The 135,966-nt window shown below is 40.2% G+C and overlaps 4 protein-coding genes across 9 annotated transcripts; all 4 read left to right on the top strand.

Moving 5' to 3' along the window:
• The first annotated feature begins 17,792 nt into the window (after positions 1-17,792).
• On the top strand, positions 17,793-42,814 carry myo9b (myosin IXb). 3 transcript variants are annotated; one of them, XM_041054915.1, is made up of 41 exons: positions 17,793-18,238; positions 18,595-19,421; positions 24,898-24,992; positions 25,208-25,270; positions 25,520-25,619; positions 26,204-26,304; positions 27,552-27,675; positions 27,958-28,047; positions 28,255-28,371; positions 28,630-28,764; positions 29,130-29,251; positions 29,588-29,720; positions 30,053-30,242; positions 30,517-30,592; positions 31,051-31,143; positions 31,268-31,307; positions 31,431-31,553; positions 31,819-31,899; positions 31,989-32,099; positions 32,209-32,331; positions 32,749-32,898; positions 32,999-33,144; positions 33,656-34,012; positions 34,270-34,351; positions 34,619-34,816; positions 35,952-36,043; positions 36,161-36,240; positions 36,538-36,722; positions 37,016-37,123; positions 37,289-37,459; positions 37,561-37,602; positions 37,698-37,809; positions 37,915-37,988; positions 38,089-38,281; positions 38,769-38,897; positions 39,324-39,429; positions 39,513-39,644; positions 39,814-39,937; positions 40,205-40,305; positions 40,407-40,543; positions 41,505-41,639. In XM_041054915.1, the coding sequence occupies exons 2-40, from the start codon at positions 18,642-18,644 to the stop codon at positions 40,537-40,539; spliced, it is 5,412 nt and encodes a 1,803-aa protein (XP_040910849.1). In that variant the 5' UTR covers positions 17,793-18,238; positions 18,595-18,641; the 3' UTR covers positions 40,540-40,543; positions 41,505-41,639. The 3 variants fall into 3 exon arrangements, with proteins under 3 accessions (XP_040910849.1, XP_040910847.1, XP_040910848.1); XM_041054913.1 differs by having other exon boundaries at positions 17,795-18,238; positions 40,407-40,531; positions 41,505-42,814; XM_041054914.1 differs by lacking the exon at positions 34,619-34,816 and having other exon boundaries at positions 17,798-18,238; positions 40,407-40,531; positions 41,505-42,814.
• Positions 42,815-43,314: 500 nt separating this feature from the next.
• On the top strand, positions 43,315-59,863 carry mfsd14a2 (major facilitator superfamily domain containing 14A2). The gene is made up of 12 exons (XM_041055243.1): positions 43,315-43,543; positions 46,700-46,795; positions 48,927-48,989; positions 50,031-50,158; positions 50,427-50,541; positions 50,831-51,049; positions 52,015-52,128; positions 53,264-53,335; positions 53,729-53,841; positions 55,557-55,654; positions 56,313-56,470; positions 56,574-59,863. Exons 1-12 carry the CDS (start codon positions 43,460-43,462, stop codon positions 56,784-56,786), a joined length of 1,473 nt encoding a protein of 490 aa, XP_040911177.1. The 5' UTR covers positions 43,315-43,459; the 3' UTR covers positions 56,787-59,863.
• Positions 59,864-69,236: 9,373 nt separating this feature from the next.
• On the top strand, positions 69,237-117,545 carry insra (insulin receptor a). The gene is made up of 21 exons (XM_041054490.1): positions 69,237-70,480; positions 79,553-80,101; positions 95,502-95,826; positions 99,888-100,027; positions 100,575-100,719; positions 101,087-101,301; positions 102,420-102,546; positions 104,140-104,393; positions 107,401-107,568; positions 108,868-109,066; positions 109,569-109,855; positions 110,509-110,648; positions 111,252-111,411; positions 111,527-111,626; positions 111,721-111,788; positions 112,565-112,794; positions 113,099-113,209; positions 113,770-113,929; positions 114,070-114,199; positions 114,777-114,911; positions 115,237-117,545. The coding sequence occupies exons 1-21, from the start codon at positions 70,405-70,407 to the stop codon at positions 115,592-115,594; spliced, it is 4,077 nt and encodes a 1,358-aa protein (XP_040910424.1). The 5' UTR covers positions 69,237-70,404; the 3' UTR covers positions 115,595-117,545.
• A 1,600-nt stretch (positions 117,546-119,145) lies between these two features.
• arhgef18a (rho/rac guanine nucleotide exchange factor (GEF) 18a) lies at positions 119,146-134,954 on the top strand. 4 transcript variants are annotated; one of them, XM_041055883.1, is made up of 22 exons: positions 119,176-119,305; positions 123,246-123,310; positions 123,733-123,804; positions 124,125-124,250; positions 124,675-124,770; positions 125,220-125,360; positions 125,805-126,055; positions 127,230-127,355; positions 127,710-127,827; positions 128,074-128,325; positions 129,487-129,563; positions 129,819-130,000; positions 130,211-130,266; positions 130,648-130,827; positions 131,079-131,141; positions 131,350-131,465; positions 131,560-131,625; positions 131,725-131,772; positions 131,944-132,420; positions 132,820-133,135; positions 133,514-133,618; positions 133,932-134,954. In XM_041055883.1, the coding sequence occupies exons 5-22, from the start codon at positions 124,680-124,682 to the stop codon at positions 134,087-134,089; spliced, it is 2,823 nt and encodes a 940-aa protein (XP_040911817.1). In that variant the 5' UTR covers positions 119,176-119,305; positions 123,246-123,310; positions 123,733-123,804; positions 124,125-124,250; positions 124,675-124,679; the 3' UTR covers positions 134,090-134,954. The 4 variants fall into 4 exon arrangements, with proteins under 4 accessions (XP_040911815.1, XP_040911817.1, XP_040911816.1 ...); XM_041055882.1 differs by lacking the exon at positions 123,733-123,804 and having other exon boundaries at positions 124,680-124,770; XM_041055884.1 differs by lacking the exon at positions 123,246-123,310 and having other exon boundaries at positions 119,187-119,305.
• The last annotated feature ends 1,012 nt before the right edge of the window (positions 134,955-135,966 follow it).

The raw sequence follows: 135,966 nt of genomic DNA, 5'->3' as shown, positions 1-135,966 counted from the left end.
GGGGGTCGGGGTCTTCTGGGCAGTTCAGTCATAATAGTCACAGTAGAGTCTAGTTTGTTTGTTTTTTGGTTTTTTGTTTTTTTTTTGCAAAATTGCCCATAATGACATCAGAAACCCAGACATGTTATAATAAACAGTATGAAAGCAGTATGTATACATTTTGAAATCACCCATCCCCAATGTACTTTAGTTCTATTGTGTAAGTGGCCTCTCAGTATATTTTGACTGCTGTTATACATATTTTATAGTCTCTCAATAAACCCAGAATCAGAAAACGATCCATTGTAATATCGCTGGAGGTGGAGCCATCCACAGTGAACAGTCAGCAAAGAAAGACAAGCAATCTGGCTCTACTTTATTTATTTATCTATTTGTAGTTAACTGTGTCCTTTCAGCCTCCTTTGGAATTGCATCAGCATTCACTTGTGGTTCCTTAGGCAGGTCCTTGTCTACAAGCTACAAAAGGAATATCAGAGGCTGTAGTTGTCATACTGTCTTCACCCATACATATAGATGGTTGTAGTGTATGTGTGCGTGTTGCTTCAGAAAGTTCTCAGCTTGTGCAGCTCTTACGTCACACTGCTTTGTGTCTGCCTGCCCGCTTCGCTGCACGACTGCAGGGCAACCACGAAGCAGAGAATGGGAGCCACACTTCACCACATGCCACTCTGTACTCTCCTGTCCTCGCCAGGGTCAAGATGACCTAATTAGCACATATGGATACTTCTAAATTAGTCTACAACAAGAGCTCAATATGGTGTTGGGGATTGTGTCATGTGCTTTGTGGCCTATTTACCCTTTGATGCAGATGCCAATGTCTCACATCACACAATATGCAAACTGTTACTGGTGCATTCATATGCAAGAGATACTGTGGGTGATATGATTGAGATCACGGAGATTGATTTGAAATGTGAACATCTCCAGTTCCACGAGAACTGAGCAAACTTCATCTATTTTGAGAAGAACAAAAAACTTTGGACCGCCCAACAATACTTTTTCCACACTGTACTTTGAGAAATCTTCAAAACCTTTTTTTTTTCTCAAGTATTAACTGTTTCCAAAACTCAAGCAACCATATAGGAACTTTTCATACATGGTTGCTTGTTAGATTTTATATCTCAAACTCTCTAATCAAACAATAGGTAAAAAGATTTCATTTCAGCTTTTGGTACTTGACAGTTTTTGATTCTGTGGACATAGTTTAATTGGTGCCAGAGCAAATGCTCAAGTTCAATACCAGGCGCTAATTGTCACTATAGACCCAGTAGAGAAACTCCAGAACACAAACTCCTAAAGAACCGGAACAGTTTTTAGGTTTAACACTGTCACCTCTGATCTGTTTAATGGAGTAAGAGGCACAAACAGTGATGTGTGTGTCATTTTCTGATATGAAAATGTGACTCCCATATCAGACTGTGACTACTGCACCAGCTCACAGATACAACGTGTTTGATGAGTCCTCTGTGACATACAGTAGATATCAGGCCGCGTAACAGTGAACAATGTGCTCAACTTTAAAGCCAGCTAACAAGTAATCTCATAATGCACCGATCACACGCTCTTTGTTCTTTGTTCTTTGACAATTGATGTACATTATAATTATAATAGAGCATAATCAAGCTAAAAAGAGCTTGAGACAACACACACACACAAACCCACACACACAAGATTCAGCTGTGTGCCCTATGGAGACACTTCACTGAGGTTTTTGACTGTTTGAGAGTCTTGAATCATTCATGCAGCTGCTCACATCAATGCTTTAATGTACACTGAATATATAAAATATAAGCAGCATCTTTGTGACATTGCAATGCTCCTCTGCTTTTCTTTATCTATACTTTGTCCTTAAAAACTGCCACAGTTTTAATAAAGATAGATAATGGATCTTACCTGTTTGCATATTGTTTAAAAAAAAAAAAAAAAGACTGAGTATTCCTGATATTTTGCACATTCACACAGAATGCACACTGAGTGGTTTAATGAGGATGAACAGTTCCTGCGTCTGTAGATGAGGTCAATCTAATTTCACAACGGTCTCCTATTGTGAGTAAATTATTGCATTGCATTTCCCGAGGAGCCCCATCAACTTGAAATGGCAACCAAAATTTCCATCTAACCTTGAAATGAGATCATATGGGGTTTTTTTAAGGTAAGAAATTACTGAAAGTAACAGAGTAAAACCTGAATAAATGGTACATTTAAAATATCAAAAATTGGCACGATTCGTGCTTAATAATGCAAGTAAACTGCAACAACATTTTCTAGCCTACAATAGGAGTCTGTGACTGAAAAGATGGAGCAGAGTATTTTGGAGAAGAGATTTTGACAAATTTTTACAGGCAGCGTTAGAGGAGACTTTTTTTTTTAACTCCCTGCTGGTATAATGGAATAGAGAAACACTAAGGGACTTTTTGCACAAGTATTTGTTTTTCCACTTGTTTTAGAGACGCCATTTAAAGAAGGCATGGGGATTCGGGGATTTAAAACCTTAAATAGTATTGTGCTATAAAACAATAGTTGTTTTTTTTGTTTTTGTTTCTTTGCATTGTGTTTTTGTTTTTCTTAGTTTTAAATCCCAGTAAACATACTCGCCTCTCAGGAATGGATATGAGTGGAAAAATAAATCAGTTTGAAGAGTTATACATGAGAATACATGAGATAAATAATAAGTTAGACACACACTGATGAAAATCTAATTCAGTTTGTTGCATGGAATGTTAATGGATAGCATTGTGGTAAGAAAAAAAAAAGCATTAGAGTCAGTATTCTGGTGAGAAATAAGTGTCCATTTTCTTTCATTTCACAGCAGGAGGACAGAGGGGGTAGATTCTAAGTTAAGCACCCCAGCAGTAAATTTATCCTTTTTAGATGAGCTTCAGCCTGAAGACAAAAAAATCACTTTGGTGGTCTCATAATCAGGGGTAATCTAGAATTTTCAGTAAATTAGACTGATCAGGATTTAAATGTAACCCTAAATTATCTCCAAACTGTCTATTAAACCTTTTTAAGACTCCTGGAGAATTTTGTTTCCTAATTGTAGAGATTATTCTTTCTGTTCACTCTCTAAGAAAATGTAGTCTAGTAGTACTCACCTCCAGGATCCAAAATTGATTTAATATGTTTTTTCTAATAGTGAAACATTTAAAATCACCAATGTTGAAGGAGGGAAGGATAAACCCCCTCTCCATGTCATCTGGGATGCATTTGAAGCCAATATTTATAAGGGTTGTAATTCTTCATCCCAGTCAAAATCACTCTTGTGACAAAATTTGACTAAAAGAACATTTAATGTGCAATTCAATATAAATATAGAGAATTCTCAGTTTAGTTCAGAGAACTTCTAATTGGTGAAAAATGAAATAACTGCTAGAATGTAACTTGTGATGTTGCTGTTGAAGAATCTCTACATCTTATGAAAACTAACCATTGAAAAGAATTTTCTATGCCAGAGAAAAGAGTCACAAATCTGTTAACAAGGCTTATGTGCATCGAGTGCAAAAAGAAACTGAGACTTGCTCCATTCATGTGTATGATGTGATTATGTTGGTATGTTTAAAAACACATTAAAAAAAAAGAATTATTCTAAAAAAAATTTTTAAAACAAGAAAACAAAACACATGACATGCTGTGGCTTCCTCAATATATTAACATGTCGAAAAGCCTTTTAAGCAGGACTGAACTCACTCAGACAAGAGAAAGTGACCAGAGAAACTGCACTCAGTACTGATTTCTCCACTGTGGGATAGTGACTAGTGACAGTGTCGAGCCCATTTTACAGAGAGCCACGTTAGATCTAACACCCAGTGAGGTAATATCTTATATCTGTGCTCAGTGTGTCGGTGCACGTCCTGCTTTTTGGGAACACAATGGTTATGTTGTTCCAAAGAGGATTATGAAACAATTCCTATTTCCAAGCCAGGAAACCCAGTTGCCTCATGGTGCCGCAAAAAACGCTGTGTCATGCAATTCATAGGATAAATATTCTTTGAGTTTCTGTGAGATTGCAAAATGGTTTTAGTTTGTGATGCTGCAAATGTGCAGTTGAGACTTACGTGTTCTTTTTTTAAACAACACAAAAGTGGGACATCAAGCTAATCATTGCTTTTCTTCCTCATTCCATTCTTTGCACAAGGTTGGATTGTTATTGACAGAAGAGAAAATTTATTGCATACATTTATTTGTCCCCATTAGAATTAAAAGTAAATCAATGGCATTAAGTCCTTGAAACTATTCCACATGGTCAGTCATTGTTAGAGGCAACTTATCTCACAGTACATTGTACATACAGTGAAGCTGCACAAAGCATAAAGGCCTCAGGGTGCTGTAGCTAATTTGTCTTTATGTGCCGAGCATCAAGGACACCACACGGGAAAAAAAAGGCCTGAAATCCAAATGACAATGGCAAAAAGCACTAATGGACAGGATAATGACGGGGGAGAGTGAGTGTTGCCTTGAGAAGCGCAGCTGAGATGGCTCACAGAAAGCTGTTGCCATGGCTGACAGTAAGAAAATGGGAACGAAATGATTAATTTTGCCCTGTTGGCGTGAGATTGCACTTGCCGTTGGGATATGGGGACAAAGTGCAGCAAGAAAAAAAAAAACCTGGTGTTTACCTTTTTTGGCTTTTGAATGGTGACGAGGAGGAAAGGAGAGAGAGAGAGATGCTGGACATGGGAGGGGAGTTTTAGCAGCTCCATGTGTTGAGAGGTCTTGTCCCCCTCTTCAAGTTCAAAATTGTTAGAAAGTATATCTTTCCTAACAAAAGGAACAAAGGTATTGGATTAATTTAGAGTTAAAGTAAGTTTTTCAGAAATACTGAAAAACTTACTTTGAAAAACTTTGGATCTCGGATAAAAGTCCGAGATCCAAAGACAGTGTTTACAAATCCAGACTCAAAGACCACAGCACTGCCAGAGGCCACGAAATGACATGAAAAAACCCTTTTGTTTGATCTGGGAACAGTGTGGCACAGTGTGAACACATCATCCCGGTAAAGTCTGCCCAGGCATTGTCTCACAGCCTGGGACACTGTGTAAAACAGGAACAGACAGTCAGACTTCTTTTCACTCAGATCTGACCTGCAGCAGTAACATACACTGACCCAGATAAGCTCACGTCACATTGTTCATTCAACAGCACTACGGAAAGGCCTTTGGTCATTAGTCCAGTACAGAAAATTAGAAATGACCACTGCCAAAGTCTATTGACTACATGTATGATATTTTTATAATGGCGGTGGATGTATTCAGAGCCTTTACTTAAGACAATGTAAGAACACTCCATTACCACGGAAAATCCTGCAAAGTAAAAAAGTGTTCTCAGCAAAATGTACTTCAAGTATTAAAGCTACTGCTCATTATGCATGAAAATGGGCCTTTTAAGTGGCTTATTGCATTATATCACAGTACATTTATTTCTCATAATTACTGTTGCATTGATTTGTAAGGACTATTATACTGTTGTAGTTTGTAGTTTACCTTTGATTCATATTTTAAAAGCTCGTCACACATTGTGCATGTAAGCCTTTTATCAGAAAAATGTAGTGGAGAAATAAGTGAAATGTTTTCCTCTGAAATGTAGTGGAGTAGATGTATGAAGCAAGTAACTCGAAATTGCACTTGAGTAGGCTACACCACTTGAGTAAACATACTTAGTTTACCTCCACCACCGCATTTCTGACAGCCTCTCTGAACGACTGACATTAGAATCAAGCAGCATTTCTTCCACCGTTTAGATCCAGTGCCATCATTATATAGGCTATATGTTCAATATCAAGATGATATCAGGATTGTCCACATTATATCATGCATGTGACATGAAAATTACAAAAAAAAGTAAGAGCTGAATGTATAAATCAGTTAGTGCATCCCTTAACATTTTGTGATGACTGACTGGAGCAGATTTTTGCCCTTTGATATTTAGAGAAATGCTCCTTTTGAAGCAACAGTGTGAAGGTCAGCATCTTCCAGAAAAGCTTTCAAGGATTCAGCTGTTGCACAAAAAAAGCATGAATAAAGACCTTTAAAAATGTTACAGCAAAAGGATGCATGTTTTTCAAATTTACAGTAAGTTGAATTAGTTTTATTATTAAGTTTATTAAGTTCTGTTAGCGGTTCCTGTTTTGTTAAGTCAAGTTATTCTTTTTGTCTCTTCAGTTTTGGTTGTGTATTTTCTGTTTTATTTTGAAGTCGTGTCCCTAGTGCATCTGGTCTTGTTCTACTTCCCTTCTTTGTCTGGTTTCCCTCCTTTTGTGGTTGTTTGCCCCGCCCTAATTGGTGTCACCTGTTCCCCATTGCCTTGTGTATATAAGTCTTGTTGTTTCCCTGTGTCCTTGTCAGTTTGTCTTTGTCTGTACCTGAGTCTGCCTGTGCCTTTACCTGTGTTGGTTCCTGTACCTGTGCCTTGTGTTTTCCCTCTCATGGACTTACCTTGGTTGCCTTTTGATTGCAAGTAAGTACTTTTTGAGTTTGCTTAGTGTTTTATGTTTCTAGCCTTTTCTCCTCCTCCATGGATGATTTTTAGTTTTTTAAGTTTTGTTCTCTGACCCTGGACTCTTCCAGTGATTTTGGGTTTAATTAAAAGACTTTTAGTTTAGTTTGTGTAGCAACCCATGTAGTAGATGTTGTAAGGTATCCCTTTATTTAAAACTGATCAGGTCACATATGGGGAATTAGAGGTTCTGTTCATTAAACTCATTAGACCCACCATATTTATGTTTAATTGACTCATTCTCAGATTCAGGCGAGATATAATTAGTGCAAACATTCTTGATACATAATAAGCAGAAAACATGACTGTCAGTTCCTTTTTTGTTTTTTGTTTTTTGCAGCCTCCTGTCTGTAGTTTCAACTTTTTGTTTCAAGGGCACTGGGACAGAGTGAGTCAATATCTAAACACTCAAGTTCAGGGACATCCGTTTGAACAGAGTGATCTCTCATGTTTATCCACAAACAACAGCTGAATCATTTATTCACCACTATTCAAAGCTCTGCGTCTCTCAAGTTCCAGGAAACACAGCAAAGTCCGAACTGATGGCGAAAGAAGGGACTGAGGAAACCATTGTCTTTTCACACAAAATACTGAAGCCTCCAGCCTTCGTATTTTGAGATGAATAGCAATGAACTTAAAGTGGAGCTCCAGGGGAGAAAATCAAAGCTGTACTCAACATGACAACCGCTCACCATCTATTGTGTTTAATTTCAGATCTGTTATGATAATGTGCTAAATCCTCCAAGGAAACCAGTTAATGTCAGAATCATAATTTGCTCCTCACTGTTTCACATCTGCTTCAAACAATGACTTTAAATCAGACTCAAACAAAACCTTCCTCTGAAAAAATACAAGTGCATTTCTTTTGTGGATGTTTCAAGTAGCTCTCAGTCTTTTATGGTGTAGATAAAAGAAATGTACTGTAGATGGCAAAGAAGAATCATCTTCTGATGTACTGCAGAGCCGCTGGAAAGTAATAGTTTCTTGCTGGTGAAACCATTACTTAATTCACATCTAATCTGAAGAGAAATGTGCCAACATCGATCTGGCATCACTAAAAAGGCCGGTGACCTCATTTGGAGGAAGTTTCCTAAGATGTCCTAACGCAGACTTTGAGTCAGAAGGAGCTACTGACGGTCAGTGAAGGTGTCGAGAGGGTTTTTAAGCTTCATAAACAACCATTAAAGAAAGATGGGCAGTCCTACAAGACCTTGGTTGAACCAACTCCAGGAACAGCCAAGCCTGGGAGTGTGGTTTAACACACTGTGCTGACACAACGTTCAGTCTTGGCTCCAGCTAGGCAACCTCTCTTATTTTCCTAAGTGGCAGTATCTTATTTAGTGCCGCAGCTCTCATATTATAGCATTGTCTGTGAGCGCTGAGTCTTTTTTTGTCCTCTAAATCATTGTCAGGACTGTAGTGAAGATCACACAGGGAAACTTTCAAGTTCAGGTTCAGTCCAGTTCATGTTAAGACTGGGGCCCTTAAGCATCACACTTAAAGTAAAACTGTTTTTCACTAAAAGTGAAGAATAATACACGTTTATCACCTTTTTTTCTTGCAGTGAAGTTTAGTGTCTTTGAAGAGCAGTTCTTGTGTGATTTCACAATAATGTACCTGTATGAATGGACCCATAATAGCCAATAAAAAACATCAAATTGCCCTAAAACTGCCAACACCCTAATGTACTGACAATAGGAAACTGTCTGAAATGGAAGGAAAAAAGAAACTAAAGCAGGAAAGAAATTCTTCTGCTGGTAGATGAGGTAGATCAGAGAAAACATGTAATGGGGGGCTTTAGTGCCTCAATGACAAGTTCAGACCATGAAAAGAAAATGCAAAACTGATGTTTTTTTCTCAGAACACTTTTTGGAACAGTTTTGGTGTTGACTAACCACTAACCAAACTTTCAGGAACAACCAAAATAATATGCCATGTAACAGAGACATGTTCAGAAGTAGACTATTATACCTTCTGCTATTAAATAGAAGAAAAAGAACGGAAACAGGGAAATACTGAGAGCAAGAAAGTGTGTTTATGTGCCACCTGGGTGTGTCGTCTCACTGCCATCTACACCACAGCGATGTGAGAGTCTGAAACATAAATGAAATCCGCTCATTTTCTGCCATTGTCCACCAGCAGCTGGCCACAGGCAAAACAATGCTTTCACTAAAAGAGCTTTTTTGGATGAAAAACAGCTTGTAGTTGCAGCAGCCGTTTTCTACAGTATTAGAGAAACACTGTTTTGAGAGATTATCAGAATCTTTCAGAATTTTCTCAATGCATAGAGGAAATCGAGGCAACCTTCACAGCTACAAACAGTCCAAATGAATTGCAAAAGACAAAGTTTAATTGGTAGTCACAATGCTGTTAAAGAGTACATGTAATAGACAATATTGATTAACCAGTAAAACGCACAGGAAACTAGCACCAGAATTAGTTTAACAACACATAATTCAAGTGTGCAATATCCACCATTTGAAAAAACAGAAGTCATGATGTCTGGCTGATTATTTATCTGCTTTAAACTGAAACACTTGTTTTGGAGCTCAACTTCAAATTTACTGACTATAATTAACTCCCTTGCATTTTCTGTGTGATACCACTTGTACCAAGGAGACGAGAGGTGCGGCCGACCTGACAACTTGGTATGTACGAGTGTCACTGATTCACACTAACCACTGGGAGGGTCAAAGGTCGCCCAGCCTTTTTTCACAGATGTTGTTTTCCTGTTCTGTTGGCAACTGGATATCTACTGATCCCGCTGAGAGTCCAGGATATCCGAGAGCTGCATGTTCTGAATGTTCAGTCTGCAGCTGCTCACAACGTAAATGATCTTGCTTGTAGAACATTGTTAAATTGTTCAGCTTTTCCTCCATTTTTTTTAATCAAGAAAGCATGAAATTGACTGAAATGATCTTTTGCTCCTCCAAAGCAGATTAAAATTCTCATCGTGATCAATAGGTGGCACTCATGATCCTCGACAGTTTTGCAAGGTCATCCATTTACAGGAATAAATTATGGCTGCAAACAGTGACTCAGTTACAAATACATTTTTTACTCACTAGTTGTGACAAATTTGACTATGTTCCATTATAAAACATGTTTAAAAACATAACTGCAATCAAACATAGAAATTATGTTGCTCAGCTTTTTTGATCGATGTTAGTCTGATAATCCTGCTGAGTGAAACAACCCTTTGTGCCACAGAAACACTGCCCATCTCTGTCCTTCATTGTCATTCTTGGCTGCTGAAACTCTTATTCAGGCATTTATCACCTCCAGAATTGATTAATGCAACAGCACCCTCTATGGCACATCCTCCAAAGTCCTGCAGTACATCTAAAAAAAAAACCTCCCACTTCAGTGCTCTCTCTCTCTCTCTCTCTCTCTCTCTCTCTCTTTCTCTCTTTCTCTCTTTCTCTCTCTCTCTCTCTCTCTCTCTCTCTCTCTCTCTCTCTCTCTCTCTCTCTCTCTCTTTCTCTCTCTCTCTCTCTCTCTCTCTCTCTTTCTCCTGCTCCTTTCTATTACTCACTCCCTTCAAAATGCCTGTTGGCTTTGCACGCAGCAAAGATCAATCCACTTCTCTCTACATAAAGAGCTGTTCATCACATGGCTCCTTCCCATCTCTGTGCCCTTTTTAACCATCACACACCTTCCTCCAAAGCTGTGCCAATGTCCTGAACTTCACAGCAAGAACCGAAAATGTACAAGTCCTTCATTATCCACCTCAAGTCAACCTATTAACAGTAACCTTTTCAGCAAACCAGGGATCATTTTGCTCTTATGGGCCATGTCTGATATGTCTAGCCATTTTTTGTGGATGTCAAATTACATAAAAGTGACAGATGGAATTGATTTATAGTGCTTTTCTGTTTTTTTCTCCTGTATATTATTTCATTGTAGCTGTGAGAACTATTTCTTTGCAACTGTCTCAATTTTCTAGATAGATAGATAGATAGATTAGAGATAGAGAGATAGACAGATAGATAGATCAGACTGCAGCCTCATCTACTGCAGGAACAAGACATTCAATTCAATTTAATAGTCCAACTGTAGAAATCATCATCACATATTTGAACAATATGTGACTTCAGGGGTTTGTTGCACATCAGAGCAGTCAAAAAACTGTTTACCTCCAAACTCCTCCAGCCGTAGCAACACATAATGGACAGTCAGGCCTCTCAGAGCCAGCTAGCCCATTAGCCTGGGCTAATGCATCCAGGACTCCCTGCCATGCGCTGCCTATCACTCCAGAGTGGATCTGGTTTCACACAGAAGCCGCTTCATCTCTTTGTGCTTGGGGCAACTCTTGCTCCAAAACACTGACCCCTGAGAAACAGTTGCTGAGAAAGTGGGCGTTTTCTTTCTCATACTAATTGGTTTGTTTGTTTAGTAGCTGAGGTTATCAGGTCAGATAAAGGTCGAGGAGAGGATATAAGGTATCTTGGAAAGCAATAAACATTTCTGGGGTTTTACAAGATAGATGTATTGTTAAAAGGACAAGCTACATGTGTAGACAATACTCTGAATTGAATGCTTTTGCTACAACAACTCATAAAATGTGGAACTTGAATATTGTACATGTATAGTTGCACATATCAGATTCCTGTTTCAAAGTGTAAAGTGGATATTGGCTCAATCAGAGGGTGAAATTGTTTTTGACCATGCCTGTGATCTTGGGTTTCACAGCTCTGCCTTGCTAAATGGACCGGGTGCATTAGGGGCCAAAGAGGAGCACGCTGCAGAGTGCTCTTAAAAGGCGAGAGGGAAAAAACAGCTCGAGACAGCCTCCCTGCTTTTTTTTTTTCAGCCTCACTGCCCTGCTGCAGAGGGACGGCGACATGTACCAACCATGTACGGAAGCACTGCGTGTCAGGTTTCAGCCGTCAAATCAAAACAATCATCCTGATGGTGAGAGGGCAGAATGTATATGGAGGGTATGGTGACTGACACGAGGGCCCTCGTGTGATGGAGGGTGAGAGCTTTCCATTTCCCCTGCTTTGTTAACCACAGGATAGAGTTTGCTAGTTTTTGCTCGGAAGGGCTCAGAGTATCAGAGGAGTGGTGTGCGCCATGAGATGTAGGAAACAAAATGTGAGTGCAGTGGTCTGTTTTTGTGATCAGTAACTAAGTTTCCATCATTTGAGTTCATGTCAAATTGAACAATGAAAAAACAAGGAATTTAAGTTTTTTTTCAGTTTCCTTAAGCCAGATATTTTTGGCCATATCCAGCAGATATAGAGCAGCATTGTCATTCATTTTAAGTCCTGTTTCTGGACACCTGATGCATGTAAGTCCAATATTCACTCTTCTTATCTCTGTTTTTGGTCTCTACCAGCTCTTACAGGAAATGTCTGAGTCTTTAGCTGCCAGGTTCTGCTGTTTGGTGCTAACCAGGTAGTGTACCGTGGATTTTTAGACCTTTTTAAACGAAAACAGTTGCCTGCTCTGGCCAAAAACGATGCTGCGAGAGCAGTGAGAGTGTACCAGAACAGTAAAGTTGTGAACCAAAACAATGGGCATAAAGATACTAAAATGCTGAGAAGGGAAAATGCAGAGCGTAGCGATGATCATACTTGGATTTGTCACTATAAATGACCCCTTCCACTTACAAGGAGTCATGTGATCCATTGTTATTATGAATATGTTTACATAATTTCATAATACTTTGACATAAAAAATATAGAGAGCTACTAGAAACAAGTATTATTTTTGTCTTGAGTTAATAGTGAAGGTGATATTTGCTATTTGTCACACTGATGTTATCTATATAATGTGTATCTCCTACACAACTGAGGGGACTGGTTGGGTACTCAGGTTATGGTTAGTGTTTATTTTGCTTAAATGTCAAAGTTTAAGAGTTGAAATCTTGAGCACTTCCTGGGCCAGAGTGAAACAATGACACATCCTACACACTTTTCATTCCTTTATTTTGCAGTGTGTGTCCTACTCTTTCAGAGACCTCTCCACCATACGAAGGGTGACTCATCACGCTGAAGCAAATATGCCAATAGTGTGCGCTACCAGCAGGGTGTGTAAATTCCACACCTGTCCCATCATCCTCGCTCCCTCCCTCCCCTCGTTCCTCTCCGCCCCTCTCCCTTCCCCTCCCCCCTTTGTGCCTTCTCTCTTTTCACACATGCTCACCCCCTTGCTCACCCACACCTCACACTGAACAGCTCGAGGAGTAGAAAGCAGCGCTGTCTTGCTAAGAACATGCAACAGAAAACAGGGAAACCAGCAGGGAGTGGGTGATAGGGGTTTGATTACACTGAGGGCCTCTCTGTGCCTCATCAACCACTACTCTTGTTTACAAACAGGTAAGTGGAGATTCACATCCTTTTACAGGAGCTTTTGTGACCAGATGAATGAAGGTTGTTTTTTCAGCTCTCTGGTCAACAGAGCAGAAATGTAAGATGAGATGCAATAAATATGAAACCCATTGCATGTGTTGGAATGACACTATAATACATCGAAATGCATCTTTTGTTATTAAGGGAATATTTTTGCTGAACACGGTGCTGCTTAATTGCTTGCATAGACTGTGTAGGACTGTGCCAGTCTTTCCTTCTCTTCCCTTATTTTTCTGTCTTTCTCTATCCTCCTGTTCCACCTACTTTTTTCTCATAACAACTTCCCCCATCACTGAAAGGGTTTTCTTGGTTCTCCCTCTTAGAAGAAACCATTACCCTGAGCTCAGGACAAATCTGGAAAAGTTGAATAAAGTCCCGTATGAAGAAGGTGACAGTGGAGGCTTTGTTATCTTGCTTATTTAATCCCAAGATGGATCATCACACTTCTTCTCCACAGGAGAGGAGGAGGTGGCGGGATGACAAAGGCTGCAGCTGCCTTTTCTTCTCCTGATGTGGGGTGAAAAATGACATAATGGCAGCCGAGCTCAGGTAACTTCACTTGGACACTGATACCCTTGAAACTAATCCAACTCTTGGGCTGTGTTTACAAGATTTGTGCCGCTGCAATAGTGTGAAATCCAAGTCATTCTGAGGACTAAAGATGATGACTTATTTGAGTAACAGCCGTAAATAAGTGAGGAAGAAAATTACAGAATTCTCTCGTTAATACTTCCGTCTAGTCCTATTTTTATTTCTTCTCTGTGCAGAATATACAGACGGAACTGTAATTTTAAAAGTAAGTTTACTCATAAGGCTCCAGATCGAGGCGGAGTGAACGTGAGAGTAAGCTGTTTTCCACCGAGCAGTGATGTCATGACACCAGTGTTTGGGCGGACTAACAGTTTATTCTGAAAACTGAGCCTGTGTCCTGAGGCTCAGACAAACTATCTGAGAACAAACGACGAAGGCAGAGACTCTTCAGAGCCGCGGAGAGGAGAATTACACCCACCATGTGAAAAGAGAAAGCTGATATCTGCATTTAAAGCTTATAAAACACCCAGTCGTCATGAAATTTACATGTAGTCTACTAAACTTTCTACGGCTGTGCTGCCCAAAGCATGGCCTTGCATCCAGACCAGGTTTGACCCTCCACTGTTTTATTTTTCCTACATTTGGTCAGTGGTGGAAAGTAACTAAGTACATTTACTCGAGTACCATGTTTAAGTACAGTACAGAGGAACTTTACTTGAATATTTCAATTTTCTGCTACTTTTACTTTACTGCATTTCACTACTTTTTACTCCATGAAAGGTCTAGTTACTAATCACTATTCTAATTCTAATTCTTCACATAAATGCTTTGAAGATTTTATAAGATGTGAATTTTTGAAGATTAACCTGCTAAATGGTAAATGGTTTATAAAGTAGTTAAAATAATCTCTACCTTGTCCATCTGTTTACACATAATCCAATTATACTTAATATCATGATTTAACACTGACATGAGCCAGAGTACATATACTTTTTATACTTTAAGTACATTTTCCTGTAAATACTTGTGTAAATTTACTTAAGTAAGATTTTGAATTGATGACTTTTACTTTTTTTTCACACTGTTGTATTCCTACTTTTATTCAAGTAAAGGTTTTGAATACGTCTTTCACCACTGGATTTGAGGATTGATGTGAGGCAATATCGTTTTTACCAGGCTCATTAACATGCAGGTCATGAAAAGAGCCATTCAGTTATTGCATTTTAAAGCAATAAATCGTGGCCCAACTCTTTGGCCGACCACTACTCTAATGTCTCCACTCATTCTACATTCATAGTAGTGGTCAGTATAATATATTAGACTATTACAGTTTGTTTTTATGAGCAAATTTCCTCTGTTTTGATGACTTCTTTGCCTGCAGTAGACCTGGATTTCTCATTTGGATAAACTGCAGGATGACAACAGCCAATGGTTTACTCAGCAGATTTTATTACTTTTACAGGACGGAGCATGATTGCAACTTCAATTAAATCTGTGATCCCCATTAAAACAAAATCTGTATAATTTTGAGATGTACAAAGGCTTTTTTTTTCTTTCAGAATGAGACAAACAAAGCTCAGATTTCCCACTGCGCATGCCACTGTGGGATGACTTTTCTGAAGATGCAGAACTTAGCTCATTAGTGAGCATTAAACCAAACAGGAATTGTTCACAGTGGCTAAGTTCAGTGTCTGACATGAAAGAATGAGCTCCCAGCACACCTGAGAGACGTGGCCATCCCCAAACAGAGAGGTGAGGGGAGTACAAGGATGCACAGGGGGGAAAAGCAAGGCCACCTGCACTGTAAAAGAAGGAAGAATGTTGTAAAAGTCTTTGCATGTCCAGACACACTGTGTAGTATTTGGTTTCTTCTGATTCTGATTCTTCTTCTTTCTGAAGAAGGAGAATAAATGACAGGGATGGATGATGGAAGGTCTAGCCAGTGTGATTTGTGAAGCACAGCACTCATTACTTTTCCTTTGATATGAGCTCATTGTCAATACTCTATGTGTCTATTTTGGAGAGGATCATCACCTACATTTGCACAATTTCTAAGATAAAGGTGATTTCAGTAAATAAAAGTGTTGTAGATGTGTGAAATCTGCACTGCCTCTGCTTTGCAGGGTCTAAAATAGAACCATAACTTGTTAAATTTTGTGCTTTCAATCATTTTGGGAATGTGATAGCGAGGCATTTGTGTGCTTGTGTGAGGGTTGTGTACTCGTGTGCCTACTGAACTGGATTCAGTGTGTCTTTGCAGAACTGGCTCAGTCCAGCAGGAACAAGAGTGACACCCAGTGAGACACCATCAGCGTTAACAAGGCCCGTCGTCATCGTCCCCATTAAAACGATCAGAGTGAACACACCGGAAATGACCACAACCATGTTTATCACAGCACTCGACAGGAGTGATGAATTTGCAGTTCTGGCACACAGAAACAATATGTGTGCACGCCTCTAACTATTTGTGTGCGTGTCCTAATTTGTCTTCCTGAGTGGGTGAAACCTGGCTGCCTCTGCAGGTAGTCATTATCAACAGCAGCTGATTTGTGCTGAGTAACACTTTATGTTGCCTCTCTTCATTCCTCACAGTCTAATAAGCTGTCAGTGTGTCTGCAAGCTTCTTCACCAAATTGGGACACACCGGCTCAACACCTCTGCAGTCATTATACACCTGAATGGACAGGCGTTGCATTAGCATAAGCGAATCTGGTCATCATAAGACATGCTATTGATTTTTGATGTTCTCAGTTGTCGGGGTGCCGTGTGAACAATTACTTTTCACCTTGGGCCATTTTCCTGAGGACTCATTCGTTTTAAAAAAAAATTGCAGACATGGCCAAAAATTCATATCGCCTGCTGATCAAAAAAGAAAAAAATTGGACTGGTGTAAATTTTCACATTGATTTTCAGTGGTTCCACTGTAATTGTACATCTGTGCTGCACAACTAAACCTTGAGGAAAACATGAAAGGAAGACAGTATTTAATCATCATGTGAGCTGATTTTGACTTTCAAACTTAAAACTATGCAGCTCATGTCTTTATTTTTTTCTCCTTGGAACTTACAGAAAGCGTCTAAAAAGTTCATAGATTCTCTTGACTGAAGTTAAGTGATAGAAACACAGCAGCACTGTGAGATTAATTGCACAGAGAGGAGAAATGTGACCATTTGTGCAGGTAAGTATGTCTATATATGTATATATATAAATCAAATAAGTATTTCAGTGATTCAAAATGAACTCTTTTTAGACCTAAAAATTATGATCAACTGAAGATTAAACCAACAGACAAGATGTGGTCTGTATGATCTCCAAAGAGGAATTTATTTGCATACACAACACAGGCTAAATTCAGCCTTGTGTGACAACACAATAGGCTTCAAAAAGGTACAAAGGTTTACTGCAGATATGTCTTGATTTGCATTATATTATCCATGTGTTGCTTTTATTATATCCTCCACCATTATAAGCCAAATACAACATCTTAGAGAACAGTTTCAGTGCCTTTTCATTTCATTATTTTCAAAAATGTCACATGAAGCTTTAGCAGCTGTACAAGCCACACATTGTTTCACCTAACTTTAACATAACCTTACATAAACACCCATTCCCCTTAGAAATAGATAGAAATAGATTTTTCAAGACCATTTTAAAACCCTTTTTTTTTTGCTACTACTTTCACGAGATGATTTGAGGCCAAAATGTTAATTTGACAGTTTTAAGAGTGCAGACCATTTCATTCCGCCCAACGTTGTGAAACCCCTGAGGCAAAAAGAAAAAAGGCAGCCTTTGTACCCTGAGCAATCAGTATACTGTACAAACAGCACTACAATATCCTATACTGATACATTTCAATAAACTATCTCAACATTTGCACATATATTTCTGCATTAATGATCATTTGTGTGTGACTATGTTTTGTTTATTATATCCTCTACTTTCTGTGCATCTCTTTGTAGTAGTTTTATGTCTCTTTCTGGTTGTTTTACATCACTTTGTGTTCTTTTTCCATTTCATTTTCGTTGTTGCTTGATTGATTTTCCATCAAGAAAAGTTTCCTGTTACTTCAGACTGGGCCTCTCTCCTCTCTACCAGGGGCCACTCTAACACCCTGGGCTCCATTGTCCCCCAGGGACAGAGTTCATTTAGCCCCCTACGACAGCCGCCTTTACCTGGGCGAGTTCGTTGCACCACCTGAAACATCCAGTAGGTGGCGCTCCCTCCTCAGCCGTAATAACGAATGAGGTCAATTAAACTGTTGACTCGCGTCGCTCTCTAATAACTTCTCTTTCCGAGAAAGTGTCACCGTCTCTGTCTCTGATTTTTAAGGCCTGCGCCGTGTTTCTTCCTCAGCGGTTTTATCTCCGGTTTGCTAAAGGGTGACATCTTTCCGGTCAGTGAAGAAAAAAAACAATCACTTTATTTCCACCTCGTCGCCGGGGTGTGTATGTGTGTGTGTGTGTGTGTGTGAGAGAGAGAGAGAGAGAGAGAGAGAGAGAGAGAGAGAGTGTGTGTGTGTGTGTGTAGAAATCTAGGAAGTAACGTTTGTCTAACTTTTCGATCGGGACAACAAGGAGAAGACGTTAATCCGCGATATCTCTAAGAAACTGTGATTTACGAGAGAAATAACGACGCCGAAATGCTGGGAAATATGTTTTTAATTATTTAAAACGGTGTTTAAGACGTTTCTTGACTCACCTTTTCTGGGAGGCTCAGGTGAAGAAAGTTTTTTTTTTTTTCTTGAAGTTGTGTGATTGGAGTTAACACTAACCGCAGGAGCAGATTCCGTCTTTTTTTTTTTCTTCGCTGTCAGAAATATTTCTGCTTTTAGAGATGAAATGAATGGTCTTCCTCGAAAGGTAAGACTTAATTTGACATTTTAGTCCGGTTTGACGCTTGTTACTGTTTGCTATTTGTCACCTGGTCGATTGCAAACGTGGAAATTTTTATGAGGATCAAGGAAATGTGGATTATCGTTGATGCCATATGTGTTGATACTGTTTGTGGAAATTGGATGAAGATGTGTTTTTATGTGTTCTGCATACGTTTTTGTACCGAAAAAAAACGGTTTTGCTGTATAAAAAGTATGTAAGAAGAAGTAAGTATAAAAAGTATGTTAGAAGTTCAAAATGGGATCACACTCAGATTTACTTTTGCTTTCAACTTCCTTCAGTGTGATCTGGCCTTTGGTCTCATTATGTGTGTGTTTCTACAGTGGATGCTGACAGAGAGTTATGCTGAGGCCTGCCTCTCGATATCAGGATGAGCACTACAGATGGAGCCGGGGTCCCTGAGCAGGATGGAGAGGCCCGTGTTGTGCAGATCTACCCCAGGGTTTCACAGGACACGGCTGCCTACTGTCCCCTGCAGGTCAGTGCTGGGGACACGGGGAGGTCGGTCATCCACAATGCCGTGGTCACTCTGGGGTTGGACTCCAGCCAGAAGTACAGCCTGCTGGAGGTGAGGAAGAGCGGCGGGGAGGAGAGGCTGCTGGAAGATGGTGACTGCCCTCTGGAGCGAGTCCTGCTGTGGCCACCAGAGGCACAGAGGTGGCACCCCGAGAACCAGGGGTACCACTTCATCCTTCAACAGCAAAAAGACAACAATGGAGGCAGCCAAGAAGAAAGCAACAAAGAGGACTATGATGACCTCTGCAACCTCCAAACTGTGACGGAGCAGAGTATTCTGGAGGCGTTACGCCAGCGCTTCTACAGTTTGAAAATCTACACCTACGCCAGCAACATCCTCATCGCCATCAATCCTAATAAGTTCCTACCTGTTTACTACAACCCCAAGTACGTCAAGATGTATGAGAACCAGCCACTGGGCAAATTAAGCCCTCATATATTTGCAATAGCAGATGTGGCCTTCCGTACCATGCTGAACAGGCAGGTTAACCAGTGTATAGTCATATCTGGGGAGAGCGGCGCTGGAAAGACTGAAAGCAGCAGTTATCTCATCCACTGCCTGACTTCTCTCAGCCAGAAGACATACTCCAGCGGGCTGGAACGGACCATTCTTGGTGCAGGACTCGTTCTGGAGGTAGGTGACTGTGAGGTGTGAAGTTGACCACCTCCTGAACCCACTGACACCCACTCCTATTGTAGCAGTCGACCTTGTTAACTTTGTAGTGGCAATAAGATGTTGAAGAGATGTTTGATATCTGAATCCAATATCAAACATACACAATAATTAGCCCTTTGATCCAGGGCTGAAACAGTCACTCAACAGTGAACCGACAGACATGGGAGAAAATGTAACCTCCTTGGTGTGAGGTAAAAACTGATTAATGAAAAAAGATATGATTCAGTCACTTCCTTTTTTTAAATTAAAAACATATTCAGACACACTTTAGCTGTAAACCCTCGAAACTGTCTTTATCATTCACTCTGTTAGAGAGTAACATGCTTGTGCTGGTGGCTTAAGAAACCCCACAGGATGCTGGTGTTTCACTTTTAGCTGACACAACTAGTGCTTGGTTGATTTACAGAATGATCGTCATCTGCCTCAGTTATAGTCCAAAGAGTGTGGTATTAACCAAGACTCTGCAATCTCGACTGCACAGAGTCATGGTGAGATGAGTTTGTCAATCAGCTCATTGTTGCGGGTATTTTCTTTCTTATGTTGTGGGTGTAGGTCATGGTGCAGGCTCTGAATTAAACTGCACCTGCTTACTCTGTATGGCAAGTGCCCCGTAGATTTTTTTTCTTTTTTTAGACATGTCAATCACTTCTGTTCAAAAACAGAAAATGGCAAGTAAACAATCCACTCCCTTTATGCAGGAAATGTATACGAGAAACATGTTTTGCACTTCCTGCGATAAAAACATCAGTCTATTCAACAAAAACCACAAAAGGCTGCATCATCTACACTATGGAAGATTCTTTTGTTATTTTTGTATTTCTACGACAAACTGCAGCATGATGACCATGAAGGCCCATAAACATGTACAATTTAGACTAAGGAGGCGGCGAACCTGAGCTGACCATGCCGAATTTGAATCACCTGTAATAAATTCAAATATCGGCTTTTGCATTGTTTGTTTTGGAGTATTCCTCTCGCATTTTGGATTTTATATAGCACCAAAGAGCAGAACTATGTCTGTGGGAATTCAAATTTTTTTTTAACCACATAACATCATTTTCAGTCTTTGCATCTGCTGCTGTGGCTGTCAGATGTTGTACCATGTTAGTACAGTAGCCCTGTCAGTGAGTAACAGGATGCCACATTTGCCCACATTTCCTTCTGATCTCTGTTTTCTATTTCAGATGACTGTTAAATTACACAACACATTTACATGATAACTGACATGAAACTAGGCCAAATGCTTTTTTGGGGAAATACCTGCCTCATTGGAACTTAACAAATATTGTGTTTCACAGGGAAAAAATGTCCTTGTTTTTATTAATTGTTTTATTCTGATTCATGTTATTTTCTTTCTAAGAGTCTTTTATCAGTGCACGAGAACAGGTCAGAAAGTGGGAAACAAGGGATTTGTTGGTTTCACTTCATTTTAAATATGGTATTGTGCAACAAAACACTTGATTCATTCTTTTTTTAAATTGGTGCATGTGGCTTCTAACTTTGCACCATTTAAATCTGATCTCGTTATGGAAACTGTGTAGGAGCAGTAGGCGTGGAGACCTGTCTCCACTTGTGCTCACATTTTTCTGATCTATGCACAAGTAAATTCTCTATCTACCAATCAATAGATCAACTAACCTTTAACATAAATAATAACTTTATTTCAGAGGATCCTGGCCTGCTTGTTTCTGATCACACACCCCCACACAATCCCAAGGGGCCAGTCTTTCATTAGGCTGTGACTAAATATGGATTCCATCTATCTCTGAACAGGTCCAACAAGTTTTTCCTTGAAACAAGCAACAGCTTAAGTATTTTTCCTGTTAAATGATCTCATTGTGTCGTTTTGTGCTTTTCTCCTGAAGCTCTGAGATTTGACTTGAGGGAAGAGAGTAGTTTGGTGTCTTGGTGTGATTTGATTGTTTTTTCTTTCTTAACTGGGAAAATGGGGAACAAGCTCACTGAAGACTGAGATGTCATACCGCAACAGTTAGAGCTCGGGTTTAAATAGAGGAAGCCATGCACAAGTGTTAAAACTAAAGCAGAATCAATACATATCAGTCTAAGGCCTGTTTCCAAGATTGCTGCTGTAGTAATGGGGATCAGTTGGAGTGTTAAGCTGTTTGGTTTTGGGTTTTTATGGTCCTGTAGTTTGGCAGCTTTTTGTCATCTTGGGGTTCCTTTGCATTTGTGAGTCACACCCTGCAGTGCTTGTTCCTTTTTATCTGAAATCAAGAGAGCGTGACTTCTTTTACTTTCTTTCAGTTTTTTCACTAAATGTTATCTCACTTTAACGTCAGTTTGTGCCGGAAACAGCATGTGACTTTCATCTCCCTGGTGCCAGAAAACTGCCACTGACTCGTGTTTCAGTGCGTGTTTAAAATGTAATTAATGAAGATATCAAAGTATGTTTTAAGTTGTTTGACTTTAAAATTATGAAAAAGAAAATTCTGCAGTTAATAGCCATAAAGTGACGGTACCTTGCTTTCATTAAGTATGGTGGTTGCCAATTGGCTAAGTGGTTGCTGCTGGAGGTTAGTGTTGGGTGTTGATGATCAGGAAGCAGAGTCCTGAGCTCCACTGGGGGAATTTGCAGGGCGTTGTCTTTGAGGGAACACCAGCGAGAGAAAAGAAACAGGAACGTGTCAGAACAGGCTCAGCCAGTCTGCCGGCAAAGCTACACAACAAAGTACAAATCACCTCCACTCCACTATGCTTGAACCCCATTCTCACAAATGCACTCTTTCTCTCCCTCTTTTCCCTTTTTTCAGTTGTGTTTCAATTCAGGGATTATGAACTCTTTCTATTATGCATTTGAAGAACGTATTCGTTCCCATTTCCCATGTTGAGGACCATGTTCTGTTCTGTGCATCATTTGTGTCAGGAGATCCTTTGTAACTCACAAAGTCAGGAAATGATCAGATCATTGATCACTGGGAAATATTCCCAACCTTGGGCTTGAGACCCCCAAAGGATAACAGTATAGAAAAGCTAAAAAAAAAAAAAAAATGTTGTATTTTAAAACCTTTAGTCCTCTAAAATTATTCATATATAACAGGGTCAAAGTTTCTTGGCTTCTTTGTGTACTTGGTTAAAGCCCATGTTCTTTTGCAACCAGTGCTGATGAGTCACAAGCCACAAGCGTAGTTTGGGAACCTCCAAGCTCGATGAATTAAAGAGCTGCGACATGATGTGAATACTGTAGAGGAAGCCGGGCACTCCATTGTTTTTTTCTGTATGCCGCCAGACTTTGTTGTTAGTTACGGGATATTACGGATGCATGGATGTAATAAGGATGAGCGCTGAATATAAAAATTATTTTTATCATCAGTTTATAGATCAGTTGTTCAAAAGAGTCCACGTTGAAATCTTTTTCAGTTTTCTGTGACGTGCCGAAGTGGACTGTCACAGCTCATTCTGTCTACTCAGGTATCATCAAACTTGTCCCAGTTTACCCCTGGTATTTCCCACCATATTGGTCTGTGGATAAGCTTGGACATTTTTGACTTCGGGCATGGTCTGCTCATCTGCCTGAATGCATTATTTTTTTGGGTCTCTGCAATGGAGGAGGAGCAAGTTCTTCTGATCCTGTACATCCTCTGAAGAATCCACCTTTATAATCATGTCCTTCAGGGAATCCAACCCCTAAACTGACACATGGCAAACACCTGTTTCTCTCTCTCTACCACATACCATCTTTTTGTTTTTTTTACTCCACATTCCTTTCATTTTTGTCCAGCTACATCTGCTTTCTTTAGATAACTTTAATCAATCTGGTTGAAAATGAAAGACATTCATGTTTGAGAAGTTCCTCACTTGAACGTATTTAAAAAAGGTTCAGTGAGAAGGAACATTCCAGCCATTCAGTGTCGTTTTTTTCAGTGTGCGATCGGTACAGTATGCAGCTCTGTATCACTGCCTTCGTAGGTATTACTCTGGCGTGTTAAGACACGACCCTTGGCATAGCTCACACAGGAATGATGTTACCCTCAGAGAGCGACATGGGCTCATTTTGGGTTTTTCTTTTCCATCGGAAAAGGATTAAACGTGGGAACTAGAAGCTAATTCAGATTCAGCAGAAGCTAATAATCAGTCATAATCCTTTATGTGTCATTTTACCCATTTAATTTGCCTGGGTGGAGTCTTTTGTGTTATTGATAGTGAACCTTAGATACTGTCTCCAGTGTGTTAAAGAATAACAATCCATGCATAGTTTCTGCCAGGTCTTCAGCTGCAAGATCATCGTCTTTATCGATCATTCTGTCAAAGGGAAGAAAATAATCATTCAAGTCATAATCAGTCACTCAATCAAGTTTTTTAGACTCCAAATAGATATAATAAAGTAGCTTCGTTTGTCTGAATAACAGGTATGATATTTGATTTAAAATAATATTACTGAAAAGATATGCGGATTAATGAATTACGGCTGAAAATACTCACATTTGAGATGTGGGAACCTGCTAATGTTTGGCATTTTAACTTGATAAATGACTCAATAATGAGTTAACTATTAAGCTAATGGTCAGTTATCTGGTGGTTGACTAAACAATTCTCGTCAGCTGCTGCATTTCCTGTTTATCTAATGTTAATAGTGGAGCTCTGGTAATACTTGTACGAGCAGTGTTTTATTGATCCTGCAGCACAGAAATATAATGTAACAGTCGGAGCAGAAAGAAAGAGCAATCACTACTGACAGATCAGATCAGACAGCACCAGCTACTGAAAAAGGGCCTGTGCCTTTAGTGAAAGAAATTTAATATTCAGCTCCACTGTGTTTATTCATAAGTTCTTTGACAAATTAACAAAAGGCTGCTTAATGGAGCTTCTAATTTCAGTGCTTGTGGCCACTTAATCATGTGCATGATAGTTGTGAGTCTCCTGGTTTGACTGCATTGCAGATTAAAACACTGAGAAGGCACTGCAGTCACTGAAGGGAAGTCAGGTGGACTGACATCTGATGTAGCGATGCAGGTGAAGTCATAAAGCAGATGTGCTAAAAAATAATTATAACGTCAAAAAAAGTTTATATTTTCAGATTCATACTGTTGTTCGCTTCATGCTGCTTGTTAAAAGAGTTTGATATTTCCCACCGTTATTGTACTTGCTGCAATTTGTCTTGATGCTAATTAGTTTTCAATTAGTTTTCCTGTGAGTGTAGTCTGCACTCACAGGAATAACAATTCAATACAACAAGTGCAATACAATTTAACTAAAAAAGTTCAGAGGTACACCAACTTGATCTTTGCCATTGCATAAGATGGCTCATGGAAACCATGTCCCACCATTCACAATCCAAACGTGATTTATTTGATAGCTCCTCTGTGCAGCAGACGTTTACCGTGTTTAGATCTGGGTGCCAGTGTCTGTGACAAATATGCCTACAAATTTGTCTGTTTATTTTAGTGAAAACTTGTGTTCCCTATGTTTCCAACAGGCCTTTGGCAACGCTAAGACTGTAAAGAATAACAACTCCAGTCGCTTTGGGAAGTTCATCCAGCTCAACTACCTGGAGAGCGGTGTCATCAGAGGGTGAGGCACCATGTTTTATTTTTCTCACCAACCCCCTGTACTCCTTTAGTGAACCTTCAAGGCTTCTGCAGCACAGTTAACAGTTTATCTTGGTGGATATATTTGTTTAGTTTTACCGCTCGTTTTTCTTCTTACGTCAGTAGTGGGCAATGTTGGCAACTTCACCAAAGCTTCACGGGTTTTGTTGACATTCTCTTCTTGTGTGTCTCTTGCAGGGCAGTTATTGAGAAGTACCTCCTCGAGAAGTGCCGCTTGGTGTCCAGAGATAAGAGTGAGAGGTATAATGAAGACTCGGTCAGATGGCATTTCAAATCCTCAGAGGAACACTCATAACTCACATCTGTGCATGAAAATCTCTGTTGATACCAACCTTGCTGTGACCTGTGGTATAGTCCACTATAAGCAGACCACACTCAAAACACACCTTTACAGCTCCCTGTGCAGTGAAATGTTGAGTAAACAACAGAGTTAAGGTGAAACTTGCATGAGGCCTAATGTTTCTGTGTTTTATGACCTCTGACCCGCAGGAGCTACCACGTGTTCTACTATCTGCTGGTTGGAGCGTCCAAAGACGAGCAGGAGGAGTTTTGTCTTCTAAAGCCACAAGATTATCGCTACTTGAAGCAGGTACCTTTGATCTACACGCTATCAGCAGTGATAGAGAACAGGGAGGACTGACTAGCACAAGACATACAGTGCGTCATTTGATGTTATCAAATGGGGAAAACCTGTGGTAGATGTTTTATAGAAAGACAACCACATTATTTGGAAACTCTCAACAGGAAATTACAACTTGTTGAAGACTTCCCTGTGTAGTGAGTAAAACTGAAAACATAAAACTCCACTTCAGCAAGACCATGCAACATTTTCACAGCAGTTTCCTCCATCATTTTGCAGTTGAGGACCTGTTGTCGCATTTTTGTCTTTAGTCGCGTTTCGTCATGAGTCATGGCTAATGCCCATAATCAGCTGTGTTTCTTTATAATCTGTAGGTTTATGTAGGTTTGTAGGTTTGTGTATCCCTGATGATGTAGAGAGACAACAGAACTGTTACCAGTCTTCAGCTTTGGAAACTGAATTACAGACATCAGCGCCACCTGGGAATTGTAAAATAATCAAGCCAGTGTATTTATAGAACATGCTCACACCTCTGTGGCTATGCTTAACATTTACCCCTGTCTGTCTTCATATCTTCTCTGACTGTTCTGCAGGAAGACCTCCTTATAGAAGATGAGGAGAAACTTGGGCAGGAGTACAAGAGGCTCCATCAAGCTATGGAAATGGTGGGCTTCCTGCCCTCCACCAAGAAACAGTATGTATTGTTTTGATCATGAACAGCACAACTGAAATGCTGCAAGCTGGAGTCAAACCGACTAGTGTATCTATACCTGCCTGTAAGGAAGTGTCAGTAAACAGCAGTCTTTTATACACCGATATTGCACAGTTTTTAGTGAGCTCAAATCTAGTCTGTGCAGGTAGGTGAACTTGTGTGCAATTTAACTGAACAGTGTGGAAGAGTTTCTGCCTTCTTTAACCGTGTCAGTAACAGGTCAGAGCTTGTCAAGTCAAGCAGTAGAAAAATGCAGCAAGTATGTCAGCAAGTGCCTTACAGCCTTGGGACACAGCTTACACATAAAAGCGCCAGCAGCGTAGTTTAGTAACCTGTTCAGCTTGGTTCCCCAGGGGAATAATCACGCTGAAGCCGTAACTCCTGATGTGAGTAACTCTAAACAGGACTACGGTCAGGAACTTTGTGTAAAGTGCATAAGAATAAAAAACATGAATAGTCTATTAAGGCATATGTTTCCTTACATTCCAACAAACTCAGTAAAACTTGACCTTTAACTTTACTGTCTAATGTAGCTGATGAGACATATCAATTTATAGAAAAATAAATGTTAATATCAAGTATCCACTACTTTTAGCTTCTACAGTACTAGATCTGCTTGCTCAAAGTCAACACTGCTGTGTTGACATCAACACAGCAGTGTTTTGTGTACTGTTGTTAGTAGGCTACAAGTGCACAGTTGCTTCGGGGCATTACTGACAGACTGTAAAAAGAAACAACAGAAAAACAGATATAAATGAGATATTAGAAGATACAAAAGTATACAGCATATACATGAGGGTGAGAAGAGTTGTCAGTCTGTAATCCACATACGAAACAAGTTCCTCAGATTTGTTGTTGGGATGGATTTTGTAATGTAAACTTTTCATAAACTTAATTTAAACTCAGCTTTGCTTTTGAAAATCAGAAATGATTTATTATTTCAATTTCTCAGTCTTGTTCTCCTTTACCCTTGCTCGCGAAATAAATGAAATACTTAAATCATACAAAATCAGACCGATTAGCGAGAAAATGTTCACGTTAAAAAAAACAATAACATTGCTTTGTTGAGTTCTGGTGAAATTAGATCTGCAGTCAGCTGCCACATCACCTCCATTATTCTTCAGCTGAGGACCTCTAGCATAGCTGCCAGCTGTGTTATACCGCCTGAAATCCTCTAATGCCATCTGTTTGTGTGTGTGTGTGTCTGTGTGTGTGTTTGTGCTATGCAGCATATTTTCCATCCTCTCTGCCATCCTCCACCTTGGCAACGTGACATACACAGTGTCAAAGGACACTGAGGTCCTGGAGGTTGGACCTGCTAAAGTCTTGTCTACACTGTCTGACCTGCTCAAGGTATGTCCCTGAAATACAGCATACACTGCTCAATCATCATCTGGATTTATTATCTACACTTGATTTCTGATGTTGTGTTAGTTCAACAAAACCCTTTACTTGGGATGAAATTACATAAACTTGAAAATACTCTGACTCTAAATTTGCTTTCCCTATTGTTTAAAAATAAACATGTTTCTGCCTGGTGTTTTTATCTGATACAGTAGTTGTTAGTGATTTTCTTGCAGATTTTTTTGTAGAGTTGTTTTAACAATTTCTTTTTTTTTTAAAATCTATTTCTAGGTGAAAAAGGAGCAGCTGGTGAAGGCTTTGACCAAGAGGAAAGTGGTGACCGCCCAGGCCACCGTAGTTTCACAGTACACACTACAAGAGGTATAGAGTTTAAATTTGGTTTTAAGGCTGCCCTTTAAGTTTAATTATTCCGTCTTTAAATATAAAGATGTAATCGAATCAACAAATAGCATTTTTTTTGTATTTGAGTTGAGAAAATTGTATGTGGTATTGTGGTCTTCTTGTGCTTTAAATATGAGACTGAGTTGAGTTTTTGATTTGCCTTGTTTGATGTTTCTGTGCATTTAGGCCTCCAAAGTGCGGGACTCCATGGCCAAGTCTTTATACAGTGCGCTGTTTGACTGGATCATCCTTCACATCAACCATGCAATGCTCAATAGACGAGACATGGAGGAGTCGGTCTCTGTAAGTCACCAGTCAAGAAAACAAACAAAAGAATTATGAAAATATAAACTATAAAGGAATTATAAAGGAATGTCTGTACAAATATGTATTTCAAGTCATTTTATAGATGCATATTCTGCAAAATACAGAAAAATAAGTGTGCAGATTTGGTAGCGATGTGCAGCCTTAATGTAGCTAATGAAATACGTTATCACATTGCCTGTTTACTCCCTTTTGTATATTTGTTATTAATTGTCCTATTTTCTGTTTTGTTTTTAGTGTTTGTCCATCGGTGTCTTGGATATGTTTGGATTCGAGAACCTCCAGACAAACAGTTTTGAGCAGCTGTGCATCAACTACACCAATGAGAGACTGCAGTATTACATCAACCAGAACATCTTCAAGCTTGAGCAGGCAGGTGTATTTACAGATACTTTCAGCTAAAATTATCTCTTTTTTTTTAGTTTCATTTTTCATTACATTTGCATGGGCTTGACACAGCAGGTCCTTGTGTACATGTGCACTTCTTTAACCCTGTACATGTAAATCCTGGAAAAATTGTACAATATTTGAAATTATCCAGAAATTACATCATAAAGTAAGCTTTTTTATTTTTTCAAATCCATCAATGAGTTAACTGTTAACTCTCTTCATGTTTCTCTGTGTCTTTATTGTAGTGTGTTCTGTTTGACTGTTACTAATACTTCAGCATCAGTGTTACAGAGGTGAATTATTTACATATAACCTGATTATGTAATTGTGATTAAAAATGATTCCAGGAAGATTACGTGTCAGAGGGCATCACTTGGCAAAACATCGACTACACTGACAACAGTGGCTGCATCCAGCTGATCAGCAAGAAGCCAACTGGACTCTTTGACCTGCTGAATGAGGAGGGCAAGTAGGTGAACTTCGCCTGTAACATTCCCCCTGCCTTCAAGAAATACTGAATGATAACCTAAATTTAGTGTCAAACACAACTCTTATATCTATAAATATCATCTTAAAACGTTTTTTCTTTTAAAAAGCTTCACAATTTCAGAAATTGACAGAATAGTACTGGTAATATCATCATGTCATCACCTTGTAATATCAGTGAAAGCTAATAACCTGTCGATATAGATTTGTTGCAATTTCTGTTGCTGTTCACATGCTCTTTTTTGAGTCTGTCTCATTTTCTTTCTCAAATATCATACGTTGAAAGGGATATTTTGTCCTTCTCTCTGTGTATCTTCAGCCTCCCTCAGGCCATCCTGCTGGACAAACTGAAGCAGCAGAATCAGGATAACCCACTCTTTGTACCCTCTCCAAATACAAAGCTGACTTTTACCATTCAACACTTTGCTGGCAGTGTTGAATATCACATCAAGGTGGAGTATAATCCCCACACCACAAACATCTATATTCTACAGTGTGAATTACAATTTCCTCAGCTACATTTGAAATTCAGTTTATGTACTTTCCTTCATTCCACTGTAAGAGTGTTGATCTGCTGTGGCCTTGTTAGATAAACCAGTGTGGGAAAAAACTGAGAAATCTATGTGAACTAAGTGAATGATTAATGCTGCTCCCTCCCCCAAGAAGACTGTGGATTTTTTGTGAAGTTCAAACGTGTAGTGAATGCGTAGCACCACCAATTCTCTTTTGTGTAACTACAGCAAAAGTATACAGCATAGTAATCATGTTTGTTGTTGTTTTTCAGGACTTCAGAGAGAAAAACACAGAGCACATGCGTCCTGAAGTCGTGTCTCTTCTGCGGAGCAGCGAGCGGTCGTTCCTCCACCACCTGGTTGCATCCAGCCCAGAGGCACTGTTCAGATGGGGCGTCCTCCGAGCCACCATTCGCATCCTCACAGTATTCAAAAACATGGGACGCCAGCGGGCAGAAATGAGTAGGTAGCTTTAGTAGTTAGCTGAGTCACATTTTCAGCTGCAACCAGCAGCTAAATAACTCACTGTTTTTCAGCTCTAAAGATGTTGACTTGACTGTGGATGTGTTTTTGCAGGACAAGATTTTTATAGCTTATTGGGACTTACATATTTGTTTAGCTGATTTTTTCTGAATGACTCAGTCAACTTTTCCACCATCAACATTTTGTCTTTTTTCTTCTTCTGTGCAATTTTCTCATGATTATATACAACTGATTTGTTGCATTGTCACCACAGTGGCTGCCAGACGAAGCTCCCGCAAATCCCTCAAAGACATGAAACACAACAGCAATACTAATGACAGACTATCCAGGTAAATATACTATTCAGGTGCATTTATAGTAAATTCTATTATTTTCATTTTGATACAACCAAATGAATTCAGACTGACCATTAAAGCCAGTCTCTTCTGTGACCTGGTGTCATGTTAACTCTGAACTGAACTAAGGATGTTAAATAACTCTTAGATGGCATGGCCTTATAAATGAAGACAGGTATGCTGATGTCCTCTAGATGTCAGTGATGGCCACCCAACCCTTTTCATATAACTCACAGTAGTGAGTGAGATAGTTAATGTGTAATGAATGAGGGAAACATCCTCATCTCAGTTCCAGTTCATCAGAAGACTTAAAGGGACAAACATGAAACCATTTTTCAAAGACAAAATAGTGATTCAGAGGAAACAGCATATGTGGCTTACTATTACTTACTGTTACAAATAAAAAATTACCCTTTGTTGATGAAGTTAAAATACTTCTCTAACACTTACAGTGCCACCATGACTCTGGATTTCTCCTTCGATCGCTCTGATGAACTTCCTCTTGATGTATTTGAAGACATCTTTGCCAATTATGAAATGAGAAAGTAAGTGGGCCATATGCCTTTAGTCTAAACACACAGATTTTGACTTGTTATGCTTCAACTTTACACAGTTTGTTTCCAGAGCGGCAGATTTTGTGGAGACTCATTTTGTGTGTATTTTCTGCAGGAAGAGTAGAGGCGGTCGACAGAAGCAGCTCATTCCAAAGGTAAAGTGTTAGTGAAGGGTGCAGTGTTTTACAGGTCATTCCAAAAGCAGCACTTAAAATTAGATGTTTGCTGCAGGCTTTGAGCTGTTAGCTCTTGGATCTTATTTATATTTTATCAAACAGAACCTCGTGGATTTGCGCTCACTCCAACATGTTGTTGGTCTCACTGCACACGACCGAACCAGCAAATCCATCTTCCACCCTCACCAGAGAACGAGGCCCCCTACAGTTAGCACTCAGTTTCAGGTTTGTTTGTTTACTAATCATCTTCTCTATGTATTTCATGACTTTCAGCTTGAATCATATGGAGTGAAAGAGAAAGTGTCATCCCAAAATGAGATACCCACCATGTTACCACTGTAATAACTTTTATCAGCAGATTTCTCACAAGCGAAGGCCTACACATGGAATAGCTGTCAAAAAAGGCCCAACTATACGTTTTATTGTTATTAATTCTTCTTCTTTTCAATGACTGGAAATCAACTGTTTCTCACTGCACGTGATCACACAGGCCTCGCTCAGAAAGCTGATGGAGACAATTGAAAAAGCAGAGCCTTTCTTCATTTTCTGTCTTCGCTCCAACACTGAAAAGGTAACGTCATGTATGAATCTGTAAATTTAGTCATACACGTTGGACTGGTTAACACACTTCATCACTGGGGAAATGCTGTTTTTTTGCAGAAGGAGCTTCACTTTGATGATGAACTTGTGCTACGGCAAATCAGGTACACAGACATGCTGCAGTTGGTTCATATCCAGAAGTCTGGCTACAGTGCTAGATACACATTCATGGTAAGATCTTAAGAATATAAATATCCAGATATACTATACATTTAAAAGGAATTTAATATGAGAAGAAAGTTAAAGTGCTTTTCTTATACTGTTTTTGTCTTGATAACAGGAATTTGTCGACAAGTTCAGGATATTGCTCCCCAAAGGAGCAACTGCATCTCCTGAGCACATAACTGATCTTTTTGAGAGGATGGAGCTGGATAAATCCACCTACCAAATAGGAAAAACCAAGGTTAATCATATCATTAGTATGTTATTACAATCGTAATAACTCAGTATGGTCTTGTGTACTGCAATGTCCAGAGGATAAAAGTCCCGTGCTCAGGCACTGGGATCATTTAGCCATGTTTCTGTAATGGGTTTTAGATTTAAATTATCCACAAATCATATGACATGTAGGATTTTGTGAACATTAAAATGTCTCTTTAGGTGAACTGCTTTATTGTCACTCTTGGGAGAACATGGACTTGAATCAGAGAACGCTGTCACTTACTAAAAACAGGACATGGCAGATTTCATTCTTCACATAAACTTATATAAACACATAAAAGTCATGTATACTAAAATGTTACACTGACAAGACAGTACAACTATGCTTAGTAGTTTGATCTCGCCTCATGCTTTGTGTGTCTCCCTTTCATCTACTCAGGTGTTCCTGAAGGAAAAGGAGAGGCAGCGGCTCCTAGACACTCTTAACAAAGAACTGATGCGTCGCATCATTATACTGCAGCGCTGGTTCCGTACCTGTCTGATAAGATTGCACTTTCTGCAAAAGAGAGATGCCACAATGATCATACAGGTACAGTGTATATTAAATCATGCGTTAGAATAAAAAAAAAAACTTTCAGAAATCTCCTTATGGGAACGCTAACCTTTCTGGAGGATTCGTGTTGTTTCAGAGGGGCTGGCGTGAGTTTTATGAGAATCAAAACCGAGCTGCTACAATTATCCAGACGGCTTGGAGGAGTTCCCTGAAGAGATCACAGCAACAACATGAGAAGGAACATGATGAGAAGATGTCTAAAAACCGGCTTGGACGGGACAGGTATACATACCACTGTGCCTATACTGCTCACATTATAGGAGCATCAGCTAGTCCTGCTGAACAAATGTGTCACTGAATTAGAGTTTAACTTGTTTTGATATGGAAAAGCAACTACGTGAGTATAGAATAGAAACCAGCACATACCTTGTAATATAGCAGGCTTCAAGAGGCACCATGTGAACATTTCAAGTGTAAATACTGATTCCATTTTGTTAACATAATGTGACAGGTCTAGTGTGTTAATGTACAACATGTAAGTGCACTGTCCACCCAGCTTGACTGAAATACAGCACTTAGACAAGGAGAATTTATAATCATTTAGGCTTGAATGTCTTTGAAAAAGTAATTTTCATATAAAGCCACAAAAGCAATATATATGAGAGTTGTTGCAATCTGTATTTAGGGCCTTTACTTAAAACTTGGAATCAAAACAGACAATAAATCATTACCATTTATATTATGGATGCAGCTGCTGTGATGCCAGTCTAATTTAATGGTTCTTAAATAACAGCCTGGCAAAAAAAGAGCTGAAGAGGCAGCATAAAGTGGAGCTCAGCCCCAGCAGGACCCAGCAGCTTGACCCAGCCAACGGCCACTCTGCACAGAGGGACCAGAGCAGGGAGAAACGAGAGGGCAGAGGATCCCCTCCGCCTCTGAACCGACCCCTTTCCCTCCCTCTGGACCCTAAAGTTGGTAGTGATCGTTCCCCCAGCCCCTCTAAGAGCAGCTCGCTTCAGCGCTATAAAGATACCAGCGACATTAAGGAGAAGGCTGAGAGGTGGAGGGGAAGACAGGGTGAAGGCGAACCAACAGACGAATCGAGTCCAGAAATCCGCCGGCGAAGAGAAAATAGGAGAGATGACTTTTAGTAAGTTTCCCAATTCCTAGATTTGTCAGCCGTCATAAGCTCATAAAATTCAATAAGCTCTTTTAATAATGTTGTAAACTTTGTTTGAACGTTTCTATTTTTCTGTATTGTGACTATCTCATGATAAGATGGTTACATGGCAGTAACTTATGAAAATGTATATCTCCATTCTGTTACCAGTTACCAGTAATTGTAAAGTGTCTTATTTTAGACTCAAAATAATCCACAGCTCTGCTCTTTTTCCCTCTGCAAAACAGCCGCAAAGGGAAATCTCTGTCTGCTGATGAACTGTCCAAGATCAGCTCCTCAGACTCTGATGGTTCACCTTATACTAATGAGGTAACTTCCGTCCTTCTGTTATTACATAATGCAAAGCAGTGTGTCAATGTCTTCAGCTAGAACATTCAATCCATTTCTGTTTTTGCTTCATAGTTATTGTTGTTGTCCTTTCCAACCATAAATGTTGGATTTGGCTTTACAAAGTGCTGTAGTTGTTTGTACTGTAAGCTTATGTTAAGCTGACAAACCCATGAATGGAGGCCCGTTACACGTGAATCACAGAAGTCCTCCGAGTTTGTGCCTCATCACCTTTCCTGGCCCAATTAGGTCAGGGTACGCCTCCGCAAGCTGCCCAAACGCAAGCGGCGCTTAGCCTACGCCCGCAGCGGTTTGATGATAAACTTTGGGGGCTCCAAGGAGAGCGAGTACTGGAGCTTTCCACTGCCTCCCATCAGTCCCTGCGTGCTCAGCCTGAAGAGCTCGGCCAGTAGTGTGGATGTCCGGGCCCTCGAATCCCAGGTCAAGGTACTGACCAAAGGGACATTTTGACCCACAGTGACTCCTCTGCATGAAGCCTTGCACGTGTATGTCCCAGAATGGATTGAAGGTTTCGTTGTTGTGCAACTTTGCAACGCTTCTCTGCAGTCCAAGCCAATGAAAAATGAGCTGTTGCTGCTTCCAAACAGAAAGGAAATATTAAATATATTTCCAGAGCTCATTTCTGATCTTTTTTTGTCTCTGCACCCAAATAAGCCGAAGGTCAGCAGTTATATGATTAGACTCATTACAGAACATGGTGAATTGCTTTTATGTCTGTGTGTTTTTGGTCGCTTCTAAGTTAAGACAGGGGTTTGTGCCATTGAGGCTTCAGCAGTTCTAGGTTCTTGCCTCATTAATGCTCATTATTATTGTATATGCACACCTAACATTGACCATAAATGCGATTATAGAAATTATTATTTAATGAATATTGTTAAATGTGAACAGTTTTTTGATTTATGAAGTCGTCTTACTCATACATGTCATTTTAACCATATATAGCAACTTGTATAGATCTGAAACTATATGGTATATGGAATAATTATTAAATGAACCCATGTTCACCAGGTGATGGTAAAAATCATTATACTTTAAAAATCTCACTGTTATTGGTGTGCAGAGCTAATCACATCTAATAATGAAAATATAAACATGGGTAACACGAATTTATCCTTTAAATCTCACTAACTTGTTTGGGGAAATAATACATGTTCATGAGGATAGTTAACATAAATTTATTAAAATATAAATTGATATTGCTCATACTAATCAAAACAAAAGGGTCAAAGTTGAGGTGGAAGCAAGAGATAGTGTAGCTTTGTATGGTAAATAAAAATGATGATGGACTACCACTGTCATGCTAATATTTTCTCGTGTTTATGTGGGTCTGGTTTGGTGGTGGGATAGCTGTGGGAAGTCTTTTGGAGGAGAGTGGTGCGGTCGCTGCAGGGGAACATGGTGGGGAAAGAGGACTAACTCTGATACACTGGACATTTGGTTTTCCTGTGAAAGCTGTTTTTTTTTTGTTTGTTTTTTTTTTGTTGTTTGGGTTTTTTTAGATTTTCATTCACAAGTGTTACACCTCAACTTAAAGCATGTTCTGGATTTAATAATGTTTCAGAGACCGGCAGAACCTGACGGGTTGAGGTTTAGCCTTCCTCCCAGCAGCACCAGTGAGGCATCTAACCAATCACAGGCCACAACTCCTGAGAGGTAAAATGCTTCACTCAGTTGAATAATAAGGGAATTATTCAGGGTTTCGAGCTTTTTGTTACCAACATAGCTGAATGTAATGCTACATGGAATTTACCCATACTGTCTTTTCTACAGGATTTGGTCTCTTGCTAGATTCCTGCGGAAACGGGCACCCAAATATTCCCCAAACAATGACTCTTCATCAGACAAAGCCGGTAATCAAAAGTTTTTAAAGGCCGATTCCCCAAAGCAGTAGCACATAGAGTGTGTTTCAAATAGGCTGTAGCAGGGAGGATTGTGAATAGTATAAACAACATGGTTATTTGCTCAGCAACAGCTGCTGTCAAACTTGGAGGCTCCCCATGACATGTCTGTTTTGTGGCTTTGAGACTGAAGAGACTCCACCAAATAAAGATGTATTCATTAGATCAGTTATTGATCTAAAGTATCCTGTACATCACCAGTAGCTATAGTGTTTAAACTTCTGATTCTCATGCCCCTGTCACCTGCAGTCACCCTGCCCAGCTACACTCCACATCCCTACCACATGCCAAACCAGAACAGTGGGAGGGTCAATCGAAACCCCACCATTCGAATCAGCCGGGCCACGCGAGCGATTGAGTGGAACACATCTCTGGACCGAGAGATCACCGACACCAAGGAGCTACGAAACCTGGATGAGTTCCTCGGAAACCAGGTGAGATCACTACTTACAGAGGGGAAAGAGAAGCACAGCAGATTGCAAACTCAGGTCTTAGCACATATGGCTATTAACTGCAGACATCCGAAGTCCGAGTCGAACTTTTGTTGCATATCATTCCACGTCTCTCTCTCTGTACATCTTTATTGTCAAATCTCTAACAGGCGTAACAATGCCCTTCAGCTTTACAAGATCTTCAGTACATATTGTATACATTTATTATTATTATTATTATTTTATTATTAATCCTGTATTTCTCATAATCATGATTTCCTCACTTTTATCGTCAGGTGAATGAGCTGCGGACAAGAATAAAAGAGCTGTCACCAACAGAGGGCATCTTCCTCACAGCCACTATGGAGTTCAGAGAGACCATCAAAGGCATGTACTCCGTCCAGGTAAGTCAATGTCTTTCTCCGTAGGAGCACAGAATCCAAATCTTCAGAAACAGTTTTCTTTTCCACTTTTTTCTAGCATTTCTCACTTTTGTTTATATTGGTTCACACACAAACCAAATTAAGGGGTTCGAATTGTTCTTTTCATTGGCACTTTATGACCAACAGAAGCCCCAAATTGCCTACAAAGATCTGATGAAGGGCTACCACAACAAAGTGAACTCACTAGCCGGACTCAAGGAGAAAGCAGAAGTCTCACTGGTGGTCAACCTTTTCCAGTCTGTGCTGGACGGCTTCATCAGGGGCGAAATAAAGCGAGTGGAGTCTGAACCATCCAAGGTAAATTTGAGAATTTCAGTCAATGACCAGTCTCTAAACCACTTTGAGAGTATAAACTGTCACTTGACTCACTCATATATCTCATTTCTGGCTTCTCTCAGGCGACTAAGACGACAAAGAAGAGGAGGAAAAAGGACAAATGTGTAAGTTTAATATCTCAGTCTGTACTGTTAAGTGTTGTTATCACAAATGTAGGTAAATAATCCCAGTATATTGTCTGTACACCCTGTTTCTACAGCCTGATAGTCCTCTGGATCACCTGTTCAGCACATACCAAGTGAACATTATGCAGTCATGTGACTTGTGTGGCTCCTACATCTGGGGGATGGAGAAAGCCTACATGTGCAGTGGTGAGTTAAAAGAGCTGCTAGAACACTGAATATAATGTTATTTAAAAATGTACAGGAGTTACACAATTAAATTGAACTCTTTTTTTCTTCTGTTTTTCATTTTAGCTTGCAAGTTAATATGTCACAAGAAATGCCTGAGCAAGATCATCACAGACTGCTCAACACGGTGCTCCAGGCAGGTAGGGACAGGCATTTTTATGTCTCCTAACATCAGTTTCTCAAGACTCCCTGTCCGTATATCTCTTACATTTACATCTCTCTTCTCTTTCCATGTAATAGGATGATAGTGTACCAGGCTCCCTTCACTTTGGGGTGCAGGTGTGTGTCCTCACCAGTAAAGCCAACCCTGTGCCTAAAGTGGTGGAGTTGTTGCTAATGCATGTGGAGCTCAACGGCCTCTACACTGAGGGCATTTACCGCAAGTCGGGCTCAACCTGTCGAGCAAGGGAGCTCCACCAGATTCTGGAGACCGGTAAGAAATTTCAAAATGTTGTCTCAGGAATTTAACAAATCCAGTCAATTATAATCTGCTTGGGTGTTTCAAGTTCCACATGACATGATTTATTATTAATTGGCATGATTGGTGTGGAGCAAAGACAGCCATGTTTGGACAAACTTTTGTCTCTGTTTCATGTTTTATTTTTTTACTTTTTGTCTTTCTTAGTCTTATCTCCTCTGTTAGTTTGTATGTGACCTTATTTTTTCTATAGTTCAAGTTCAAATTCAGGAAGAAAACTTAAAACTTAGAGCATATGTTTTATGTATAGAACAACTTATTTGCTATATTTTTTAAATAACTTTAAGGAATTGTGAACTTTATGCTTCTGTCATTGTGATGGTAAAATTCCATTATCACATCCTTTGTCACCTGACTCTATAGACAGAACAGTAACTTACAATACTAATAAAATGATTTTTTTATGTGTATTTCATCTGTGCGTTCTGTCTTGTGGCATCAGATCCTGAAGGAGCATGTTTGGAGAATTACCCCATCCACACCATCACAGGTCTGGTTAAACGATGGCTCAGAGAGCTGCCTGACCCACTCATGACCTTTTCCCTCTACAGTGACTTTCTGCATGCTGTGGGTGAGTGAATATTGATATTATTTTTATTTTTATTAATAAACCCTGAAGGGTCCCGTTAGCATGTCGGCCCTTGTTTTGCATTTGCGCAAGTACATTCCTGATGGATGAGCTTTTTTATAATGTTGGAATAAGAGCTAAAAATACATATGAACAGAATCATTGGATTAGATATGTTATCTGGCAAACTACAATAATTTACAAAAAAAAATTACAATAATATAAAACAAAAAACATCACATCAATCATCACATTTGAGAAACTGAAATTTAACAATTGCAGATTAATTATCTATTCATCAGATCTGATCTTCTTGTCATAAATCAGTTTCTTTAAGTTGGAATATTAAATTATAAAAATGCCTAATACGGATGTTTTCTCGGACAGGTTGTTAACATTTACTGATCTCTGTATTTTTTTCACTCTCAGAACTGCCAGAGAAAGCAGAGAGAATAAGGGCTGTATACCAAAAGGTCGATGAGCTTCCTCCTGCTAATTACAACACATTAGAGCGGCTCATCTTTCACCTTGTCAGGTAGGTAGATTCTTTTTTTATTGTTATTTGTGTGAATTTGTGTAAGAAACGTCCTGTGAGATCTTGTCTTATGTGTCTTTCAGGGTTGCAAAGGAAGAGGACCACAATAAGATGTCACCAAGCTCTCTTGCTATTGTGTTTGCCCCTTGCATCCTGCGCTCTCCTGATGCTCATGACCCCTTCCTTGGCATGAAGGACGTGTCCAAGACTACACTGTGAGTCATCACACTGCACATTCCCGGAACTCTCTACAGTTCTTCATAAGTTATATTTGTTTGTTTTTCTTGTCTACTGTGAGAGCCCAGCTTTAGAATGCTGTACGTGTTCTTGTTAGATACACCGTTTTTATAGATGTGCATTCATCTTTGATTCTGTTGTCTGCAGCTGTGTAGAGATCTTGATCACTGAGCAGTTCAGACGCTACAAAGAGAAGATGCAGAATATCCAGGAGCTGGAATACGCAGAGGCGCTGGCTGTCAACCAGCTCAAACTGAGGAGGCAAAACACGGTGAGAGGACACCAGAAGGCCAGTTTTCAAGTTTGCATAATGCATCAAGACAGCACCAAGGGAAAAAGAGTACCTACTCATAGTCCCTAACTTGTTTGCATCTGAGTGATTATACAGCCTGTAACAAAAAGTTTCAGGCTTTAAAATATAATAATAATAGAAATTATTCTAAATATTTTTTTAGAGCAGGTAGAAAGTATCTCATTTTTGGAAGCCAGCATCTTCATTTAGCAGCTTACACCAGCCACTATTCTGATCCCTTTACAGGTTGTTGAAAAGCCTTCAGAGCTGGATGTCCCAGAGGAAATACATACCGATGAAACAGAGAAGACTCTCATCGAAAGGATCAGGTCGATCAAGCAAGAAAAGTGAGATGAGATTTTTTTTTCACTAGAGTTAAATGCACTTTGCCCAGTGGTTTTAAAATGACGTGAGTTTGAATAATAATATCTTGTGTTGTCATTTTCAGGGTGGACTTGGCCTGCAGGTTACCTGACCTGGAGCAGGAGCAGTCTGACAACGATAACCTAGACTCATCATCGTCGATGAGCACAGAGAGTCTAGAAGATCGCCTAAAGAGCCTGGAATCGGAAGGTCAGTAGCGAGGTAAGGTATTTTCACCTTCCTCTGGGTTTAAGAAGGCAACTCACCAGTAAACTTGATGCACTGTAGTACATAATATATTAGACATTAAATCATCAAGCAGTGGATTTAGACCAGTGTATGACAGAAACGCTTATGAGTTCACAATGTTTGATAGGAAAAATCGTATGTGTTGTCCGACCACATCTAACGGCAAAAGAGTTTGTACCTGCTCATAATGGCCACTCTCAAAGGTAGAGGAAAAAACAGCCCTCCTGCATAGCTCTTGTGCCTTTCATGTGAAGATAAGGGCCCACACTTCTTCTTTAAAGCATTCACAGTGTTACATTCAGTCACAGGCACCAGAGCGAAGTTAAAACCCTGCCTTACTTTCACAATTCTGCACGCTTGACCAAAAAAAAGTGGGCTTGATTGTGGGGTTGTCTTTCTTTCTCAAGCTCTCATTTTTCATTCCTCACATTTATGTCCCTTATGTACAAACCAGCGCAACACTCAGAATCCCTTCCAGAAAAGATTTTCCACAAGTGTGCAGTATAAGTGAAACATCTCATCTTATGTCACGGCTAGCTTTTTACTTCATTGTTCCTTTTGTTTTCTGTGTCCATAAATAAGCTACACATTCAAACGAGCACAGGAACTTGTGGCTGACAGTGTTCATGTAGTATGAGCTTGTACCTACAGTAAAGCTATGACAACACACCCAGCCAATACATCAGCCAACACAAACACCACCATTTAACACCTAGTTATCATACTCCATCAGCGATGGACCCTGGTCATAGCTTGTACTTTATTGTTGTATACTCTGCTCTCATATCACTATACACACAAACACACACACACAGAGAATGCGAGGATCATTCTTGCCATCGTTCTGCTACTGGTGTCATTGTGCTGTGAAAATAAACGTTATTTCATTTCATTTGACCAAATATGTTGAGTAACCTGATGTTGCTGTTACCAGGAAAGATGACCACGCGACTGAAAACCCAGAAACCCGACTACCCGAATAAACCTCCTGACCTGGCCCAGAGAGTTAGAAGTCTGATGGCTCAGACAGATGATGAACAGAGAAAGTTTACATCAGGACAAAAGACAGATGTTTCTCAATCCATGTGCTTCCTGCCCAGCCAAGACAACCCCTCCCCAACCGACAAGCCCCAGGTCACCAGTGAGACTTTCAGCGGGACCTTTGACAACCTGGATATCCCTTACATAGATGAGGATGAGGATCTAACATGAGCATAACACCACAAATTTTCATAGTTTGAATATTCTCAAGTATGTGTTAATAGAAGATGTGTTATGGCCAAAAGAACTGTGCACTTTGTTTTAGAGACTCTTCCATTTGTCAGTGCTGCTATGGAAACAAAGTGCTTTGTGAATTTATATGTATTTAACAGGGAAATCATACGGACTGTTCCTTCAGGGTTTTTATAGCAGATCTGAAGAAGTACAATCAGGAATGACTACTCACACTATATCTCTGTCTGTCACTGTTTGCAAATTTTAAACATATTTGGGAATTGTACAATACACATTTTAGAAAAGGTAGGTATTTTGGACCATTTCTGTGGAGCTGTTTTTCATCTTTAGAGAAAAATAGTGCAGCCTGATGAGGAGAAATTTAGGATACAATTTCCCCCTTTACTAATAGACAGTATTCTGAGCTTGATAACTATTGCCCTGCTGAGAGCAAATGTGGTTTGTGGAGGAAAAAAAATTGCAAGCATACCAAAAAACTTCCAACACTGTATGTGTAGTGATTCTCCATTGTACAGAGTGTGATGTTTTGGCTTTTCCTCATACTGACTGCTGTGACTGACCACTGATTCACTGATGTACATGTGAAAGGGAATGGTCAAAATGCTGCCTGTTAGACTGACTGATAATATATTTCCCTCTGTCACTTTTCTTGTTATAGGCTGTGCAGTTACACCAAGTAAACATCTATACATGTAGTTTTTTTTTAACATGCACGCCTGTACGTTTTATAAGGGTTAGGAATTATGCATATAATGGTGGATGTTCTCTGATGCTGACTTTTCCTCATCAACACCTCTTTAAAACAGTTTAAATAAAAACTGAACATTGTAAACTTCATGAAGGAGGATTTATTGCTGTTGTATTAGATTGCATTTTAATTAGAAAGGTGTTCCTGCCTACTGGTGTAACTGCCAACTGATGGGTATGTTATTGTGAAAATGACCATGCCGCATGATAAGTAGTTTTATTTGGTACTTTTCAACTCAACTAAAATTTTGAATGAATGACTTTTACTTCTAATGGAGCATTTTTCACTGTGCTATCACTACTTTTACTTAAGTAAAAGATCTGACTACTTCTTCCACCAATAATTAAAAGTGGATAAATTAAACACGGATAGTAAATACAGTGGTATCATTAGTTTCAGAGATGTTATAAAGCTTCCGACATGTTTTATTATACAGCATGTGTATAGTATAACTGAACTGTAAATGATTTCATGGAAGTTGTTTTTTTTTTTTTTTTTTTTTTTATTTCATGGAAGTTGCTGAACATCTTGTACGCTCCTCTCCGTATAAGGCATTTCCCCTTTGTTGCCCGCGATGTGACGTTCACAAATCACTATTTGAGGATCAGTGGCAGCAACGTTTTTCTGAACCAATCGGATGCAGAGTTTGGGATTACGTTTTTGGTAAACAACCAATCGCTGAGTGGTGTTACATGGGAGAGGCGGGTCAAAAATCGTATGAGGAAGTCGGGTTGGAGTAAGGTGGGGATAAATCATCATTTAGTTAGCTCGCTGGTAGTCGCTAGTTGCTACCTGGAGCCGACTGCTAAGGTGTTAGCAGCTTAGTAGCCGAAAACAATACATGATTTTACTTTTAATAGGCGCGACGATGACCCTCTGACACCAAGAATGGACATAAGTTAACAATGACGGGGGAGAAAAAGAAGAAAAAGCGGCTGAACCGCAGCATTCTTCTAGCAAAGAAAATTATAATAAAAGATGGAGGAAGTGTGAGTTAAATATTTATTTATCTTCGTTAACTTAGCTTGCCATTTAGCTACACTGGCTCTCAGCCACTGAAGTTAGTCAATAGACTTGTTTATTCCGTGAGAACACAGCAATACGAGACGGCATTTGATGGTTTGTCCCTCCAGGTAGTGTTAACCGTTAGCTGGGAATGCTTAGCTAAGTGGCTAACACAGTTAGCTGTGACCTAGCATCGACTAATGTTAGCGGCCTGCGTTAGCCTGCCGTTCACACGTCAGCTCGGCTAACCGCTAGCTATGTTTTTCTTTATCGACAGTCTTATCACAGTAATCCACGCAGCCTGAATATTAGTTTAGCTTGTTTGAATCAACAACAGTGTTAACGGTACTAACTTGTTCGTTCAAATCGTGTGCGAATCACGTAGCACCAAGAGGCACAAACTGGTGTTAGGTTAACATTAGCTTACTAGCATATGTGTTGAACGGTGATTGGATTTTTTTAACCCTGTTTCAATAAACAGACAATGTTTCAGACAAGTTTAGTACTAGTAAATGTATTAGAGACAAAGTCTTGTAACTTGTAGTATAAGGTAATAGATCAACAGTCGATCATGTGGTGTAGGTAGGTAGGTAGGGTGTCTCATTTGGGAAATTACAGTATTGCAGCAGCCACTTTACATAAATCACAAAACAATGAGGTAGACAACAAAATGTTCCATTAAATACTTACCTATATATAACAAGTAAATAGACTAAATTAAGTAGAATTACGCTGTGCAATGGTGGTAATATATAATACACTGTGAATTAATTCAAGTAATGTAAAACCTTCAAAGGCCAGATTATTCTGATATATATATATAAGACGTGATATATAGATGGGCAAAGGTAAGACATTTAAGTAAACACTGGGTTTGGTAGAAAACACTGCCACTGCTCAAGCTAACATCAGCTGTGTGATGTAGACTGTAACTATGGTATACACAGGCTGTTCATAATATGATGGTGCTGATGTTTGGTTAAATATCACCCATGGCCTGTTGTTTCTGGCACACTTCTACTCCTTTCTCAGGTTCATTGACACCTGTAATACACCTTTGATGAGCTTCAAACTTCTCTAATAAACAGATCAGATAGACAACTAAATATCACAGCAGGGATTGTAGTTACTTTGATCATTCAGATGGTGGAAGTGATGATTGTCCCAAATTAGGGTGTTGGCAAAGAGTGAGTATGGGAGGATTGTTATAAATACAGTGAGGCGGCAGTGCTGCTTATGTAATCAGTTGGACAACTATGCCAAACATGCTGGATATCCATATGAAGGCACACAGAGTTGTAATCATAATGAACAGAACAAGAAACTGTTGTTTTCACACAATAATGGTCCTATCACCCTGATGACACCCTTGCATCTATACCTGGCTCTATTCCAGTGAAATCCTTAGTTCAGATTATTGTTATTGCTTTACTGTATTATTGCAGCTAGCTCAGACCACTCAGCCATTAAGATTTCACTTTCAATATCCAGCCATTGCATCTAATAGGTTTAGATGCTCACTAGTCAGTAGCAAAATGTAATCTCTAAGTACATAGCGTAGTGTTGATTCAATAGAGAGGAAGTTGCAACATCCATGTAGTGAGACAGTTAGAAATTGTTCCTCATTTTCTCCATAAAGTATGTGGTGTGACCATACACTTATCATGGAACAAATGGCAGGAGTTCTGCAAATTTGCACCTTAAGCGGTGATACCTAGTCCTATATACTGATTTATGGGATGCTTTCACTCGTCCCACATGGGTAAATGACAAACCACCCATGTGGTTAAAAAAAAAACGTATCTTGGTGAAGTTAGCCCTGGCCTACTTTACAGTCTCTGCAATTATCGCACCTCGCTGTGTTTCCTGCCCAAGATCCTGCTCTGCATCCGCACTCTCTCCATCACTCTTTTTCTTCACCTTACAGACTTGTATAGATTTTAAATTGCCGCATAAAATGACTTTCTCTCCTGGGAGGGGCTTTTAGGAAAGATTGTCTTTGTGTTTTACTCATTACAGACAGGTCTGTATTTAGAGTGACCTAGTAAAGTATAGCAGACAATTCTGCTATTTTACCCATTACACTAAACTGCATAATTTTAATGAACAAAACTTTCTCTTGTTTTGCTAACAATGAGTTTTAAATGCTATCATAAAAATGTTTGTCTGGTAAACTGGCAACTGAATCTGAACAGATTATATTGTACAATGCATGAATTAATGTTGTGGTGAAAGTGATCCTCTTCTCTTGCTTTGCATTATGGTCATTTACTCGCACTCAACACAGTTCAGTTGTAATCAAAGTAAAGCAATATAGCCAATAGTGCAGATGTCATGTACAACAGATTAACCACGTCTGACTTGTATTTACATCTCAAATAGAGTAATTATGACTGGATTAATAGACTCATGCGTTCAAATTACTCTTGTCATGTCTGTGGCTTAGTAGCTTTTTGTTTGTGGTGTTTCAGTTTTACTACAGCACAAAACCCATGTTGTTGAAAATACACAAAGTGTGTTGGAGGAAGAATTAGCAGAATGGCTTGTGGTTGTGAAAAAAAAATAAGTGCTCCGTTTTGGCAGCAGAGATGCAGCTTTCTTGTTAGAACTGATGGCAACATTTAAAGTTTGAGATAAGGTTATCTTTAAGTCTATCAGTACCACTTCCACTATATCAATTTTTGATACAACAGAACTTATGTGAATCATGTAAATTCCAATTCCAATTCACATGTTTATGTGCACGCGCATGTACTCACTGTTGTATTTTCTTTCTTGTCAGAAAGTTTCAGTAGCTGTGTGCAGGAAATACTAATATTTAAATTATTGTAATAAGTAATAAACAGGTCTTTTCATTGTGTTCAATACTGTAATGGCTTCTCAGAATTTCCCTCAGTGCAGATATTTCTTCCAAAAGTAAGTAAGTAGATCTTCATTACAACATCTTACCCAACTGTGGGTTGTCCCACAGGATCAGGTGATGCACAGTAGCATTAGGAAAATCAGACCTTGAAATAGATTCCAGTTTAAGGTTCAATCTGTTAATGTGTTACCACTAACAAGCACTTTGATGCATGTTGAGATGTTGTTTTGCTGCTTCTCAGCTAAATACCTTTCTGTTTGCCTCTGTCTCCACCCAGCCTCAGGGGATTGGTGAGCCCAGTGTTTACCATGCTGTGGTGGTCATCTTCCTGGAGTTTTTTGCATGGGGTCTCCTCACCACCCCAATGCTCACGGTAAGCCCAGCTACACCCATTCTCACGTAGACATGTTGTTATGTAAACTGACATAACAGTTTGTAGTATATTCATACGCCTACACCTCCCTTCTCTGAAAAGCTAGCCAAAGAGTGGCATTTCCCATTGACTGGAATCACACAAGGCCCATCAGTGTCTATGAATAATTGAATCCCTAATCAAATGAGCGAGGCTCTGGGTGATGCAGTTCTGTTTTTTGTTTGTGTGTGTGTGTGTTGGCAGATGTTTGACCAGGCGCTAATGGACTGAGAAATATGAAAAGGGCATCAAACAGTTGTATTGTCTGAGCACCAGCTCTTTGTTGAAAAGGCTTATCAGGGGGTCACTGGTTTGTGTTGTCAGGCCACAGAATAGATGCCAGGCAAACCACGCCACACATTCACCTCAGTGCACCGCAGAGTGTAGTTCAAGTTATTTGCTTCAGGCAACGCAGACAGCATTATTTAGAGGATTTTCATTCCAAAATTTGATCTGTTAAAAAAAACATGAGAGAACCATCAGTCAGTATTTAAAAAAGACAGATGATTCTTTCCTCAAAACAAGATTTATTTTGTAAACAAAATGCAAAGATGACTCATGACAGTGATATACTTTACTTCATACCAGCAGGGATTACATATTAATAATCTTCCCCTTACTGACATTAGCTTTTCATTTTTTAGTCGAACCCTGCGTTTATTGAATTCCTGTTCATTTTCTTTCATCCGCACGTTTTTCTCCACCAACTTAAACTACTTTGTGTAGAAACTGGTATCTCAAACAAATGATGAGCAAACATCTGTGAGCCACATGATGTGGCCCAGACAGGCTTATGCAATGCATACTTTCCAGCAGTCTCTTGTTTGAAGAGGTGGTTGTGTGTGTAACTGTTAAGCATTAATTACTCAGGGCTTGTTGCCCTCAAGATCCCTGGGCGGAGGCAGGATTTGCATTTTGGACTAATCAGAAGGCGCCTGAAAATGAGAGGGACTGCTTCACTGCTCCCAGTGAGCACACTGCTTCATTAGTATCCAGCAGCAACAGTCTTCACTGAGCATTCACAGTGTGTGTGTGTGTGTTGGGTAACTGACTCCCCGAGGAACAGAGGGGATTCTTAACCATGCCATGAGCTTTCCCTCTGTACCCCTAAACAATAACCAGATCCTGTTGTTCAGTCTCATGTTCATGTTCCCACACCGGTGTCAATGACACTTACATGCAATACTTGCTGCACACTGACGTTGTGGACTTTGAACTGCACATCCCATGGAATATTTAACCATCTAAACACCCTTCTTACACTTTGAGCAGTGTCCCAGCAAAAGTTTGTCATAAAAAAAATCACGTCACACAGGTGTCACTGTAAGTCAGATGATTTAACATGATATTATAATTCGACAAATTCAAGAAAGTGGTCCTGATATCAGGTTTGAATGAGGTTGTGAAGGCTTCTTGTCTCTGTGGCTACACCCTGACTGTTTCAAAATCATATTTACTAAGAGAATAAATGTTCACTTTCAGCCAAGCAGAGTGAAACGAGCACAGTGTGTAACAAGTAAAAGTACTCAGTCATCCAGTCTGACGATAACCATGAATGACGCCTGTAACCATGACAACACTTGGTACAGACCAAAACTGGCCGCTCCATCAGCTCTGCAAAGTATCGGAGCTCACTTCACCCATCAGGTGTAAACCAAAAAAATCAACTTTATTGTTTTTCCAAATGTCTTAATTTTGTGTTAGTGTTTTTGGTGTAGAAGATTGATCAATTTGGGCACAACTCCTGTGGAAATACAGTGAACGGGCTGAAAATATCTTGTAAATAAATAAATAAATGTAAATAAATGGTTCTCAACTTGTAGGTCAAATCCCTGTGAAAATACTTGTGTTTTATATGAACAATATTTTTTCATTACAGTGAGGCCTAGTTTTCTGCCATAGGCCTCAGTGATTGAATTTATGATTTATCTTCTTAATGTCAACCCTGTGTCATTTGTTAAATGTGTAGATATTTGTTCAATGCAGTCACACCATGAGAAGTACACAAACCACTGTAGGTCACTGTTAGAAACATGATGCAGACTATGTGGATAAGGGGTTTCACCAGGTGTTATCTGTGTTTGTTCTCCAGGTATTACACCAAACATTCCCCCAGCACACATTCCTGATGAATGGGCTTATTCATGGTGTCAAGGTAAGAGACAAGAGTACACACACACACACACAGAAACACTAAGCTAAATATTCTGCCTCTCATGACTGCAGTATGGCTGTAAAATGTGCAAACTGACAGAAGATGGTCACATTTACATGTTAAGTCATCTCTAAGTTTTGTATCCACTGCATCTCCGTAGCCAGCGATATCTTTCTGTGTTGTCTGAAATGTAATGACTTAAACTGCACGATGAGGCAAACTTTTTTGTGCACTGTAGAGTTGATTAGAATTTTTTTTTTTTCACTTTCTGTATACTTTTGTAATTTGGACAGTTTTTGTGGATTAATCATTAAATGTATTGATCCATACCACAAAGCACGGCAGCTGCCATTTGCTTTTTGTGTTTTAAGAACTTAATTTTCTGTCAATTAACATCAGCACCGCAGGTTTGTTTTGCTTTTATTTGCCCATGGAAGATTTGTGGAGCATGTATGCTGTTGTTCAGCGACACCCTGCTTGACATTAATTCAGTTACATGTTAACACCTACAAGATGTCCAGTAACCATAGCAGTTTCCCCAGCTGGCCACAGAATAGCTCAGCTGAAGCACCTTTTGCGGGTTGAAGTACGTCAAGTGCACTGTGACAGTAGTTGTTAAGGGAAGAGAGAGTGTCTAAAGATAGCTGGAGAGGGCATCCTGTAATCATTTTAGGTTTTCTAGTTTATTCTGATCACAACTGTTGTGATGTCAACACACCAGACTTGTTCTGTGATCAACAAATAATTATTCTGCAACCAGTTAAAATGGCTTATAGAAACCATTGACTATGACTATTAGTTGTTTTGCCAAGACAACAAAAGACAAACTCTTTTCTCACCCTGACAAAATATGTTGTTATTAGATTGTAGTATTGTACATAGACTGTACACTTTGTACATGACCCTCCACCAAACTGCAAGTTTCAAAACTGGTAACTTTACTCAAATTATCCATTTAGAGCCCTCTATCCATCAACTACTCTTCTTCTCTTAAACATTTTGCTTATTGTCCCCCTCCATCTCTCCTCACATCCCTTCCAGGGCCTATTATCATTTCTGAGTGCTCCACTGATTGGAGCATTGTCGGATGTGTGGGGACGCAAGTCTTTCCTGCTGCTAACAGTCTTCTTCACGTGTGCGCCCATTCCACTGATGAAGATCAGCCCATGGTGAGTGCAAACACAAAGTTAAACTGATGAGTGCCGATTTGGTTTTTTATTGTAAAAAGTGAATCCTTGTCTTGTTCTCACTGAAACACTCTGGATTATAATGCAATCTAATAAACTACCCCCTCATAAATTACAAACACAATAAAGTTCACAAAGATGGGCTTTATTACAAGTTGCTTCCACTGAAGTGCATCACAATTTAAAGAGGTTTACCTTTAGTCATTTTAGTTTGTCAGTGCTGACAACCCAAATTTTTTTCTTCATTCAGGTGGTACTTTGCAGTCATCTCCATGTCCGGCGTCTTTGCCGTCACCTTCTCTGTGATCTTCGCCTATGTGGCTGACATCACGCAGGAGCATGAGAGGAGCACAGCATACGGTTTGGTAAGAGCATGCTTGACCAAAACGTGACTATCACAGTCCTGTCAAATATGTTCAGAAACTTTTAAACATTAACACAATAATAATTATTGAGTGAAGAATTATTGAAATATTTGTAACAGTTTTCAAAACTCTGATGAAGTCCTTAACCAAATAATCAGTAGTAAGAGAAAATAAAAGCAGAACTGCAATGGAGACCAAAACAGTTGATAAAAAAAAAAGAACTCCATGAAAGGAAACACCGAGCTCTTCACGTTCTGCTCACCTCAGCTCTGCTACGTTCTCCCTCTAGGTATCGGCTACCTTTGCAGCCAGCCTGGTCACCAGCCCGGCCATTGGAGCCTACCTGTCTGTGGCCTACGGTGACACCTTGGTGGTGATCCTGGCCACGGCCATCGCCCTACTCGATATCTGCTTCATCTTGGTGGCTGTACCGGAGTCGCTGCCAGAGAAGATGAGGCCGGCGTCGTGGGGAGCACCGATCTCCTGGGAGCAGGCAGACCCCTTCGCTGTGAGTAAAAACGCAATAATACTTACTGATAATTTTTCACCAGTTATGGCCCAGCATTGTGCACAGTCATGTCCACGGAAGCAGCAGCTAATTGCAGTGTGTTTTATCAGCTATCAGAGTTTTGGTTTGAATTAAAAACATGTTTAAGGTTAAGCCACTGAGTAGAAGCTCTCTCTTCACAGTAAAATGAACTGTGTAATTGAATGTTTTCAGTTACAGGAATGAGCCTCATGCTGGGAACATACTTAATGTTGCTGCAAATTATGTGCAAGGGCAGGCCGCTCAAAGACAAATGCCTTTTAATCTCCGAAAAAATGAACAATTCTTTCATTCAGTCATTAATTCCTGCCCAGCAACGCAATGATGCATAACCAGATTCCCCTATTTACAATGAACTCATTTTAAAAAGAGAGTAGTAATCTTTGTAAGGAAAAGCAGCTGTAGTTTATCTTCATATCTGTTGCAGTAAAACTTGTGTCTATGTATAAATCTCATCTCCTAAATTTGCATATTCAAAAAGAAAATCAGAAAATCTTCTTCATACTGGCCCTCATAATTTACCTCCAGTCTGAGGCTTCAGCTGTCTGAGTTTAACAAATCAAGTGAGTATCTTCCAGAGTCTTTATTCTGAAATTCCATATCCCTCCTATCACATTGGAACAGTATCAACAGGAGGAATTATTACAGCAGTCTAACAGACTTGAAAAAAAAGTGAACCTATCCTTTAATCCAAGGTTTATATCATTACAGTCCATGATATATGAAAGTAGTTATATTGACATAAATATACACAAATTAAGGCTTTAATTTGCCTACTTAACCCCATCAGTTTATTAGTTAAGATTAAGGCATATGAAATACAGAAATGTGGATAAGTCTGCCCATCAGAAATGCCACTTTATTTTGTTTTTGGTTTTTTTTTAATTCTTGCAACAACTTAAATTGTTCTTTCTGCTTTTTTCCAGTCTCTGCGTAAAGTGGGCCAGGACTCCACGGTGCTCCTCATCTGTATCACAGTTTTTCTTTCCTACCTCCCCGAGGCCGGCCAGTACTCCAGCTTCTTCCTCTATCTCAGACAGGTAACGCTTTGCTCTCCCTGCTTACCCTTGTGCCAGAAAGACCACAGAAATGACTAGACATTGTTTAGACACATCGTGTGCACTTGCTACCACATATCTGTGGTATTAGATGTTGATGGAGTGTAAAATGGATAAGGAATTCTGATGATATTTGGAATTTTAGATATTGCTTTTTAGGTGAAGTTGTGGTTTCCTAAGGAGGATAGTATAATTTGGGATTGTGACAGCATTATATTTATACTTTTGTGTTGCTAAGAAAAGGCTGAAATTGCTGCCTGAATAACCTCGGTACAACTGGGGGAATTTGCCGAGCACACACTTTCACCTACATTGCTTTAAGATTGGATCAGCAGGTTTGCTGAGCAGCCTGTGTCCGTGCCTGAATAAGTAGAGCAAATTCATTAAGTGTCTCAGCAAAATGCTACCACAGGAAAAACAGTGCATTTGAAAACACAAGTAGCCAGAAATGGACAGTATCAGATACTTATTTATAGAGCTGGCACCTCTGGGGTGGGCTGACAGGGTGTGATCTCCCCACTTTTTCCAAACTGCTCAAACTGAAGATTGTGAAGTTTGTGTAAACAGTGTCAGATAAACCAGTCAGGCAAGTCTGACACACACACACACACACACACACACACACACACACACACACACACACACACACACACACACACACACACACACACAGGTCTTCTACTACCTTGAAAAAGATGGCAAAGTAGCTCTGGAGTGTTGGGGCTAACATTACTCACCACGCCCTTGTGTCCTCTTTATGCCAGAATTGTTTTATTGTATATCACTACCTATTCATTGTCATAAATTATACATACCTTGCACCAGCTGCCCCATTCCTGCTGCTGCCTGTATTGAATGAAATAAAGGGCAGTATGTTTGACCTAAATGTGCCCAAGAAAACAAGGGCAGGAAAAAGAGAAGCACTTTTTATTGTTCCAGGATTCAGTATGAAGCAGCATGTCTTTACAAAAGGCCACAAACACACCCCCTTCTTCCATTGTGTTCTCTGGTTTTTCAGAGAGCGACAAACAGTAAAGGCTTCTGGCTTCTGACTGTACTTGTCTTTAGCTGAACAGTCTTGTCCTAACCTGTGTTATCTTAACACTCTCACCCTCAGGTCATAGGCTTCTCATCAGAGACAGTGGCTGCCTTTATCGCTGTAGTGGGGATCCTCTCAATACTAGCTCAGGTACTGGAAAAATTACTTCTGTTGTAGATGTTTTAAGACTGAGTCTTCTCCTTATCTTTGGATTTTCTGAATTTTTCTTCTGCTTAATCCTTTTTATTGAGAATTTCTTTTCCTTGGCTTTCCTATCTACTGTCTATAAAATGTTTTTCACAATTTTCTGGAGCCCGCGTTTACAGCTTGAAGTCAAGTCAGGTTTTGTATGGCCTAAAGCCACAAATTTGTTTCAAAGGACTTTGCATTTTATACACAGTACCACACCCTCTGCCCTTGGACCCCTGGGTTTGGAGAAGAACCCCGCCCCAAAAAAAAACAAATTTCAAGGGGAAAAATGTCTGAGACAGACATGTGGCCAGACACAGGTCTTATATAATCTATGTGCTGTGTTTCCTTAAGACGGTGGTGTTGGGGATCCTGATGCGTTCAATAGGAAATAAGAACACAATCCTGCTTGGCCTTGGCTTCCAGATCCTCCAGCTGGCGTGGTACGGCTTCGGCTCTCAGCCCTGGTCAGTAACTCTTACGCCTTGCTTCTCACACACACACACACACCTCTTTCCATTGCATTTATTCAACAGGACTGGTGCCCTTCTAATGAAACATTATTTGACAAAAGAGCAGCTTTGAATTAGAACTGCTTGAAATTTTTTAAAGAATCATTAATTCATTAAGAAATATGTTTTTTGGTTCCCGAAACCAGTTTGATCTCTGTCACTTGTTACTTGCGCGTCAGCGGAGCGCAGACTCAAAGGTTGGGCAAAGCTTCACAGAAACCAGTAGAGATACAGTGAAATGTAATTTCACTAAATATAACTCCAAGTGAGGGGGGAAGTTCGTCTAACATGACAAAGTATTTCCTGCAGCATCATGCAAAGCCGCAGTTCTGGTCATGATATCTCAAAATCGGTTTGTGGTGGTCCATTTAACTCAAGTCAAACAGCACACATTGAACTGGTGAACTTCTCAACAGAGAGCATTCCTGTGTTTCTTCATTGTGCATTTTAATCAAAAAGATGTTAAAAAATGTTATCATAATGACTAATGTTTTTGGCAGCCAAATCTAATGTTTTGTCTCGGTTTTTCTCTCAATGTATTTTGGTTTCAGTGTTTTACTCAAATAATTTGCAAAGAACCTGAAGCAAGATCCAATAAGATCAAATACTGCATTTCACTGTATTTTTTGCACCAGAGTTCGTTGTTATTGTCCACTGCTGTTGTTGGAATCCCCTGACAAACCACTAGGGGGGAGCAAAGCCATAATCAATGGTACTGTCACCGGCCAGGTGGTGACCATGTAATCTGATAACTGAGACTCTTTAACCCATTAAGACCTAAAGTGCCCTCTAAAAAGCGTTCAGCACCGCAGCATTGTTTGTAAACAACCTCCTAAAACCTGAGGGTTTTCAGAAAAACAGACAGAAAGACAGAAATGCCAACATTCACCAAAACCTTCATTTCTCAGACTTTGAAACAGATAGAAACATGAAAAAAAAACATCTAAGAGCTTCAACCTTTGGCTTTTATTGTAATTTGTTGTCCCTAATGTTCATCAACATTTAAAAACTATAAAATAAACCAAAAAAAATAACTGAATTAAAAATTGTTAGATAAAACATGCTTGCATGAAAGGGAAAAATCACAGGTATATCTAATGATCGTGTGTTCGTTTAAAATACGATAAGGGAGCTTTTACCAAACAACCACCGCCCACTGACACAGGTCACATGATCAGTTTCATTTCTCTTGAAGTGAGATCAAAACAGCTTCATCAGTTTCACTTGCTGTTTTGGCCTGGAGGGCAAAGGCAGAGCAGCCATATTATCTATTGATTCTGAAAGAAAACATTCCCAACATGTCTGCTTGTTGCTCCTCTCTGCCTTGGTCAGTACCCTGGAAATTGGGTTAGCTAAAGGTCAGGTTGGCCGTATTATATATTAGGGTGAGAATTCTTTCCATGTTCACAAAAAGGCTGAGAAAACAGCTTGTTTTACAAAATGGAGTAGGAAATACAGCTTAATCTAAGATTAGCATTGACATTTGACATTTTGGACTTTGGAGGCTCAGTCACTGCTTATTATTCATTCAGATGGTTTGTTTTTAAGCTTAAGGCTTTAACCATAATAGGCTTATTAACCCAACTTCAAGGATATGTATAAATCCAGTTTTTAAAAGTTTAAATAAAATGTTGTTTGTATCCATAACAAATGTGTGTTGTTGTTTGTAGGATGATGTGGGCAGCTGGAGCCGTTGCAGCCATGTCCAGCATCACTTTCCCTGCCATCAGCGCCATAGTGTCCCGTAATGCAGACCCCGACCAACAAGGTGAGTTTCCTGAGGCAGTTTATCTATAAAAAAAAAAAAAAAAGCAGCAGCAGCAGCTCATCCCGCAGAAAAAAACGTACTATATCCACTTTAAAATACAAGGGTGTTGCTCTGTACAGGATTTAAATTAACCACTGAGTTTGCTGAAAACCGGCAGGTTATTGCAGCTGTAATTCTTACTGGGATGTGGGTGAAAAAGTTATCCACATATGCATCCTGGGACTGGATTAAAATCATTGACCAGCATGGTTAATGTTAAAATCACCCCACCACCACCCCTTGAGAAAGAGAAAGTTCGGTTTAGAAAATTTAGTAGGCCTAGAAATTAGAAACCACATTCAGTGCCAAATGTAAGTACTTTTTTTATTCAATACATTTTGGTCAGGGTATAAAAAGTACATGTTTCTATAAGTGTTATTTACTAATAGCTTTGGTGGACCCACTCCATCATGTGCTGCTGTATACCTGCATGTCAGTAAGTGAACATCTTGGTGCTAGATGACAGATAGCTGATATGTTTAGGTTGTGTTGTGTGCTTTTCCTTTTCCAAAAGAGACAAATTGTGTTGTTGTGTATTTATTGCCTGACAAATAATAATAATAATAATTCTTATTCAGATTGAATAATCTGTTTATGGCTGTTACCTGTCTGTCTGCAGGTGTTGTCCAGGGGATGATTACAGGAATTCGGGGCCTCTGTAATGGTTTGGGTCCTGCTCTTTATGGTTTCGTCTTCTACTTGTTCCACGTGGAGCTGACTGACTCAGATGGCTCTGAGAAAGGTGCCAAACCCAACATGGCCAACCCCACTGATGAGGTGAACTTTAATGAAAAATGGCATTTAAGTTATTTACACAATACAAATTTGTTACACATGTTGTAGCTGTACTTTAACTAAACATTTCTTGTCCCCTTCTCAGAGTGCCATCATCCCAGGTCCTCCCTTCCTGTTTGGTGCATGTTCAGTGCTGCTGTCTCTACTGGTTGCCCTGTTTATCCCGGAGCACACGGGGCCTGGCATGAGGCCCGGCGCCTATAAGAAGCACAGCAATGGGGCACAGAGTCACTCCCACAGCCCCCAGGGCAGTGGGGCAGAGGGCAAGGAGCCTCTGCTGGAGGACAGCAGTGTATAACCTCAGCTAAGGGGGGCGGACACCCTCACTCTACCCCAAAACCCCTGCACACATGGACCGATACACACATCTTACCACATGGACACACTCACACCTCAGGCACACATCAGACTCGAGTGCTGTGAAGAGGTGTTTGTGTCTGTGTGTTTGTGTCGAAAGTGGGCACTCGTTCCTCAGCAGCCCCTTTTTGTTTTTTAAAAGCAGGGTATTGTGAGGACTCTCTAAAGACCCTGTATGAGGAGAGTGTGTTGAGTATTTTTCGTGCTGCAGTGGAAAGGTGCATGTGACTTGGCTGAGCTGGACTCTAATCCTTGGTTTGTATAGAGCAGAGTGAAGCATACAGAGCGGAGCATACAGCGGTTCGCCCCCCTCCTGGTGCAAAACAGAACCGAAGTGGTTTGGTTTAGAGTGCGAGTGGGGTATGTCTCAAATGTTACTAAATCCCCGTGTGATTCTTCATATTCCTCTGTAGCCAGTGAAGTGGCAACTTGGTCTGTTTGTCCGATGAAAGTGTAACAAACAGTTAGTTGAGCACTTGTCTAATGATCTTTCACAAGTTAACTTCTGTGCGACTACAGCTCCGTTAAAGCATCCGACAAGGGAACACAGTTTTTCCTCCGTATGCACAGCAGGGAAGCACAGCAACTGCGTACATGTGAGAGGAGTCTCTGCAAACCAGTGTTGGAGAGGCGCTGCCTAATTTCAGTTAGGACGGGTCTACCAGTTCGCGTATAACAGGCTTCGTAAGACCACACTTTGTTTAAATGTCACACTTCTTACAGAGAGAAGTGTGCAACTGAGACCACTTTATTAGCTGAAACTGTTTTTCAATGTTTACTTGCCATTCTCTAGAGTAGTAGTACAGTTTGGGTTGTATATTTTTCTCTGTTCAAACTGAAGGCTAGTTGTGCTTCAAGTTTTTATTCAAGAAACAAATGTTGCCTTGAAGTGACTTAAGATAAATATATATATATATAGACATTACGTAACCTGTATGAAGACCGAGGTCTGAGAAGGCTCTGTAATCTTACGCTATCGCTCCCATCGGAGCCGTTACACACTCTTTATTCCTTTGTTTTCATGTCCTTCCTGTTACTTAGTTTGCTGACATTTATCACTGACAGGGTTAAGGCTCACACAACCATGGTTTTATTTTTAAAGCCTCTGGACCATTAGGAGCTAGAGCGTTGCTATCAACATGTCAGTGTTGGCACTGACTGTTAATACGGAGACTTTGAATTAATATCATTAGGTTAAACAAAATATCAGTGATGCTGCCGCAGTGGAGAACTCAAAGGTTAAGTGTGATGTAATGTGGTGGATAAAGATTTTGACAGGGGTAATCAGATATTAACTATGAAACGGTTTCATGTAATCCCTGGCATTTAAGATGCCATACAAACAGTCATTACAAGGCACAGCACATCTCTCAGACAATAACTAACAACAGATGGTAGAAATTGCGGATGTGAATAACTTCATGGAACTTGGCTCGTAACTCACAAATGCGCATGTGACATGGTGAAGACGCTCCACAAGGGGGGGGGGGGCCTTTGATCATTGTCAGACCAGCTCACTACATCACCTTTACCACCTATAGGACAGAAATTAGCAGCAGCAGCAGTTCAAATCAGAAGAATGTTGTTTCCCCCTCCCACACACACACACACACACACACACAGGCAAAGGAAGGAAAAGCTGCTTCAATTTTAACAGATGTTTCTTTTTTTTTTAAGCCAATGTTTTTGAGTTGTTTTTTTTTTAAGTTACAAATATAACATCATATAAAAATATAAATTGGATATATATGTAAAAAAAGCATCAGGAACATTCAGTGTCTTATAGTTGTCAAAGGTGTAACAACCTTTTTTTTGTTTTGTCTGTAGATGGGTCATCAACATTCCTGTATCTGCTGTAAACTGCTGCTGTTAACTTTTCTGGCCAACAGGTGTCACAGGCTGAACATAAACCACAGCTCTGTAACTGGACAACTCTGGCTGTGCCTGGTTTTCTTTCTTCGCATCAGTGACACTGTGTTCACTTTGTTCACATACTGTGTTAACAACTGGCAAATTTGTTTTGAACAGGTAATTCATAAATGCCTCAAGTGCATTTAAATAACCAAATTCCAACCTGATTTGGATTAGTAGCTAATGGTGGGTTTCACGCTGTTTAACATTCTGAAGTGAAATGTGCGTCATGTATTTTGTGCCAAATTTTTTTTGGTTTGCTTTTTCATACTGTGTGTGTACGTGTGCTTGAGTGATTTGGATATATTTTTTTTTTGTTTTGTTTTCTCTTGTCTTAATTTCTTTGGCTAAAGATTTACGTTTTAATGCTATTTCTTTTATATATACATATATACTTTTAAAACTTCATCCAGTCATTTCTAGGAATCTTTTTCAACATTGTGGCTAGATGGTAAATTATCGAATGTCCATCTGTGTTTTCAGTCTTGGTCTTCGTTTAATAACAAGCATTTCACCGTTGGTTAATTACATTTGATGAGCTCAAAGTCACTGAATGTCCGAAGCCAAGCTGTACTCGTTGGCCATACTAGAACCTCAAAATTCTGACTTAACCTGTCACATTGTTTTATTATTTCAGAGGGGGTGTTACTTAACAGGAGGCTGTTACTGTTGATTTAATCTCTGAATATCATTCTCTTTTTTTTTTTTTTTAAATTTATCAGTTAATGGACCAACACACTAAATTCAGATCCTGCATAAATTGGTAAGATTCTGCACCAGCCCCATGTGCACTCGTACAGCTTACACGCAGATGACTGTAATTGTACAAAAATCACCTGTACGTACAGTAAATGTATATATTTATTGCTCAAGGAGATGGCCACCTCTTGGTCTATTTGGTTGTATGGTGCAATTATTATTATATATTTCTCAAGACTTACCTGCTAGCCACTCCTGTTTTTAGTACAATGTGGTTTGTGGCCTGAATCCCCTCTCTGTGTGCCTAAATTTAGCCAAGAAATGAGTATGGCAACATAAGTAAATGGTGGTTATTATGTAAATATGGGAAACTAATGACAAACTATTTATTAAAGGTTTATTGTACAATGAAATGTTTGAGTTTGCCTCTGTGAGTTTTGGGGTGTGCACCATATGTTTGCGCCAAAGCTAACTGAGTGATCAGGGTGTGTCTCGGCAAGTAACCAGGTGATAATCTTTGGACTATTGTATTTAAAACAAGGATCCCAAATCTAATGGCTCCTGAATCTCATTAGATCCCATTACAAACAATACTCCTTTTATCTTTTATTTACTGTTCACTATACCAAGGTTTTAATCTAATGCTCTAACTTTGCTGCTTTGTTGTGTAGTAATCCTGTCACTGTTCTACTGCGGCTCTAACGCTTTCCTCCACTTACTCACTGTATACAATTTACTCAGCTGTTATTAATGCAAGCTCATTTACTTTGTGCAGCCTGAGCCTTTCTTTATTAAAACCACATGAAGGCAGTAGTAAAATCTGTCCAGGGCGTCTGTGGGTTTTAAAAAGCATTGATTTCAGTTGCCTCACAAAAAGCCTTCAAAGGTATTAAGTCCTAAATGCAATTTGTAAAGGTCTTAAATTTTTCCTGCAGCCTGCTGCAGGCAGTAAAGTTAGTTAACTCCACCAAGGAGGATATGTTTTCACCTGTGTTTGTTGATTTGTTTATTTGTCAGCAGGATTACACAAAAACTACTGAGACGATGTGCTCCAAACTTGGTGGAGGGACGAGAGAATGAGGCTGGGAAGAACCCGTTACAGTCTGGGGCAGATTCAGATCATTTACTATGAATTTGAGTTTTTGTCTCTGAGCTCTGGTATATGTTGTCTGACACCGGCCTTGGTTGGACGCATGTGCTTCACTGATTGCCATTGTAGTTAAATATTTTTGTGTATGACTTTTGCAGGAGCTGTCTGGAAAATCTCCACTATTGTTTCAGACCTGTGATCATACGTAAAATTCCTATGTGGATCTCAAGTAAGTCATTTTTTTTACTTGTTAATCCATCCACATATTCATTCATTTTCTGCTGTCTGTGCAGTTATATTTAATAATTAATTTATGATATTATTAGAAATAATTGTTCTATGGAACAGGAAAGTACTGAGAAAATGTTACATAAATGTCAATAAATTCATGCACTTGGTAAATAATTCTGGTCCTTATAATCCCTACTGGTCTTCAGTGATATCTTTTATAGTTTAACCGGTATGATGGTGAAACGGGTATTAAATAGGATTGTGTGTGGGCTTAAAAAGTCTTAAATTTGATCTGCTGAATTCTGCAAAAACCATGTCTGTCAGAAATCCTTAACAAGGCCATCACCCTGTTTTCGCCTGAACAAGTGTGTAGAAGTGGAGGGCAATACCACAAAACCTGGTTTCCATCCAATATCACATGATAGCAGGGCCAATAATCTATTGATCCTACTTTACTTTAAATGCAGCTGCTGTAACATAGTGTAGGGGAGAGGAATGTGCCATGATTTATGAGCTGTATGAATCAATGATAGTTTATTTTTGGACATGTTTAAATTACTAGCTGATAATTTGCCCAGTATGATGCATTTCCTTTTACTAATCTCTGATCATACATGTGTTCAATGTATGATCTAACATGCAAAAGATCCTTTTTGTTCTCTTTTTGATAATTGATTAGTATTGACAGTATCAGTACATTGGGGATTGATTATCAGCCACTCTCTATGTAATGGGACATTTCCTTTTACATTTAGAGACTCTGCCTTAAGCATGCCTGAGCGGTCTGTCTCACTGGTGTTTCCCTCTCTCTGCTGGAATATGATGATGTATGCAAAAGTGTCCAAGTGGAGCAGCAGGTGTTTTGTGGTCTTAGCCTGGGATAGAACAGATAATAATAAGGCTCTTAACCATGATCCATGCCCATTGTTTCCTGACAAGCCCTTTAACAACACTGTGCACTGCTGTGGATTTAGTTACGATGGACTCATCAGCACAGTGGTGTCTCTTATTGAGCATCCATAATCACCAACTGCTGTTGATGCAGTGGCATGTGGGCTTCGGTGAATGCAGTTGACAGTGTGAGACACACAACCGCCTTGCTACTGTTGACCACTCAGCTACTCGCTATGATTCTACTTTCCTTCACACATGAGAACTTGTAGCCACGTTTGACATCTAACTTTTCACCGGGTGAAACACTCATGGTGCTTAAAAAGGAAGGGGAATGCATTAACTTGCAGCCTCCAGGGACTGTAGCTGCACAACACATCAACAAACGGCAGGTTCCAGCTTTCCGGGAATTAGAGGCACACAGCCTTGTCAGGATTAACAGCTCTCTGGCAGCAAAAGCATTGGGCATGTTTTAACAAGGGCAACTTTACCGAGCACTTTAGAGAAACTAGCTGTACAGATCACTTCCAAGGCATAAGTGTGAGCACGGGAGCCCCTCAAGTGTTTCCCTGTCATTTATTTGTGCTCGTGTTGGTGATGAAAAGGGGCCATGTGACTATTTGGGGGAGCTGCTGGAATGTATTGTGATGCAGAGTCGCTGTCATTGCACATTTACTTTCCAGGCTTCACTTAGGTGCACGAGAGTGGAAGAGTGCTTACATGTTTGAAAACTGGCCTCCTGGACTTGGCTAGAGGCCATACGCAGTCCACACCACTGTTACTATAAATGTGAGTGTCCATTAACCTCAGAGAGGGAATGCATCCATCAAGCCCTGCCTCAAAACTTAAAGTATTGTTTTTGCGAACACTGGAAATGGCAGCAGGAAGAACTCTTTCTTTAGAGCAGTACACCTCAAGCTCCGCAGACGCACTGGGAAAGGGAAATGGGCCCAGTGGTGGATGTCCCACTCAGCCCTGACACACGGCAGCATCTTTTCCTGCGGTGGAGAAGTGTAGCATGCTGGCGTCTAGGAAGAGCCCTGGGATGAATCATGTGTGAACCTCATTGTTCTTGCAGTCAAACAGGTCTGTGTGAACCTTGGTTTGTCACTAACCTCTGCCACAATCCCTGCTTTCCCATGTTCTATATGCAGACCACCAATGTTTCCTCATATGACTTCCTGGCACATGTAGTTGACGATTAACTCAGGGATAGGTGTGGGCCTCCAGGCTCTTTCACGCATACCAGGCCTCGACTTATAAAACCCTGACTTCTTCCTCCAAGGCCACGCTTTGAAAAATGATTTTAAACTCTGTGTCCTTACCTCTCGCATATCTCCCACACCTCTTATAGATACTGTAGACTGACAGTAATAACCCCAGTATGTAACAGTATGTTCACAATAACAGACTGAGTCAGCCTTATCATTCTGAACCCTGACCCTGCTGTTTTTGCTGTCATATTTAAACAGGGTGCTACCTACATACCTATATCTTGGAATAAGGTAAAGGTTACATGGCGGTGTGTGGCTGTTATTAATGCAGCTGTAGACAGCAGAAGGTGCAGCTTCAGGCTTTTATGTAAGCGCACTTTAATCCTTCCCTGCAGTGAGGTGATCATTTCCAACAGATTTATGTCTTTACTGAGAGATACACAATATAAACTAACACACCTGTGCTCTGAGTGACAGCTTAACTACTACATTGGTGGGTTTTTCATCTGTGAGGCTATTAACCACAAATCATGTGTACCTTTTATTGCTTCCAACCATTTTCCATTGTGTACCATAAGCTGTTACTTTTTTTTAGCATGCCAAAAATTCCCTATGTGCCTCATCATAGCTTGAGATTTTCAGGTAGAGATATCCAAGTACCCAGAGTAACCAGAGGTACCCAAGTCAAATCTGAAACCTCAAGGTCACCAGACCTTTGTTATTAAGCTCCAAAGCCTCAGGAATGATTTTGAATGAGGACATGAGTTTAAAATCTTCACCAAAACTACTAACTTGCTTTAAGATGCTTTAAAGCTCCATTAATCAGTATTTTGATATTGACACTGAATCAAATGAATGCTTGTGGCACATGTAGTGTATGGTTCAGGGTGACCACTCAGATACTTAACTCTATTTCCAGCAGCAGCAGCAAGCATCTTAAAAAAACTCTTAAAAACCCACTGAATGCTACCTGCCCTGCACCAAAGAGCAGAAAACATTTGCCACTTGCTGCCAAAGAAAACTCTAAAAAACAAGACTGTCCAGAATCACCCCCTGTTTACTATACAGTGCACAATATTTACTGTCAACCATCTTATCTGAGTGTCTGAGTTCTGAGTGTAACATTAGTTCACTATATTTAAAAAATCCCACAGTGGAACCATAAAGTAGCATTTTATAGAAAACTGTGAAACTTACAAAGCCACTGTAAAGTTGACAGGTGTAGAGTCCTTAGGACTCAAAATGATGACGATTAACAGATATATCCTATTTTTCACAATTGGTTCAGACCAAACCAGAGCTAAAATGCCAATGAACACTGTTTTTGTCAGGTGGCCAGAAACATGATTTTAACTGAAATGTTGCTCTGTATATGTTCTATGTGTTACTTGAATTATATTTAAACATATCGTGATAAAGGAAATTATTGTCTAGCCTCTAGCCTTTTCTTGAGCTTTCCGCCTTCTTATCCAAAGAAACTTGCTTGAGCAAGCACAGAACCTGTGTGACCTGAAATCAAGATTTATTGTTTCTTTAATTTGTAATGTTTCTGTTGTCATGTCTGGTTGTTTTACCTTGTTTTTCTCTTGTAAACTAATTAAGAATGGGCAGCTGAACTGCAGCCTTTTTGATGTCAGTGCCAAACCCATAGCCCTTTCCAGGACATTCATGTTTGCTTATTGTTCAGGTCTGATTTCCCGACAACATAGCTTGTGGAAGTAATGCTTTTCGACAGCCAACATGTAAATATCGGATGTTGAAACTTCCTTGAAGGCACCACAAAGGAAGAGTTCATGCCACAAGCAGCTTTACCACACAACATAACTACAAGTCACAGTGACAGGAAACCAAGAACTAGGGAATTATGTGAATCAGTGATGATTTTCATACTTTTTTAAAATTTTATTGATGGAAAACAAAGTCAGCAGGAAAAATCTAAACACAAAGGTTTCGGAAAATGGTTACCAATTATTTAAATCACTCCTTATATGATTTGTTGGTGGGTTTAAAGAGAGAAGAGCATATCAACTCATTAATTGTAAATGTGTACAGATTTTCTGACAGTTTTCTAGTGTACAGACGTAGATTTTTTGCAGTGTTTCCCGTACTCTTCCAGGCAGCCACTGACTAAACGTATGATGTTCTGTAGACTCAAGATTAACGAGCCTGATAGTTGATTTGCATATCTCACAGAAATGAATGGAAACCATTGGATCCCTTGAGTTTGCAAGCTGGTTAGCTGTGATGTAAAGTCACTACATTTACCCAAGTACTGTACTTAGTATGGTGCTAAAGTATAAATTTGAGATACATGAGTATCTCAAATAGAAGTACTTTCACACTGTGCTTTGCTATTTTTACTTTGTTGAAAATGTTTTCCACCACTTAGTAAAGTATATGAGATTTGTTGAAAACGAGCAGAAACATGAGAAGCCACTGTTATGTTCCTTTAAGTCGTTAAGAGAAATTAGCAAATATCCCTGAATCAAATATCTAATAAACTCTCCATGTCTGTGGTTGAAGAAGATTAAAAACACCAGTCCATTGTTAGCCACCACCTGCCTCTTGCTGATCGACTTAAGCAGCCAGCCTGACACCCCCCTCCCCCCCTCCCCACCATTCACCTGAGCCACACTGACACTGCGGCCACAGCACAATGGGACTAGTCCACTCTCAACAGTTTGCCCTGACCCCTGCCCCCAGGAGAGGTCAGGATTAGGAGGTTGTCAGGATTAGAAGTCACAGCTCAAAAAACAACTTCTTTTTAGTCGCAGGCAACAGGTCACACTGTCAGCATTCAGATCATGTGTTTATGACTCATTTGTTTTTTTGTTCATCTGAGCCTCAAAAACACATCAATAGTTCTCAGCCATAATGATCCTAATTTGACCAAAATAGCAAAGCAGGGTATGTACCCTGCTTTGGTTGCACCAGTTTAAACTAAATATTAGAGACAAAGCGTACTGAAAATGACTTCATCCTGCATTTTTATGGTTAATGATCATCCACAATTTTGCGATTGTTTTCAACATTTAGAGCTACAAAATTGACATTTTAAAAGAAGAGGAAGTTCAGGTAGTTTTGATCTGCTTTTTTAATGTTTTGATTTTATCTAATATTTATGGACAATCCTACTCCTTACTGCACAGCTTGTAAGGAATATCCACCTGACTAACACTAGTGTATTACAGTAAATGTATATACTATAGTAATATCTAGTCATGGTTCTATCTTTCCTCTCTGTTCTATTTTTTATTGTATTTATATTTACATTTTATTCAGTCTTGTTTTTTTACCCACTGTATCTAATTATCCATTAAAGGCACAAAAGAAGAAAAAAAAAAAGAAGAAAATATCAAATCCAAACTTTTCATTCATGATATTTGTTGTTGATTGTTGTAATAAACGATAGTTACTTAGTGCGTGGCTCATGGATAGGAAGTGGGACATGGCTTTATCCAGTCACTCACTATAGGCTTTAATCTCATTATGGAACCTTATTCCTACAGACTGCACACTCAATATGGGATTATGCTTAAGATATAGAATTCACAGCGGTGCAATTTAGCTCTGCTTCCTCTGTAATGCAAGATGTTCCTGTATTGCATGATGGTCCAATCGGCTCAGTAGCTAATTACTCTTGTGCCGTTGGCGACCTTTCTCCCCCTCTTGTCGGCCTATAAGTGGTGCTTGTTGAAATGCGTTGGCGAGCATCGCCTCCCGACCCTGTTGCTTCAGTATTCCACCATCACTCACTGTGGTAAAAAACAAACTCTGATTATCAAGTGCTGATGAGCTGCTCTGCTGTTTCATGTTTCTCTGAAGGGGTCACTTCCCACCGAATCAATGCCTGCATCAGTTGCGGATAGTGGTTGGCGTACATTCACACCACCTGGCCGTTCTACAGACAAATCTCAGCCAGTGAATATTTCACAATAAACTGATGATTGAAAGTGCCAGTCAGAGACACAGCTGCCACAGAAATCCCGTAAGAGCAGCATTTTAGTGTTCCAGTAAGGTCTATTTTAGTACAATAAACACAGGACATGATTTTCTTGCACCAAACATGCTGCTGATTTCATGGAGGATGTAAACAGGTAGTGAATTAGCAGTTGTGACAGAGATGGCATTGTGAAACTGAGGTTGTTCACAAACATGCCGGGAAGAACAATCTCAGATATTTTCAGCCTCTGAGAGCTCAGTGGTGAACACAGTGTGAAATACGTAATCCCGATGTTTTTCCATTAGTCTGTCAGAGAGTGAGAACGCCACAGGATCAAAAGGAGAATCAAGTTCTCTTTTTAAACAATGGTTGAATCATACAAGGATTTTCCTTTGTCCTCTTTTCCCCTCAGCTTCCTAAAATAACAGGGAATCTTCTTCACTTTCAAACATGAGCAGTTGAACCAAACCTGGCCAAATACAGCCACTCTTTGCTTTTTATAAGGATAAAAATTATAGAAGGATTTTTCATGTGACCTTCACTTAAATTGGAGGGAAGGTAGCAGCCAAATTACTTTATGTACAAGTGACAAGATCCTCAGTTACTCTCTCTTAGTGCATCTGTGTTTATGCGAGAAAGAACTTGTGATTGTGAAATGTGAAGGCGAAATTTAACAGAATGATTGTGTTACAGTATTTCATGGCTGCTTTGACTTTCAGGGGATGGGTGTAGGAATACTGAGGACCAATCAGAGCAATGAGCCATGAATAATTATGTTATTATGGTAATAATCCCTAAACAGTCTGTTTGACTTGAATCAAGTTTAACTGTAACTAGACTGTAGAAACCCAAAATAAATTTATTTGGGTTAGTTTTGTTGTAACATTAGTTATATATCTCGTGTAACATATTCTTATTATCACTATTATTACTATAATTAAATGTTAATAAACAGAGAACAACAGTGTTTCAGGCTGCAACTATGACTGTCCTCAAATACCTGTCTTAGTTTTTTTTTAGAAATTATTTTATAATATAATAAACAATTAATTGAGGAATAATTTGCACATTATTTGGTAAATAAAATAATCATTAGTTGCAGAACTAGTATCTTTTTTTTTCCTCTCCCAGGGACTACATATTAAAATTATCTTATATTAATATTTGGTACAGTAAATGTATTATGTACTATCCCTGTTAAATAAAAAATAAATGAATAAACTTTAATTTTTATTACTATTTTATTTTACTTTCTTAAATCCTATTAAAGTGTAAGCATCTGTTTAAATCTTTTTTATCTTGTTTCTTTTCTTGATGCATTTTATGCTTAATGTAAAACACTGAATTGTCTATACATATAAACTTGCATAATGTATCTGTAGATGTATATTATTTTAAACAATCAGCAGCCCTCTGAAACGGATATAAGCAGTCTTTATAAATTAGAATAAATGTGGCCCTGCAGACAGCTCTGTAGCCACAATCAATGCCCTCAGGCCTCTGTCGTTGAATGTCCCACTCTATAAATCTCAGTGTTATCTTTGATTCAGATTTAAAAATTGATACACAAATCGACTCTACTGTCTGCACTGGCTTATTCTATCTTGGATCACCATTATTGATCTGGAAACTATAGTTCATGCTTAAATTCCCTCTTATCTCAACTACATAAAGAGGGAGACCACATCTCCCCTGTACTGGCCTCTCCTCACTGGTTGCCAGTGAAGTACAGGATTAACTTTAAGATTCTTTCATTTGTTTTTAAAGCACTGCATGGACTGGCACCAAGTTACATCTCTGAACTGCTCATCCCCTTTCCCAGTTCCAGACCCCCTCAGACCTGCTCACCAATCGCTGCTCTCCATTCCATGCAGCCATTGAAAAACCAAAGGTGATGGAGCATATTCAGCTGCTGGCTCTTAACTGTGGAATAGTTTGCCACTAACAATTAGACCTTCCCCCTCCACTGATATCTTTAAAACCCGTCATTAACTGCCATCATGAAGACCCCACTCTGACTTTTATTTATTGTTTGTGCAATGCTGTTTATGTTATGATTGTATCCAGGTATTCTATGTTGTTGTTGTTTTGTTTTTTTTAAACTTACTTCTATCCTCTTATGTCTTATGTCTCTGTTTTTATCGGATCATTCCTGTGTTTTTGTTTGACTCTAAAGGTCAATGCAATAATGCCATAATTTAATCCCTTAAAGCCCTTTGGTCAACCTTCGTTATTTTTTTAGAATGTGTTCCATGAAGAAAATGTCTTGACTTTCCATTACAAATTACTGGTAGGAGTAACTGTATTACTTTTTTACCACCTGACACTGGGATCAGTTTGTTGTGTAATCCAATAAGCTCCAGTCCGTATTTCCCCAGAAGCCCATCTGGCTCACTGGCAGGGTTTGTTTACTGGCGGAGAGGCTGGGAAGAAGGGGATCCTACAGGACCTGGGAGACTGTACAATCTACCTCTGTCTGTGGAAGAAGAAAAAGAAAAAAATAACTACAAAACTTTATCTCGCCTACTTTTCTCTCATTCAGATTCTCGCTTAGTCGTCGTACCAGACAGCTGTGCGATGAATGAACACAGCTTGGAGCATATTTGTTTTTTGTTTTTTTAATTTCTAAATAAAAAAAGGGGGAAAAAAGGAGAGCCGAGTGCTGCTGAGCCACGACGAAATCTATCTGACAGCTTTCCAGAGAGTCTCTCTGAAATCTCTGCACTGGCTGAGAAAGAGTTGTCGCTTTGGAGAGAGCAAGCTGCCCGATAAAGAAACACCTGATTTCACTAGGAAAAAACAAAACAAATCAAGTCACCTGCAATGTTTTGCGCTCGCTGGAGGACTTGATAGGACTTTTACGAAAGACACGCTAACGTTACGCCACGCATGCCACAACCGACCGAGTCAGCAGCAAACGGCTCCTAAAACCCTCTGAATTAAGTTAAGGATCGCTTTTACACAGATTTCCACGTTTGCGGCTTTTGTTGTTTTTTTTTTTTTATTATTATAAATTTTTTAAGAAGATGCACAACAGCTGCGTGGGTATGCGTGAGATTTCTGTAAGTTGAAATTAACTGAGAGGGTTGGAGAAAAGCAGCGCAAACTTCTCTTGTGGCCTGGACTGGAGTGGTGGAGCCAGGCTAGGCGGCTAGCTGTGGCTAGCTCAACCGCTAGCACCAACGTTAGCTTGTGCTCGGGCAACAACTAATTTTTTACAATTTTGCTCGTTTTCCCTACACGGACAAACTCGACTTGGCCAATCTAACTAACCCATGCATTTAAAGGAGCAATTGCGTCCCATGCTTGTGTGTGTTGATTGTGCTTTTCCATGAGGTGGCTAACTTTAGCAGCAGTAGCAGCGCTAGCTTGTGTTTGACTGAACACGTTGGATTCGATCCTCCGCCCATCTTCCGGGATGTCTTGTATTTATTTTTGTTTACCTGTTGGCACACGCCGCAAAACAAAACCAGTTTCCTGAAGCTTTTTTTTTCCTCCAGTTTGAACTGTTCTCTTGGCCAAGGATTATTGTGTATTTAACCTGGACTGGTGCTGGACGGTGTCTTACCCCGAGTCAGTGATGTGTCTCCGGACTTTGTGTTCTGTTTTGACCGCTGTCTGTCTTGTGATGAGCTGTCATCGAGCGACTGGAGAGAGTAAGTAACACCAATTATCACATTTTATCTTTGATAACATTAACCATTTCACTTGCGTAAACTTCTCTCAATAAGTGGCTGACTGCACTGAATAATCGCTTGTTAAGAAAACATAAATTCTGCAATGCACTAAGGAAAATGATTTACTACAGACACACTCACATTTGATTAAAAAGTAAAAGTCTGATTCTGTCAAATACTGCGCAGTTTTCTGTCTGTTGCAGGTGAGGGGCTTACCGCTGAATATTACCGTAGTCCTTACTTGTGCCAAGATAATGGAGAAATGGTTGAATTAATTTACATTTTTATAATTTGGTAGAGATCCATAGACGTTTAGGACCCAAAATAATTGTAGGAATAATTATTAAGTCTTATACAGTTATATACAGATTCCACTGGAATTGTCCCCCCAAAATAAAAATAAATAACCTGCTGAGAAACACTGTAAATATATTACTGAGCAGTGTAGATACACTTCTTCAGTATTTTCATACAGTTTTGTTTTTCACTTTAACCACTAACATTCTGTGAGAGGTTATTTGATAAATGCAAGTTGTAGACAGTCACTGCGTTGAAGGGACAAAGGTTAACACTTATCGGCTATTTGAGTCTGCAGGAACTGTAAACAAAATGTTTTGTCCCGAATAAGTAAGTAGTCTGAGAATGTAAAAGAATTAATTGGCCGTTATTGCAGATCAGAAAGCCTTGGCTTATGGCTGTGGTCAGCGCAGGAATGTAACAATAAGCCCTCTTTACAGCTCCTGACAATCCCTTTATATTCACCAGCCAACAAGCCCGGGTGATAGGAATGAATGAACACGTTTGTAATCACCCGGAGACATTTTCACATTTCTCAAACACCACAGTGGCTGCACGCACTCACTGTCTTACACTGTTGGAATCTTTCATTTTAAGCAAATATTGGTTATACTTATGGGAAAATGTTAAGCAAACATTTGGGACTACTTGCTTGTTTAAACTTCTGTACAGTAAGTGTGCAATTTAGAGACAAGTCTGGTAAACGTACCCACATATTTTCCCATGTATCAGGAAATTAAGTAATTTCTTTTATCTAAGCATATGCATCACTGGTGGTCAGCTGTGATTTATAGGTATTATTTGTCTATAAAAAGCTCTTTGTGCAGTTTCTTTACTGTCTAGACTGTATAACGTATTGAAATAGTATTTGGCTTTGCTGCGTTAGTAGACCAATGGCTTGTGTTTAGTTCATGTATCATTACTTTGTTTTGAGTTTTACACTTTGAAATTTACTCCCAAATATTGAATCCAAAGTAACTGTAAAACAGTAAAACCAAATCAAAGCAGATTGTTTACCAAAATAATGCTTCAAAGAAGTGCTGTAACCGATGATTATTTTCATAATCGGTTAATCTGCCCTTTATTTTCTTGATTAATGGATTAGTCTTTCAGTCTGCAGTGACAGATGCTCGTCACAATAGCCTGCAGCACCAGGTGACATCATTAAATGTTTTGTTTTATCCAACCAACCGTCCAAAACCTAAAAACATTCTGGCATTTCGAAACTCGACGATTCCTCAGTTATCAAAATAGATGGCGATTAATTTTCTTTCTACGATTATTGTGGTGAAGGAATTTTGCTGCAGTGATTGATTTAGAGTGGTTCAATGGTGCGATGTGCAGTATTAGAGCCTTTCAATTTTTTTTTGTAAATTATTTAAATTACCCTAATTTTAGTGCTGTATAAATGAGCTTTATTGTTAGGCTATTATTAGGTATATTGTAGGTTTTTAAATAACAAAGATGACACCATTTTAAAACAAATTGCTTGTTCAGTGTTCACTCGTTTTTCCAGTGGTGCCATGCTGCAAACCAGCTGTACAGGAAAAGGCAGAACGCCATATCACACACAAATTTTTACATCACCATCTATACAGACTATTTTGTCTCTGAAGGGTGCTTTCACACTGCTCTAGATTTCTGAATGCTAAAGACACAGCATAGACCTCTCCAGTCATATCTGTAAATCGACGATCCGACTCTCATTTGCTCAGCTCTTTGCGCAGGGTTCAGTAACACAGCTTATGATTGGTAGAGATAGTGTCAGTCTGGCTTCCATAAGTTTCATTCATCAGAACAAATTCATTGCCCTCCTCAATATTAGCCGATGGGACACAGTTGGGATATATAACAGGTTTATTACTTTTATCACTCTATAAATATAAAAAAAACGATCTAATGTATTAGCCCATTCATTTTTACTTCCTGTTCTTTGAGAGAAAAATAGCTTCAAAGTTTGCGTTGTCACGCAATAATCTTGACACAGTGTTTTATTTGTTTCAGAGACAGACTAACAGCAGGTCCTCCTCCTATGATCAGTATAAAAAGTTTGTCCACGATATCTCCAGTATTTTGCCCCTGGTAGCTTTAAAATTGATACTGGTACATGGCAGTAGTTGGATTTTAAGAGGTGTCCTTAAGGAAAAGAAGAGCACAGACACTTTCACCTTTCATCAGATTTTTGCGAGGGGCGAATGGAGAGATGTCATCAAACCAGTTTGAGCGAGAATTTAAGACATAAATCAAAAGCAAGTTGTGTAATGCCCACCCCCTCCCCATTTTCCTCCCACTCCTCTCAGACTTGAGGGTGAACCACAGAAGGGAAGAGTGGAACCTGGGCCTCACACTGGCCGATTTCATAAGCTGGACTGACCAGTGCTGAAGTCAGGAAATCTTCAGCTCAGCTTGATGGAAAAAAACACTCAATAACACAAGCTTATATTTAGTGGCAGCGTTAATTATTATGTTAATTTATTTAGTATTGACTAACAGTTGAAAATGTTGGTGCCAGTTCATTCATGTGCATACGTGTCTTTTATTACATATTTCATACTTTCAACAAGCCCCAGTTTGGGCCTCTCTCTGTCTTTGGGCCTCTCGCATTTCAAGTAATATTGTTTATAGCTTATCATTTACATTTATGGTACATGGTTTATTTTTACCAGCTGCGACAGCATGTGGCTGGTATTGTTTTCATGTTGTGTGTGTGTGTGTGTGTGTGTGTGTGTGTGTGTGTGTGTGATGTTGTCAATGCAATAGCATCAGAGAATTGTGCTTATGTTTTTCTTGTTTCATACAAAAAGAGCAGGTCATATGCAACTGGTTTAAAACTCTCTCTTTTTTTCTGGTGCAACAGGCAGAATATTGTTTCAGAACAGCAGTAAGCGTTGTTTAATGACTTCCTGGGGTTTTCTTAAATCACTGGTAGTTTATTTATTCTTTTAAAGAAAACAAAGGCAAGTCCTGTGACTTGAGTGTAATGGTAATACATAAAAGGAACAAGCTGTGGTTAACTTTCAGCTTGGTTCACCTCAGGTTGTATGCTGAGGTCTCAGGTGGTTTGGTTGTCAGACTGCAGCGTATTGTTGTGCCATGATAACACATCACTTTATCAAGAGCGTCGAACAGCGGGGGCTTGCCATGAAGCCAGCGGCAGCCTGTTGTTGAGTACCACTCTGGCCAGAGGAGGTCTTGAGGGCGGGCAGCTATCCAATGACCCGGTGCCCGTGATTTACGCCTCCCGACAAGGAAGGCAATTGTAAGGTGATGAAACTGTCACCTCCCAACTGCCTCTCCAAAAACACTCAGACCAAAACACTACATACACACTGCCACTGCTGTCTCAAGTACCAAAGTCATGAGTGCTTTTGACATGAACACAATAGAATGATTTTTGCACTTGTCACCTTCAACAAAGACCGTCTAATCCTGGTTGACAGGTTCACGTTTGAAAATTATATACAGCTTGAAAATGGAGTAATCAGGCGCACCTGCACTCTTTCACTTCGACCACACAGGCGTCTGACAAGGAAGCCTTGTTGTGTCAGATCTTTACCGTTGACACCGTGCTCCTGTTTAAAGGAAATGTGCTTGTTATTGTGCTCTCACACGTTAGAGGTAATGATTACCCCAACTGCCAACGCTGTCACAATGACCACACAAACTTTAAAGGTTTTTAAAAGACTGATATGTATTCTGATGCAGCCTACGAGCGGACACATACACTAGTTGTTTCAGCAGGACACTTGCCATTTTAGTGTCAGCTTACCCTGCTGTCTCGCATGGCTTTCTGAGTTAACAGATGTCCTAAATTTAAAGTGAAGAAAAAAATGATAGGCCTCTGATTTTTATTTTTGTGTACAATAGACTGTTTTGCTGACCAGCAAAGAGAATAATGTGTAAGCAAGGGCAGCTGGTGGGCAACTGAATCGCCAAATGATCTTTGGTCCAGAGCCATTTCTCCACAGGATACACATCACACAGTCCCAAGATGGAACCGTGTGGTTTTATAGGCTCCTTCTTTTACTCGATTGCACTCTATTTAAAGTCCAGAGCCTGAATTACTTTGGGTTAATTTTATTCCCGTTTCGTTGTACTGTGTTATATTCTTAATGTGCTGTGCTTGCCATGTCACCCCTACCAGCTGGCACATTTAATAAACCACTCTACCTCTCTGTCCACTTACAAGACATTTATAGAGGAGTCCATACTGTTGAGGACAGCCTTGACCCTTTAGCACTTTCCCAAGAGGGCTGTATCTCTGAGTTGTTGTAATGTCACTTTCTGACTGCTACAATATCTAATCTTGTGCAGCTGAAGAGATGAAAACCCTCTCTTAATTAACTCCAATTGCAGCCAAGAGCCTTTTAAAATTAGATGCTTGTATGCGGACTTATTAAACATAGCCTTGAGCTGAAACAGTTGTGAGAATTCCAGCTTGTTTGACTTTGATATTACCTTTAAAACAGGAGTATGTTTTTATTTTTCCAATTCAGGAGAGAGAATTGTTGTTTAGTTAAAGTTGTTTTCAGTGTTTACAGTATACAGTATTTTCAGTGTTTACAGTATACCTTAAAACTGTGTAATGATTAGGTTTTCCAACCCTTCCTAAAGTGGATTACATCACGTCAGTTCAGAACAGTGAATGTATCTCGGTGACCTCGGTATTTTGTGGATCTGCGGTTAGTTTTAGCCTAGGTTGGACAACAGCAGAACAGCGAAACCTTGAAAAGGGAAGTGTTGCAATCACTGAGTGTTTGTGTTCTTGCATGCTTATTGAGGCCTCAGTTCTCTGTGAGGCCCAGTGATAATATCCACCATCAGTCTAACAACCTGTACTCCCCCACCACACCCCGCTCACCCGCATTCACCCCCTTCACAAGATCAGAAGCGCCAGTGCCTGTTTATGCTTGCAGCTGCAGTGAAAGCATTGTGGATTTGTACATTGTGCTCATGAGCACACAGTGGACAGATGGTGAAGCTCAGAGTGTCTAGAGTGGGCTCCCTTTAGTATAGATATGTACACCACTCAACACTTCAGAGTTATAGTTGAGTACATGTTGATGTTGATCTAAATTTAGGACCGTCTTGTGACCTAGGCATGATTTACATCAGGCGTTCGCTATGGTATCTGTCTGGATTTATGATCGGGACAACAAAATGTCATCATTGGTGTTGCATATACATTTTGCTTATTACTAATTATGCGGCCTTGTTTGCAGCTTAAGGTTATGTCAGATTGTGACATGGAAATTGTGCAAGTCACAGAAGTCAGCTGTCATTTTCATCTCGTGGGCAGATTTTCTTTCCTCTCAAATGTGGTCAAGTTGTATAGATTTCCTTTGCATCTGATTGATTTTTGGTCTGGTCACAGTCTGAACCAGATCACCTTTAGATGTCATCCATTGGATCCTGGCTTATTTGGTTGCATACATTTATCCTTTGTAATAAGCAATATGCATTTTCCCTTTTCCAGATAAGATATACAGACACAGATTGTCTTCTGATCATTTGTATACCAAGCCTAAAATTAAAAGATAATTGTGGGTTATTTTATCTTTTAATGATTATGAACAAATCGCCCGAAGAGACCAAAACCAACAACATATCCTGCTGACAAATGTTCTTGGTCGCCTGTGGACTGTATCACACAATGATACGTCGGATGATATGATATGATATTTTTAATCCTACTCTTTTATGTCCTTTTCATTAGATTTGTTTGGAATTTAATTTTATACTGCTTAAATTGCTTATGTCAAAACAATAATTCCAGCTCAAGGTCCCCTTACTCGTGTTCTCCCAAGCTTTCAAATGTATCTGGCTGCTCATATTTTTGTGCCAAGCTGCTAATTTCAATGTCAAGAATGAAACTTAGTGCTTTACTGTAATAGACTATTATTTGTGTTTTTAAATGTCACTCTAATATATTTCTTTTCCTTATGTAAAGCACTTTCCACAGATCAACTTTGCTTGTCTTGTTAGTGGGATAAATTAATGGTTGGTTTTTGTCCTTTGATTTGATTTTTTTTTTTTTTTTTTTTTATTTGATCTGTTACCCATGATTTAAAAAAAAAAAACCTAACCTAAGCCCTAACCTTTAAGCTTAGTTTCAGAGCTCTCCCCCAGCTGGTCGTCATCCATGTTGTTTTTATTAATAGGTTTTTCTTTGCTCACAGCATTGCTGAAATGGGAAACCATCATACTGCTCCTTTTTAATTAACCTTAAAAGTTCATCTGTCTCAGAGGAGCGGGCAGCGATAGAGATAGATTGAATCTAATGGCATCAGTCAATAGAAATCTGCCCCTCTAATGACTCTAATTGACAGTTCAAAGCACCATAGCTGTGTTCGGCTGTCGGGCTCAAAGTAGACTATGTATGGAGCTCTGGAGCCGGCCTAGTTGCTGTAGTAACCTTTGTGGTGCCTCCCAGTTTTTTTTCTCTTGCACAACAATACAAGCAACATTTAAATTCTGAGATGCACCTGGTTCGTTTTGCATGAGTTGTGTCATGTTTTTTTTTTTTTTTTTTTCAGTGGAGTTCCTGCTTCTGCCAGAGTTTTGTTCCTAAATTAAGTATTCACACATGGAGAAGTGAGTGCGGCCAGTTCTTTCTCTACTGCCGCTCTAAAATTCCTCACTTACACACCAGGGCTGCCATGTTCCAGTTTCCAATGTGAGCCACTATCGGTACGGCTGGAGTGTATTAGATTCTCTATTGGGAATGTGGTGCTAAAAATACTGGCCTGGCTGAAAGTGTACACTGATAGGAGCCTGGACTCACCACCCTGTGATAATTCGCCTTCTCCACGGGGTCACTCTCTGCTCGTTGACTTTACTGCAACTACAGAACCACTGTCCCCTCGTGTTGCACACCGCCAGCGTTTTTGTTCATAAAACAGTTTTGTTTAACTGTGTGTGGGGTCTTGTATGAGGGAGGCTCTTTGTTGTTGTGAATGTGTTCCTTGATGTATCTACAGTAGGCTACATTTGCTTCGCGCTCCTATGGCAGTTACCGTCAGTTTGATAGGAAATGTTTCATTTGGAGGTGGATGTGTTGAAAAGTACAGGTTTGTGGCATGTCATTCATGCTTACCATTCGGCAATGCTCCCAAGACCGCAAGGAGAGCTACAGATCTACATGTAGCTGAAAAAGAGAAATGTACTTTTTAACAAGCCAAGCTGCTTTTAATAGGCTGCAGTTAAAACCCATGTTAGGACAGTTAGCCTGTATTTTAAACAAGCCTCAAAGTTGTAGGCTGAACTCTAGATAATTGCTGCACAGTGAGCTTTCTGGTTAAGGTCATGGAGTGAAAAGCTTGTTGTTTGGTCTCAGCGATTGGACACCCTGTGTGTGTGTGTGTGTGTGTGTGTGTGTGTGTGTGTGTGTGCCCTGGTTGTCTTTTACTGTTATGCAACAGAAAGTGTAAAATGAGCTGCTGCCATAAAGAGGTGCACGCCTAGCTGTTATACCTCTTCCCCACATGGCTGACCAGTTGGCCTGATGCGCCCAACTCAGTGGTGGGTTGCTTGGTAAACAAATACAGTCCTCTCACCAGGCAGCACACCTCCAGCTGCACCCGTGACTTGTGAACTATAAAACTGGGGCTGGAATGTCCCACGATGCACCTGCAAAGGAAAACGTCTTTATGACTGTCATTACTTGTGTTATGTCACACAAAGCATATGTTTAAGAGGCTGGCCGATTTCCAGAAGAGAGAGCTGAGGAATTCCTCATTACGGTCAGCTTTCACACACACAACCCCCGAGTGTAGAAGGGTTTGATATGTTTTGTAGAGGGTTTCATGATCACTATGCTGTATTATCTACAGCTGTTATCAAGTAATTTGAAAGCATCAACACGGGATCTGACAACTTCTGCCAAGCTCTGTCACTACTTTTTGATGTTCGTTAGACTAAATTATTGATTTAAAAAAATAATTGACGGATAAATAATCTTAAATTGCAGCCCCTGTATTCATCTCTTGTATGGCATCATTGTGAATCGGTAGAATTTGAAATGACTGCGACTGTGAAAATGTAAAGTGTCTGCGTAACAGCATAGTTAAGGAGTTTCTCATCAAGTTGGATCATGTGTCTGGGTGAAGACTGACAAAGCCACAATTCGACTACTGGTGCAAGACACGACCATTTGTACTTCAGTTCCCCTCACAGACAAATATTTTTAATGCATTAGCTAATGTTTTTTATGGTCTTGAGTTACAGAGGCAACTCCACAAATCAAGTCAGCGTAACCAAGGATGAGCACAGCCTCACTCTGATGACAGCACTCCATATTTGACAGTGGCTCACTGCCAGATATGTGGTTGCTAAACAAAATGTCAGTGAAGATGGTCTGGTCTTCATCAAAGTCAGAGACACAACCACATATTTTTCAGTAAAATATTCCCTCTAATTACCAAAAGATCTATTTTTCTTCCTCCTCCTTAAGCCTGTCTGACTTCTTCAACCCTGTTTTTCCAGTTTGCAGAGCAGACGTCTTGCCTAACGCATCAGTCACGTTCAGTGGTTGTAATCTGCCAACAACTGCACCAGATAAATTGTCTTTGGGAATTTTTTTTTTGTTCACATCCGAGAGTCATTATATTTCCTGTTCATACCGCAATGCTGTTTAGTTACCCATAAGACTTTACTGTATGTTTCAGCCTTTCCACACAATATTGTCTGAGCCAGACACACATGAAGGTGTTTCGTTTCTAAAGAACTAGTGTCTTTCCTTTCTTGTCTTTTTAGTTTGTCCAAGCAAGGACATCCGGAACAATGTGACCAACCTGCAGACGCTCGAGAACTGCACTGTGATCGAAGGCCACCTGAAGATCTTACTCATGTTCAGGACCAAGCCAGAGGATTTCCGGGGCCTCAGTTTCCCCAAGCTGACAGTGGTCACTGACTATCTGCTGCTGTTCAGGGTTTACGGCCTGGAGAGTCTCAGTGATCTCTTCCCCAACCTAACAGTCATCAGAGGCAACAACTTATTCTTCAACTATGCCCTAGTGATGTTCGAGATGCTCCAGCTGCGAGAGATCGGCCTCCATAGCTTGATGAACATCACCCGAGGGGCCGTTAGAATTGAGAAGAACCCAGATCTGTGCTATCTCTCCACTCTGGACTGGTCCAAGATCCTGGACTCAGTGGAGGACAACTACATTATGGCCAACAAGAACGACAGAGAGTGTGGAGACGTGTGCCCCGGGGCGGCAATCGGAAAGACCACCTGTCAGACGACAACCATCAATGGACACTTCAGCGAGCGCTGCTGGACCCAGAACCACTGCCAAAGAAGTAAGCAGCCTTTTGTTATAATTCTCTAACACTCATGATATATTTTGCCTCTGTTATTATTAATTGTTAGAACTGGAGTCATGCAGTCTGCACACAAAAGCAACACCACCTAGTACTAATCCAAGACCATCACACTACAGATAACTGTTTCTGTTATTTGGCTTACCCTCATTGGTATAAATGGGGAGGACAAAATAATCTAAACAAATGTCAGTATAATTCCATCATGAAACTTTCCTGTTGAGTAGTCAAGCTCCGTTAACTTGCTTTTTCCAGGGCTTTCATCCACATTTCATGGTCTTCAATTCTCTACTATTACATTATTTTTTGCCAGTGGCTAGTAGCAGCTTCTTGTGCAGCTACTTTCTATCAACGCATCATTATTTCCATTCCCCTTTGCTTTTACCACACGTCTAACCAGTCTAACATTTACAGAATTCAGCTCTCCATTTGGACCAAATAAAAGCTGATGAGGGTCACTGTTTAAAACAAAAATAGTTCTTTCTTCGCGTGAGAATAAATGATGAATCGCGGCTTTAAAGTTGTTTTGCCAAAAGTTAGTTGTGTCCCTTTTTAGTATTGAAATGTCAGAGCTGTGTCATGTGCTCAGGTTTAGTTAAGTAGGCCAAGTTCTGTGTCAACGCAGCTTGAACCGTACTCTAATGTGATGCAACGCCACACCAGTTAGTCTTTTAATGTTTACTCTCACCAGACTGTTGTGCTGTCATTTCGCGTGCTGTGTGGAGGAGGTAAAGAAGATCATGGACGTCATGGCACATTTCTCGTTGTCCCCTATAAGCACAGCTCCTGCGACATTGCCCTGTTGCCACGCTGTTCTGGTTTTTACTGTTAAACGACAAGCCCACCCATTTCACACTGCCAAAGAGTTCAAGTTCGAGTGCTGACAAGAATTTTGCGCATGGGTGCTGTGTGAACAACTTGGCTCGCACCATTACGCAACACTGCGTACATTAGTTTAACAGTCCTTTTGAACCAGTTGCTCTGCACGTCTGTCTTTTCTAGTTGTTATTAATGTTTGTTTGGTGTGGCAGCTACATGCAGTTTCTGTAGAGTTGAGGAAGGCTCCATTATTGTGTTCGTCGGGCCGCTTGCCACTGAAGAGTGTTTTTATAGTTTTTCCACTGATGACTTTGTGATTGAGGTGATTGCTCATAGTCATCACAAATCCTCGAAGGCATTTGCAGAATAGGTCCACACGGCCCATTGTCAAATTGTGGTGATGTGGTGATGTTAAGGCGGAAGTGTTACATAAAGATAACTCTCACAGCAGATATGATTTCCTAATTGTGTGCCATTTTCTGCCAATGAATCAACACCAGATGCTGACTGGCAAGCACTAATCTCCAGTCATGGGCCTGCATTCGGCACGGGCAGGCCCTGTGGTCTTGTGGTCTGGGACCTGCGGTTTTTTGCCTACTTTCACTAAAGCATGAAAAGACCTGTTAAGCCCCAGCCTGAACCACAGGACAGAGTGCAAGGCATTCTGTGTCCTCTTCAGATGTACCCTATTAGTGCTTTTTATAGACCTGCTGTAGTTCTTAAAGCAGGCTACTTGTTGCATTCTTTCTGTCTGTTGGTCTCCTGCTGCTTGAGCTGTAGTGATTCTTTTTCACACAGTAACAGTGCATTTATAAACATAGATGCTGGATCATTTCAGAGATAAAGGTAACCTTAAACCTTTCAGCCTCCTTTCCATGCACAGTAGTTCACACTAAAATAGAAAACTGAAAAATTGTGAGATTGCTATACTTAAAAACTTTTGTATTGCAGAGAATAGGCAGTGGTTAAGTGCTGTAAGTGCCAGAGGTGACCACGGGTCACACACACTTTCTGTAGTCAGTACACCAGCAGAAAACAAAGCTGCAGAACCACAAGGCTTGGCTTAGGTCCCATGTTTGGAGTCACAACCCATTTCCCTTCCCTGCTTCTATAACGGGGGTAATTTGAGCTTCTCCCAGAGCAGCCACTGCTAATTTCCCCCTCCTTTTTACACCAAATTGGGTGCGTCCGTTCAGCAAAGTGGTAAAGGAAGGTTGCAAGAGGTGCTCATTATCAAAGCTGATTAGATTTGGCCACAAGCACACGAGAACACACACTCAACTCAACTGCTGTAATGGTGGAAAATACAAGGCATTGTCCTGAGAAGCATTTCTGTAATTTTTGCAATTAATTCTTTAAATTTTTTTTCGAATTTGGTCAAAAGAGTGTGTGTTGTAGAGATGTAATGGAGTTTTATTAAAGATAAATGGCAGACAAACACTTGCACACCATAGCTTCCTGGAAAAAGATTTCCTAACAGAGGTTCAACATTTATTGCCTATCACTGCATGTTTCTGTTCTTTTGTCATGTCACAAATTAGTTATCGGACATTATACTACACTTATATTTGGTATTTTTGGTATGTAAGATTTTTGACTTTTTAAACCACTAATCGACACCGTGGGCACTAGTTAACTGATTAGAGGAAATGTGACTTTAGCCAGTGTCATCATCAGACAGATTCATCACCCTGGAGTGAAGGTAGATTGCGATTGATCAATTAATGTTCTGCTAAGCTGCAACAGGCAGATTGTGGTGCATCTCATCAACTAGATAATGTTTTGAGCTATCACCTCTCTCACTAAATATATGACCTTTGCTGCGTGATGTAGCACCACTGCCTGTGTCATTTTAAAAAGCCTAAGATGTAATGTTCTTTCTGAAGTTAGCCAAAGTGCTTTTAATTTAAGGCATGGCAGAGTGCCTCCACTAAAAAATGCTGTGGCAAAACCTGTAGTTTGTCAGTATGCTCAATTGGTAGACATATTGGTAGGCGTCTGTGTGCAGCTCAAAATTTAAAATTTACGACCACGAGGACTGTACACAACTGCACATCAAAGATTTGCGTCCTTGTCTATTTTGGAGTGTATACCTGGGCCTTTAAGGTTAATCCAAATAAATAGCAAGGACTATTTTTGAAAAACCAGGTAATAATCAGTAGCTGTGAATCTCCTAACTCATGTTTGTATATACATAGGGTTTTTTTTTTAATCTGTTGTAAAATAAAGCATGCCTTTATTTCCTTATGAAAATTGAGTTGAAATTATGAGCTGACGTGAAGAGAAATATTACTGCTGAGCCTATTTTCTTGTAAGGAAGTACTGTTTCTTCCCAGCAGTCATTTAAAGATAATGGGCATTTGATTATGTTTTGGTAATGGCTGTTATGTGGCACAGCTTGTTTGGCTGTTAGCATGTCGGCCTAGCCTGAGCCCTGAAACAGGCTGGCAGCTGAAAATATTGGCTGTGACTCAATAAGAAATCAGGGGCTTCCTTTGAGATCTTACTTGTTTTTCAACTGCATTTCCAATGTTATAAAATGTTTTTTCAACAGTTCAGGTTATTCACTGGATTACGGGCGTTCTAAAACATTTGACTGGTGGGGTATAAAAACTATAGGTGAGATTATTGTGAAAGTGGATTGTACACACAGGAGGCTGTTCAGTTTCAGGCCTTGATATACTTGTGTGTGTGTGTGTGTTATGTGATATAATAATAAATAATAATGGGCCATATTGTCTCTTCTGGTTTTCCATTGTATTTTCACACTGTGACTGTTTTGATTGTCAGGCAGGTGTTAAAATGTGTTTGTTTGATGTTAAAAAGATCTTTCTAAAGTCTTTTAAAAAGTTGAACTTGATGAACCCCGCACAAACCCTGCTGGAATAAAATTGGCTAACACTCAAATCAGGCTCGTGTTTGCTCTCTTTGTGGAGCAGTTTCTGTTGCAGGCCCTTCACCGAGCTCAGGGCAATATACAGTAAATGAGCATGTATTTCCCAGGTGGCTAGTATTTTACACACATTATTAGAAGTGATCTTAATTATCTACCCTCTGCTGGAGATGAGACACCCAAGGGTGGGCATCCTCCTCCTCCTCCTCCTCAGCCACCACTGCAGCTTTCACCAGTGTTTAGGTCTGTTACATATTTAATAAGCTCCCATAAGGTGGAAAGCAATTCTTAACAGGGACCTCAGCCTCTGATTGGTTTGGCACTTTCCACACCTGTAGCATGTGTGCACCTGTAGCCTGTCGGCAAAGGGAGGATACTGTTGGTTTGATGCAGGCCGTCACCGTTGGGTTATTGCTATGAATCACATTTGAGCCAGATCAGGTGAGGAGCCAGAGCCAGACCTTTGATATAAAGGTCCTAAATTTACTCTTGGCACGCATCACATATATCTGTCCACCAATCACAAGATGGAGTTGGAGATTTGTCAGGGTCAGTGTGTGTGTGGGTGTGTAAGGGCAACACAGACATGGACTATAAATCACACAGGGACATAACCTCCGTGCGTGTGTGTGTGCAGACAGAGTGAACGGCTATTGTTTAGTCTTGCTGCTAGGAAACGGGAGAGTAACACTGTGGTGTAATCGTGGATATGAACACATCAGTCATTCACCCAGTCTGTATCGGAAGGAAAAGCGAGGTCACCAGTCACTACAAGGGTGAGGAGCGGTGAGAGGATGGGTCCCGCCTCACCGTTGACCTTAGCTCTCCTCTCTGTCGACCTTGCCGCAGCTCCCACACGCAACGGTCAACGCTGGCGCCACCACGATCCTTTCCCACTCCGAACAATTGGTGGTCGTAGAAGTTCACGGAGTGTTCTTCCCAATTGTTTCCTGTCTTTGTTGGTCTGCTTCCTCTCTGAGGTTATGAATGGATACAGAGGCCCGGAGTGCTGCCTCAGTAGCAGCAGACACTTTTATGAGACCAAAATACTGATGGGTGACCCATGGAGGTCAGCAAGGCAGGAAAGAGGACAAACTTAGCTGCTAGTAAAGCTGTCTGTGGGGAAATAGGAGGATATTGTTACTGGGCTTTATTATTTTGAGAGGGAAGTGACCCCTGCCATGACAAAACTTTGAAGGAACAGCTTCACTATATTGTCTTCACTGACTTGGTGGTGTAGGTCACTTTTTACCTGCCAGTGGTGTAAGCACGCTGCTCTTTGGTGTTTGTCTGCTATGTTGAGGCCTGGTGCGAGCCAATTTCAACAGCCTGATGAGGCTTATGTATTCATTGCCTGCAGCATTGCCTCTAAAACATGAACTGTGTTTGAAAGCCAAGCCCAACCTTGTCCTTCCTCCATTACATGAATCATTCCTGCTGTTTCTATTTTTGTCATGCCCCCCCATCCTTGATATAATATTAAACCTTAAAGCTTGAATCTGTTGCTCTCTGCACCGTATTTTGCTGTTCACAGCTGCAAGAGGTAAATTAAATTGTGTTCAAGCTAAAACAAAGGTGGTACAAAATCAGCTGAGCTGAGCTTGTGGAAAACACCAAATCTTTGCCGAGAGTAAACAGCTGTTCCACTGAATGAAAATGCCCTCAAGCCCCCCCCCCCAAAAAAAAAACTTTATTTACCATCCTCACTATGTGCAAAGTGCATTCATTGTCACATGTCTTCAGCACTGACTGATGTAATTTTATTACAGGACCGCAACATCTATTTTCAGAACAGAGCTCACAGAATGTTAGACCAAACATCATCCAAACACAATAAATACAGTACATGCACATATGGCCAGAGTGTTTACTACAAGTTATGGGACATAGATTTTCTTATTAGATTATAGTCTGTCCAAAAGAAGCATTACTCCTGCATCAGGTTTGAATTCCTTTCTTTATTTATTTGTTTCCACTGTGCAAAACGCTTCTGGATGAATAGTCAACCTTTTTTTTTTTTTCCTTTAACGTGTGGTGCAGAAAATTGTAAGTAAAACTTTATTTGTAAAGCACTTCTCAAGAAGCAGGGTTACAAAGAGCATCACAACCACAAAAATTAAAAAAAGTGTAGATAATTTTTTCACAAAGAAGCAAAAACATCAAGTTGTCTTGAGCTGAGATTTAAAACACTCAGCAGAGTTTTTTTGAAACCAAAAAAGAAAAGAAAAAAAGCAAATAAAGCTCCTGTGCTGAAGCTGGTGTTTGTTTGAATTGGCTGTGGCAAACCTTGAAATACAAACCAGCTTTATGTATTACCCTGTACTTGTGTTTTGCAGTAGATTACAATGTGTGAGACGACAAAAATGGCAGAAAATACTTCACTTGAATTTCCGTATAACCATATAACCCAATCAGCAGAACTTCTGGCCTGTTTGACCTAATTTCTATCGCAAAAGTTTGCTTTTTAATCAGGCATGAAAAGAGAAAAAGGAATGAGACAAGATCAGACAAATGCATACAAGTCATAAAAATCTGCCCCCTGTATTTTTCCATCCTCGGCAGTCTGCTCAGTTCATGGTTCAGTATGTAGTACGCTAGTCGACTATCCTAAATCCAGACCCCCCCTAAAAACACACACACACACACCGTGAGTCCTTTGAGCTGACTTAACTGCTCTGGCACTCAGTCTTATGGAGCTGCACCCTGCGAACCCTCGCCGTTCAGCTACTGGAGCCATTCCCATGGAATCCCAGACATTTCAGGCATTTGTTAAAGCTGGGCCGACAGGCGTTTCTTCAGCGCTGTACACACTCACACTTACCATAGCCATTCGATTTACAACATGTCACTGCTGTTGTCCTGCTGCTTTAATCAGATCCACAAGAAAATGGTTTTTTAATCTACTATCACAAGTTATACGCAACTTTTATTCAGATATTTTATCAGTTTGTTTTTATCATTGTTCTGTCAAAAAGGAAGGTTTGTATGATTTGGGTAAAAGATTTTTGTGTTGTCATGGTAATCCATTGTGCTGTAATGATTTCTTTTCACTGTCTATTGGCCAGTGATGTGTGTGCGCGCTTAAGAGTGTAAAAATATCATTATTGTCTAATATCATAACACCTCACTCCACAAAATGGAACTGATGGGTCAGAGCCAAGCCTTAATATTTGTACTGTGTTTGTACTCAAGGCAGCAAATGAATGAAGAAATAAAAATCATCATGTAATGGTGCTCGTGAAAATGGTATTTTGTGGAAGGGAGTTTATTCAGGGACTTGGATGTAATTGATTTCAGGCATTCTGCTGCTCTAAAGGTTGTGGGTGAGTATTTTTTTTACTTTACCTCTGCAAGGAAAGCAAAACAGAAAAACCAACTGTGAAATGTTGAAGTAGAAAATGGCAACAGATATGTGCATTCAAAACACAAGATTTTTTATTTGTGTTATAACACAACTCGAGGAATAACTGTAACCACTGTTGTTTGCTAAATAATTTGAGGTAGTAATCCTTGAGACTGTTCCTTTTTGGTTTCTTCCTTTTGTGATATTTCTGACGTGATGTTTATGAACTGCACTTTGAAAAGATCACCATGACCCTACATTAAATAAGGACCTGCACAAAATTCACACATTAATGTCTGTTTACGGGTCTTGGGGAGTACTGCGGTCATTCGTTCAGTCATTTATCAAGCAGTTTTGACCAGTTGGAGAGACGTGAGCTTACCAGACCACTATAGCCTGTTCTCCATCTCTGCTTGTCTAGATGCCTGAGGCCACATTAGCTGCTACTAGAATAACTATCAGCAAACTGTCAGCGGTCGAGTAGCATTTTGGGTAATGTAGGCACCAGGTTTTGACAAGGTAGAAGATGCATGGAGGAAAAAAGATGTTATCTCTGGTTCTGCTGCATTGATTTTGATCCTTTTTTTCCTGTTTTGTTTTTTTTTTGTTTTTTTTTTTTGTCCATCATGAGTCCGACAATGATACAGAGGTGTGACGCTAAAATCGGCGGAGAACTCTTTTGATCTCCTGTCTTGGCCTGTAACACTGGTCCCAGATTTTCTTTTTATTCCACATAACCTGTTGTTGTTCCTGCTGCAGATATGAAAAATATAGACAATTTTTCATCCAGAGCAGTGATATGTAGAAGCGGATTAAGGGGGACCTTCCTATGTGACTCTGGTTTTGCGATCACTTTCTCCCTGCTCACATTTCTTAATCTTTCTCCTCGAAGTAGGAAGATTAATAGCGCTGGTCAAAATTAAACTTTTAAAAGAGACAAAGGGCAGTGTGATGCTGCATTAATGAGACAAATGCTTTTGATGTCATAAGACGTAGTCAGAGTCAACCACCACAGAGCTAGTCATTGTTTCAAGCCTGACACTGAGACCTGGAAGGAAATGAAGATTCAAGGCTGTGGTGTGCGTCATTTGCCTGTCAAGCGGCCAGTGTAATTGCCCATCAATGAGCGAACGGTGTTTATCATTTCCATTCCAGTCACGGACAAACTGGATATCCTGCCTTCAGATGACAGCGGCGGCAGGGTGACATTAAAAAACAAAAAGTGCTTTCCCATGTTGTTTGTGTGTTTTTGTTCTATTAACGGAGGCCGGGGACGGTTAATGAAATTGTTTACGGTTCCTGTTGCTGTCCGAGTCGTCTCAGCCGAGCCTTGCTGTTGCTGAGTCAGACCACAAAAAATGAGACAAATAATCCCACGTCATTAGCCGCTGCTTCTTTATCACGTTTAGACCACAATGTTAATCTTTTCCTTGACGCATTTGATTGTGCTTTGATTGATTGTGATTTGAATTAGATTGATCACAGATTGTTGCTCATCCGTATTTTCCTGCATAATTGAAAATTTAGACGTCACAGTGTTTATTTTCGGTCCTTACTGATATCTGTCTTGGGTTTTCTGTGTCCAAGAAGACTAAGACAACAAAAGGAGTTCATAAATGACGCTCGAGCAGCACAGACCAGGTGAATCTTAACAATACAAAGAAAAGCAGCAAATGCTCACATTGAGAAGCTGCAACAAGCAAATGTTAAGCATCTGTTAAGTAATCAGTTATTAAAATGGTAGCAGATTAATTTTCTGTCAGTCAACTTATCGATTAATCGGCTCATCACTTTAGCTCAACAGTGATTAAAACAACAAAAAAAGAACAAACCTTCACATTTGAGATACTGGAAGCAGAGAGTATTTGGGATTTTTGTTTGATAAATGACTCAATTGATTGTTCCATCAAAAATGTTTATTTTTTTCAGTCAGTGAATCGTTTCAGCGCTGCTTCGTATTAAACTGTTTTCAGCTCTTGAAAAATGAATTTCCTTTATGTCTGCGGGGCCTCCAAACAACCGTGCTGCTTTTCTCTCATCATCTGCTGTTTGATTCAGATGTTAATCTGGATTGTCATAACAAAGTAATTGATTAATTGTGTAGTTAAATGTCATTGGACAGGGTCACTTATTTGCTTTTGTTGCGAATTTAACATTGCCCAATTTTCCTGTCTATACAGGACCCTTCTCGACTCAAACGTCACACACTCAATGAATTGATTCACTGTTGATTTTATGTCTATTCATCTTGATTTGCCGTCATCTCGTTCTTATTAAGGGTAGAGAGGGAGCTGCAGGAAGTAGAGACATGTTTGGAAATAGAAGTGGAGACCTCTACAAGAACTAAAGTCACTGTCAGGGAAGTGGATTTTGATGGAAAAGTATGAATACTAAAGATAGTGTACACTGATGTTATATTTAAAGTTAAGGTAAAAACATGTTTACTTGTACTTCCAAAACAATTTACCAGAAAAATAGGGGTATTTTACCATGCAGAATAAAGGACTTTGAGCCATCACTTCTGATGGTTTACTGAATGCACCGGTTCAGCCCTGCATACAGGTTGGTCAACTTGTGCCAGCAAGTCTGTTGTAACAAAACCTGTGTGTATCCAACAGAAACAAATGAAGTAGCTGGTTGGGAACAACCGTTAGAAAACACTGACATGAAAATTTTTTTTATTGTACAAGTTTGAATTTGCAGATTCAGTTTGGTTAAAAAATGTGGCTACATTGGCTGTGTGCAGATGTGTGCAGATGGGTTAATGAGCAAGAACCGCTGATTGTTGTGCTTGGATGTTACATTGGATGTTACTTGTGCATTTTGTTCTCAGTCAGTTAGTTGATTAAACGCTTATTAGCTTGACAGAAAGTTTGGTTTCTTTAGCTGAAACCAGTCAGTTTCCTGTGTTATATTGCAAATTGAATATTTTGGGATTGGCTTCTGAGAAATTGTTTTTTTTTTTTTAGCTTTTATGACATTTGGCTGTAATGTTTATTCAGAAATTAGTAAATTAAGGGTTTTTTTGTCTCTTCATTTTCTTTTTGCCTTTTCTTTAATTCTTGCATGACCTCATCATGCCTAAATGTCTGGTCAGTTGTTTTGCTGTACCAAGCAGCAAGTGCCAAGCAATCCAGGTCATGTTTGAAACATATATAAAACTTCAAAGTTTAGTTTTGGTAGTTTATTCTGCACTCAAGTTGCTTCTGTGTTGTTCTGTCAGTTGGTTTTAAGAAGTGAAAAGTGTGGAAACATTCAAAGATCACCATTTTCAAAAGCACTTTATTTGTTCTTACTTAGATTCGTCTCTTCTGGGCCTTCAGCAAAAACTGTCTTTCATAAGAAACTAAATACTACCCTTGTCATGGCCGTGGAATTTTAATTACCAACCAGCGCACCGCCACAGTCCTGTTTGGCATTTTCTGGGGTCTAATATGATCTCAACACAAAACGCCTGAATATGCTGTTGTTTCATCACTGCCTTAAAAGGAACCTGGAAAAACTCACCACAGAATGACTTTAGGGAGGATTGTGGTTAATGAAAAGTACCGAGGTTCTTAATTTTGGGCAGAAATCCCTGAGTTTTAGGGCACGGTGCAGTTTGGTACTATCCTTGTCGCCTTTGTAAACACAGTACTAATTGCTTACTGGTGCGCATTTTAAGGTTGGTAGGAACAACAAAGAAAGGAAACTCTTCATACAGTTTGTGTGTTGGTTGCAGAACAGTGCAGAACAGCAGACAAGGAACTGTTGTGAACTGTGAGTCATTCCTTGCAAGCAATGTGGATTCTTTCTGCCTTTTCGACACCCCACGTCGTCGAAGCTTGGCGTTTGCTGGCAAGCCGCACAGATCTGTTTCTTCACCTCCCCATTCCAAGCTGGCATTGCCCTGACAGGGTGTATTCATCTCTGACACACTGGGCCCTGGAGTAGTGTTGGTTTGTTGTTGTTGTCCATTTCGAGCTTCGGGGATCGAGCGTCTCATTGTGTGGCTCTGCCGCCCTTATTCAATGAAACCTCTGCTAATGAGATAAAGAGCCAGGCATTTCTGCAGCATTATTCTTCAGCCTTCATGTGATCCTGCTGCACTTCGCACAAACCGCATGACAAGAGATCAGACAAACCCTGACCAGTGCGCCAGCGAAACCAGTGTATGGAGGATAAAGAGTTCAGAGGCACACATTCAGTGTCAAGACTTTTTTTTTTTTCTAAAAAAAAAAAGCTGTATCCAGTCATAAACAGACCTAAGTCCAATTGCTGAGCCAGCACTTGCCTCCCTAAAACTGCATTGATTTATTGTTGTCAAGTGATTTTACTCTTCACAAATAGAAGATAAGTAGTGGAGATGCTGACAAGACCGAACTCAAGCTGAGTAGAACTAATTGACAACAAACCAAACAGAGAAAAGACCTCTGCTCACTGCTCACTGTGTTAGCTGCAGGGTGTGTAATAATAATGATAAAGAAACTCTCCCTGTACTTCGAGATTTGCATGTTTTTAAGGAAAGAATGACAAACTCCCCTGAACTGTGTCTTCAGCGTCCTCCCTCACTCTGGGAGATCAGAGATGGCTTGGGGTGGCCCCACACTCAAAAGTCCTCAAGGTCTCAGCCTTGAAAACATTTTTGACAAGCACACAAGAAACAAGTCTGTTTCCTTCAGTGTGGCCAGTCTTGTTTATATTATAAAAGTCTCTATGATGTCTGATAGTGAATAATACAGCTAATTTAGGATCAGCTACCAGCAATGATTTTGGCTCAGCAGACGTGGCCAAGTCAGCTGCTGGCAAAGTGAACTGTACAAATCCTTTGGACAGTGAGGGGTTTGTTTTGGTGCATCATGAAAGTGGTTGCCCGCTCGTTCTCTCAGGTGGCACTCAGCTCATGTCTGAGGCTTGACATCAGTCACTGAAATGGATTGACCCACATTAACCCCTGTGTTTTTTTCCCCCCCTAAAAGCCTCTGTTAAAACATCATCATGTAATATTTAAGCCTAAACAAGATGGATTGTAGGGCTGCAACAAACAGTTATTTATTATTATCATTCATTATTCTGAGAATTACTCCTTTAACAGTCATTTAGTGAAATGTCAGAAAGTCACAAGTTCTTAAACTTTTTTTGTCCAATCATCGGCCCAAACCCCAAAAATATTCAATTTAAATTTACCTAAAACAGAGAAAAGCAGAAAATCGTCACATTTGAGAAGCTTGAACCAGCAAATATTTTGCATTTTTGCTTGATTAAACAACTGGAACAGTTAAATGATTATGAAAATAGTTGTTAATTTTCTGTCTTTTCACTAATCCACGAACAAACAACTAATTTCAGTTTAATTTAAGCTGAAAGATGGTGCAATACAGTTAATCTTTCAAATAATTTTGTGGTTAATCAGTGAATTTTCTGTTGACTAATAAATTGATTAACCCAGCTCTTGGTTTTAGCTCTAATGCAGTGTTTTTTATATCTTATTTAGGACTCTTGCATAAATACATACATGTAGTCGTCATCGTTGACTGAATAATAATTAAAAGGCCTGTTGCAACATGTGTTGGATCGGAGTCAAAAATGATATGCATCCATTTAGAAGGAAAACATTTTCATCCGACATTATTGAAAAATATATTGGACACAAACTAATTAAACTAATTTCAGTCAGTTTTTTTTAAGAGGAGGCGTCAGTTGTTCAGACATATATCTTGATCTGGATGGAAATTTTGCAGTTGTTCCAGGCCCGCTGAAGTCTGTAAAAACTACTAATGAGTTGTAGACATGATGAGGCATGATCCATCACCCGAGGCAGGGAGCTGTTCAGCACAATACTGACATAACACGATTGTCTCAGCAAGAGTCTGAACCCGTTACTGAAGAAAGCACCACGTTTCTCTTAAAAAGGACTTCTGAGAGCTTGCTCAAGGGCTGCGTTCTTCCCTCTGTGTCCACCCAAATTTATGTGCATGACAAAAAGAAACCAAAGATACTAAATTAGACCTGCTTGTGTTTTAGATTAGCATAAAAGCAGCCGATTCATGGTGGTGAGAAGGCTGAAAGAGCAGTGCAGTGCAGCTCGCTTTAGTTCAGCCCCAGCCTGTTACTATGTGGCTCTCTTGTCGGTTTCTTGCATACCTCCAATTGCTGCCCCTGCTGCTGCTGTCTGACTGGCTGGGAGTGAAGAGAAGCGAGAGGGACACAAAGGGTTAAACTGTGCGCCTGTCTTCCTTGGAGATGCGAGAGGCCATTTGAATGGCTAGCTTCTACAGCTAGCCAACACATTGGCTAAGGCTGAGGGTGGATCTTCTGCTGGGTCTGTACTCCGGCATGGAGCCCTGCTGCAGGATCAGGAGTCAAGTGAGAGCAGACAGCAAAGCTTTTGTGTGCGTGTGTGTGGATATGTGTGCAGGGCAGCTTTTGAAATGAACTTTGGAGGTGGAAGGCAAATGAGATGAAATTTTCTTTTTTTTTTTTGCTTTTTTTTATCAGTGTGGAAATCATCTTACTGTTTGTAAATCCCATTGCGGGGCAGATTATTTAGACTAGCACACTGACGCAGATAAAAGGTGGTTATATCATTTGTTTTTCTAGCACTGTGCCCCCTTTAGCTTCCCCCTCTCACTGCCATTCTCATATTGCTGCTGCCCTCCCCAGACATACACTCTTAATGTGCTTCAAGAGCTTACCTCCGTTAATGTGAGAGCACGGGGGGTCCGTGTTGTTTTGTTCGTTTAAGGGCTGACCTCATGACACTAATGAAGCCAAGCAGTTTTGGACACATGCTCACTGAGTCATGCTTAACAATACAGAGTTCAGAAAGTTGCAAAGAATAACAGATTATTGAGAACACAGCACCCAGTTTTGCTTTACGTGGCTAAATGTTTGTTCAGACCCATAAAATAACTTACATGCTCACATATTTACGATCTGACCTGTAACCTGCCCCTAACCTCAGTGACTCATTATCTCCCGTGCTGCTGAACGATCTTAATCTGGCTCTCATGGATGAGAAGCTAATCTCAGCAGGCAGGTCAGTCTTCTGTATTTACCTCTGAGAAACCTCCACATATCCTTGCACACTTGTCCTCACACCTGCAGTGAGACAACAGAACACACATAAACTGCTGTATACACGCACACACACACACCTGCCAATCCTGAGAGTCTGTTATGTAACATGCTTATTTACAGGCAGACAGACATGCAGACGTGTGCATAAACAGCCAACCTACAGACTTGTGTCTTTGTCCTTAGTTGAATGTGTTTACGCCCCAGAAACATCACTGAACCTTTGTTTGTGTGTTTGTGTGACTGCCAGAACACCGTTTCTTTCTGTCAGCGTTGATTTCTTCTGCGTGCTCACAAGGAGCTTGTGTTTGTGTCCATGTTGCTAGAAAGAGGCCTGCGCTTAAATTTTGTTCAGCTACTTTAGACGATTTGGGGCTTGTTTGTACAGTTGGCACTGCAGCCAAGAGATCTGCAGTTCATCAGTGTTTATCATGTGCCATTGTAATGATGTTGTGAGATTATTTTTATATCATGAATTGCGACACAGTGCTGTGCACGTAATGCTGCAAATCTTTCCTCAGTGAACATTAAAGTGAAAAACAAAATAAATAATTATAAAAATCAATTTGTTTTCTGTTGATTCAGCACTAACCAGCTAGACTCTTTGATTCAGGATTTTCCATATCTGAGCAGATGTTGTGATATATACTTAGTTCTTCTCTCTATTATGATTTTTTTCCCCCCATGTTTCCTTGCTCTTGTGTAATAGCTCTTGCCCAATATACAGTGCTGTTTGTTTCGGTCTACAGATCCATAAAGACAAGAACGAAACCAAGCAAAGCCATCTTCCACGTGTATTACTTGCAAAATGCTGTATGCTTTAAAAGCCAGTTTTTCTTTTGTCTCTGTCTCACTTTGACCAAGCCTTCTGGATAAGCGCCTGTCTTTTGTCAACTAGTGTTAAATCCCTGCTGTTTGTATTCAGCTTGTTGGCAAATGGCAGATGATCCTATGGGCTGCTGGCTAGTGCTGTGAGGACGGATTTCACCCCTGCTGACAGAGAGATACAACCATATGAGATTTCTTGTGGAGCTAAAGATACAGAGATATACTGTCACTGGGGCCTGATTAAAATTGTCTGTGCCATCTGGGGAACTGAAATATGTACGGGTTTGAATGGTGATAAGCTCCTGTTTCCTGTGTCTCTCTTCCTGCAGTTCAAATTAGAACCTTAATACATAACCCTTTCCTTTCACATGACTCACCTTAATTTCATGTGATGAGTTTCTCTTACTGGCCTGACCTTGTTCTTCTTCTCCTACCTGCAGTGTGTCCAGTTCAGTGCAAACACCGGGCCTGCACCAAGGATGACCAGTGCTGCCACGACCAGTGCCTGGGCGGCTGCCTGAAGCCCAACTCAGCCAGTCACTGCGTGGCCTGCCGCGGCCTCCAGCATGAGGGTAACTGTGTGGAGCACTGCCCCGAAAACCACTTCACCTACAAGGGCTGGCGTTGCGTCTCCTACTCCTTCTGCCAGGATCTCCACAACAGATGCAAGCGGGAGAAGAGCCCCGACTGCCACGAGTACGTAATCCACAACGGTGCCTGCATCCCTGAGTGTCCCTCCGGCTACACCACCGTCAACTCCTCGGGGTAAGTGGACACTCATGCTGGTCTGCTGGACTCTTAATGGCCTGAAGGAACAATGATTAATCAGTGAAGCCGGCTAAATATTCTTCATGCATACACGTAAACACACAAACACGCCAGAATTTAATACTGTAGTAGCTTGCCAACTTGTTGAATCTCCCACATGCTTGTAATTTCCCTAAAAAGGTATTGGTTTAGGCTGCTAAAAATAAAAATGTGCTTTAATTTATAAATGCATTTGGCATACTACATTATTATTATTACATGAACTTCGGAGTATTATGCAGTAATCATTTGATTGGTGTATTTGACCCAGAAACTCTGGTCAAAATGGGGAAAAGCGAATTGATTCAGAGCTGTGATCAGTGACACAGATGAAAAAATAGAAATGCAACAAATAAAAAGTAGTCTTTATTTCAGGGGGGACATTTAATGTCTGATCTTTATCTCAGAACAGACAGTTACAAAGGATGTCATATAGCAGTCCAGTAAAAACAAATGACAAACTAGTGAGAACAATAGCTGGAGCTGCAACAATTTGATTAATTGATTAGTCGACAGACAGAAAATTAACTGCAGCTCATTGAAGAGCTTCATTAATCTTTCAAGCAATTTTTCAGCTTCTCAGATATCTCAATATCTTCTTTGTCATATATCACAGTGAACTGAATATAGGTACAAAAAAAGACAAGACATCACTGTGGTCTCAGAGAAATTACAGTGAATGACCACCATTGTTTTAATAGTGATGGAGAAATTAATCAAAAGAAAAAAATATAAGTATACAAATTCAGTGTCAAATTAAAAATGGTCTTACATGTAAAAAAACAAAACAGAAATCTTGCATAGGTTCCTGCCTCAGTTTTGCTCGTCACTGTGTTTTTTTGTAGCACAGGATGACAGTGCAGAAGCTGAAGGTCAGACAGTTCTCTTTATATGTGCACATACACCTCTTTTTTTTTGTCTGTGTGTGAGTGTGTGTGTGTGTGTCTGCAGACAACCAGGTCAAAGTGGTGCAGCGCAGTAGGAGTGCTGGCACATCTGTGTTTCTGATTTTGACTCTAAATCCATCTGCTTCATTTTATTTTTTTTTTTTAGTCGCCCACTTGCTGCACAAAATTGATGGTTGTTTACCAACCGCTGGTGTCTGCATTGCAGTGTGCAAGCTATAGGCAAATGTGGAAGTGTTTTTTTCCCCTTTTCTGTACATCTGTAATTTGCAACCTGTTATGCGTCAATCTTTGTAGCTGCATCCAAACAGACTTCCCTCTTTACAGAAGGGTGTTGTACTTGCGCTGACCTTCACTGCCTTGACACCTTCATTGACCGTGACGGGCCTGTTGATTAGTGTGGGCGTGCCCACGAGCACAGACACTCCAGACAGCCCTAATCATTCTAGGAGGCTGAAACCGCAGCTGGATCTTTCAAGACTTGTTGTCTTTTGTTACAACATGGCTAAGTGACTGGCCCGCCGTTACCCACCAGAGGAGTCAGAGAGACATTCGGGGACGGACTGTCAGTTCCCCGGCGTGCTGTGCCTCAGCTCCCCGCTTGGCTGACTGCAGAGAGATAGAGGGTCTGTCTGGCAAGCAACTGCAGCAGCATAGTCCAGGCAGTCTGTCAGTGACAATGGTGATGACAAGGAAAAGTGATTGTGCTGCTGCGGCTGCAGTGTTTGTGTCGTCATGTGTGTTTTCAGCCTTTATTTATCCACAGAGGGTTTGCCAAGCACATAATCTCCATTTCGGCAACATGCAGCTTCACATGCACAGAGTTACATACTGTACATTTACACCTGAGAGGTTACTAGTGGGGACACTTTGATCACATCCAGCTCCACTGGAGCAGGTAAGAGCGATGTGCCTTGCTCAAGTGCACCCTAGAGATTACTGAGAAGGAAAGAGAGCCACTGATTTTTTGCTTGCTGCCCAACAGGCCCAAGGTTTTGAATCAGAAAAAGAAGGCACACGTATCCAAAGAGGTGCTATTAAATCAAACAGGAATTGAGAGGTTCTCTGATTTATTATAAGTCAAACATTTTGAGTTGTGCAACTCTTCATCACACTTTAAATACAAATACAAAATATTCTTTATATATTTCCTTTGTATGTTTTTATTTGGTGATTTAACAGAAATCAACTCATTAATTTTAGGAAACAATAGAGTTTGTTGTAATAATTAAAATGAATCTTGATAAAGTGAACATCACTTTGTTACAATACATCACATTAATCTAAATTTATTTTAGAAAGCTAATTACATTCAGCTAGTTTTATATCTTGATAATATGAAGTATTATAATACATTTTTAAAATTCTTGTATAATTTCCTTTGGCCTGCATTGCATGTGTGTCGCTTACGTGGAGGTGGTGTTGTCGAAGAGCTCCACCGTTCAAATTTTCAGAATAATACTTGAATAAATGTAGTCAGCAGGAGCCCCTCAGATCTTGATCTGCAGATGTGGTCACCTCTTGCCAGGGGTTTAAATCAACAGTGCTGCTCATCGAAACCTTTAGGCTACTGTTGACCTGTGGTGAACCCAGCTGTGCTCATATCTCTGCCTTTTCTCTCTAACTCCCTTTCTGTTCCCCTTATTGCTCATCGCTTCTCTTTGGCATCTCCACCCCGTTTCTGGCTTAAAACTAAAGCTGTGGAAATGAAAGTGAACCAGATAAAGAAACAATCCCCATGACCTTTTTTATTCAGAGGACACAGAAACACTGTTTTCAACTATTTTGTTTTTTATTAGTTAGGCTTTTGCATTTAGTATAAATACATGATGAATATACTTATATATATTCATCATGTATTTATACTAGATAAAAGAAAACAATAAAAACTGCAGAGCCATTAGCTTCCACCAGCTTCCATTATTTGGCATTCACAAAAGAAATGGCTCATGCTTCTGTAATTGCCCTGACAACTTACTCAGCTGTTGCTGTACAAAGGCATTCTCACCTCACAAACCAGCCAGCAACAATAATACTTCAACACATGTGTTACCTAGGACGACGACCACAAGCAAACAGCCCATCATCATCTAATCCTCTAAACCTTAATTCTCTCAATTTGAAACCTTCAAAAAAACGTTCTCTGCAGCATGTCGCTGCTAAAAGATCAGGCCGCTGTGGGAATCTCAGAGGCTGTAGAGATTGCTGTGTACTTTGGATTTTACATCATCAAAGTTTGCACTTGCCGCATTATGACTGTGGGGATTGTACAGACGGCTTTTCAGGAAATAGGTTAACGGGGTTGGCACACAAAGGCACAACCATCTACCTGTTATGAGAAAAGACTTGTTATGAAAACAGGTCAAGTTTTGGGTTAGTTCATTTTTAGTTAAAACAAAACTAAAGTTCAAACTGGCACTCAGGCAAGTTTAACTGTCAAGTGTTGTTTTTTTTTTTTAATGTGTGCCGTGCAGCTAAGAGATTATTTAAAGCGCCTCAAATAAATATTTTCACATAACAATTGATCGCATGACTACTTGTTTGTGAAAGGCGTTGCTTGTAGTTTTGAATCTTCAGAGACTTATCACCTGGCTCTGCAGTTCCCCCGACTCTCATCACTGTTTCCTGCCACAGGCGGCTGCTTTCAGTGTAAAGCTGTGAAACCCACTGAGCACTACCTGCCCAGCACCAAACACCAGATAGACAGTTCAGAGACTGGTTCACACGGTGGAACATTTAGCTGCTAAAAAGCCAGATATTAGAACTAGAAGAACTAGAGGGTGAACATTGAACTTACATTCATCAGGTGGACACAAATACAATCCCAAGTGTTAATGTTGCTCTGTGTCTGCTGATGTGTAAATAGACAACTGTTTGCTATCACGTTCGCCATATCAGTTGAAAACGTGGTAATAAGTCAGTGTTCACTGCATGTTTCTGTTGCCATGGGATGGCCAGGTTTCAGGAATTGCAGGTTTAAGGTTCTGATATTTCTGTGCTGAAGAGAATCTGAAAGAAGGTTGAAAATGACAGTAACGTAGTTCACACCAACACACAGTTAAACAGTTGTTCTGATCAGGATTTGTTTGTTTTCTTTTTTCCTTTGTTCTGCAGGCTGAACTGCACTCCCTGTGCTGGGCTCTGTCCTAAGGTGTGTATGGGCTTGAAAACTGTGGACTCTGTCACTGCTGCCCAGGCTCTGAGAGGCTGCACTGTTCTCAATGGGAGCCTCGTCATCAATCTGCGTGGAGGAAGTGAGTATCTGTGATTCGTTTGGTTGAATCACATTTAAAGTTCAGAATATATGATAACAGAGAGAGATTCATGTTTCAAGCAAGCAAGCAAGCAAGCAGTAAAAATAAAATAAAATGAACTGTGCTTCTAGAAAACAAGGTGGTAATTCCCAAGTGGGTTATTGTGACATATAACAAATTTGAACTGTATGAATAACAAAAATCAGCATAGATTAATTTAATGTAATTTAATTACATTTAAACACATTGAACATAATTCTCATTACCGAAGTATATAAGTAGCAGTGAGAGTTTTATGCTTGTGGACTTTGAATTTGACCATGAGTACACATATAAATATACCAAAAACAATCATTTTTGCGTCAGGGCAGACTGAATGGGTTAATAAGACTGTGATTTAAAAGAAGAAGATGAACCTAAAATTGAAAACACAGAGACAGAAGAGGACAGTTTGGTGCCAAAGAGCAGCTGCCTGGGAGCTTTTGCACTAAGCCTGCTGCAGATTCAGGAGTCACTTCAAAGACTTGTGTCTTTTGGTTTTCTGTAGACAACATAGCAGCTGAACTGGAGGCCAGCCTGGGCCAGCTGGAGGAGATCACTGGCTACCTGACAGTGCGACGTTCCTACGCCCTCGTGTCCCTTTCGTTTTTCCGCAAACTCCGTGTTATTCGTGGAGAGGAACAGGAAATCGGGTGAGACTCCGTCTTCTGAGCCCATCTCATCCTCGCCATTTCAGAGCCGCCTCCTGTAATTATGAGTTAAAAGCGGAAGGACTGACCTTTTCTAAATGTCTTACTGTGGTAGCTGTTTTTGGTTAGACTTTCCCAAATCATATATGAGGCTTCATTCAGCCGAGGTGGAAGACAGTTGTAGCACAATGGGCTACGCTTACAGTAGAAGTGGCAAAGGATGGGCACAATGCAAATTGTAGAGTAATCATACTGAAATACTTTTCTACTCATGTTACTCAACAAGCCTTTAAAAATAAGAAAAACCTGTGCCAAATATTAAATGGATCATGAAAAATATGTTCATGCTGTGTTGTTTGTTCTTTTCTAGGAATTACTCTTTTTATGCCCTGGATAACCAGAATCTGCGGCAGCTCTGGGACTGGTCCAAACACAAGCTCACCATCCAGCGGGGGCGCATGTTTTTCCACTACAACTCCAAACTCTGCATGGCTGAGATCCGCAAGATGGAGGAGGTCACGGGAACCAAAGAGCGGCAAGTGAAGAACGACATCGCCTCCAAGACCAACGGAGACCAGGCCTCATGTAAGAACCTTGTTTCTGGAGACATGTTAATTGTTGCTGGAGTTACTATGGCAACAGGAAACACAAAGCTGGCCTTGGGACAGATGCAAACATAGTGATAGTTATTGTTATGATGGTCATTTCCTGTCCTGTGGTGTTTGCAGATGTCTTCCCGCAGACCTTTTACTGACACAGTTTAATGGGAACAACCAACTGTTAAACATGGTGACACGGTGATATAGGATTTCTGTTGTTTTTGTTAGTGCACAGAAAAAAAGCAAAAGCATTAGAGTGAATATACAATTAAAGGTATTGAACTCGGTTTAGAAATTAACATTAAACGGGCAAACAGATTAACACATTAAACAGGAAGTTTAGTGCATGGAAATTCATTCTTGACCCAGGGCAAGCACATGACAAACTAATCTTAACCCAAAGGTTCATCTTGAATCCAAAAGCTTTTTCTGAGCTCTTGACTGCATTTCACGGTCTGCATTAATTAGTGGAATTGGTTCATTTGTCATCACATGGGCTGGGTGTTAATTGTCAATACCAGGTGGTCATATATAGATGCGAGATTATAACCCCTGTCTGCATTTAAGGATAGTGTCTGGCATCGGATATGAATGGCCTCCTTGATCTTTCTCCAGCTGTCCACTGACTCCTGCTCGATGACTTTGATCCCTTTCCTGTCCCAGCATACAGGAAGGCTTTTATCCTAAATGTGCTATTACCCTACTGAATTCTTAACTCAGCCATACCGCTCAGCTCTGGTCCTTGAACTGTTATTTTGCTCTACAGTTACGTAATTCCATCCAGCCTAACTGAAGGCAAAAAATGATTTTCACGTGTGTACATAAAGTAAATGAAATATAGTTTGCTTGTCAGCTAAAGACCAAAGCACATTAAATCAGTTTTTCATCGTAATTTAGGAAGGTGGCGAACAGTCTCTTATGTAAACCTAATCTACTTAAAGTGATTGAGTAGGTGGAGGTAGGCAGCTGCCCCAGGACATTGGGTTGTTTTCATACTAATTAAACGAAAGCAGATGTTTCTCCACCAATGTCTCCCTATAAGAACAATTTCAAAGCTTGTATTCTGCTGTTTATTGCTTTTAATTGATCAACGTCTCTTCTCAGGCGAGAACCACGTGTTGAAGTTTACCCAGATCCGAACCATGAGCGATAAAATAATGATTAAGTGGGAACCCTTCTGGCCGCCAGACTTCAGAGACCTGCTGGGATTCATGGTGCTTTACAAAGAAGCGTAAGTTAATTTTCAGTCATCAGTCACCCACAATCACAATCAGACTTGGATCTCTACCAGACAAATGCTGCTTTCAGCTGAAGCACTTCATAGATAAGAAGAAGCTGAATAGAAACATCTACATCAGTGAGATCTGGTCGATGGTGATAATTTCAATTCCTGCTTCACTGGCTCGTTGCATCACACTTTCAGAGAAATTGTGACAAGATATAAACATCTGAAAACAATGCATCTTCTAACTGATAAGATAAATTTATGGCAAACATATCGTTTGTTGTTTGTGCTGATTCATCAGTCGAAACAACTTTTAGTGATGTTGCTGGTCCCTTAGAGGTTTCTCTGAGCTCTCCTCTCTTATTTTCTCTGAAATGTGTGTATGTTTTCAAGAAGTGATATTAGTTTTGATTATGATAATTTTCTTCCCGGCTACTTTTTCTCACCTAGAAGCGAAAAATGCTATTTTGGGTGTCATTTCCCTTTAGAAGTTTCTTAGCTACTGTTCTGCCACTCTGGATGACACCACTTACGGTAAGCTAAGGATTAAACGAGAACTCCACAGAGTTCAAGCATTGCACTTCTGTAACACTGTTGGGCTCTCGATGAACAATTTTTAAAAAGTTCCAAATTAGATGCAACAGAGCGAGAAATATCATCTTTTTTTTACTACACACATTTTTCTTACTTTTGAAAACCTGACACTTACAATACTCTCGATGCAGCTCGACCACTGACAGAGACACTTTTTTTTCTTACTTCACACCCACAAATTTTTTGCATCTTAACACTTGTAGTTTTCAGCCCCAGCTGGCTTCTTCTGGAGCCATGTAGGTCTTCATACAACTCATTTTCTCCCTGAGAAAATAAACAGACTTTGATATGGAAAATCATTGCAATTCCCCTTTGAATTTGCCCTTTGAAATTGAATTCCCTGAGTGTGTTTTAAGTGTTTATGTGCACCGTCACTCTGGTCCATTGCATGTTCTTAGTGAACCAGGCAATCACACTCTCCCTAGTCACCAAAATGAGAGAGAAAATGTAGGAAACTAGAAAACTAATCATGATACCAAGCCGAATGAGAGGTAATCAGAGGAAATATTTTGTATTCAGCACCACAGATGGAAAAATTATGCATAAAGATCAGGCTGTTAGCTCTCTTTTTAAAACATAACTGCCTGCAGTAGCATCACCACAAAAACAAATATGAAGGCACCTCTTCATTTCCGCACTGTATTTTACAATTTATGTTATGTGGGTTGCATTGAATTCATTTGAATAAATAATTTCTTAGTTCTCACTTGTTCAGATCTAACTGTTCTTTTTCTGAGAAACCGACAGCCCCATACAGTAGTAATATCATCAGAAAATATCCTGGAAAATCCTCTGTTTGAACCTGCATCATTTGGGGGTCTCTCTGGTCTCAGTGGTGTTTACACAGCTCTTTTCCTCTCCTGGCTGGTCCAGTAAATGCAATGATAAATCGCTGGAAAACATCAAACTGAAACTCAATATCCTTTCTCAAGGGAAATACAATTTTAGGCTTACGTATAACACACTTTTCATTTGGATACTGTTATTGTTTTTCCCCCCACGTAGACCTTTTCAGAACGTAACCGAGTTTGATGGGCAGGACGCCTGCGGCTCCAACAGCTGGGTGATAGCTGACGTGGACCCTCCACGTCGAGCCACAGAGGGGGACAAAGAGCAGTTTGAACCGGGTCATCTCATCTTGCCGCTGAAGCCCTGGACGCAGTACGCCATAATGGTGAAAACCCAGCTCTCAGCCTCTGATGAGCACCAGGTCCACGGAGCCAAGAGCGAGATCATCTATGTTCGCACCAACGCCACCAGTAAGACTGGTTCAGATTTGTGTTGTTCACTGGTTCTTCAGCAAACACATACTCCCTTGTTGTGGTTGTCCAGAGCTTATTTCAGCATTGATTCAGGAGTCCAGGTGCCAAAGTGATTGAAAACAAGATATTGAGTTATATGTGGTATTAGAAGGCCTTAAATGTCCAAAATCTAACTTGTGTAAGTACAGATTATGGTTGTGTGAAGTTCTCGTAGTGGAAAAGGCCTGTATGTGCATTCTGAGTCACCGCTGTAACAAATTCTCCTCAGATTGTACAAGAGTTCATTCAATTATTTTTAGGCTCATCTTGAATCCTCATTTCCTGCGGTGTTACTATCATTGACTGGTGGATTCAGAGTGGTGTGTGTCAGTCTGGCTGCTGCCAACATGTCCTTGGCACAAGAACTGGGAAGAGGAAGACAGATGGCACAATTCGCCTGGGGTGCCACCGACCTACAGGGCGCTACCTCGTGCAAGGTGTCTGCATCAGCCGGTCATGCAGCGATCATAAATCTCTTCCCCAGAACCTAATTGTACTCTGCCACCCACAGAGTGTGTCGTGTGCATTTTGGGTTTGTCACAATCATGATGGCCTGTCTGACTGGCTTCCTTTAACACAATGTGCATTTCCTTCCTGATAAACAACATGACAACCGTCACTCACATAAAACAGGCTTCCAGCAGAGAAGCATCATTCAGTCAGCCAAGGGAGGGTTGTTTTCTGCCCGCTCTCAGTCTGTGTCATATTTTACCAGCATACCTTGTTAGAAGGGCAAAGCTGTCATCACAAATAAGCCTTTGCTGGTGAAACTTAGTCTGACAATGCAGTCGGACCAGTGTGTTGCACCATCATGAAACGGGGGCAGCGTAATCACACTGTGTCAACGAAGCTCAGGTCTGTGTGTCTCCTTAGGGTTCAGTCTGGCATCCTCACGCACCGCTCCTCCCTCACATCTATCCTCCAGCTTACACAAGCTACACATAATGTACAAATGTCAACATCTCAGCCTTTGTTCAATGATCATTTTTACCACCGTCTTCTCAGAAATGTTGCTCCACTTCAGGCCAGGACATTTTTAAAATGCGAGGTGTCTTTTATTTTGCCTCCCACTCAAAAATCACATTCATATGTTGACTCAAAAGACGTCTCGTCAACGCTCAGATATAAGGTGATGCCAGTCGGTGTTCAAGCCACATGACGCTGGTAACCTCTTTTTCTACTTTCTTATTGTCTGACCACATTGATGTGATCGGGCGATAAGGCAGAAACACATATAGGGGGATGATTTACACAGTAAGCATTTGTTCCGGTCCCCCTCCTGCTTCTGCAAACCACACACTGACTCATGTTTGTTATGCCTCCTGCATTAGTGCTGTTAATTTATGTTTATGAAGTAAGGTCGAATTAAGAACAGGAAAATATGTAACTTTAAAATATGAGGTACCTTTCAGCCATACCAAGTCATACATGAAGTATTTGGGAAATTTCACTCATGCACCATTTGGGATGCATATCATGTAAAGTTGGTGATTTGTTAGAGTTCTTACAGTAATGAGGAACCAAAACAAGATGTTACATAAACAGTGTCAGCAAGCATAAATCTGAACTAAAACTGAAGACCTTAAGTTTCTACAAATAAAATAAGGCTTTTTTTTTTTTTTGCACTGATCAGTTTAAAATAAGAGAAAAGGTATCATAACTGGATAAAGTCACAATTTTATATGAGGAAATGAAGGCGTGTTGAAAAATGTACATAAATAATTTTAATTTTATGCTCTCACAACAAAATTTTGAAACATACAAAATACCACTGCTGCCAAAACTCCTGAAAACTAGAACTGAAACTAAAAATCTAAACCACTGCCAATCACAAAAAAAGAACTAAACTAAAACTACCATAAGACACACTGAAAACCACAATTAAACAAAAACAAATAAAATAATAAACCAGCACTGGGACAGAGGGTGAGAAGTAAGAAAATCAGTATTTTGTTTATTTGGCTTTTACTAACTATAGAGAAAATGTGAATTGGTAGCGCTGACAGTGTTTATATTCCAAATTGATCTATGTTTGGGGAACACAAACATCAAGTAGTGTAATTACCAAACAGAAAAACAGGGGGGTGGGGGGGGGAATACCCAGTACAGGCAGCTGCACAGAGCAACACCCTGCCAGTAAAGTGTGACATGAAATGCAAATTAGACTGAAACAGCATTTTTCTTCACGAGTGTATGAGTTTTAATTTGGAAAAAAAAAATCATTAGATATTATCTCGGTCACCTATTAATGTAATCAAAAAGTAGAAAAAGTACAACCTTTTATGATAATAATCTTTTCAGTATTTACTGTATTTTCACAGGACGTCCTTTGGAGGGTAATTATTGTTTTCTTTGGTAAAGCTATAATGAAATTCACTTTTACATGAGGGAAACTGGAAACTGGCCAGGTTTTAAAAACAATCAGCTCATGGTTTTATATGCTAGCAGTATTTCAGAAAAGAAAAGTTTATAGGGCAGAAACCTTTATTTAAATTACTTACAGAAAATCAGCTTTTCAGGAAACTGACTTTTGACAGTTCTGTGTTACTGAAGGTCACCGAAGTGCCTCCACTGACATTTACATCATGTGTATTTACATCCTGAATGCGTTTACATGACAGGAGCATATATTCCCATTATAGACCTTCTTAATGTTTCAGGTTTTATATTTTTCTTCATAATTTAACTTATTTTTAAATAGCTTTAAAGCCTTGTTTTTAAGGTGTTGATGTGTTTTTTGTTTTGCCGATGGACTAACATTTGTCTTTTTTTGGGGGGGCAAATAAAGTGATTGATGGTTTGAAAAATAAATACATGTATGCTGTAGGAAGTATAGCTGTTTATGAGGGTTTTTCATTATTCATACTGTGACATTTAATATATGTTGTTACTCTCCCCTGTACCCAGCAGTAAATGTTCCTCCTTACTTAACTACTTTCTCTGTATTTCTATGATTTCTCCCCAGAACCCTCGGTCCCGCTGGACCCAATTTCCTCATCAAACTCTTCCTCCCAGATCATCCTCAAGTGGAAACCTCCCAATGACCCCAACGGCAACATCACTCACTACCTGGTCTTCTGCCAGCGCCAGCCTGAAGCCAGCGAGCTCTACAAGTTTGACTACTGTCAGAAGGGTGAGCCACATTGTTTGTGGTAGTCCTGCTCTTGTGTCTGTCTCCGTTTCAGTGGTTTTGTGTGTCTGACTGTGTCTGAGAGCAAGAGAAAGAAAGAATGTGTTTTGCCAGCTTTCCATTAGTTGAAGAGCTCTTCACACTCAAAGCTGTTGACTCCTTCAGGTTGCTCCAGTCTGCTCACAGGACGTTCTGTAATGACTTTGTGATCTGATTCTCTTTGACGGGTAATTCATATCAGGTCAAGTCAAGTCAAATTATATTTATATAGCAGCACATCATAACAGAAGTTATCTCGGGGCGCTTTTGATATAAGGTCTAAATCATGTTCTTTACAATATTAGATCAGAATTTTATTTTGATTTTCCAGATATCAACCTACATTATGTATAAATCAACACAGCTAAAGGACACAATCCACCACAACAAACTTTACACCTTTTTTTTTAACCACCAAAAATTTAAATCTGCTTAGAACCAGGAAAAGAAGTCTTGCTGTGAACTGGATGGCAATAATTTTTTTTACATTTTCAAGGAAGGTTTCATTAGCTGTTGAAGCCCTGGCTCAGCCCACAGTGGCATAAAATTAAATGAAACTATTATAATCACCAAAGCTGGAGTTAAACATTTCCACATGACAGCAGAGAAATGTCTAAGGCACAGTGTTCATGGTGCTGCTGCAGGATGAGACTGCAGAGCGGTTTTATCTTTGAGTACATTTTAAGCATAGAGATCTTGATGTGAATTGAACCATTGTTCTTGATAGGGATAGTACTATTGTGTACTGACCATGCAAGAAAATTGGGTGCAGTAAAGGTGCAGGAATCTTTTATTTGGGTGGCTTTATGTAACTTAAACTGTGCAAAACCCACCACTGAAACAATCAGGATCTTCCCCCTACTCTGGCTCAGGTTCACTCAAAGTTCAGACATTTATCTTAGTTGAATTATTCCTGTCACAGCCTGACCTATGTCGATGCCCTGCCATCACCGCCCTTCCATGTTAACACACAACCAAGCCCAAACTTTCCTCTTTTGAACTCCCATAACTCCCACACATCCAGAAAGATGGGAGTCTGCGGGGAGGTCATGTCACTAGTAATTTACCTCCACTGGAGAGGGTGAGGACCTGGGGAAGACAATGACAGACATGCCCCTCAGGCCTGTGTGTTATGTGGATACTTGTGCATAAGACTATGTTATGTGTCTGTGTTAATCGCAGCTGTTCTCTCTGATTGATTGATTGAGTTTCTGTTTTGTTTTGTTTTTTTCCCCGTTGCCGTGTCTGACCCCATTTCACCAGGGATGAAGTTGCCATCGCGGGTACCCACTCAGGTGGACAGTGACGAGGAGCAGAAGTGGAACCAGACAGAGGAGCAGGGCCAGGGGACACGGTGCTGTGCTTGCCCCAAAACCGACAAGGAGCTCAAGAAGGAGAAAGAGGACTCAGAGTACCGCAAAACCTTTGAGAATTACCTACACAATGAAGTCTTTGAGATCAAGTAAGACAACTGACAACAGAATTGTCTTTTTAAGAATTAAACATTAAGAAAATTGTACTGTTTGTGCTTTGTCACTCATGAAGTTTGTCCTCAAGGGAATTGTTTTTTGAGGTTTGAGTGGAGCTGGACTAAATCCGAAAGGCTTTTAGGTTTTCTTTTTTCTTTTTCTTGCCCTCATGTTGTCAGACTCAATCCAGTTCAACTTTGCTTCCAGTTTAACTTCCCACACAACAAATTAAAGTTCTCATTGCATTATCTTGTGTTTGGTATTTTGATCACGCAAAATACTGTCATTAGGACTGATTCAAATCGTGTTGCCATATTATGCTTATCTAAGTGTCACTGGAGTACTAGGGATTCAGCTTACAGACCCGTCAGGTGCATGGAAGAAAAGTGGTTCATACGACGTGTTCCCCAACCCCATCAAGTGTTTATGGTTTGATAAATAAAAAATATGTATGTATATCTTCTGTGCATTTTAAACATGCCTTGCCTTGTCTAGACGCACGAGACAGCGACGTTCCGTGATGGGCATCGCCAACCGAACCCACCTCTTCCACACCACTGCCCCCAGCCCACCAGAAGGTACGCAGATCCCTGGTAATGAGGACGAGGAGACATTCGAAAGCACCAAGACTGTGGTCACCGTCCACGCCAAAGAGTCCACTGTCATCTCCAACCTGCGGCACTTCACCAGCTACCAGATTGAGATCCATGCCTGCAACCACCCGACTGACCAGGCCCGCTGCAGCATGGCAGCCTATGTCAGCGCCCGCACAATGCCTGAAGGTAAAAATTCGTGATAGTTTGTCTGTTAATGAGGAGCTAGATGATGAAGGTACATGTAATAAACCCGGTCATTATCAGCACCTGTGGAAGTTTCCTTATTTAATAAGAAAGAACTGAACTTCAGGATTCACATTTGTTTATTTTAGCATCTTCTGAAACTTTCACTACTGGTACATTTTGCACTTTGAGTTACACATTGCACATTTTACTCCAATCTCTTAAAGCTGCAGTTATAAATATTGTTATATTAACAATGGAAAAAAATATTTGAGTAATAAGAAAGGTGTCACTTGTGGTGACAAATCAATAGATAATTATTATTTGACTCTGCAGTTCCCTTCTGTCCCACCCCAACATCCTGTGTCAATCAGAATTACATATAATTATGGAGGAAATTACACAGTTTCATGAGCCTTCTGTTGCTGGCCAGGCTAACTATGCAGCTCATCTTCTTTTCCTCTCCAGGTTTTTTGTAACGTTTCATTTTTCCTTTATGTTACAGCTAACAGTGTAGAGACAGAAACTGGAAAATCATGTAAATGCAACATGTCACTATGCACTATGTCACGTGGCTGCAACAAAGGTTACTCCAAACAAACCTGAGGTTCAGTTGAATTATGATTCATGAAACCATGTGACTTTGTTCTACGCAGACAAAGCTGACGACATTGTGGGTCCAATCGCTTACGAGGTGACCGAAAATACAGTGCACATCAAGTGGCTGGAACCCGTAGCCCCTAATGGCATGATCATCCTGTACGAGGTCAACTACAAGAGACTGGGAGACACTGAGGTGAAGAAACACACCATACACACATATGCACACACATCTGTTATGCTTTTATTGCTCTAGTGTACATAGTGATGTGAGTCATTGGGTCACTGAGTACATGGGTTCATTGTAAGTTCACCGTTTCACGTAATTATTCATTGTTACGCAGAAAGCACTTTTCGTATTCCCCTTCCTTATTAAACTCAATAGCTCGGGCTACGAATGAAAGACCATTTCACTGAGAATCAAATTAAATGTAACCATCTTAAAACTAACAATGCAGTGCAGACAAATTAGAGAGGCAGTACTTATTACTTGACTTGTATTTTGAAATTTAGCCTTATGGTCTCAGTAATGTAATTTCTTTGATTACTTAAATGGAGAAGTAATATTGACATTGCACCATGTTTTAGTTGCTATAGAGACAGGTCTACAAAACGCAGACTGTTTTTTGCTGTGGAAAACAATAAAAAAAAAACTCAGCGGAAACATGAAACAGAAAATGAGTCAAAATGTTATTTTAAACATGATATTTAAAACTGGGAAGTTAAGAAGCAGCTGTTTGTCAGCGATGTTGTTTTCTTCTTCGTCCACTGCCTGAGCCTCAGTGTTGCTCTTCTGCAGGAGTTGCACTATTGCGTGTCGAGGAACATGTACAAAGTGACCCGTGGCTGCAAGCTGAAAGTGATGCATCCTGGGAACTACACAGTGAGGATCAGGGCCACATCACTGGCCGGGAACGGATCCTGGACTGAGCCCACATATTTCTACGTTCAGGATGCAAGTAAGTCAATTTCAATAGTTTTATTTTTGTGTCTGGCCATTTACATGCACAAAAAAAATTAGGTGTGTTCTTCACCTAAAATGTGACTCATTGTCTGGGCGGATGTGTTGAACAGGCGATCCTCTCTACATTGTGAAGATCGTTATTGGGCCGGTCATCTGCTTTGTCCTGCTGCTGTTTGTGGCTGTGGCGGGATTCGTCATGTTCAAGAAGAAGTACGGAATTACCATATCCTGTTCAGTGCCATTTTCTCACAATTTTGTATTTTGCCATCCTTTAAATTAAATGCTTTTCTCTTTTGCCTTTTAGTCAAACTCAAGGGCCAAGTGGTCCCATCTACGCTTCTTCAAACCCAGAGTATCTCAGTGCTAATGATGGTAAGCAAATGTTTTAAACATCTATATTCTAGAAGCTGGGTTTTTTAAAATTGATTTATAGAGTTGAGTATAGACTTAACTAGACTTGGGCAGTGTTGATTGGGGACAGGCAAAGTTTCTCTCTGCTCTCCTTAATGTGAGGTTAACACTAATGCATCTACCCGCATGATTTTGTGACAACTAGTCTGCTGCCAGCTTTGGACCAGTGTACAATTCACAGTAGAGCGATGTGGAAACGTGAAACCTCCAGTGCACGTACACTGAGAATGAACCTTTTTAGTGAAGAAGGAGACACCTGTAACTCTTTATTCTATGGGGCCGTAAATTCCAATTTAATCTCTTAAGATGTTTCTCGGAAAGAATCATATAATTAATTTGGTGCTAATTACAGGTAAAATAGAGAGTGATCCATTGGTACATTTCCTAATGCTATTTGTTAAGTTAGCACAACCTTGAGACTTTCATTCAGAGGATAACAGGTGAGTTACACATGCAAACTGTGAAATGTGTCTACAAATAAACAAAGAATTGAAGAATAAAGTTTCCAATGACACATGAATGAGTAATAAGGAGTATTTTTTATAGGTCTTAAAATGTTTCTGGATGACATCATCAAGTAATTAGTCTAATTAGTAATTAGTCTTGTAAAGATGCTAGTGAATAGGCATATTATCCAGTTTCTTGCCTTGACCTGGTTTCTCCCACTAACCTGCTTTCTTTTGCACGTAAACTCAGTCATCATAAGCTGTTACAGATTCCTGGAAATGTGTTTGCAGTGTACGAGGAGGACGAGTGGGAGGTGGCCAGAGAGAAGATCGCCATTTTGAGGGAACTGGGTCAGGGCTCCTTCGGAATGGTCTACGAGGGCATCGCCAAGGACATCATCAAGGGCGAGTCGGAAACACATGTGGCGGTGAAGACGGTGAACGAGTCAGCCAGCCTGAGGGAGAGAATAGAGTTCCTGAACGAGGCCTCGGTCATGAAGGCCTTCAGCTGCCACCATGTGGTAAGGAGAGACGGCATCTCTTGTGAGAGAAATTCATGTTGGACATAAACACAAAGCATTCTGGTCTTTGTATTGATCTGTGACAGTATTTACAAGTGCTAGATTGGGTGTCAACACAGTTCTTGACATAGAACAGTATGTACTAAATGTCCCATCATGTGCAAACACCACACCTCTCCTGCATTTAACTGTGAGAGGAGGCAGCTGCTTCACCTTTTTGTTAGCAGAGCAATTCTCATGGTTGCGTAATGTGATAAAACCAGACTACACTGAAATGAAAAACACCCCCGTCCTTGTCTCCCAGGTGCGTCTGCTGGGTGTTGTGTCTAAGGGCCAGCCTACCCTGGTGGTGATGGAGCTGATGACCCACGGAGACCTGAAGAGCTACCTTCGCTCTCTGCGACCGGACGCTGAGGTAAAGAGATCACAAGACAAAGTGAATCTGAAGTGTTTCAATAATGCTCATATAGGATGTTCTTTGGCAGTTTGTGATATTGAATCTAGGAAGATGCAATATAAATATACTTAGTCTACTTACTTTACATGTAAAAACACAGTGGTCAGCTGAAACCTTACACACATACACATACCTGATTAAATTCCACAGTTTAGTTTTGGTATGTGTAGAGATGACTTGTATGTACAAGGTGATGTTCTATTTAAGTGTCACCTTTTGGATTATGTAAATGTACAGGTGGACTGGAACAGGATCAGGATTGAGCTGCTGGATTTTGATAGGGGACTTTTATCAGTCAGCACTAAAGTCATCTAAAAATATGGGAGCAACCTCACACAGGCTTGTTTGGAGCTCAGGCCTCTTTATGCTTCTTTATGCCCTAAGAAATAATACGTATGTAAGCTTGGTGTCAAAATCAACAGTAAGTCATGTTGAAGTGAAGAAAAAAGTCTATATGTCTATATGTAGTCTATATGTTAGCAGATCATAAATTAAAAATCTCTTCTTGTGTCCCTCAGAACAACCCTGGGCGTCCACCGCCCACTCTGAAGGAGATGATCCAAATGGCTGCTGAGATCGCAGACGGCATGGCTTACCTTAACGCCAAGAAGTTTGTCCACAGGGACCTGGCAGCCAGGAACTGCATGGTAGCTCACGATCTCACTGTCAAAATAGGAGGTAGGTTTTCATTAAGCACAACGCACGACACAAGATTTGATTTGGTTAAAGCCACGGGTTTTAAATAAACAACATTCAAAGACAGATTTGACTCAGGCGCAGATTTGACTGTTACTATAAATCCCATCTTTTCTTCCCAGACTTCGGCATGACGAGAGACATCTACGAGACTGACTACTACAGGAAAGGAGGAAAGGGCCTTCTGCCCGTCAGGTGGATGGCACCTGAGTCTCTGAAGGACGGAGTCTTCACTGCACATTCAGACTGCTGGTCAGTGACACTTCTATTGTTAGGTTCATGTGTCAGTATAGGTTCTGCACATGGTGATATTGATATAAGTGATAGGGTGTATTAGTATTATCTCTTAAAGGAGAAAATGAGTGTGGAGCAGCCCTGACATTAACATTTTAAGAAATCAGGTTTTGTGTTGCAAACTCATAAAACTAAAATTTCAGAATATATAAGCAGCTCATCAGTTGCAGCTTCCTTTTAGTACAGTGCCATGCTTTTTACTTGACACATAGATCATTTCATTTCACTTTGTAATTGTATTTTTGGTGCTTTTGTGATAAGTTGGTCAACACAAATACTAATCTTCCAAAGGCAATTCATTTCCTCCTGAGTCCAGACCAGAAAAACAAACAGTAAACACATTACAAATATTAAAATGTGAGACCAGAGCACTTGTGTGCTTTTCATCCAGCGTTGTTTACCAGCATTGCAGCCACTGCCTCTACCTGTTCACGGCGTCAAGTGTTTACAGACACATTTACTGTCAGGTGTCTAATTGACCTGTCCTCATTCTCCCTGTGTCGCTGTTGTTGTCTCTCCTCCGCCTGTTTGCCAGGTCATTCGGGGTTGTGCTGTGGGAGATCAGCACGTTGGCCGAGCAGCCGTACCAGGGCCTGTCCAACGAGCAGGTCCTCAAGTTTGTCATGGACGGAGGCTACCTGGACCGACCAGACAACTGCGCTGACAGATTGTAAGTACAAGAGCAGGGTTACATTAGGTACAGACTGAGAAAACAAGAGTTGTATTGCAATACCTAAATTATTTCTGACAATCTGAATAAAGTCAGTTTATTTACATATCACTGTAAACTGGATATCTTTGAGTTTTGGACCTTTGGTCAGACAAAACAGGACATTTGAAGACCTCAGCTTGGACATTTTTTGTGGTTTTCTGACTTTTTATAAAGCACACAACTGATTAATCCAAAAAATAAACTGCAACTTGCAACAGTGAACTAAAATTTAGACTTCAGTATCATTTAACCATGATCTCACTCTTTCTGAATCTTCACCCAGACACAACCTGATGCAGATGTGTTGGCAGTACAACCCCAAGATGCGTCCCACCTTCCAGGAGATCATCGAGATGCTGCGTGAGGACCTGCATCCTTCCTTCCAGGAGGTCTCCTTCTTCTACAGTGAGGAGAACAAGCCGCCCGAGAGCGAAGATTTTGACCTGGACATGGAAAACATGGAGAGCATCCCGCTGGACCCCTCGTCCTACTCCCAGAGGGAGCAGTGTTTGGACAGGGATGAAGCCTCCTCCATGGGCCTGAGGGGCAGTTACGAGGAGCACCACATCCCGTTCACACACATGAACGGGGGAAAGACCAACGGACGGATACTGGCCCTACCACGGTCCAGCCCCTCCTAACATACTATACACATCCCACGTAAAACACATTGAGGCTATAGATTTAAATATATTTTTGTCTTTTGTTGTCGTTTTATATAGATCACACTTTTATCACACTCTCTTCAGAAGACCCTCAGTGCAAATCTCAGGACCTTATTTTTCTCCTCAGATGCCACAAACACACACACTACAGAAAGTCCACTCACGGACGCCAGAAGACACTTTTTTTGTATTTAAGGATGAATCTCCCACGCCTCTCTTGTCCATGATTGTAGTTTATATACTGTATATATATATTGCCAAGTTTGTGCTAGACTGGGTGGATAATGGATTCAACTGTGAAACAAACTCTTGACAAACAAGAAGGCTGCTAAACCCACTTGTCCCTCCCTGAGTCCAGACTGTATCCCTCCCCCCAATTCATCAAAAGGGTTCATCCCCGGGTTGCTAAGTTTTGAGAAAAAAAAAAAAGTGCCCTTCTATTTTGTCTGTGGCCTACATCAGTTGTCATGGAACTGTGTCTGAATCTTTGTATGCAAGTGGATGACGAACTGAAAATGAAAGACTTTGGGAACTCTGTGTTGGACGGTCGAAGACTGTCCATCCTCGAACAAACTCTTATCCACTGGAGAAGCTGGTTGAAGTGGCTTACCTCCTCACACTCTGCAGTATTCCACAATGGCTCACAGGATAAACACAGGACTTTTTTTTTTTTTTTTTATCTGTCTTTCTGTTCCCCCCCCCCTTTTTTTTTCCTTTTTTGAGTTTTCACATTTACAGCTGAAGGATATTTAAACTGTTTTCAAAAACATGTTGGCGAACGAGTTCCTCAGATTGACCAATAGCTGCTTCTTTGGTATATTTTAGTGGGTATAGAAGATAAAATATATAAATATATATATAAATATATTATTGATGTTTTTGTACATAGCTGATATGTTGTCATTCTTGAGGTATTTCCGGTCATAGAAAGTGTTTTTACATGTTAGTCTCTTATGTTTATTTTTTCTAATCCAGAAAATCATATTAATTAGCTTTTTTTGGACTCATGATCAACCAACAGCACTTGGTCTTTTTGCTATGCGATGCCTGAGAGAAGAAGCATTTGGCGTCTTCAGCTTAAGATGTCTGCCCATCATATCAAGATCAAATAAAATAGTGCTGTAAATAATGCAGCAAGGTGCATTCATGAAGAGGCTCTGGCAGTGCTTCTGTTATTTCTTCACTGAACACCGAGTTTTCTATGTGTACATAGAGGGATGCTGTGGTTTTATCTCATTGATTAGAGCATGGAGAGGCAGGGGTTTGTTTCAAACAGAGCCAGCCATGCACAAATGCGATATACACACATTCAAGTCAGTTTAAATGCAAAGCAGGGCTCGGCTGATGTGACATTTTTGAAGCCAGTACAGATTTTGATGTTTGATCGTTTACTAGCTGCAGTAGACGTGAGTTTGACTCCATAACCAAATCTGAACTCCAAGAGCACTGCTGTAGTGCAATGGCGTCACCTACTGGACAACAATGAAACGTAAACTACCCTGAATGTGATCACATACTGTCAGTGCAGTACTTGGTGCACCAAACTATCACTGATGCAGTCTGATACACCAGACCTGCAGAAAATCCTGCTTCATGAAAGTTACAGTTTTCAGATGTTGAGGATTTTTGAAGATGTAGGTTTTGGTGCTGTTCAGCTGTATTGTGTTATACAGAGAGGTGTTTCTACTTTTTAGTAGAAACATTCAATGATATAAATGGCGTGGTCCAAATTATAAAAACACCTGTCAATGTCACGTATTACATGTATTCAACATCATAATATTGAATCAACTCCTCCCTGAAACAGTTCGTCTGCTGCCAATATTCAAACCAGTTTGAGAAGTTTCCCATCACCTGTTGCTCTCTGATACATCTCAGTGTGTTCAGATGACGAAATACATCCTGTATTTAATATGAACTGATTAAAGTAATTTGGATTCCACTGAACGGGTTCATATCAGAACAACTAGGACTAAAGCACTTCATATTTAAACCCTGTCATTTCACAGAAAACCAAACATTCTCAGCACCAGGTGTCCACTCTGTAGTTGTTCTGGAGCTTTTGACTATTGTTCTTTGAGCTTTTTGACAACCCCAGAAGATGGAGTCGCCAATTCTAAATCTGCACTTTTCTGTGCACTTAAAGGACTTATTGTCCATGTTCTCTTGAAGGTTGAGATTGAAGATCTTGGAAACAAAAGTTGACAAAACATTCCTACTCCACACTTTTCACTCCTGTCTTCCTAAGTACATTTACTCAAATACTGTACTTGAGTACAATTTTTAGGTACTTTTACTTGATTTTTTTTTTGCTATTTTATACTTAAATTTCACTAGATTTCAGAGTGAAAATTTGTACTTCAGGACATTTATCTGATAGATTTAGTTAGAAATTAAGATTTTACAAGATAGAGATCAATTTAGGAAATACAACACACTGTTAAAGATTAACCCAGTAATTTCCAACCTTTTGGCTTGTGATCCTTCACAACCCCCATCAAATTTAGTGACCCTTTGGGGGGCCTAACCCTTAGGTTGGGAACCACTGAACTAAACCCAATTGTGCATGAATTAGCTAAAACTTGCTCCAACTCTAGCTGCTACAACAAGTATTTTAATTATATTTAACTACATTTTTCTGATTATACATGAATGAAAATGAAAGAGGTTACAGTCATGATCACACTACAGTGACTGACACAGTTATGCAATAACAGTGGTTAGTTTCATTATCTCCCAGTGGAAAAATGTAACTAAGTACATTTACACAAGTACTATACTTAAGTACAATTTTGATGTACTTTACATGAGCCTAAAGATTCTGATTATTAATATAAAATATAATCAACAAATTAATTAAGATGTATTGTTATAGATGAAACTAACCAGCAGCATAAGAAGTAGTTACTTAATTAGTTAATTACTCTGAAATACAAAGTACAATGAGTCCTTTTACTTTTGTTGTTTAAGTGGATTTTGCTGCTAATACTTCTGTACTTCCACTCAAGTATAATTTTAAATGCAAGACCTTTCCTTGTAACAGAATATTTCTACACTTTCATTTTCACGTGACCAGCCCCTTTAGTATAAAGCTGAATGGTAGCTAACCACTTACACGCCCTTAAACCAGTTCAGTTTGCCTTACAAGCAAGAACGCCCGGCGAAAATTAAATTATAAGAAATTTTCTAAGACAAATATCACCTGGTCCCGTGTAGTTGCCCAAACAAATAAAAGCTGTTTATGTTTACATAAAGAAAGAAATAAAGCATCTCAGTTTTCACGCCAACTCGTTTCCTGGACCATTAAAAATCAAACTGCTGATTAATCGGTGCCAAATAACTGCAGTATTGCAGTGCAGGGTCATGCTGTCAGAAACATATCGTGTCATTTTAAAGGCAGTGCTCGAAGAGTCCTGAAAGTCTCGTTTGAATGTGTTGAAATGATTCCCACAATGCTTAGAGAGGGAAGGAGGGCTCATCCAGAAGAGGCTGGGATTTGTTTTTTAAACACCCCCTCCCCTCCCCTCAATTTTTATCTAATTGTGCACTTGTTCCTCCTGAGACGTCCTCGCTGTCTCTCCGTCTCAGTGGAAGCTAATGAGACACTTTGCCTGGGATTAAACACTAAGTTCTCATTTGCCACCGATGCGCCCTGCCTCTGCAGCTGCTGATTTATTTCAACACCAGGTACGATAAAAGTTTTTTTTAAAATGAATTGCTCTTGTTGGGAAACGTATGGGACGAGTTGCTAAACAACCTCTGGTTATCGCTTTTGTATAAAACATACGAATCGTTAATGGAGAGTTAAACATAGGTCGCGACCGTGGGAACAGCTGTTTCCAAAGTTTAATTAACTCGACATGACCTGGAATAATGACATGAATTCTTCTTTTTTTTCTCTTTATTTTACGTCTTAATTTTGACGTTGAACAAGTGAACTGAAAGTTACAGCCGGTGTCCCGTAATTTGCCGTCGCTGTCGTTGTCGGTTTGGTGGGTATTAGCTTAAGTGGCGTTAGCCTTCACCTACCAAATCTCCATATGCAAAGTAAACGCGGGGACACATGTAGGTAGTTAATGAGTAGTCACCTGCAGCCGCTCCTGTTTCGACTCTTTACACCTGTTTGTTTTATACCCTGATACTCCAGACTGCTCCAAAGCACCTGTTTCTGTTGATTTAGCCTGCCGTAACTTACTTCAGTGGGAATGACTCCAGGTCAGTTGCTCTCACCTAGCACAAGGGCATTCTTCACATTCCCATAAAAAAAACACCACCAATGGAAATGTCGTCAAACCTCTTTTATTTTTAACGACTTGCAAAATTCCCCCTAAATGAGAAATTACAGTGTTTTTTTTTGCGATGTGTGTTAAGGGAACTGTAAAAATCACCTGACCGTTTCCCAATTGGAGCGTCAGGCAATGGGAAGCGAAGTCAGGCGTTATGGTAGACTACGCGGAGTGATACGAAACTTTAACGGTTAAAACCGTTAGTAACAAAAAGTAGAACGCTGTTATTTACGCGGAGAGATATGAAACCTTAACAATTAAAGATTCCACAAAAAATAGAGCGGATATATGATATACAGAGAATTGTATGTAAAGCTTAACCGTCAAAATTGCTGCTGTAGCTTATATAAAAAAAAGGACTATTGTCAAGAAAGAAATTTTCTGAAGAAAACCTACTTGTGGTCATTGCTCAAAATTTGCACTTAAAACGCAGAATAGTGAAATCTAGGATTATGGATCATGGATTGTTTACTCTGTGTGAAGTGACTGCTCTGTTTAAAGACACAAATAATCACAAAGATATGCAAAGCCATCTCAAAGAGAGCCAAAAACAAACACAAACATATGTAAAGTGACCACAGTGTAATACAAAACAACCACAGAAATGCTAAATAACCACGAAGAGACACAAGCCAAACACAGATGCAAAAACACCTCAGAGATGACAAATGATGATTAAAAAGACACCAGATGACCACAATGGGACAGTAAATGACCAAAAAGAGAGGAAAAACAACCAGAAAGTGTCACGGTCCGACCTAGGAGGGCCTTTTACCGGTCTGTACCCAGGGACCCGTTTTCCCATCATCCGCCCATGATTGAAGTTGAAGAGGAGGTCGAAATACAATTACTGAAAGAAGATGTAAGTGCTGAAATAAGTTTAAGAAGGCGTGGGACCTTAAAGGGTTTTAATTATAAGCTGAAGTAAAAGCATTAAAAGGAGTTGAGATGTCAGTTGAGACAGTGATGACTAAGAGCAGATTCAGTTTTTATCTGAGAGTGAGGACTAAGTAAAGCTAAGATTCACCTGCTCATACTGACCAAAACACATTGGCATGCGTTTACGGCACACTAAAGATAAAAACACAGCCGGTATCTGGAAGTTAATAAGTAAACTGCGTGTCAGGGTTGGTGCAGGTGACTGCAGCATAGAAAGTGCAAGAAATATCTGTTGAAGTAAGGAAGGACAAATTTCGATCATCTGTTTTTTTCCTGTTATTGATAAATTCTACCTCTGTGATGATGTGAAACAAATACAGCCTCCTGGGTTTATTCCAAACAAGATTAACGCAGGTCACTGGTTTCTAGGTGTCAGCTTTTATGGCCTCTTCATCCTAATGGGTATAGTTTCACAGTTGTTAATCTTCATTGGCCTGGTTGAGAGAAAACCATCAGGTCATTTTATACTTTGTCTTGTCATGACAGAACATCAGCAACTCTCACTCTTTTTTAATAGTTTTGTGGTCAGAGTAATTAGGGCCCATGTCTTCTTCAGAGAAGCTACTTTCCACAAACACAGCATTTAGCAGTTTTTTCCCCTAACTCTCAGTCGTCAGCAGGATACTTGGCAGACCCGTTGGTCTTGTTTTGTCTCTTCAGGGAATGACCTGTATTTCGTGCTGCTCTGTTCCTCCTCCCACCCACTGTGAATCATTTCAGGTGTGGCAGCCACTCACAACAAGAGGCTGATCCATACAATCACACTATGGCTAATAACATACCATGAAGCTTAGAAACAAGTCTTTAAAGAAAGTAATATGATACTTAGGAAAAAGTGCTCAAGCAGGTGGTTCTGTACAGTTTGTTGTTGTTTGCATGCCGAGGACGTTTGTTGATCTTAAATGTATCATATAGTACTCGGAAACAAATGTATGTATAGAAAATACTTTTACATGATTAAGTTTTTATTATTTCTATCCCCCAAATCAGAGAAGAGTATCATATGATTTCTTTGGCAGAGTATTGTAATACAAACTAGGACATTGTGGTTATCCTCCTAATTCTCTTTTCAGAACACTGTTTAAATTTAACATAGGCAACCAACAATTATTTGTACAAATAACTGATAATTAATTTTGTCTGTAAAATGGCAGAAAAAAAGCCACATTCGAGAAGCTAAAATTGCATGTCAGGCATTTTTTAACTGTAGGTGGCATAGTGGATGACCATGTCAGTCTGTGCACCACCACGTTGGTGACCTTTTGTAGACATTCGTCATTTATGTTCCCCCCAGCATCCGTTGTTATAACTTTGGCGAGCACTTAAGTCTAACAGACACCATCATTTTTGTGCAGAAGCCCAAAAATAATGTACCCAAAATAAAAAAAAGTTACTGTTCTTCAACCCTTTTGATTACAGTTCGTGCTCAAGTGTCCTTCAGGAAGTGAACAGATGCGCAACCTTGTTGCTTTGGCCATCTTCTTCTGCAAAGCACAACACGACACTCAGTCATATGAAAATGGTGTTTGTAGTGTCAGGTTTCAGTTTCTGATTTTATTTAGCATTTAGTCTTTCAGCCTAAAAGGCAGTCTTATTTGAATAGCATTGTTTTCAAAGAGCAATTCAGAATTTTGAGGTGCACCACATTATTTATCTGTGTTTTTAGGGTTAATTTTTCAGGACACAAACACAGCATTGTATATGATGTAGTGTGCCACAGACACTGATGCCGAGGTTTCTGCAGCAAGTGTCATGTGTGTCAAACAGGTGAGCCAGAGGCTAGCAGGGGAGCTCCTGTGTGAGTTTGTGTCACAACGTCTTTAGTCAAACAATCATGTGTGTGTTTTAGGTGTGTCTGACTTTAAACAACTGCTGCTTTTCTTCTAAAACTCTCTCTCTGCTTATATATAAGGACAATGGAGTTTGTAGCCACAAAGCCACCATTTTAGCTATTGTATTTTCCATGTTTATAGCTCCTGTCTTTTTAGGTTTAAACATTTTCTTTCTTGCATTGTTTAAGTTTTATTTGTTGAGTGTGATTTTATGTTACTACCCACACCCACATCCTCCATTTGTCAGATTTTCCACAAGCGTTGCTACTGCTGCTACTGCTGAATCAGGTGGAAGCTTTACACACAACTGTTGATCAGTCTCATTGACCTTCAACAGCCCATTAGCATGTGCACACATGCAGATGTTCATGGACACAGCCAGCAAGGTCACCGTGGACCACTGCAGTAAAACTGGGACACACTCTGCTCTCTGTCAGAGTTGGCACCAAATTCAATCAGACTGCGACCTAGCAGCATCCAATGCCAGTTGGTATCTGCATTTTCCTCTTTCGTCTTTATCCACTGGCTTAATAGGATTTTTCCCCTTTGTGTTTTTTTTTTTTTTTTCAGTGTCACGAGGAAGCTGTGGAAGACATATCACGGAAAACAAAAAACCAGACCTCTATACGGAAATGGTCAGTCATTCTGTCACAGACGAGGAGGAGATGATTGACTTTTAAAGTCATGCAAGAACATAGATATGAGGAACACTTTAGCTTTAAAAGTTAGATTTGAAAGGATGTGTCAATCACAGGATTATTATGGAGCCTGTTAACAGTTTCACAGCCCACTCTGCAGAAATGTGTATGTCAGAGTCCAGAGGAAAATGCTGAGTGGATAAGAGCCTGGTGACATGCAACTCATGTAACATCTCTTTAAAGTAGAATAGTAGAATTGTTGTGTCTTTGCCGAAGAGCTGTTCTGCCTTGAGCTGCACTGTCACATTTTGCCAAACCAGTTCCCTCTCTACAGAGCTGGATTAGTTTTGCAATTGCCTGTTGTTTGGCTTCAGCACCATGAAATGCACTGTCTCCTTATGCTCCTCTTTCTTTTGTAGGTAGTTGGTTCGTTTGAGGGCTTGTGAATCAGCAAAGCAGGGCTTTTTTTTTTTTGGCAACAAATAATAAAGGTATGTTTTTCATTTCCTGTTAAATAATAAACTCTTAATCATTGACATCCTCATTGCTTTTAATGTGACAATGGGCAATGATCTGTGAATTGACCTTCAGTGGTGATGTGTCGTGCTGTGTTAATGTTGTACAAAACTATGTTACCAAAATTAATGAGTCAAAGAAAATTGTAATTAAACTTGAATAAAACAAGTTATTGTAGTTTATGTTTTATACATAAAGTACATTCAGTCTTTAAGTCTTTATGTTTCTGCTTTTGCTACTCACAGACTCTTTCCCTCTCTCTGCTTCTCTGGTCGTTGTTCTTTCTTTCTCTCAGCACTGGGCAAAATGTTTCTCCCCCAGCCTCCAGTGGCCTCCCTGCCAGCTTCTTTATTCCAGGCATGAGTGTGACCCCCAAAAAATCCATTCAGCCTGCTTCCTCTTCTGGTCACACAACTTCCAGGTTGGTGAACATGTATTTTAAGAACTAATTTCTATCATGCACCTTTGTGCACAGGCCACATTCACAGTACAGCTGACAGTGCCTTAATTTAGTTTTTCCTCATACGTGAAGCTGAAATTCAAACCTAGTCACATGTTTTTCCAGGTTCATTCTGGGCCTGTTGTGTGGTATAAAATCTGACTCTGGGACATGTGATGTTTTTGCCTTTTCCTTGCGCCATCGTGGTTGTGTTTTACTTGGCATCAGATAGTTAAGATAAATCTTCCAAGTCTTGTGGCAACTTCTGTCTAGAGTTAAACAATAGCACTGAAGGCCTACGGCATTAGTCTGTGTTTTTGTGTGCGTGCATGTTTTTGCGCTGACATCACATTTTAATTTACCTGTTGAACCTTATCTGATCACATACCAACTAAATCTGGTCCAGTGCAGATGGATGACATCGATGGCCTGCGGTTGAGGCTGTCCACCGAGGACTCCGTGTCACTGGCTTCCTCCTTGGCTGAGCCTATCAACCTAGAAGGTGAGCTGGTCACTGTCAGCGGGGATGAGGAGCTGCTGAAAGCAGTTTAACTTCACTGTGAAAAACAGGTTATAGAAACCTCAATGTAGTTTTAATTTGAATGGTCTAGTCTTTATTTCTGTGAGGTTTAATCCTCTCCTATTAAATATTGTACAAAGGTACAATTTTATTCACTTCATTAAGAACATTAATTAATGGTCTTCAGAAATTTCTTTGCTTTGATTTGATTGTGTTTCTGTCGACTTAAACCATAAACCTCTGTTTTTGTAAGACCATGTCTAAAAACTGTCACTGTGTAAAGGAAATGTTTGCCGCAAAAGTAACACTGATTAAAAATAACCGGTACATGCCCAGTAATGAATCACTAAGACACACACACATATGACCACAAAGCACAAGCTTTGTTTGGGTGCTACAAGTCTTACCGTGACTCCCTATGTGTCATCCAGATTCCTATTATGCTCGGCTGCGAGGTGAGCTTGAGTCTGACGCCCAGAACCTGGAGGCAGAGTCCTGGAGTGTGGCTGTGGACCAGAATTACCTGAGAGCCCTGAACAAAGAGGCTGTTAAAAGACAAGATGTCATCTATGGTAGGCTGAACCAGCTAAGTCTCAGCTTAAATGTGTAACTGAAGTGAGTCTTACTCCTTCAGGATAATATGTCCAAAAAAAGAAACCAACACAAAATCCAGAAGTGAAATTGGGTTTTCAGTAATCATCTTAGGAAGTGTCCGTATGCACAGGCAGAACTTTCTCATGAGAGTCACGTGGTGAAAAAGATGAATCTTTGATGACTGATTGCTGAGAAGTTGTTGCACAATTGAAGCAGATATGACAATGCCTGTAATTATGATAATGATACATATTTACTCTAACTCAGAGGACCTTTTGATAGTAAACATTTATGCTATGATAATGAGTATAATGGCAACAGCAATTTTGTTTTGTGTAACAGGGAAAGTTCACCTGAGAGTATTTTCCTTCCTTCTCTTTCAGACGTGGTAATAAAAATATCCCTCTTTATCAATTTCCTAGAGTTGATCCAGACAGAGATGCACCATGTACGCACCTTAAAAATCCTTCTCCATGTCTACATGCATGAGTTGAGGCAGTCTCAGCTGATTGAGGAAGCCACGCTGGAGCGGCTCTTCCCTGGAGTGGAAGCCCTCCTCACTCTCCACCAGCACTTCCTCAACTGCCTCAAAACACGCCAGAACCAAAGTCGAGAGGAGGACAGCCCAAACAACTACCAGATCACACAGCTAGGGGATATTCTCATCTCTCAGGTAGGTTGGAGTAATTCTAAAGCCAACACAGGCTAGATTTTCACATAAGTAATTCCATTCAATCAATCTACAGTAATTGATCTTCTTATATCAGTAGGTTGTCAATGGAGAAGGGACATCCCAGGCCCTCTAATTAAAAGGAATAATTTGTGGAAGAATTTCTTTAAACATGCAGAGTTACAGAGGACATGTTTGAAGAAACAGTTCTTTCTTCAAATGAAAATATCATCGTCACTCACCTTCAGGTCAAAATGCCAGTAAAGTTTGTATGTAAACATAACTCACACAGAGTTACTTTTCCACGTACGCCCTCTTCAGAACAACTGAAGGCAATTGGAAGTTATTCTTCAGAGTTCCAGAAGGAATAACAAAGATCATGAATTTATTATAAACAGGTTGTTCAGCATTATCCAATTGTTCTTAAGACAAATTACTACATTATTTACATAATCACTGTCATTCCTGCATTAGGTTTTACATGCACATTTTAACTAAAACTGTTGCTTTCATCTAGGCCTGCAGGACTACAGTTTAGAATGTATATTAGCAGCTCCTCCTAAATGCTATGTTTACATTCCTACTCACAGGTCTACAACAAACGGTCTGAATGTAGCTAACTTCACCAGTAATTCAGCTGGATTAAGTGACAGAACATTGATACTTGTGAAACACAATGTGAAGGTGACCTTCACATTATGTTTTGTAAATAAGATGTACACTAGGCACACTACAGAATAATTTCTACCATTGCCCCCAGGTGCTTAGTACCTGTTGTTACAGCCCAACATTGTTAATATTGTGATGGCACAAATGCAAGAAAAGGTCTGAGAATCAGCTTAACAATTATCTAAACTATTGGCTGTAAGTATAAATAGTTATTGTAAACCCCTTTTTTTCTGCTTAGTGACAAATCACTCTTTATATAGTATATTCATCCACATCACTCCACCCTTGTCACTCTCTTTGCATGCACTGACTGAGTGTACAGGTGTCCATAGGAATGGCTGGTATGTCTGAAACACTCTGTAAGGGACTAGAGTTGGGTGTGTTTGCCCAGGAATGATGCTGTGTCTCTGGGAAACATCTTTACCGCTGTGTGCAGAGCTTTCTGTTGGGAATCATCGCCTTTGCTTATGTGTTTTTATTTGAATTTAATGTTTTTGTTTGATGATAGTTTTCCGATGAAATGGGAGAAGAAATGATGATAGAGTACGGTGTTTTCTGCAGCCATCAGAAGGAAGCCGTCAGCTTCTACAAAGAGCAACTGCAGAACAACAAGAAGCTGCAGGGTTTTATTAGGGTAAGTAAACCTACACTTGCTGATCACTTTATGTACATGGTTGTGATACTCTTCAAGGCACAGTGAGGCCTGTGGTTTTGTTTTTATTAGTGAGAAAATGCACTGGAGCTGGCAGAAAGAGTGCATGACCTTTCACAAACAGTGATTCTATAAAGAATGAAAAATCTACCAGCAAAGCTAGTCTGTGATTCTCAACCTCAAATAGCAAACTGTTGAAAGGAAAATGGCAAGAATAATGCCGGGTGACTGATTCATTACAAACTGGTACATAAATAATGGAACAGCACAGCAATCCAGCCATTAGTGTGGCATCAGTATCAAGTCTGTAAAAACAAATTTGTAATTTTTTAACAGAAATTAGGTCAGCTGCCTCTAGTGCGAAGGTTGGGAATCCCTGAATGTTTTTTGTTGGTGACTCAGCGCATCACAAAATACCCCGTCCTGGTGGAGCGAATCATCCAGAACACTGAAGGTAAAGTCTCACCACCCATCACGTGCCTGCCTTTCTACAAGCTGTTATAGTTGTTACAGTCTTTGCTCAGTGTTCGCTCAACTCATCACTAGATTGCAAACATTTGCAAAACTAAAATTACTACAATTAGTGTTTCAAACTACCGGTACTTCTTTTGAAACACAAATTCTAGCTGGGATGGTTCTGCGTATGAGATGCTTTCATGTATATAAATAAGTTCATTAATATATTTCATTCTCCCTACAGCTGACACAGACGAGTACAAGTATCTAGTACAGGGTTTGGCGCTCATCAAAGACACCATCTCCCAGGTGGACACTCAGGTCAGTGAATATGAGAAAGCTTCTCGTCTGAGGGAGATCATCCTGCGTCTGGAGCCAAAATCTCAGGGCCGCCTGAAGGACGGCCAGGTGTTCCGCAGAGAGGATCTGAATCAGGGAAACAGGACGCTGCTGCACGAAGGTGCAGTCACCTGGAAGTTCTCTGGTAGACAGAAAGGTTCGTGACAAGTTTATTGATATTATGGCTCAGTCAATGACCACTGCTCACTCGTATGTTGAATATTTTGTAACTGATATTCAGGTTTCTGAGGGTTTTCTTACTTTTTCCGTGCAACACAAGGAACATTTTTTATAGAGTTATCTGTATCTTCCAAACAACATAGCTCATTCACAACATTTCCTGATTTTATAAAGAGAATCATATTTCCTTCTGCATAAGAGATAATTCAATGACACTTATTACAGTGTAAGAAGACAGAACACAACACAGCTGATAGGTCTGAGTGCAGGTGTGTCCTAGAAGCCGAACATCCCCTGTTCAGTTCACTTTTGACTGTCCGATAAAGGCGAAATTGCAAACAAAGAAAATACTATCTGCGTGATCAACTTGTTCTGCTGTAGCCTTTCTGTAAATGTGACTTCATCTGCGGAGCGAAAAAACATGTCTGATGGATGTCTGTCCATCATCAAATGTGACATTTTAGATGCTGCTCGTCCAGTTTGAGAAAACATAGATTAATTAAACTTGAGAGAATTATGTTTAGGAAAGTAGACTTTCTTGCCAAAGTAAGAATTATATATTAAAGCTTGAAACTTTGGGAAAAAAAAACAAAAAAAAAAAAAACAGCAATGTGAAATCTCCCATAAATGTGGGCTGAGATCTGCTTTCATTATATTTCCCTTCTGATGCAGGTCTTTACATGAATTTGTCACCTGTCTTTTCATCATATAAAAACTCTACACAGTTTCTTTTTAAATTGCAGTAATGACTGTAAAGGGGTCACCAAAGGTCAAAATGTAAACTGAGGTGAGCGAGTCTGTTCACACTGCTCTCATTTCGATGACTCTTTGAGAGATGGTGCACCAAGTGAATTGATGGCTCAATGGATTACTGCAGGATGAAAGGGATGACGGGTTCTTCTTTCCTTTTGTGTTTTTTTTTTAAGGAGGTTCAGCTTCAGGGCACATTGCTTTTATGAAAGCCGAAATATTCAAAGAACCAGTGTAGCAGGATATTTTTATGTCATTACTGTCAAAGATGAACAGTCACACAAAGTGCAAGGCAGACGTCTCAAGTCCATCTTTTGTGGCAGCATGAATCAAAACATTAAGCAGTTGTGTTGCTTTGATGGTGAGCAGCATTAATCTTACCCTGCAGACATCCACGCTGTGCTGCTGTCAGACGTGCTCCTCCTCTTGCAAGAAAAAGATCAGAAGCTTGTGTTTGCTTCTGTGGTGAGTTCTGCCAAAACATTACTCTGTGTAGAGAGACAGTATCATGCACGTCCTACTGTATCATTTATATGCAAGTTTATTGATTTATTTATTTATTTTTGCCCTTGTCCAGTTTTTCATAATGTCGTCTTTCACTCACTCTCTCACATACTATGATGCTCCAAAGATGTTTACACTCAATAATATTATTATCATGCATGCTCCAGGACAGATCACAATAAATGCTTAAATAATAACCCCTGCTTTATCATGCAGGACAACAAACCACCAGTGATCTCCCTTCAGAGGCTGATAGTTAGGGAAGTGGCCCATGATGACAAAGCCATGTTCCTTATCTATGCCTGCACCTCCGGCTTCCCAGAAATGTACGAGATCCACACAGGCTCCAAAGAGGAACGCGTCAACTGGATGGCCCTCATACAAAAAGCTGTAGAACAGTAAGCCAAGTATTCCTAGGAGGAGAGTCTTTGCTAATACCACTGACGTCTGATGATACAAGAATGAAATAAGTGCAACACATCCCCTTCAAACAGTAACTCAGATTCCTCTAGCCTTATCAGAAGTGGGTGTGTAGACATTAAAAGAAAAACGTTTATCTAAAATATATAATAATAGACAATACTGAGTCAGATGTCTGTGTTATCCAGCTGTCCACAAGAGGAGGCGTACCATGAAGATAATGCTAAACTGCAGCAATATCAAGGTAAGCCTATGGAGGTTACTAATCCCTTATTAAATCACAAAACACACCGTCAGTGTGCAGATGGCCTTTGTTTTTCACAGGATGTTTTGTGGTGGTACTCTTTTTAGACAGGAAGATAAAATGTGGAAAACTGAATGTATCTCTTGGTCAACAAAAGAAATGTCCATGTCATTTACAAATGGGAAGAGATCAATGTGGGATTTGTTCTCCTTTTATAATGTTCATATGTATGCTCAGTCAACTTGAACATTTGTATTTGAAGCTTTTTAAAGTATCTGTAGTACATACTGTACTACCTGGTAGTGTTGGAGTCATAATGCATAATGCATACTGCATTTATTAAACACAGACATGTTGTTTATTTCATGCTGTTGATCTTAGATGCTCTGGAGAAGATGGATGACCAGATAATACTGAGTCTGACAAAGAAGCAGCAGATCTTTGCTGCTCTGTACAAGAGTGCGACAGACCAGGAAGCACCCCACCAGAGGCTGCTGCTCCGAGGAGACGCCACTGACCTCCTGCAGGGGGAAACGCTGCTCAAAGGAGCCATCATTGAGGGTACGTTTCTTCTCCGCTTTCAAGGGTTAGACTCAGTTTTGCAAATTCGTTTTTTTTATAGCTGGAATAATGAGGCAGTTTTCAGTATCAGTTATTTTCGCATGTTTTCATGTTTTGAATTCTGCACTCAGGTAAAAGTGAAATGTACTCAGTTCTGTTTTCCCTCAGAGCAAAGTCATGACTCAGAGAGCACTGATGATTTCTTTTAAGGAGGAGATTAAGGAGTTGTTTTTTTTTCCTTTTGTCTTCAGTGGAAAACCTGCTGAGCCTGTTCTTGTCACAGAGAAGAGACCCAGACCTTGAAATGGATGAGAGTAAGATGCAGGGGGAGCTGCTCAGTCTAGCAGACCGCTTCTGGGACTATAAGAATAATACTTCACTGCTTAAAACTCTCTGTATTTCACACAATCATGATATTCTTGGTGTTGGTTTTCTAAATTGAATACAATTTAACTGTCAGGTTGGACTGATAAGTAAATAAATTAAAAAAAAAAAAAAAAGACATCTTGCTTTGTGTATCAGATGGAGATGTAGCTGAGACGTCGGGCAGCAGCGAGGACAGTCCAGTGTGCGTCAGTAACACCACTAGCAATCCTGAGATCCAGGAAACGTTCTACTCTGAAGGCCTGGAACAGTCTGTGAGTGAGACAGGTGTAAAGGATCTAAACCTTATCTCCATCTGATGATAAAAATATGAAATATTTACATTGCTTAAACTAATTTTGGTTCAAGGCTGATGACGACAGACCCCCAGTGCCAAACTGCCACTCAGCCTCCAGTCATTTCCCTGGGGTAGAGGTAACCCTTCTTATATTTATTTTGTTAGTAACTTCTTCTTCTGTATTTATTCATGCAGAAACATTAATACCTGCCACTGCCACTTATTCCTCTGTTTAGGTGTGTGACAGGGTGATGATGATCGCAAAGAGACTCCACAGCTTATTGGTAATACACTGTAAACTGCTCTGAAGTCTGAATTTAAAGAATTTCTTCATTTTTTGCTTTTGGCTTTCTTCATGAAGCTAAATGTGTGATTGTCACTGGTTTTGTTCTACAAAAATAAGAAATTGTGTGTTTTCTTATGGTTTATCTATTTATCTATATATCAAAATGCAGGCAGTCATCGCACAGCAGGACAGCCATATTGAGCTGCAGCGCGCTTTTCAGTCGAACAGCCAGCAGCCCGCTCGTCACTACAACGTCTTGCTAGAGCAGGAGAGGCAGCGCAACTTGGAGAAGCAGAAGGAGGAACTTGCCAACTTTCACAAGCGGCAAGCTCAACATCAAGAGGAGCAGCAGCGCTGGGAGAAGGAGAGGGAGCGGCAGAGGATACAGATCGAGAGACTGGAGTCTCAGCTGCAACAGAGGGAAGAGGAATGTGGGAAGTGGGAGGAGAGGCTGAATGCGGAGAAGGCTGAGCTGGAGAGTCAGAAGGAAAGCTACCAGCAGGACCTGGAGAGGCTGAGGGAGTCCACAAAATCAGTGGAAAAGGAAAAAGAGCAGCTGACTCAGGAGAAGAAGCGATTGGAACAGTTGCAGGAGAAGTTAAAGTCAAAGTACCCAGGATTCTTCAACTATGAGGATCCTGCACAAGTGAGGAATGGGATAGGAATCTGAGTTTCACTGAGTATTTATCAATATCAATGACAGTATTGCGTATTTATCTGCCCGTCAGTTTTCTGTGCTTGCTAAAATTGAAAATACCTTGACAAGTTTCAGCATTTTATTTCACAAAGTACAATATGGTCAGGGAACAGCCAGTCAGAAAGGTCTCTGTGACAGAAATGGTTCTCGGCAGCTTCTAAAGCAAGATCATCAGAAGTAGGTTGAGCCTTGACATAATGTTAACACTTTTGATGAGGAACTCAACAGCAGCACTGACTGACAGTGCATTTTAAAAAGCTGAACAGGGGACATAAAATACATAATCAGAAAGAAGCACTATAGTCAGTATGAGTCAGTTTGAGCTGTGCATTTCCTCTTTCTCCTTAGTCCCGGAATCTCTCCAGTTACCTGTCGTTCAGGGGAAGCATAGTGAACGGAGGTGGGAATCTGACACCAAAGCCCAGCATCTTGCTCACCACCTCCGATCCCAAGGAAATTCCTCCAAAGGTTCCACCTCGCAAGGAGAGCATCAGCCCCCAGCCGGTCAAATCCGAGCTGCCCATCCACCTGATCAGCACCACCAACCAGGTGCACAAACCTCCTGTTGTGCAGCAGCAGATCCCCACCAAGCTGGCTACTCTGCCCAAAGGAAAGGAGAAGGGCTTCAAGTCGAAGGGGTCCCACCAGAGAACGCACAGTGCAGGTCAGGACACAGGCCTGTTAACATTATTCAGTCATATTTCAGTCAAGGGTTACGTGTTAAATCTTTGTGCATATTCACTTTGTTCTTGTTTATTTCTAATTCGCTTCAGAAATAAAAACAGGTCTTTGCCATCCATCCATTTGAACTATACATTAAATATACAAACAAAAACACAAAAAATTCCTTCATTTGTTGGTCCCAAACATTTAGCTTCACCTAAACTTTTCGGAAACATTGTTTGCCATCAGAGGGCCAGTTGTTAGCAAATCAGTCCTCAGACTCAAATGCCTTCAAATTCTGGTTTGTGTGTATCTTACATAGTAACGTACAATTTGTACAAACTGCTTCAAAAATGAAACTTTGTCTTTCCACATCCAGCCTCTATAGATGTGAACCAAGTGCTGCCCATCCGAGTGACGGGGAAAGAAGGAGGCAGTCTGAGAGCCAAGAGGAACAAGAGTCCTCAAAGAATCTACCAGCCAGGTACAGACCAACACAGACAACTTGCCACTCACTCCGTCAGATTTTTATCCTATATGAGATCACGTTATCTGAATCGATAATCTAATGAAAGTGATGCAAAATGATCTGTATCTGTTTTGTTTTCTTTGAAAGTGGGGACACTACACTGATGTGACAGTCTTAGCTGTGCTTGTATCTATTATAGATCATTATCAGTATAAACTGTTCTTGCAGTACAGAGATGGGAGGAGAGAACTGTCAGATGTTGCTGTAATTTCACAGGCACCTACTGTAGCTCCATTTATTTATCTACTTGTTTTTATTCTCCCTTCAGATACCTTCAAACCACCAGGATCTGGCCACGGTGTGAAAATGTCTCAGTCCTTCAGCACACACAAGAGGAGCAGTAGCGATGCTGCTCCACCAGCACCACCCCCTTTCCCCAAAGATGTTCTCGAAAAGGGCAAACAAGAGAAGGTAATATTTCTTTAATCATAAACTACACACTGGAGTTTGGATGAGGCCCTGACCAGCACAAAGACTTAAACACACTCCAAAGACTGATGGAGCTGTGAAAAGACATTGCACATGACTTCATGGCATCCATGTGTGTCCAGTATGAAGAGGCCACTCTCTGTTAATGTACTTTAACACAGGGTGTTAAAGTAAAGCATGGGCTGTTGAAATCAGCTGAAAAAAGCAGAGTGTTTGACATGTTTTACAAGAAAATTTTTAAACATTTGGGAAAAGATAATGTTTTAAGATTTTTTTTTTCCTAAGAAGTTCCTTTTTTATGCTTCTCATTTTAAATGAAAGTGCGCTCATGTCTCGTATGCTTCCTTTTTAATTTAACAAATGATAAATATGGTCTGAGGAAGCTATAGATTTGCAAGTTTACGTCAGTTTAGATATGAACTGCCAAGCACATAATTTTGTATCTCAGTGAATCAGATCAGCTACTATAAACCTGCTTTTAAGATTTTGTAGAAGAAACGAGAGTCTTGCTGTAAACCTATTGTTTCTTAATATTATCAAAAGTGAAGAATGAGCAGTTCAGGTTAATCTGTGGAGGCTGTTTGTGCACTTCCTGACTGGACACAGTGACAGTCCACAACACAGCACAGGATCGGTAGGATTGTTTGTTAACAGCCAGACAGCTGCTGAAGCATTTATGAGAATTGTTTCTGAGTGACATTCCCTGCTAAATAATGTCCTTATGTAATTTAACATTTAATATTACGTTGATGATTTTCTCTGGTAGAGACACATTGACCACTGTCACCTCATGCATGGTTCCATGTAAAATATCTTCCAAATCCCAACTAATGGGTCATGGAATAAAAAGATGGTTGACTTTACAGCCTTGAGTGTTTTGTGGATGACTTCAATACCTCAATACTTTGAGATGGCGGCGCACACAGTTGCAGCGGCTCAGTGTTTCACCGGTAGATGCGTTGTATGGCTGTTTTTGTACGTGTTTCTGTGTACGTTTTTGTGTACGATATGTCGGGCGAATAACATCTACAGCCGGCATGATCTCCTTAAGATCGGAGTATGTTACGAACGGCGCGTAACAAGCGAGTTTCTCCGCACACACAAGATTCCGGTGGAGTTAGCGAGGAGCCCCGGCTCCCCATGGATTACCATCCCAGCAGGAAGGAGGCGCAGGCGGCGCAGAGAAAGGAGGCAAAAGCGAGGCTGCAGGGCCGGCGGACTAGCCAGGCTACGGAGGCAGCCATTCAAACCACCGCTTCCCAGCCTGTTTCTCACGAACGCCAGATCCCTCGCGAACAAAATGGATGAATTGAGGCTACAGACTGCAGCGAACAACACCGTGAAGGATGCGTGCATTCTGCTTATCACGGAGACCTGGCTTCACACATCCATCCCGGATTCTGCCATTGAGCTAGCAGGCTACACCACGCAGCGCCATGACAGAACAGTAGACTCCGGTAAGAGCAGAGGAGGGGGGCTCTGTGTTTACGTGAACAACAGCTGGTGCACCAACACAGTGACGGTAGACAGTCATTGCTCTCCAGATTTAGAGTATCTGACTGTTAAATGCAGGCCCATCTATCTACCAAGGGAGTTCACTGTGATCATGATTACGGCTGTTTATATTCCACCGGATGCCAATGCTAGCTCAGCTATCGGACTTTTGCATGCCAGCATTACCAACAAGCAGAGTATGTATCCTGATGCTGTGAATATCGTAGCAGGGGATTTTAATCATGCGGACTTAAAGGCAGTACTCCCTAAATTCCACCAGCATGTTCATTGTGCTACAAGGGGAGATAACACCCTAGACAAGGTATACTCTAACATCAAACTGGGCTACAGGGCCAGACCACTACCACACCTGGGCCAGT

The sequence above is a fragment of the Toxotes jaculatrix genome, chromosome 14, assembly GCF_017976425.1.
Source record: "Toxotes jaculatrix isolate fToxJac2 chromosome 14, fToxJac2.pri, whole genome shotgun sequence".
Classification (NCBI taxonomy): domain Eukaryota; kingdom Metazoa; phylum Chordata; class Actinopteri; family Toxotidae; genus Toxotes; species Toxotes jaculatrix.
This window is presented reverse-complemented; position numbering and strand designations above follow the sequence as displayed.

Excerpts from the sequence above, each read along its gene's own strand:
- myo9b (XM_041054913.1), top strand. The coding sequence starts at position 18,642 with ATGAGCACTACAGATGGAGCCGGGGTCCCTGAGCAGGATGGAGAGGCC. Across the intron at positions 19,422-24,897 it reads GTGCAGGACTCGTTCTGGAG|GCCTTTGGCAACGCTAAGAC; the intron begins GTAGGTGACTGT and ends TGTTTCCAACAG. Across the intron at positions 34,013-34,269 it reads AATAGGAGAGATGACTTTTA|CCGCAAAGGGAAATCTCTGT; the intron begins GTAAGTTTCCCA and ends TCTGCAAAACAG.
- mfsd14a2 (XM_041055243.1), top strand. The coding sequence starts at position 43,460 with ATGACGGGGGAGAAAAAGAAGAAAAAGCGGCTGAACCGCAGCATTCTT. Across the intron at positions 50,542-50,830 it reads GGAGCACAGCATACGGTTTG|GTATCGGCTACCTTTGCAGC; the intron begins GTAAGAGCATGC and ends TTCTCCCTCTAG. Across the intron at positions 51,050-52,014 it reads AGCAGGCAGACCCCTTCGCT|TCTCTGCGTAAAGTGGGCCA; the intron begins GTGAGTAAAAAC and ends GCTTTTTTCCAG.
- insra (XM_041054490.1), top strand. The coding sequence starts at position 70,405 with ATGTGTCTCCGGACTTTGTGTTCTGTTTTGACCGCTGTCTGTCTTGTG. Across the intron at positions 100,028-100,574 it reads CATCAATCTGCGTGGAGGAA|ACAACATAGCAGCTGAACTG; the intron begins GTGAGTATCTGT and ends GGTTTTCTGTAG. Across the intron at positions 111,789-112,564 it reads GTATCTCAGTGCTAATGATG|TGTACGAGGAGGACGAGTGG; the intron begins GTAAGCAAATGT and ends ATGTGTTTGCAG.
- arhgef18a (XM_041055881.1), top strand. The coding sequence starts at position 119,264 with ATGCGCCCTGCCTCTGCAGCTGCTGATTTATTTCAACACCAG. Across the intron at positions 119,306-124,124 it reads CTGATTTATTTCAACACCAG|CACTGGGCAAAATGTTTCTC; the intron begins GTACGATAAAAG and ends TCTTTCTCTCAG. Across the intron at positions 130,828-131,078 it reads CAAAGGAGCCATCATTGAGG|TGGAAAACCTGCTGAGCCTG; the intron begins GTACGTTTCTTC and ends TTTTGTCTTCAG.